General features: G+C 40.8%; 4 protein-coding genes across 5 annotated transcripts; 1 reads left to right on the top strand and 3 right to left on the bottom strand.

Annotated features, from left to right (window-relative positions):
- Window positions 1-28,776: 28,776 nt before the first annotated feature.
- LOC117512947 (chymotrypsin-like elastase family member 2A) lies at window positions 28,777-45,069 on the bottom strand. The gene is given in 9 exon segments (XM_034173193.1): window positions 28,777-28,858; window positions 29,847-29,999; window positions 30,085-30,230; window positions 31,214-31,350; window positions 31,449-31,571; window positions 43,017-43,114; window positions 44,842-44,862; window positions 44,864-44,931; window positions 45,018-45,069. Coding segments are annotated over 9 exon segments (801 nt in total). The 5' UTR covers window positions 45,055-45,069; the 3' UTR covers window positions 28,777-28,840.
- A 7,379-nt stretch (window positions 45,070-52,448) lies between these two features.
- Window positions 52,449-67,665, bottom strand: LOC117512948 (chymotrypsin-like elastase family member 2A). Its single transcript, XM_034173194.1, is given in 9 exon segments — window positions 52,449-52,506; window positions 52,508-52,623; window positions 52,708-52,853; window positions 53,835-53,848; window positions 53,850-53,969; window positions 54,068-54,190; window positions 65,582-65,679; window positions 67,409-67,497; window positions 67,584-67,665. Coding segments are annotated over 9 exon segments (786 nt in total). The 5' UTR covers window positions 67,621-67,665; the 3' UTR covers window positions 52,449-52,463.
- A 3,707-nt stretch (window positions 67,666-71,372) lies between these two features.
- Window positions 71,373-81,321, top strand: LOC117511532 (chymotrypsin-like elastase family member 2A). The gene is made up of 7 exons (XM_034171539.1): window positions 71,373-71,535; window positions 71,645-71,733; window positions 73,300-73,397; window positions 78,993-79,115; window positions 79,202-79,338; window positions 80,529-80,674; window positions 81,142-81,321. Exons 1-7 carry the CDS (start codon window positions 71,463-71,465, stop codon window positions 81,319-81,321), a joined length of 846 nt encoding a protein of 281 aa, XP_034027430.1. The 5' UTR covers window positions 71,373-71,462.
- Window positions 81,322-89,335: 8,014 nt separating this feature from the next.
- On the bottom strand, window positions 89,336-113,579 carry tmem51a (transmembrane protein 51a). 2 transcript variants are annotated; one of them, XM_034173195.1, is made up of 3 exons: window positions 113,452-113,579; window positions 105,283-105,711; window positions 89,336-90,129 (listed from the first exon to the last, which is right to left on the bottom strand). In XM_034173195.1, the coding sequence occupies exons 2-3, from the start codon at window positions 105,639-105,641 to the stop codon at window positions 89,748-89,750; spliced, it is 741 nt and encodes a 246-aa protein (XP_034029086.1). In that variant the 5' UTR covers window positions 105,642-105,711; window positions 113,452-113,579; the 3' UTR covers window positions 89,336-89,747. The 2 variants fall into 2 exon arrangements, with proteins under 2 accessions (XP_034029086.1, XP_034029087.1); XM_034173196.1 differs by lacking the exon at window positions 113,452-113,579 and adding an exon at window positions 110,832-110,896.
- Between the last annotated feature and the right edge of the window lie 9,891 nt (window positions 113,580-123,470).

The following is a 123,470-nucleotide window of genomic DNA, read 5'->3' on the forward strand; positions in this document are numbered from 1 at the left end:
GGTTATGTTATCGCCCAGGAAAGGGAGGTCTGGGGTCCCCTGCTGGAGTTGTTACCCCCGCAACCCAATCCTGACTAAGCAGCTGAAGATGAATCAGTGATGAGTGGAAACCCACTTCTAACAGGACTCTGACCTTGAAAATCATTCCAAGGTAAAATTTGTTTGCCGGAGCCACCAATTTTTCATATATCACTATGAAATTTTTACTGAAGATTCATATCTTGATAGGCAAGAAGTGGTTCAATTTTCAAGGTCAAAGGGAAAAGTCAGGAAAAATCTTGGAAAAATCCCTATTTTTAACATCGAATGAATATTCAAAAATTCATAACTCTGTCAAAAAAGATCAAATGTGAATCAAAAAGACACGTACATCCAAAATGTGTAAACGGCGTGCTGGATCAAGGTAAGGTGAATATGACATTAGAGCAAAGATCCACACAGTCTAAAAGCTCCCATGGAAAAGTCTTTTTGTTGACACCACTTTTCGAGCTCAGCCCTTCTTCAGACATATTGTTGGTGCTAAGACTTTCAAGTCTACCTGTTTCACAATTCAACCGCATACAGATACAGATATGACATCTGTATCTCAGATTCTATCAGTTGCAAGCTGATGATCTTGTACAACGCTTTCAGCAGAGAGAATACAATTCAATATGGATCACTGAAGCTCGTAGAAGATTCAGTATCACGACTCAAAATGAATGTTTGAACCACAGTAAAAACAAAATTGAGACAACCACACTGAACTGCATCATACAATATTCATCGCTGAGTAAGGAATTTAAGAAAGTTAAAAAAAAAAAAACAACACTGGCATATTATAAAAACAGATACACAACTGAAAGATTTTAAGGATTTCACCTCAACACCTCACATTGTACAACCCCTGGCAAAAATTATTGAATCACCGGCCTCGGAGGATGTTCATTCAGTTGTTTAATTTTGTAGAAAAAAGCAGATCACAGACATGACACAAAACTAAAGTCATTTCAAATGGCAACTTTCTGGCTTTAAGAAATACTATAAGAAATCAGGAAAAAAAAAATTGTGGCAGTCAGTAACGGTTATTTTTTTAGGCCAAGCAGAGGGAAAAAAATGTATGGAATCACTAAATTCTGAGGAAAAAATTATGTATTAATGAAAAACAAAAGAATGCTCCAACACATCACTAGTATTTTGTTGCACCACCTCTGGCTTTTATAACAGCTTGCAGTCTCTGAGGCATGGACTTAATGAGTGACAAACAGTACTCTTCATCAATCTGGCTCCAACTTTCTATGATTGCTGTTGCCAGATCAGCTTTGCAGGTTGGAGCCTTGTCATGGACCATTTTCTTCAACTTCCACCAAAGATTTTCAATTGGATTAAGATCCGGACTATTTGCAGGCCATGACATTGACCCTATGTGTCTTTTTGCAAGGAATGTTTTCACAGTTTTTGCTCTATGGCAAGATGCATTATCATCTTGAAAAATGATTTCATCATCACCAAACATCCTTTCAATTGATGGGATAAGAAAAGTGTCCAAAATATCAACGTAAACGTGATGATGTAATGACAGCCATCTCCCCAGTGCCTTTACCTGATATGCAGCCCCATATAATCAGTGACTGGAAATTTACATGTTCTCTTCAGGCAGTCATCTTTATAAATCTCATTGGAAAGGCACCAAACAAAAGTTCCAGCATCATCACCTTGCCCAATGCAGATTCGAGATTCATCACTGAATATGACTTTCATCCAGTCATACACAGTCCACGATTGCTTTTCCTTAGCCCATTGTAACCTTGTTTTTTTCTGTTTAGGTGTTAATGATGGCTTTTGTTTAGCTTTTCTGTCTGTAAATCCCATTACCTTTAGGCGGTTTCGTACAGTTCGGTCACAGATGTTGACTCCAGTTTCCTCCCATTCGTTCCTCATTTGTTTTGTTGTGCATTTTCGATTTTTGAGACATATTGCTTTAAGTTTTCTGTCTTGACGCTTTGATGTCTTCCTTGGTCTACCAGTATGTTTGCCTTTAACAACCTTCCCATGTTGTTTGTATTTGGTCCAGAGTTTAGACACAGCTGACTGTGAACAACCAACATGTTTTGCAACATTGCGTGATGATTTACCCTCTTTTAAGAGTTTGATAATCCTCTCCTTTGTTTCAATTGACATCTCTCATGTTGGAGTCATGATTCATGTCAGTCCACTTGGTGCAACAGCTCTCCAAGGTGTGATCACTCCTTTTTAGATGCAGACTAACGAGTAGATCTGATTTGATGCAGGTGTTAGTTTTGGGGATGAAAATTTACAGGGTGATTCCATAATTTATTCCTCAGAATTGAGTCCGTCCATATTTTTTTCCCTCTGCTTGGTCTAAAAAAGTAATCGTTACTGACTGCCACAATTATTTTTCCTGATTTCTTATAGTGTTTCTTAAAGCCAGAAAGTTGCCATTTGAAATTACTTTAGTTTTGTGTCATGTCTGTGAACTGCTTTTTTTTCTACAAAATTAAACAACTGAATGAACATCCTCCGAGGCCAGTGATTCCATAATTATTGCCAGGGGTTGTATATAGAAGACCACGTAATTTGAATATGATGTACATTCCAACCTGTCTCTGTTAACTGAACCACATTTTTTTTAGAAAAGACACCACATGGGAGCTACAGGTGTGGTCATTGCACTCAATGCAATTTTAGTTTTAAAACAAAAATATTACACTTTTAAAATCAAGGGAGTCATCTCATTCAATACCTCTAATATGATCTAAGTGTTAAAATGCCCCCGTGGACTGGCTTACGTTGGAAAAACTACAAGACCTTTAAAAACAAGAATTTCAGAACACAGATCTAAGTTTCGCAATCATGACACGAAAGTTCCTGTGGCAGCTCACTTTTCTGCTAAACAACATAACATCAGCTCACTCAGGTACATACACTCAACAAAAATATAAACGCAACACTTTTGGTTTTGCTCCCATTTTGTATGAGATGAACTCAAAGATCTAAAACTTTTTCCACATACACAATATCACCATTTCTCTCAAATATTGTTCACAAACCAGTCTAAATCTGTGATAGTGAGCACTTCTCCTTTGCTGAGATAATCCATCCCACCTCACAGGTGTGCCATATCAAGATGCTGATTAGACACCATGATTAGTGCACAGGTGTGCCTTAGACTGCCCACAATAAAAGGCCACTCTGAAAGGTGCAGTTTTATCACACAGCACAATGCCACAGATGTCGTTCGATTTGAGGGAGTGTGCAATTGGCATGCTGACAGCAGGAATGTCAACCAGAGCTGTTGCTCGTGTATTGAATGTTCATGTCTCTACCATAAGCCGTCTCCAAAGTCGTTTCAGAGAATTTGGCAGTACATCCAACCAGCCTCACAACCGCAGACCACATGTAACCACACCAGCCCAGGACCTCCACATCCAGCATGTTCACCTCCAAGATCGTCTGAGACCAGCCACTCGGACAGCTGCTGAAACAATCGGTTTGCATAACCAAAGAATTTCTGCACAAACTGTCAGAAACCGTCTCGGGGAAGCTCATCTGCATGCTCGTCGTCCTCATCGGGGTCTCGACCTGACTCCAGTTCATCGTCGTAACCGACTTGAGTGGGCAAATGCTCACATTCGCTGGTGTTTGGCACGTTGGAGAGGTGTTCTCTTCACGGATGATGCGAAGGAGATGTGTTGCACTGCATGAGGCAAATGGTGGTCACACCAGATACTGACTGGTATCCCCCCCCAATAAAACAAAACTGCACCTTTCAGAGTGGCCTTTTATTGTGGGCAGTCTAAGGCACACCTGTGCACTAATCATGGTGTCTAATCAGCATCTTGATATGGCACACCTGTGAGGTGGGATGGATTATCTCAGCAAAGGAGAAGTGCTCACTATCACAGATTTAGACTGGTTTGTGAACAATATTTGAGGGAAATGGTGATATTATGTATGTGGAAAAAGTTTTAGATCTTTGAGTTCATCTCATATAAAATGGGAGCAAAACCAAAAGTGTTGCGTTTATATTTATATATATAGGTATCGAACATGTTCAACTTAAGATTCGAGGCGGTGACGTCAATCAGTTGCTAAGAGAAACCTTTTGGATCTATACACTTTATACACTCTCCCCTAAAGGTTTAAATGAAGATTTTGATCTCAGACCTTTTTTATGATATTCTTTCCACTGTGACTGTGTTTCCACAGTTCTGCTGAGACTGTCCATGTCTATTTGTATTTATATTTCTACACGTGTGTTTTTATCATTGTACGTATGTTTGGCTGGGGTACCCATCATATTGCTCCAAGTAGGCTAAGATACACTCATACATGGTTAACCTTTATATAACATTACAATACTGTATGAGGGTTTATACCTGATGTTTGTATTTTCTATTTGTTTGAGATAAGATGACCATGACTTTTTTATTGTATTCTTTTATTTTCTTTTTATCCTTTAATGGGTTGTATGTCACGTGATTGTAATCAGTCTCAGTACATATACAGGTGTGTCTTTGCACCAACAACACATCAATAAAAAGATTTTTGCATGTGAGCTTTTAGGCTGTGCGGATCTTTGCTGTAATTTCAAAAAAGATCAAGTCCCTTTTATATTTGACAGCATTATATAGGATGGTATCTTTTGTCGACTGACAACGTTTGATCTGGATCTGATCCAGATTACAGATTTTGTGGCCATTTAAATTTATCATTGAAAACCCCATTTAATGTATATTTTATATTATATCTTAATTAAACATGCCCCAATCACGCTCATATTTGAAAGTGAGGTACAGACTGGAACTCACTATCACCTGACACAGTTTGATCTGGATCTGATCCAGATTACAGATTTGGTGGCCATTTAAATGCATCATTGAAAACCCTATTTAATGTATATTTTACATTATATCTTAATCAAATGTGCCCCAATCATGCTCATATTTGAAAGTGAGGTAAAGACTGGCATTCACTATCACCTGACATAGTTTGATCTGGATCTGATCCAGACTGTGGATTTTGTGGAAATTTGAATTTATCATTGGAAACCCCATTTAATGTATATTTTACATTATATTTTAATCAAACATGCCCAAATCACACTCATATTTAAAAAGTGAGGTGCAAACTGCCACTCACTATCACCTGACACAGTTTGATCTGGATCTGATCCAGACTGTGGATTTTGTGGAAATTTGAATTTATCATTGGAAACCCCATTTAATGTATATTTTACATTATATTTTAATCAAACATGCCCAAATCACAATCATATTTAAAAAGTGAGGTGCAAACTCCCACTCACTATCACCTGACACAGTTTAATCTGGATCTGATCCAGACTGTGGATTTTGTGGACATTTGAAATTAATATTGTAATATTGTATATTAAATTATAATAATAATTTAATACTCAACTGATTATACACAATTCTATAAAAACATTGGAGGATTGTCTTGCATCAGTGAGAAGCTGGATGTCTGGCAACTTCCTACTTCTAAATTCTGATAAGACTGAAATGATTATTGGTCCAGTAAGATATCGGCATCAATTTGATCAGCTAGCACTTGGCATGGGTTTGTGTGTCATTCATCACACGGACAGGGTGAGGAACCTTGGGGTGATTTTTGACCCTGTGTTGTCTTCACATTAGAGATGTTACAAGAGGTGCTTTCTTCCTTTTGTGATATATAGTGAGGATTTGTCCCATTTTGTCCATGGCTGATGCTGAGACCCTGATTCATACCTTTGTTTCCTCCAGATTGGATTATTGTAATGTTCTATTTTCAGGGTTGCTGCAGTCCAGTATCAGGCATCTCCAATAAGTTCAGAAAGCAGAAAGTTTGACCATATTACACCTGTTCTGGTATCCCTCCATTGACTACCTGTCTCTGTGAGATCAGACTTTAAGGTTCTGTTATTAGCCTATAAAGTTGTTCATGGACTGGCACCGACCTGCTTGGCTGATCTGATTAAACCCTATGTACCGTCCCGGGCTTTGCGCTCATTTGATGCAGGACTGCTTTGTGTCCCGAGGGTGAAGAAAAAGCCTGTCGGTCAAAGGGCCTTTTCTTATCGTGCCCCAGTATTGTTGAATGGTCTCCCCGTGTCGATAAGACAGTTGATACTGTGGAGACTTTCAAGTCAAGACTGAAGACATTTTTTTTTTCAATTAGTGCTTTGGTTAATATAGTGTGTTATTCTGCTTTTTATTATTCTTTTTAAATCTTATTCTTTAAATTTTTGCTTTTTAATTGTATTTTTTAATTTGTTGTTTTTAATTCATTGTAATTTAATTCATTTTAATTCATTAATTCATTGTTTTTGCAGTGTTTTGTGTGAAGCGCCTTGGGGTGATGGCGTCATGATTTGACGCTTTTATAAATTGAAACTGAATATTGAAAAGCCCATTTGATGTACAGTTTACATTATATCTCAATCAAAAATGCCTCAATCACTCTCACTTTTGACAATGAGGTTCAAACTGACACTCTCAATGAATAGACTGAGTTTGATCTGCATTTGATCCATATTGCAGATTTAGCAGATATTTGATTGTTTTTAACACTGAAAAGCCCTTTTGATCTATTATTTATTATATTTTAGCTTATGGAAACCAACTTCTAACAGGACTTTGACCTTGAAAAAAAATTTTAAAGGTAAAAATTTGTGGATTTTGAAGCTAGTGTTGGCGGAGGTTTACGCTCTACGAGCATGGTGCCCTAGTTATTTTTTAATACAGATTGAAGCAGATCCGGATTGGCTACAAAATTGTGGGATCTCTTCCCTGACCATAGTAGCAACTGTGTCCAAAATGTAATCAAAATCTGTCCTCTAATTTTTGAGTTATGGTAATCAGACAGACAAAGTTGATCACATAACATCTGGCTGCTGTTAGTTATTGTTTAACACTGGCACGTTTCACAATTTTTGTACATAAGTCAAATTAATGAACATATCTTCATTGCAAACAAGTTTGTTGGCCATTTTTCATTTCCATAGTCTGAAAATGTTGATGTGTTCAAAGTACAAGAGCATTGATTATACTACACCTATATTTATATTCAAGTTGAAAATTTAAGAAAAAATTAACTGTAACTAATATATTTTAAATCAACGAGTCAATTTAATGTTGATTGTATCCAATCATCTTGATAAAACAATGTTTAGGCACACGGACAATTTATGGCCTTTGGAAAATTATATACCGACATTCCATAAGTGGGCAGTTTTTCATTCAGACAGAAACAGACTGTAGAAATTAAAATGTACTTGTGTAAATTGTTCAGTTTGAGTTAAATGATGCTGAAAGTAGAACAGCGAATTCTGACTGTCAGTCTTTTACGGTAAAGCTTTTTCTCTAAAACATTTAGGGGTTGTGAAAATAAACAGCAAATTGGAAATAATCAAGTCCCCTGGACGGCCGAGCCAACAAAAACCTAAACACAGGAGACATTCGTGAGGCTGTTTTTTTTTTTTACTTACAAACTAGCAGCACCGCTCTCAGCCCAAAAAAACATAACGTGATGTTTTGTAATGCTTTGCTTAGAACATCTTTGAGTACATTTAGAGGCTTCTTAACTCATGTTGGACATGTCTTATAGTTTGTGCTTTGGATGACAGATTAAACTTAAAAAAAAAAAAGATTAAAAAATAAAATTAATCAGGGATCTAGAATCCCATCTTCTCAGCAACTATACAGTTGCTGAGAAATAGAAGACAAATAGAAACTGTAAAAATAGCAAAAATGGTGCATCAAACGTTACATGGATCAAAAGTTAACATTACTCCAATTTTGGTAAATTTTGATACAAATGATTCCACTAATAGAGTTTTGAATAGTTTTGCACCATCTGTTATGGTTAGTTATCACATTACAGAGTAACATATGTCATAGAATCCAATGGACGTTGACCTTCTTTGATCATGACTTTGGAGACCAAACATTCAGAACAGTCAAAACTATTCCATCTATTAATCCTATTAGGTTTTAGACATTTTTGTGTTCTCTACTTAGATTATTTTGTGAACCGCTGATTTGTACCACTGCATTACTTATTGAATGTTTCATAAGGTTATTATGACAATTGTTTTCACATTTTCCATGTGTCAACCTTTTGAGTTGGGTAATTCATTGTGAAAGTGTCTAAATGCTGAAAGATACTCAGCAAGGGAACCAGGCGAGCCACAAAAACAACGCGTCCCGTACATTTGTACAAGCAGCTGACAAGCTGTCAATACTGATGCCTGAGAAATAAAACCTATGATGTTTGCACTGCTGGCTCCAGGTCATTATTCATAGAACCTTACGGCTTCAGAACAGCCTTCAGCTGTTTAGGTTTCGTGAGCCGTGCGCTCAGCAGACGTCACACAGAAACAGACGTGTCCGAAAAGTTTCAGTGGCCGAGATGAGTTACACCTGTGCAGCTGCTGGTGTTCAGACTTAAAGCCACACTCTGCGTGGTGCAGGAAAGCTGGTCTGATGTGAAAATGCCGTCTTTGATTAGGACTGAAACCACTGTGACTCCAGCCAGAAGTTCCTAGAAGTCCACCAGCTTCCACCAAAAACAAACACAGCACACTTACAGGTGTGAGGGCGTGTCAGCTTCCTACACGTTTCATCAGACTTACTTATTGATTATTACCCCCACCAAGGAGGTCATGTTCAGAATCAGAATCGCCTTTATTGTCATTGTAAATTGCATTACAATGAGATTTGAGTGCAACTCCAAAAAGGTGCTTTCCATGGTGCGAGTAATATTTAGCCACTATAAAAGATAGTGAAATTTAATGGTAAATTATTCAGAGTATATGTACAACTATTATAAACATAAGGTAAAATAAAATTAAATAAAATGTGGACCAAGTAAACTGTAAAAAGACAATTATATACAACTGTGGAATCATGTTGCTGTCTGTTAGACAATCAGAAGGACAGCTCAAAAGGACATGAACAACTTACAATGAAATTTGGTGGAAAGGAAGACTTTGGGTCAAAAGGGAATGAGTCCTTATCGCCAGAATCCATAGTATAATGAGAGCAGTGGTGGGCACAGCTAACCAAAAAGTTAGCTTCAATAACAGTTAATCTGCTAACTGAAAAGTTAACTTTTATAAAGCTAAACCGATAAACCCCTACAAAATTTAGCAGAAGTTGCAGATAAAATCTAAACCGATGACTTTCAGTATTGACTTCAGTATACTAGCAGCTACTGACACAACCACGAGAAAGCACTTCTGTGTCAGATCAGTCTTCTCTCAGCAAAAGAGTCCTGGTGACCAGAGCAAAAGGAGGCGAAAAGCAAAAGGAAGAAAGCAGGGAACATAAAAACAACTTATCATCACACCATAAAGACTCACCGGCATATCAGCCAAGTCATGGACTGGCATACAGCTTTGACTTATGGTTAAAATTTTAAACAAACTAATTCCCGACAAGTTATTTAAATTAATGTCACGTCGTTATCGGACCTAAATTTATTGGAAGCTAACTGGTCCGCTGATGGTTTTCAAATTTATCTGAAAAGCTAATCCTCTAATGAAAATATTAACTTTGATAATTAGCGGATTATTGGAACTGTGCCCACCACTACATGAAAGTCTACAACTCTCCCTGGATGGGAGGCCAGTCTATCATAGGTTACATCACCAGCTGAGGCTAGTGTGCATTTACATTTGGGTAGACTGGGACTGGCTGAAACTGGTTGATGAGGGATTAGAAAGCATTATAGTAAAGGTGGAGGTTAAGAAGAGTAATGGTGGTAGCTCTGGCTGTGGACTATATAATCATTAGTTGTTGGCAAAAAAACAAAAAATAGACATACTTGGCAGGTAGCAGTGAAGCACATAATGTCCTCAGATCAAAAAACATGAGAGAAGAAGAGGGAGCTGGAACTAGGGCAGTGGTATCAAGACCAGAGCATCTTTGGTTCAACTCCTGCCAAACAGGAAACTTACCAAGGTGCCTTGGGGAAGGTCCTTAATTAGTTAGTTGTTCCCGCTGTGCAGTTGGTTTATGTGAAAAAAGGAGAAGATGAAGAAGTCCTCATTCTCCTGTAAAAGCTCTGAGGCACATCGGTACTGGTGCTTGACCGCGGCAGCAAAACAGATGAAAAGTATTAACAGAGATGTAAAGGAAGCACAGTTAGATAAGAGTTCTCTGAGTACTCCTGTAGTTTACTACTAGTTTTTAACTTTTCAAAATAACTTCCCATAACGTGTAGACCCCCTCCCAACTCCCCCACTCCAAAAAAACTCCAAGGTACAAATCCATGCAGATAACTTCATAGAAATAATGAATGTTTATGAGTTCAATGGTACGAATATTTCATGAGGTTAAAGCTGGAATATACCATTCAACTCGGCTTCGCCTTGTTAAATGGTACATCCCGTCTTTCATCAAATTAAATATTTGTTCCATTGAAAGAATGGAAACATTTTCATTATTTGTTTTATGTAACTGTGAAAATCGATCCTTGTCATTTGGTATTTTAGTCATTTATAAACAACAGGAAAGGGACTTACGTTTTGGCCTTCGTCGCTGGTGCTCAACAGTCCAACACAAACTTTAAATAGGAGCCCAAAATTGTTTTCAGTAGTGCGTGATGCCGTGCACTGACTTCGTGTACAGTCTGCTTTCCTCACTCCAGTGAAAAATGGAGTCAGAAATTAGTCCAGCTTTTCATCATAATAGTTCTTCATGCCTCCAAACGGTTAACAATGTGGTGGATTTTTTTGTGTGTTAGCAGGGCTTAATTTGAGGGGGAGCAAGCCGGAGCGTGCTCCAGAACCTCGGACGTGCGCTCCGGAACCTCTGACGTTGGCTCCACCAGCTATTTATCCCTTTATCTACGGCGATGGCGCCCACTCCATATTTTCCATATGCGTATTTTTTTTTACCGTAACTCCGCCATAGTTTGTCCAATCTGAATGATTCAAAGGGCATTGTAAAGCTAACACCAAGGGCTTTCCAATGAAATATGGTGTATTATGGTAAACATAGCCTGTAATGTCATAACACAGAGGAAAAACACGGAAGTTTCACACTAGGGCGCCGCTGATTCTCATTACCGTATGTTCTCATGTAAGCCCTCAGTCTGAAAAATTTCAACACTGACAGCAAGCCAAGAACCCGTGCTCTCCAACAGTATGCTATATGTTGCATATATTACGGTAAAGTGCGTTCGGTGACTTTTGAAACAAGGGAAAAGTATGAAAAAGAGCGCAAAAGTGGCAGAAAAGTACAGAGTCAGACAGCAAACATAAATGTAGTAATTTTTGAGGAAAAGGCAGGGTTTTAGTGTCATTTGTGAAGGTGTGTGTGCGTGTTTGTGTGGGTGTGCAGTTTATTTTAAGTGTGACGCACAGCATTGTTCGCAAGCCCCGCCCTTCTTTTTTTTTCCTGCACCGGAGCCACCCATCCTCTGTGCTCCGGGACCTCTCACTTTACAAATTAAGCACTGTGTGTTAGAAGAATTAGAAGCATCATTTAGCTCCTTCAAATCGTCCACCAGCAAAACAAACTCTGCTACGTTTAGCTAAACACCGCCCCTGATAGTGTGAGCGTGCGTGGTGGTTAGGGCGTGCAATAGCACATTTCATATAGCACCAAAATTATACGCTAAAAAGAATTATATAACAACTGAGTGGATCCTTGTCATTTGATTGGTGCTTTGTATGTCACATGACTTGTATTATTCGTCCCATTTGTGTTGTGTTGCATTTAGAGTGCAGTTTGCTTCCATTTAGAGTGCAAATTTGATCCCATATGTTTGGTACTATTGCACTCTGCACATGCGCACACACACGCATGCACACGCACACACATGCGAACTCATGCACGTGCGCACACATGCATAGGCACACACAAATACACACACACAAAACAAATCCACTACGCTGTCTGGAGGCTGTTAGCAGGAAGTTAGAATGAAAAGCTGTGATTTTAATTTTTTTTTTTTTTTTTTTTTTTGCTGCACTGAGGATGTACAAAGTCTTTTTTTTTTTGGTAGTACATGCACGCACAAGTGCTGACCCGGTTGTGTTGTGCACACACGGGGGACAATGACTCCACTGAGATGACGATTTGATTGAACTGACACTGCTAATTCTTGTAACACACACATACACACACAAAATCCACACCACTGTAAGCCGTGTGGATGTATGAAGAGCTGTTCAGATGAAAAGCTGAAAAGCTGACGTGATTTTTGGTTGGACTGAGGAACTAAATAAAGTCTTTTTTTTTATAGAAATCCGAAGTCAGTGCACAGCATCACCGGACTACACATCACAATTTGGACATTAGCAGCAGTGGAACACCAAAATGTAAGTCCCTTTTCTCTTGTTTATAAGTTAATAAAATATCAAATGACAAGGATCTATTTTAGCCGGTATATGAATGTTTTTACATTCTTTCAATGGAACAAATATTTAATTCAGTGAAAGCTGGAACAAACCATTCAACAAGGAAGCTTTGTTGAATGGTTTGTACCAGCTTTCACCTCATGAAATATTCATACCATTAAACTCATAAACATTCATTATTTGTATACTATTGCACAGTCAATGAAATGCAATGGCAAATGGTCCGAATAATCCATGTCACATGACATACAACCCACCAATCAAACGACAAGGATCCACTCAGCCGTTATAAAACATTTAAAAATTTGCATCATACAGCAGATCTGTGTTAGTGATGTATTGCTGTGAATTTAAATGATATTTTACTGCAACAGTACCAGTTTAATGGCCCTACAAGCTTCTCACCAGGCCCTGGAGCAACAGCAAGGTCATTAAGCCAGACGTCTTCGTGTTCTCACTGTTCCCCTTCCAACCAAGAACCAAGTCTAGATTCCTTCAGTGTATGTGGTTCTGGATCCCATTTTATCTCCACAACCTGAGTGGATCTGGCTCCAGTACCCACTGAGGCTGTTTTGTCACGGCTGGTACCAACAGGAAGTGACATTGCGCCCCCCCTTCCCCACCAGTATGTTTGGTATTTGTGCAGCATAAACTGCTCTGATTGATCCACAATACTGATAATTAGGTTCTCGATGCATCTCAGGTCATTTTGTTATCTGTCATCAATCAGTCTCAGTGGGAGGCCGCAACCTGGACACTGGCCTTTGGGTAGCTGCAGTTTGAGAACATTAAGCTCTGCTGACACGTCTATGAAGTATGACATGCAGACGGCCTATATTTTTGGAACACGAGCCTCACTTCTGTTTCACCTTTCTCCTCTTGACGGCTCAGACGTTTCGGCCCACAGTGTTGTCTCACCCTGTCTCCTTGCTACCTTTGCTCTGGGCGCATCTAATTGAAAGTGATCTGGAGGCTGAGAGAGTTCCGTTTCTTCTCTAATCCCTCCACTGGGGGAGGCTCACATGGTCTCAATTACCCCCCTACCCCCGAACACTGGGTCCCCTCTCTCTGCAGCCCTCTCACTGGCCGGCTCCTCTGCCAATGCAGCGGCGCGGGCCCTTTTTCAGCAGTTTATGTTATTAAGCACACACTGCAGAGTTCCTGTCCTTCACAGGGGCCTGGAGATGTTATCATCTCCGCCGCTGTATACAGTTACCTCCAAAATATTCCATAAATTAGATTGAGATTGGCAATTCAGAATATAGAGGTGGTGGTCAGAGACTGCTCAGGAACGGGATAGCGTGGGGGCGGCGGTGTAAGTAATAGTTCAGGAGGATCTCCTGGTGTTTACACTGGATGGAGAAACACTGGGATGTATGTCACTGGCAGAGTGAAGGTGAACGGAGGAGGAGCACTGGCTGCTTAAAGGCTTTAGGATAAGACGGAGACGAGTCCCAAATCCAGTTCCTATTTAGTCAGTGATTCTTTGAGAGGTGGAGTTCGATATCTTGACTGGAAGGCGTTCTGGCCGGGGGTGGATCGGACTTGTCGGAGGGGAGTATGTGCGATGATACTCAGGCGTCTCCCTCCTGTAATTAAACAAGGCTGTATTTGGACAAGTGAATTTTCAAGCCGTGACAGCTCTGTCAATATCCAGAGAACGAAGAAAGGTCCTGAGCCAAGACATCCATGGCCAATTAGATTATGAGGAACCTGTGAGGTCTTCAAACAATGGGCTCTCAGAGGATCTGCAATAACACAAACATGGCCCCTGACACACGGCTCCAGCACTTCAAAAGAAACCATTACTGAGCTTAGACAAAGCAGTTAAAGGCACAAATATTACCAATCGCAAATTAATAAAATCATCATGTCACTGCTGGAGAAAGGTCAAAGATCACGGCAACTTGAGAGATCATCACATAGACAAGCACGCAGTGAAATCAGAATCCTCAAATCAAAACCTTCAATGCAACATGGATCAGCGTTTGATTAGACAGACCGGGGTTTGATTCCTGCTGTTCTTCAGGCTACAATATCAATTTTCAATTTATTTTCATTTATATAGCGCCAAATCACAACAGACCTTACTAACCCCCAGAGCAACAGTGGTAAGGAAAAACTCCCTATGAGGAAGAAACCTCAAGCAGACCAGGCTCAAAGGGGTGACCCTCTGCTTGGGCCATGCTACAGACACAAATTACAGAACAATTCACAGAAACAATTCACGAAACGAATATACAGGAAATGCTGTTGGTGCACAGGACAGGAGGGTTTCCAGCACAAATACAACTCCCATCTCTGGATGGAGCTGCACCTTAAACAGAGAGAAAAAAACAGAACCAGGCATCAGAAAGACACAGAATCTGACTGTTTTATTGACGCAGGGAGATCATTCCACAGAACAGGGGCACGATAAGAGAATGTTCTGTGACCTGCAGACTTCTTATTCACCCTAGGGACGCAAAGTAGTCCTGCACCCTGAGAACGCAAAGCCCGGGCCGGTACGTAAGGTTTAATTAGGTCAGCTAGGTAGGGAGGTGCCAGTCTGTAAACAACTTTATAGACTAGTAGCAGAACCTTAAAATCTGATCTCACTGAGACAGGAAGCCAGTGAAGGGATGCCAAAATGGGTGTAATGTGGTCGAACCTTCTTGTCCAGGCTACCTGGACAAGACACTTCATCTGCATTGTCCTAGTCCATGAGTGGGGCAGATATGTGTACAATATCACTATGAGCCTAATTGTGCATAGACATTTGATGAACAGTATAATAATAACAATAAAAAAAATAGATATCATTCCTTCATTTTATACACCCATTTACTCCAAACAAGGGTCATGGAGGGGATGGAGCCTATCCCAGCAGACATAAGACAAGAGGTGGGGTATACCTGGTCTGGATGCCCATGTATCACAGGGCATGACATCTAAACTTTTTATTATATATCAAACAACATCTGTGTAAAATCTGCTGCTTTTGCCTTAAAATTTACAATTGTTCCACATATGTGCCCTGCTACGTAAATGGGTACCAGATTTGTCCGCAGAAGCAACCTGCCATTGCCTGCCATCCCATCCAGCGGGAGTCCACTTTGAGCCACTGTACACCCAAAATTATTAATTGATTAATCAATCAGCAGGAAAGGACTTCCCAACCATTTTGATAAAGATGGTTTTCAGTTGTGTGCACCACAAACACGCAGGCTTTTCCCCTGTACTGGTCACATCACTGCTTGGCTTCTACAGCAAAAAAGCTTATTGAAAGCAGTAAATTGCATTTAATAAATGCTAGATCTTATAACCCACAAAATAAAAAGAGCACATGAAGATGAAGAAGAATGAAGTAAATTTTTAAACCCACTGGCTGTACAGTTAGCCCCTTACTTTAACCTCCTGCCCAATTGGGGGTGTTGGTCTCTACACACATCCTTGACTCGTTGTCATAAGTTGATTTTTGAGGAAGAGCTTGGCCTTCTGCTTACAGCAGCAACAAGCACCTCATTGAAAATCCACTTATATTTGAGTGGAGAACGGAGTGCACACATTTACCTCCGTAGGATCCCCCTCTGTGCTACCAGACACTTCTAAGGACATTTTTGTGGCATCATGAAGCAGTTTATTGTGTATTTAGCTTGTTTCGTACAATTATGCAACCATTTTGTCCAGGATGATGTTTGCATTGTAAGTCACTACTGTACTGATGAGAAATAATTTTTGTCCTGTTTCAAAAGATAAATTCAAAAACCTTTAAAAATAGAGCCCAGTTTGAAAATTTCCAGAGTTCCCCTTTAAAGAAAGCAGGTACAAGTGTTAAAAGAAGGAAAGAAAAACCCGTCGGTGGGTCAGGGTCACGAGTTCAGCCGTAACCTCGGGGGCTCAACTGAACTACATTCTGTTCCTGGTTTGACTCCGTTCATGGCTAATGTGCTACACTGTCCTTTTAATTAGCACTGACCTCCTGGAGAGCCGGCGGTATTTTAAAGCTACTCTTGTTTATAGAGGAGAGGCCGACGGTTTGAGGCGAGCAGGAATCAAGTGAATGAACTCAAACATGTTAATTATCAGTCAGTTCTGTATCTGCTGCGGAAAACTTTCAGAAGGAACATGAAGCTGTTCTCGGCTTATTTTCTATTTGAATAGTATCAAGTGATTGAGCTGTAATGGGAACATATTTATTATTTTTACACTTGAGGTGAGTCTCCACGCTCTTACAGTCAGTCACTGGTCCATAGATACATGAACGACTTCTTCAGACATCATCTTTTTTCTTTCTCAACTGTGCAGTAATTGTTGATGTGGATGAGTTAATTAGGTGTTAAAATCAGGCCCATTGCTCTTTTTTAAGTCCTTACCTTTTGTTGAGGAGCGATGCATGTCTGAAGTATTTGTGTTCCTTATTGTGTTTCTAATCAACTGGATTTTAAATTAGATACACTTATCCTTCTGCTATTTTGGACCAATTCCCATTGTCCTTGGGTTAGGTTTGGTACTGTTTTCAAAAAACTGGTGGGGGGTGCCACTGATCCCAATTCAAGTCATTTAATATTGATTATCTGTCCATACTGAGTTCCAATCCTATTCTTTTATTTACCAAATGGACTGCATTTATATAGCGCTTTTCCATCTGCATCAGATGCTCAAAGCGCTTTACAATTTACAATTACAATTACAATTATGCCTCACGTTCACCCCGATGTCAGGGTGCTGCCATACAAGGTGCTCACTACACACCGGGAGCAATAAGGGATTAAAGGCCTTGCCCAAGGGCCCTTAGTGATTTTCCAGTCAGGCGGGGATTTGAACCCATGATCTTCTGGACTCAAGCCCAACACCTTAACCACAAGACCATCACCTCCCCTCACCAAGCTATTACATTCACACAGAATAGAATTCAAGCACATTGATGTTGATCAAATGAATGCGCTTGTACTTACTTGATATCACAAAATTATTTTGTTATGGTGTCATGAAATTTGGGGTGACAAATTTTGGGGGAATTGGGGTTAGGGTTACAAATAGTGAGTGAAACCTGCACATTTCAGGACAATATTACAAAGATTGAGATTGGGCTGACCTGGCAGAAGTATTAAAGTTTGCCCAAAACTGTCCAAACAGATGGAAAGTAGCGTTTAGCTAAATCTTAGCACTGGTACCACAGTCTCTTATACAAATGGTAGAGTGTTTTTGAAAACATGGCTGTGATTGGTCCATCTCATACATCGGCCGCTATTGGCTATCACGCCACGCTCTGTGACTGGCTGTGGCGTAACCGCTGAAAATGTGAAAAACAAACCAAAAGACATGAAAAGTGAGACAAACTAGTTGCAAAATGTCGCAAATGTTGGGGGTGGGAGTTTATCTCACCCCTGTCAAACCAAAATGGAAACTATGTGTCTGGAATTCGCACGGCAACCAAAAACATTTGGAGGTTTGAAACGTAAACAAAGGCTGCAGCCAATCAGAGAGTGGCGTGTCTCAGCCAATCAGCAAAATGTCAGAATCCTGACTAAAAGTCACGTGGCCAAATAACCCGATACTGACTCCTTTGCATTGGCTGGAGGAGTGGAACCAACTTAGCTAAATCTGGCATATTTACACTATGGCATGAAAATGTACAAAGTGTTCATTAATGTGCATTGTCCTCATCAAATAAACAAGAAAGAAAGAAAGAAGAGAAACTGTCATACTAGACTATGCAATGTAATGTAATTTCATATAATGAATATAAAATTACAAGCTATTATTAGCGCAATAGCTTGCAGTTAGTTTTAGGAGAAGATTATATTATATTGTACAAATGCTCTCCAGTTGCGTAATTGATAAATTATTATTGGTATTAGCAATGCTACATGCTAGCTGGCACGGATCAGTCAGTTTTACATGCTAGCTTATCATGGTGGCAGTCACATGAGCTAACCATGACCTGTAATCTAAAATTATGCCTAAAGTATCAGAAAAAAATTGGTTACACACAATATTCCTGGTTTGGAAATATTTGTAAGAAACACAGAGCAATAAAGATACATTCACTCTGCCTATTAATATTTGATAATGGTTACTGTAATGGCTCTCCATGTTAGCTTAAGTAATTAGCATGTATCAGGCTCTGAAATTAGCCTATTTGGGTTATTAGTGAGAAAATGTATTCATCTAATATTGCTTGGAAGGATTTCAGTACATTAAATACAGAAATCACTAACAAAATTTGTCCTAAGAAGAAGAAACAAGAATTATTAACAGCATCATGTTAAATTTCTTGGACATCTCTAAGAAACTCTTTCTAATCCAAGTCTGACAAGCCTGTTCAGGGCATATTTAGCTTTAAGGCTGTGTGCAATGTAGTCAATATTTCATGTAGTTTTTAATCCAAAAATATAATGCCACATACTGTGTGTTTGTCATTGTGCAACGACATCCATGTGTTAAATAAACCCACTCACAGGTTTCTCCAGATCAACCTTTAAATTATAAATTTGCTCAACATTAAATGACTTTTTCATCTTTGCAGACCAAACTTGCGACTTTGTTCTCCTCTTTTGTATCACTTTGATGAGAGGCAACCTGTTGTAACACGTTCTCACTCTGGATGAGTCATACTCTTACTTTCAGTCAGTGGCCTTTTCTGTCACGATGTGACGGGTTAGAGACCCCGTTGTGTCATTTAGTGGTGGGTGGATTGCTGCTTCACTTCCACGCCATCATGGAACGTTCGTGTACAGTGCATCAGGAAAGTATTCACAACGCTTCACTTTTTCCACATATGATGTTATGGCCTTATTTCAAATTGGATGACTTTTTCCCCCTCAAAATTCTGCATGCAGTACTCCATAATGACAATATGAAAAAGTCTGTGGTTTTTTTTTTTTTTTTTTTTTGCAAATCTATTAAAAACAAAACAAAACAAAACAAAACTGAAGAAATCACACGTACATAAGTATTCATAGTCCTTTGCCTTGAAGCTCAAAATTTAGCTCAGGTGCCCCACTGAATATCCTTGAGATGTTTCTACAGCTTAATTGGAGTCCACCTGGGCTAAATTCAGTTGATTGGACCTGATTTGGAAAGACACACACCTGTCTACATATAAGGTCCCACAGTTGACAGTCAGAGCACAAACCAAGCATGAAGTCAAAGGAATTGTCTGTAGACCTCTGAGACAGGATTGTGTCGAGGCACAAAGCTGGGAAAGGATACAGAAACTTTTCTGCTGCTTTGAAGGTCCCATTGAGCACAGTGGTCTCCATCATCCGTAAAAGGAAAAAGTTCAGATCCGCCAGGACTCTTCCTAGAGCTGACCGCCCGTCTAAACTGAGCGATCAGGGGAGAAAGACCTTAGTCACGTAGGTGACCAAGAACCTGATGGTCACTCTGTCAGAGCTCCAACATTCCTCTATGGAGAGAGGAGAACCTTCCAGAAGGACAACCATCTCTGCAGCAATCCACCAATCAGGCCTGTATGGTAGAGTGGCCAGATGGAAGCCACTCTTTAGTAAAAGGCAAATGGCAGGACACCTGGAGTTTGACAAAATGCACCTGAAGGACTCTCAGATCATGAGAAACAAAATTCTTTGGTCTGATGAGACAAAGATTGAACCCTAAGCACACAGCCAAGATATCAAAGGAGTGGCTTCAGGACAACTCTGTGAATGTCCTTGAGTTACCCAGCCAGAGCCCAGACCTGAATCTGATTTAACATATCTGGAGAGATCTGAAAATGGCTGTGCACTGACACTCCCAATTCAACCTGATGGAGCTTGAGAGGTGCTGCAAAGAGGAATGGACCAAACTGCTCAAAGATAGGAGCACCAAGCTTGTGTAATTGCTGCCAAAGGTGCATCAACAAAGTATTGAGCAAAGGGTGTCAATACATAAGTACATGTGACATCTTAGTTTTTATTTTTCATTTTGGTTCTTGCACCCCCAATCCCCTCCCCCACAGCCCCCCCGTCCTTTTCCAATTATCCCCTACCCATCCCTGTGCATGTTTTCTTTTGTACTACATTGTATTTACCATACAACAAAACATATTCCTGTTTTATTGGGACTTTATTTGTAATTACTAAATATTCACAAAACAAGCATGAAAACGTGACATTACTATTTGATCATTTGGCATGTAAAATGTTGTATCAATGAGTCTTTAAATATGCAAAATATAAATTTTTTTAGGACATTGTTTATAGCTGCAAATTGTAGGCAATACCGCAGAGGAAGTCCAAGCAATCTCTGTCTTCGTAGTCGGCCACAATGGTTTGATTCTGTGTGTGATGCCCCGGTACACTTGGCGTTGTGGTGGGTCAGGCTCTCCAGCTTCCATCTGCTGGACAATGACTCTGTTCATTGCTTTTTGTTTCTTTAGTATATCTTTGTTGATGCACCTTTGGCACCCAGATGTTTGACGGGTGACAGCCGACACTAGCAGCCATGCGGCAGTGCCAGCCTGCTACAGTGTTGTTTGTGCATGGCAGTCCTTCCTGTATTCTGGCTGATACATTCCAGATAGTGAAGTTGAAAACTGGACCCCTGTGGATTCCCCTACCTGTGCAACCAATGAAGGTGTCCTTAAAGTAGTCAACCTCAGGCTGGAGCTCCTCAGGCAGTCCCTCCTGAACCAGCTCAAACAAAGTGACCCCTTCTTTTGGTGGCATAAATGCCAGAGCAGGCAACATCCAGGTTGCAAGGGAGAACTCGGCATCAGCAGCAAAACTCTCCTGAAGCCCTTCTGCTTGCATCCGTTGGTACACACACTGGACCAAGTGATAAAGGCACCCTTGCAGCCCTGCTTCCCCGGGGTTGGCTGGAAGGGAAAAGGGCAGCGGGATAAATGGCCAAGGGGGAAAAGACGGGGGAGAGAGACCAGGGAGTTAACGGGCCTGGGGGGGAAAGATAGCGGGGGGGGGGGGGGGGTGACCAGGAGGGGGACATGATCAGGGGGGAAATGACCTGATACCATTTTTAATAAATTTGCAAAAATTAAAAAAAAAAATCATGTTGTCATTATGGGGTTTTGTGAGTAGAATTTTGAAGGGGAAATGTATTTCATCCATTTTGGAATAAGACTGTAACATAACAAAATGTGGAGAAAGTGGAGTGCTGTGAATACTTTCTGGATGCCCTGTGTATTTTGGTTATGGTTAAGTTTATGGTTATGGATATGGGTAGGGGTAGCACTTCCCCTCACGTCACACAGCAACACAACAGAGGTACCCAACGCGTCAGAGATCGACTTTGGGTCAAAATGAGCTGTTTGTGTCAAAATGTGATGACTTGGGTGTGAGTCTGCACTGGTTGTTGACTTTCCTGACGTGTATAAAAACGCACAATGTTGGAGACGTGTTGCTCTGGAGTCAAAAAGGAGGCCCCGATGACAGGGCACCAACTGGCGATGTGGAGCTGCAGAGGCTGCCTGTGCTTGTCCATCCGCCACTCTGGAACATGTGGTTTGAGTTACCAGATGTTTTACTGCTCAACAATGTTTCTGCCTTGGAGCTCGGCACACTGCATAAAGACTACTTTGTCCCCTGATGCCCACACGGGAAGAGTCTGCCTCATACACGGGGTGATGATGACATCAGCAAGGCTATTATTGAGCCCACATCGATAAAGGCACCATTATAAATCCCACTAAACTGTCACACTTTAATAGTGCACTGCCCTTCTGTACCCCAAAATGTCAAACCTAATACACTGAGTGCTGTCTGTTTCCACAGCACTGATATTAAAATTGTTGCTAAAAAGCAGCAAATGCCAAACTGACCAGGTTTATCAAAGAAGCAGCGCCACAATTCCAAGTTCATTCTGTTTAAATAATAAAAATCAGATACACGACACAGCGCATTTTAAATGAAAACAATGAAATAAAGTCAGATTGCACGTGTACTCATAAAAATCCAATAAAGCTTCAACCGGGTTCTGAAAATGACCAAATGACAACAATGGGATCTCCTCATCCTGTAAATCTGTTTGGAAAATTGTACAAAGTCGGAGCGACAAGTGACCACGTGATAATGCTGCTAACACAACATCACACCTTCAGCGCGTTTGAGTCACAGCGGCCGTTCCCAAGAAGAAAACGTGGCCGTGATATCACGCTGGTGTTTGAAGGAGGTGATTAGCACACCCAGGGGTGCAAAGCCAAACACTCTGGGCGAGCTGGAGGATGTCTGGCGTGAAGTCACTGTGGCTGTCACTTGGCTCACATGAATCATGTTCCTCAAAATCCTGAGTGGTGCTAAACACTGGTCATATGTATTGACAGAGCTGGAGCACGGGCCTCGTAACCGGGTCGACTCTGTGCTTCAACTCCAAGGAGCAGACGCATGGCGAGCTGACAAAACACTGACTTAAACAGCCTATATTATACACCTTCTCAGCAAGCTAATATAGGGCAGCTGCAATCTTAAAAACACATATTAAAGGTTTTTTATATATACAGGGTGGGCCAATAAAATGTTACCACTTTTTGATCGTACACAAGTTTTTGAATTGAGAACTTATTCGAAATTTTATTTATAGACTTGTAACAGAAGCATCAAATTAACATTTGATACCAAAGGTTTCCCACTTTGTCTCTTGTTTTCCGCACAGTTCAATCATTGATGACATGTTCAATCCACGCTCCTCTTCTTTGGATTACAGCTGCAACACGCACATTGAAGTTTGTGATGACATTGCCACACATCTCAAGAGGGATTCTCCGAATTTCCTGACGGATGTTGGTCTTTAGGACCTCAGTGGTCTGTGGGTTGTTGTAGTACACTCTCTAATTACGTACGAATTAAAAAAGTGGTAACATTTTATTGGCCCACCCTGTGTGTGTGTGTGCGTGGGTGTGTGTGTGTGTGTGTGTGTATATATATATATATATAAAATGGCAGGCTAAGCAAGAAGTTTTGAGAGTTGAAAGGTGAGAATATGGAATGAAATGTGATAATACTGAACAGAACTTCACATTACTCAGTCAAACCAGAGAACACTGCACAAGAATTTCATATTGAAATGAACCAGAGAATATTCAATGGAAATTTCACAATTTTGAATAAAACCAGAGAATACTGAATACAAATGTCCCAATACTGAATTGAACCAGATAATATTCAATTTAAAGTTCACAATATTGAATTGAACCAGAGAATTTTGAACAGAAATTTCAGAATAGTGAATTGAACAAGAGAAGATTCAATGGAAATTTCAGAATATTGAAATGAACCAGATAATATTGAACAGAACTTTCGCAATATTAATCGAACCAGAGAATATAGAATAGAAATTTCACAATATTGAAATGAATCAGAGAATATTCAGTTTAAAGTTCACAATATTGACTTGAACCACAGAATTCTGAACAGAAATTTTAGAATATTGAATTGACCTAGTTAAGATGAAATGGAAATTTCAGAATATTGAAATGAACCAGTGCTCCTCCACGTCGAAAGGAGTCAGTTGAGGTGGCTCGGGCATCTTTTCCAGATGCCCCCTGGACGCCTCGCTGGAGAGGTGTTCCGGGCACGTCCCACTGGGAGGAGGCCTTGGGGAAGACCCAGGACACGCTGGAGGGACTACATCTCTCGGCTGGCTTGGGAATGCCTTGGAGTTCCCCCGGAGGAGCTGGGGGAGGTGTGTGTGGATCAGGAGGTCTGGGAGGCTTTGCTTGAGCTGCTGCCCTCGCGACCTGACTCCAAATAAAGCGGAAGAAAATGGATGGATGGGTGGATGGATGAAATGAACCAGAGAATATTCAATGGAAATTTCACAATATTGAAATGAACCAGAGAATTTTGAATGGAAATATTTCACTTTATTGAATTGAACCAGAGAATATTAAACAGAAATTTCATAATATTGAAACCAATCAGAGAATATTCAATGGAAATTTCACGATATTGAAATGAACCAGAGAATTTTGAACGTAATTTTCACAATATTGAAAGGAACGAGAGAATATCCCACAGAAATTTCACACTGTTGAATAGGAAATTTCACAATATTGGGTGGAACCTGAGAACACAGTATAATTTGTTATTGATCAGTGTGGACTGCATCATCCTGCTAGTTTGTTTTATATGTAGTCTTGAAATACTATTCAGGACTTACACTCAACAAAAATATAAATGCAACACTTTTGGTTTTGCTCCCATTTTGTATGAGATGAACTCAAAGATCTAAAACTTTTTCCACATACACAATATCACCATTTCCCTCAAATATTGTTCACAAACCAGTCTAAATCTGTGATAGTGAGCACTTCTCCTTTGCTGAGATGATCCATCCCACCTCACAGGTGTGCCATATCAAGATGCTGATTAGACACCATGATTAGTGCACAGGTGTGCCTTAGACTGCCCACAATAAAAGGCCACTCTGAAAGGTGCAGTTTTATCACACAGCACAATGCCACAGATGTCGCAAGATTTGAGGGAGTGTGCAATTGGCATGCTGACAGCAGGAATGTCAACCAGAGCTGTTGCTCGTGTATTGAATGTTCATTTCTCTACCATAAGCCGTCTCCAAAGGCGTTTCAGAGAATTTGGCAGTACATCCAACCAGCCTCACAACCGCAGACCACGTGTAACCACACCAGCCCAGGACCTCCACATCCAGCATGTTCACCTCCAAGATCGTCTGAGACCAGCCACTCAGACAGCTGCTGAAACAACTGGTTTGCATAACCAAAGAATTTCTGCACAAACTGTCAGAAACCGTCTCAGGGAAGCTCATCTGCATGCTCGTCGTCCTCATCGGGGTCTCGACCTGACTCCAGTTCGTCGTCGTAACCGATCTGAGCGGGCAAATGCTCACATTCGCTGGCATTTGGCACATTGGAGAGGTGCTGTCTTCACGGATGAATCCCGGTTCACACTGTTCAGGGCAGATGGCAGACAGCGTGTGTGGCATCGTGTGGGTGAGCGATTTTTTGATGTCAATGTTGTGGATCGAGTGGCCCATGGTGGCGGTGGGGTTATGGTATGGGCAGGCGTCTGTTATGGACGAAGAACACAGGTGCATTTTATTGATGGCATTTTGAATGCACAGAGATACCGTGACAAGATCCTGAGGCCCATTGTTGTGCCATACATCCAAGAACATCACCTCATGTTGCAGCAGGATAATGCACGGCCCCATGTTGCAAGGATCTGTACACAATTCTTGGAAGCTGAAAATATCACAGTTCTTGCATGGCCGGCATACTCACCGGACATGTCACCCATTGAGCATGTTTGGGATGCTCTGGACCGGCGTATACGACAGCGTGTACCAGTTCCTGCCAATATGCAGTAACTTTGCACAGCCATTGAAGAGGAGTGGACCAACATTCCACAGGCCACAATTGACAACCTGATCAACTCTATGCGAAGGAGATGTGTTGCACTGCATGAGGCAGATGGTGGTCACACCAGATACTGACTGGTATCCCCCCCCCCAATAAAACTAAACTGCACCTTTCAGAGTGGCCTTTTATTGTGGGCAGTCTAAGGCACACCTGTGCACTAATCATGGTGTCTAATCAGCATCTTGATATGGCACACCTGTGAGGTGGGATGGATTATCTCAGCAAAGGAGAAGTGCTTACTATCACAGATTTAGACTGGTTTGTGAACAATATTTGAGGGAAATGGTGATATTGTGTATGTGGAAAAAGTTTTAGATCTTTGAGTTCATCTCATACAAAATGGGAGCAAAACCAAAAGTGTTGCGTTTATATTTTTGCTGAGTGTAGATCATTTTTTAAAGTTATGAAACCAATACTGACTAAACCTATCCGTATTCCGTATGCCATGAATCCATGAGTAAAATTTTGTGCATATCTGGTTATGAATGCAAATCTTTTGAAATTAGATATACATTTGAATAAATGTGAAGTTCACAAAACTGCATTGTAGAAATAGGGCTACAATCATATAATGTCAGGAGTACAGGTGCTAGCTTATGTAATAGCTTAGCCACTTTGTCACTGCAGATGGAGACACTAGAAACAACAGGTCCGCTTAATTAACAAATAACGAGAAGCGCATCGGCAAAAATATTGTCGTCGGGGACTAACACAAAGACAGGATCCATACAGGGACAAAGGTATCGTTGACAGGTTGATGCACCTAGTATATCATATTAGTCAGAGAGAAGTCAAGAAACAGGTGAAATTGAAGAAAATCCATCATAAGATAGTGGGTCCCTCCAGTGACCAACTGTGGTACTTTCTTTCAGGGCAGTTACTCTTTATATGTGCAGTAATGTTGTTAATCCCAATAAACAAATTCCTGGATTGCTGAGACGCTACAAGTTCTCTGGGTGCTCTTCTAGTTTGGCAAACGGTTTCTTCAGTTGTCCCTAAACTTACTGAATTAAAGAGAGTTTAACTTTTTGATTTTGTCCCTTTCAACAGAACAGGCTACACAACATAAAGGTCCTTTGAGAAAGACGTCTTGTTAGATGTTCCACACACAGACCAAATGCAACATTGCAATTCGTCACAACATCCATCTCACGCTCAAAACATTTGGCCCAAACCCTGCGGCCAACAACATGAGTCGCGATCGGTAGCCTCCTAACCCCGCACACGGTAACAGATGGGCGAGGGTCAAAGCCAAGTGAGCGAGAACCATCCAGGAATCTGCAATGTGCCAAAAACATCTCATCACAGCCCCGGAGAGGGTCAAAGGTTACATTTGTTCATCATTACTGCTGGTTGTGTTCAGAGTGGAAACCTCACACCTGCCCGTGTCTCAGGTCACCGTTTCACATCAGAGAAGCTGCTGGACCAGATCTCAGCTTTCGCCTAAACGTATGGTCACGTTTGCACCTCACGACTCGTGCACGGTGTCTGTGAGGTTTCGCTTTCAAAGTGTCCATTCAGCCAGCAGCACCAGAGTTCAGAAAGTGAGCCTTCCTTCTAATCCATGAGAGAACAATGACATTTTTTAAAAAGCATTCATCTGAGTATCTTATAGCGTGCTGGTGTTGTACCTCGTACTGTGTCTGTGTCATGTTTGATGATTGTACATTTATTTCCGAAGGGATTTTTTTTTTTTTTTTTCTGTGACTAAATCAGCAGCTGCTCTCTGGATGTTTCAGCCCCTGAACGGTGACGTGTCTCCATCTTCTGGTGAAACAAGTGTCACTGCTGAGCACACTTCAGAGCACTAATACGAAAACAGCTTGTTAGGGATAAGATAAGACTTTATTAATCTCACAGCGGAGAAATTCACATGTTACATCAGCTCTTAATAAACACACAAGATGAATGCATCAAACAGCATGTGCAAAGATAAGCAATAATAATAATACTTGTAATACTTGTAACAATACAATAAAATAAGGAAATGAGGTAGAAATTATATATATGTGTGTGTATATATATATATATATATATATATATATATATATATATATATATATATATATATATATATATATATATATATATATATATATATATATATATATACATATATATATATATATATATATATACATATATATATATGTATGTGTGTGTGTGTGTGTGTGTGTGTGTATATGCATATATAAACATGATTGGAATTAAAAAAATGGGAGCATCAATATGTGAAGCATACAATCAAGCATACAATATAGCTATATTGATATAGCTGAAGTTGTCGTTTTTATCATAAATAAAGGGATTTTAGGACTACTACTACTAAATAATAATAATAATAATAATAATAATAATAATAATAAAATGTGTGATGTAACAAGTTATGCATTTTAAATGAATACAATGTGATTTTTTTTTTTAACCACCATCACCACTACTACTACCTTTATTAGTAGCAGTAGAATTAGTCATGGTAATAGTAGTAATAGTACAAAGATGTGGTAACAAATGATGCATTTTACAGGAATAACTTTTTTTGTAATCATTGTTGGTTTCACTACTACTATTACTACTACTACTAACAATAATAACAAGCATGTTGCCTGTGAGGATCCATGGGCTCTAGATTGGGTAGTGTTTATAAATAAGCTAGCTGACATTTTTCAAGGGTGGTAATAAATTAAGCAACGTGTCTGTAATGAGTTGGAATGGCGTGTGAGTCCAGAATGTAATTATCAATGTCCACTGTTGTTGTTTCACAGTGTTGTTAGTTAATATCTGTTGTTTCTCCAAAAATGTTTCTGTGTAGGCTCTCTGCTTTCTCCAAAAATATTCATCCTATCAACTTTCCCTTTTGACAGTGTTCATCCTTGACCCAAAATACATAAGCAAACTAAACAGCAAATGTCAGCTCTCCCCAGTTTCTCCGTGATCGAAGCCTCACACACAGAGGCCACTTGGCTTTTAATATATCCTAAGTTCCTTGTGTTCCTTACACAACTCCACATTACATGAAAGGTGCATTTATGTTTGAAATCATGAAACATGAACAAACTAGAAAACACAGAGATTTGCAGTTAAGTTCTTTATTTGATTGTTAAGTGAAACAAAGAACTGTCAGCTTGTTGCACATCTCAGTTTGAGGTCATCACCTACAAAAATAATGAAAATATATTAAAATGTGTTCATGATACATTTCATCTCATCATCTTCACACATCACACTATTTTTACTCAAGAGATACAAATGAATGCAGCTTAAAATTGACTCAGAAAGAAGATTTATACTTTACTTGCTGTAAAAACAAACAAACAAAAAATGAATCTGCAATTTAAATGTTTTTTTTTCTATGTATTTTACAGATGTTTCCTGTATTTTAAAAGTATACTAAAATCTCAATAAAACTGAATTTATATGTCTGATGTAAAGCATGAAAAACTCACTATAAAAGCAGCAAAAAAAAAAAAAAAATCTTTTTTTACATATTTGTCTTGTATATTAATGCCACATTAAAATCTCAGTAAAATAGCAAAACTTGACTGTGAATTTATATGTTGAATGTAATACAACAATTTTTTAAAATACATTTTACGTATCTTTCCCCGCATTTTTAAAACATTAAAATCACAATAAAATTACAAACAAAAAAGAAATTGACTTGTCTAATGTAAGACAACCTGAATAGCTCTCTGTAAAAAAAAAATGTAATTTTACATATTTTTCTGTGTATTTTACAGATTTTCCTATTTTAAATTGACATAAAATATTAGTAAAATTACCAAAAAAGCATAGACTGTCAATTTAATTCTCAAAAGTAAAATAACATGTAAAATGTCACTCCAGTGAAAGCTTCTTTATTTTGCAATATTTTTGTAGCACCTCAGCTGCCCGAATATTACTTTTTTATCATATGTGCTACTGTAAAATCTTTTCTTTTTTGATGTGGAGTTTTGTGTGCTGAATAAATCATTCATTCATTCATATTTCATGATGTACAATATGTCAGATAACTATCATCTCTACATTCACACTATCAATAAAATGTCCTGCCAACAGTGCAGAAAACATCATCCTGATGCTTCTCTGGACAAAATTATCCAATGAAATATTAATGGTGCTATCTAAAGTATTCTAACTTACATTGTTAATCCAGGGGATGTAGGCGCTGACCCGGGTGAAGACGGAGGGCTTCTGGTAGAAGTTGCAGCCCATGCTGGAGCCGAAGCTCACCACACCGTGGACGTCCCAGGATCCGTCACTGCTCTGACAGTTCAAGGGGCCGCCAGAGTCTCCCTGAAACGGATTGGAGGCCGTGCACAGTCAAGCATATTATGTGCAACATACACAGCAAAAATAACAGGAAATGCACGTGACTTACGTTGCAGCTGGCCACATTGCCGTCTCCTCCTGCACAGATCATGCTGGTCGTGACCAGGCTGCCCCACCAATCTGACTTGCTGCAGGTGGAATGGCCGACCACACGCAGGAGTGCCTGCTGCAGGATGTCAGCAATTGGACCATTGGCTGCAGGTGAAAGTGACCATTTTCATTCACATTTTCAGCACCAACAATCATTCATACTTCAGAGTTGGACCATGCAGAATCCAGGGTTCTCTAAAATAAAACTGGTGAGGGGAGCCACTCTGGGGGCATTATAGGCTTGAAACTGTGGCATAGTGCAGTTTTTGTCTGGTTACACACCTTCATGGTGGAGTAGAAGACTTTTTAAACAAGAAAACAGTTCAAATCCAGGCTTGAGTCTCCCATGTGCCTTCTGGCAAACTGTATCTAAAATTTCCCATTTTATTTTAAAGGTAGCGTGTGTAGGATTGGTGCCCTCTAGTGGTGAGGTTGCAGATTGCATTATGCCACCATCACTCAGGATTTTGTTTCACCTTCACCTTTTTGTTTATTTGCTGATGGTGATTCATTGATTCATGCTACTTTGGCTTTATTTGTGTGTGAGCCTCAATTTAACAAAAATGAGAGTTGACAAACTTATTGTCCTGCACAGGCAACCAGCAGACAGCAGCCACTCATCCCTCTTCATTTTTCTGTTGCAAAGTGCAAAAAGGTGGAGTAAGTGCGTGCATCCCTTTTGGAATTGTGTATCAATATGGTGGTGCAACATGGCGGCCTCCATGAGGGGGCGCACTCCCATGTGGATATTGAGGACTCATACTAAGCTTATGAAAAGAAATCGATTAATTTTTGCAGATAATTGTGAACCAATAAGGAGATGTTATATTCCACTCATGCTAATAAACACCCCTAAATCCTGCACACTGTTGCATTAACAAAATCCCCCCCACACATACACACACAGACTTCGTGATGAAGCCGCATAACTGGTGATGCAGCACACAAACGGTGCACGTTGACTGCTCAATGGAAAGTGCAAATTTTCAAAAAATTGGTCAGAAAGTTCAACTGCAAAGCTCACAGAAGATTAGAGGGAGAATAGAGTACTGATATCAGTGGACATGCTTGCCAGAAAGACAACTTACTCCACAAACGGCCCCAGCCTGTGACGTAGCATGCAGTGCCATGAGGCAAGATGACCCCATTGTCAGGAAGGCAGGCGGGCATGATGGTATTACTGAGCTTGACAGGGCTTGCGAGTTTTATCAGGGCAATGTCGTTACTGGAGCAAGAGCGGAAATACAAGGCTTAGGAAGAGAACCGATAGTGAAAGTCTTCAGAGCTGTATAATATGACAAAAAGGAATGGCCGAGTCGATACCGGATTCTGGCGGCGTCCCAGCTGGGGTGGACCACAATCTTGGCAGGGCTGATAGCAATGGAACCAGCCTCATTGGCGATCTTCAGATTGTGTTTTCCCAGATAGACTCTGTAGGTGCGACTACTGCAGAGCCACAAAACAAATGAGAAAGAAGCTTCAGAGTCTCTACATCATTAAAGGAAGCAGATTTACCAGAACATAAGTGATGAACATATAATAAAGCTACACAATTGAAGGGGGTGTGAAAACAAGTAACAACGGGAAAATGCTCGTGTCGATACTCAGTTTCTTTTATGCTTGACTTTAATACTTTTATTTGCTTTGATGGGCATCAATATTATAACCATTTTGAAATCATGCACGTTGCCATTTTACAGGCATAAAACATTCCATTGTTATACTGTAATGTCAGCATTTACTGTCCCCTACTGGAAATTAAAGAGGAGATGCGTGTAAAATTGGGGAAGATTCGATCCAGCTCTGATTCAAAAGCTTCTTTATGACATCACAGAAGCTGCACCATGATCTGTAGACAAACGCTGAACTTTTTGCTTCTGTCAGTATGCAGTACTATGAATGCTCTTTGTAGTACTTATTCAAAAATGATTCCTCACTCAAGTGCTGTTAAAAATAATTTTGCTACTAGTGTGACTTAACTGTTGCATCAGTACTACCAACAGAATAACAATTAACTAAGATAAATCATATGAGCTTAGGTTTTACTCAACAGATGGATGGACATATATATCTATAACATAATATTGAACTTCTGGCAGGATAACTATGTCTTAGTTGGCTTTGGTGGGTAAGCGGTTAGTGCGCTTGTTTCAAGATCAGAAAGTTTCCAGTTCAAGGAGACCTGTGTCCATTCTCCCTGTGCACTCAAAAAAATCAGCATGGTTGTTGTTGTTTTTTATGTTATATGAACATAAGTCTAACATGTAACTTCTATGATATAGAATAGATAAGAATATAAGAATTATTCATAATACTGGCTATAGAGATCATACAAATCCACTATTTTTACAATCCAAATTCTTAAAATTCACAGACTTGGTTCATTTTCAAACAGTACAAATCGTGTATAAAGCAATAAACAATTTACTTCCAGCAAATATTAAAAATATGTTTTTTAACAGATCAGGGGATTGCAGTCTGAGGGGGACATTTAATTTAAAGCATCAGTGGGCACGAACAACATTAAAAGGTTTCTGTATTTCTGTCTGTGGGGTGAGGATGTGGAACAGATTGGGAGTGGGGCTCAAGCAATGTCCAAGCATGAACCAGTTCAAACAGCAGTACAAAAATATGTTTTTTTCTAGGTATAGGGAGGAGGAAGGGTAATGAGGGTTAGGGTGTTTTTGTTTTTTGCTTCGGCTTGTAAATATATAGTATTTTGTATGTAAGTAGGTATGTGTAGGTGTATATTTATGTTTGTGTATATATTGTTGTGTGGGCCGCAGCTCCCCCTGCTGACGTTGCTATGGAAACGAGCAGGGCCAAAAAACGATCAGATCAGAGGCAAAGGAGGCTGATCCGTGGAGAGTGTTTTCTCTGCAGCTCTACCGAGCACATACAGAGAGAATGCCCCAAACGGTTAAAACAACAGCACTCTAACCCTTCACGCCCCAGCACTGGTGGACACGGGGTCGGAGGGGAATCTGCTGGATAGCAGATGGGCAAAGGAGGTTGGGCTCCCTCTAGTGGCCTTACCGTCACCATTGTCGGTGCGGGCACTAGATGGCACCCTTCTTCCACTAATCACACACCAGACAGCCAGTGACATTGGTGGTGTCTGGGAATCACAGGGAGGAGATTGTGTTTTATGTAACACCTTCTACCTCCCGAGTGATTTTGGGTTTTCCATGGGTGTTAAAACACAATCCCCGGATTGATTGGCTGTCTGGGGTTGTGGTTCAGTGGAGCGAAACCTGCCACCGGGAGTGTTTAAGATCCTCGGTTCCACCCGGTGTGACAGCTAAGGAGGAGGTTTTAGTCCCCCCCAATCTGGCGGCGGTGCCAGCCGAGTACCATGAGCTTGCTGACATCTTCAGCAAGGATCTGGCACTCATGCTGCCCCCGCACCGTCCGTACGATTGTGCCATTGATTTGATACCGGGCGCTGAGTACCCGTCCAGCAGGCTGTACAACCTCTCACGTCCGGAACGCGAATCAATGGAGACCTACATCCGGGACTCGTTAGCTGCCGGGTTGATCCGGAACTCCACCTCCCCGATGGGTGCTGGTTTCTTTTTTGTGGGCAAGAAGGACGGCGGACTCCGTCCATGCATTGATTACAGAGGGCTGAACGAGATCACGGTTCGCAACCGATTAGTTCCCCCCTGGCAGATTCCGTGCAGTCGGGAAAGCAGGCTGACTGGGTGACTGTGAGGAGGAAGCGTAGCCCTAAACAGAAGCCCCGTGTACACCGTCAACCCGTTCACATCTCTAACCGTTTTTGCCCACTCGACGACACACCCGCCGAGGATCAAACTCTGGTTATTGTCGACTCTGTTTTGAGAAATGTGAAGTTAGCGACACCAGCAACCATTGTCAATTGTCTTCCGGGGGCCAGAGCAGGCGACATCGAAGGACATTTGAAATTGCTGGCTAAGGCTAAGCGTAAATTTGGTAAGATTGTAATTCACGTCGGCAGTAATGACACTCGGTTACGCCAATCGGAGGTCACTAAAATTAACATTAAATCGGTGTGTAACTTTGCAAAAACAATGTCGGACTCTGTTGTTTTCTCTGGGCCCCTCCCCAATCAGACCGGGAGTGACATGTTTAGCCGCATGTTCTCCTTGAATTGCTGGCTGTCTGAGTGGTGTCCAAAAAATGAGGTGGGCTTCATAGATAATTGGCAAAGCTTCTGGGGAAAACCTGGTCTTGTTAGGAGAGACGGCATCCATCCCACTTTAGAGGGAGCAGCTCTCATTTCTAGAAATCTGGCCAATTTTTTGGGATCCTCCAAACTGTGACTGTCTAGCGTTGGGACCAGGAGGCAGAGCTGTGGTCTTATACACCTCTCTGCAGCTTCTCTCCCCCTGCCATCCCCTTATTACCCCATCCCCGTAGAGACGGTGCCTGCTCCCAGACCACCAATAACTAGCAAAAATCTATTTAAGCATAAAAATTCAAAAAGAAAAAATAATATAGCACCTTCAATTGCACCACAGACTAAAACAGTTAAATGTGGTCTATTAAACATTAGGTCTCTTTCTTCTAAGTCCCTGTTGGTAAATGATATAATAATTGATCAACGTATTGATTTATTCTGCCTAACAGAAACTTGGTTACAGCAGGATGAATATGTTAGTTTAAATGAGTCAACACCCCCGAGTCACACTAACTGTCAGAATGCTCGTAGCACGGGCCGGGGCGGAGGATTAGCAGCAATCTTCCATTCCAGCTTATTAATTAATCAAAAACCTAGACAGAGCTTTAATTCATTTGAAAGCTTGTCTCTTAGTCTTGTCCATCCAAATTGGAAGTCCCAAAAACCAGTTTTATTTGTTATTATCTATCGTCCACCTGGTCATTACTGTGAGTTTCTCTGTGAATTTTCAGACCTTTTGTCTGACTTAGTGCTTAGCTCAGATAAGATAATTATAGTGGGCGATTTTAACATCCACACAGATGCTGAGAATGACAGCCTCAACACTGCATTTAATCTATTATTAGACTCTATCGGCTTTGCTCAAAAAGTAAATGAGTCCACCCACCACTTTAATCATATTTTAGATCTTGTTCTGACTTATGGTATGGAAATAGAAGACTTAACAGTATTCCCTGAAAACTCCCTTCTGTCTGATCATTTTTTAATAACATTTACATTTACCCTGATGGACTACCCTGCAATGGGGAATAAGTTTCATTACACTAGAAGTCTTTCAGAAAGCGCTGTAACTAGGTTTAAGGATATGATTCCTTCTTTATGTTCTCTAATGTCATATACCAACACAGAGCAGAGTAGCTACCTAAACTCTGTAAGGGAGCTAGAGTATCTCGTCAATAGTTTTACATCCTCATTGAAGACAACTTTGGATGCTGTAGCTCCTCTGAAAAAGAGAGCTTTAAATCAGAAGTGTCTGACTCCGTGGTATAACTCACAAACTCGTAGCTTAAAGCAGATAACCCGTAAGTTGGAGAGGAAATGGCGTCTCACTAATTTAGAAGATCTTCACTTAGCCTGGAAAAAGAGTTTGTTGCTCTATAAGAAAGCCCTCCGTGAAGCTAGGACATCTTTCTACTCATCACTAATTGAAGAAAATAAGAACAACCAGGCTGACAAAGAGTCAGAGCTCTATTGAGCTGAGTATTCCATTAACTTTAACTAGTGATGACTTCATGACTTTCTTTGCTAACAAAATTTTGACTATTAGAGAAAAAATTACTCATAACCATCCCAAAGATGCATCGTTATCTTTGGCTGCTTTCAGTGATGCCGGTATTTGGTTAGACTCTTTCTCTCCGATTGTTCTGTCTGAGTTATTTTCATTAGTTACTTCATCCAAACCATCAACATGCTTATTAGACCCCATTCCTGCCAGGCTGCTCAAGGAAGTCCTACCATTATTTAATGCTTCAATCTTAAATATGATCAATCTATCTTTGTTAGTTGGTTATGTACCACATGCCTTTAAGGTGGCAGTAATTAAACCATTACTTAAAAAGCCATCACTTGACCCAGCTATCTTAGCTAATTATAGGCCAATCTCCAACCTTCCTTTTCTCTCAAAGATTCTTGAGAGGGTAGTTGTAAAACAGCTAACTGATCACCTGCAGAGGAATGGTCTATTTGAAGAGTTTCAGTCAGGTTTTAGAATTCATCATAGTACAGAAACAGCATTAGTGAAGGTTACAAATGATCTTCTTATGGCTTCGGACAGTGGACTTATCTCTGTGCTTGTTCTGTTGGACCTCAGTGCTGCTTTTGATACTGTTGACCATAAAATTTTATTACAGAGATTAGAGCATGTCATAGGTATTAAAGGCACTGCGCTGCGGTGGTTTGAATCATATTTGTCTAATAGATTACAGTTTGTTCATGTAAATGGGGAATCTTCTTCACAGACTAAAGTTAATTATGGAGTTCCACAAGGTTCTGTGCTAGGACCAATTTTATTCACTTTATACATGCTTCCCTTGGGCAGTATTATTAGACGGTATTGCTTAAATTTTCATTGTTACGCAGATGATACCCAGCTTTATCTATCCATGAAGCCAGAGGATACACACCAATTAGCTAAACTGCAGGATTGTCTTACAGACATAAAGACATGGATGACCTCTAATTTCCTGCTTTTAAACTCAGATAAAACTGAAGTTATTGTACTTGGCCCCACAAATCTTAGAAGCATGGTGTCTAACCAGATCGTTACTCTGGATGGCATTTCCCTGATCTCTGGTAATACTGTGAGAAATCTTGGAGTTATTTTTGATCAGGATATGTCATTCAAAGCGCATATTAAACAAATATGTAGGACTGCCTTTTTTCATTTACGCAATATCTCTAAAATCAGAAAGGTCTTGTCTCAGAGTGATGCTGAAAAACTAATTCATGCATTTATTTCCTCTAGGCTGGACTATTGTAATTCATTATTATCAGGTTGTCCTAAAAGTTCCCTAAAAAGCCTTCAGTTGGTTCAGAATGCTGCAGCTAGAGTACTGACGGGGACTAGCAGGAGAGAGCATATCTCACCCATATTGGCCTCTCTTCATTGGCTTCCTGTTAATTCTAGAATAGAATTTAAAATTCTTCTTCTTACTTATAAGGTTTTGAATAATCAGGTCCCATCTTATCTTAGGGACCTCGTAGTACCATATTACCCCATTAGAGCGCTTCGCTCTCAGACTGCGGGCTTACTTGTAGTTCCTAGGGTTTGTAAGAGTAGAATGGGAGGCAGAGCCTTCAGCTTTCAGGCTCCTCTCCTGTGGAACCAGCTCCCAATTCAGATCAGGGAGACAGATACCCTCTCTACTTTTAAGATTAGGCTTAAAACTTTCCTTTTCGCTAAGGCTTATAGTTAGGGCTGGATCGGGTGACCCTGGACCATCCCTTGGTTATGTTGCTTTAGACGTAGACTGTGGGGGGGTTCCCATGATACACTGTTTCTTTCTTTTTTTGCTCCGTATGCATCACTCTGCATTTAATCATTAGTGATCGATCTCTGCCCCCCTTCTCGGCATGTCTTTTTCCTGGTTCTTTCCCTCAGCCCCAACCAGTCTCAGCAGAAGACTGCCCCTCCCTGAACCTGGTTCTGCTGGAGGTTTCTTCCTGTTAAAAGGGAGTTTTTCCTTCCCACTGTGGCCAAGTGCTTGCTCATAGGGGGTCGTTTTGACCGTTGGGGTTTTTCATGGTTATTGTATGGCCTTGCCTTGCAATATGGAGCGCCTTGGGGCAACTGTTTGTTGTGATTTGGCGCTATATAAGAAAAAAGTTGATTGATTGATTGATACCCATTACCTCTGTTGGATTCAGTGTTCACGCCCCTGCATGGAGCCCAAATTTTCACGAAATTGGATCTTAGGAATGCTTATCACCTGGTTCGGAACTGGGAGGGAGACGAGTGGAAGACGGCATTCAACACCCCGTTAGGTCACTTTGAGTACCTGGTCATGCCGTTCGGCCTCACCAATGCGCCCGCGACCTTCCAAGCATTGGTTAATGACGTCTTGCGGGACTTCCTGCATTGGTTTGTCTTCGTATATCTAGACGATATACTCATCTTTTCTCCGGATCCTGAGACCCATGTCAAGCATGTACGTCAGGTCCTACAGCGGTTGTTGGAGAACCGGCTGTTTGTGAAGGGCGAGAAGTGTGAGTTCCACCGCACTTCTTTGTCCTTCTTGGGGTTCATCATCTCCTCCAACTCCGTCGCCCCTGATCCGGCCAAGGTTGTGGCGGTGAGAGATTGGCCCCAACCAACGAACCGTAGGGAACTACAACAGTTCCTCGGTTTTGCAAATTTTTACCGGAGGTTCATCAAGGGCTACAGTCAGGTAGTTAGCCCCCTGACAGCCCTGACCTCCACAAAAGTCCCCTTCACTTGGTCGGATCGGTGCGAAGCCGCGTTTAGGGAGTTGAAACGCCGGTTCTCGACTGCACCAGTTCTGGTGCAGCCCGATCCCAAGCGCCAGTTTGTTGTTGAAGTGGATGCCTCTGACTCAGGGACAGGAGCCGTGCTGTCCCAGAGCAGGGAGTCCGACAAGGTTCTCCATCCATGTGCCTACTTTTCCCGCAGGTTGACCCCAGCTGAACGGAACTATGATCTCGGCAATCGGGAACTTCTTGCGGTGAAGGAGGCTCTTGAGGAGTGGAGACACCTGTTGGAGGGAGCATCGGTACCATTTACGGTTTTCACGGACCATCGGAACCTGGAGTACATCCGGACCACGAAGCGTCTGAACCCCAGGCAAGCCCGCTGGTCGCTGTTCTTCGGGCGTTTTGACTTCCGGATCACCTACCGCCCCGGGACTAAGAACCAACGATCTGACGCCCTGTCCCGGGTGCACGAAGAGGAGGTCAAGACCGAGCTGTCAGACCCCCCTGAAACCATCATCCCCGAGTCCACTGTCGTGGCCGCCCTTACCTGGGACATGGAGAAGACCGTCCGGGAGGCCCTGACATGGAGCCGGACCCGGGGACAGGTCCGAAGAACAAACTGTACGTCCCACCAGAGGCCAGGGCTGCGGTCCTTGACTTCTGTCACGGTTCCAAGCTCTCCTGTCACCCAGGGGTGCGAAGGACCGTGGCAGTGGTCCGGCAGCGCTTCTGGTGGGCGTCTATGGAAGCCGACGTCCGGGAGTATGTCCAGGCCTGCACCACCTGTGCCAGGGGCAAAGCCGACCATCACAAGGCCCAAGGCCTCCTCCAGCCTCTGCCTGTGCCTCGTCGCCCCTGGTCTCATATCGGCCTGGACTTTGTCACGGGCCTCCCGCCGTCCCAGGGCAACACCACCATCTTAACGATAGTGGACCGGTTCTCCAAGGCGGCCCACTTCGTGGCCCTCCCGAAGCTCCCGACGGCCCAGGAGACTGCAGACCTCCTGGTCCACCATGTCGTGCGTCTGCATGGGATTCCATCGGACATAGTCTCGGATCGTGGTCCTCAGTTCTCCTCCCAGGTCTGGAGGAGTTTCTGCAGGGAACTGGGGGCCACCGTCAGTCTCTCGTCTGGGTACCACCCCCAGACGAACGGGCAGGCAGAGCGGACGAACCAGGAACTGGAGCAGGCCCTCCGCTGCGTGACCTCCGCGCACCCGACGGCCTGGAGTGACCATCTGGCCTGGATTGAGTATGCTCATAATAGCCAAGTTTCATCTGCCACCAGCCTCTCCCCGTTTGAGGTGTGTTTGGGGTACCAGCCCCCATTGTTTCCGCTAGTGGAGGGAGAGGTCGGGGTGCCCTCGGTCCAGGCCCATCTGAGGAAGTGCCGTCGGGTGTGGAGTACCGCCCGCTCTGCCCTTCTCAGAGCCCGGACGAGGGCTAAGGCCCATGCAGACCGCCGGCATTCCCCGGCCCCTGCATACCAGCCCGGGCAGGCGGTCTGGTTATCCACAAAGGACATACCTCTACAAACGGAATCCCAGAAGCTTAAGGACAGATTTATAGGACCCTTCACCATCGTGAAGGTCCTCAGTCCAGCCGCAGTGAAGCTGGCAGCTTCAGCTTCACTGCGGATACATCCAGTTTTCCACATCTCCAGACTCAAACCCTGCCACACCTCTCTCCTCTGTGCCCCTGGACCGGCGCCGCCGCCTGCCCGGATCATCAACGGGGAGCCGGCTTGGACTATGCGCCAACTCCTGGACGTTCGTCGAAAGGGCCGGGGATTCCAGTATTTGGTGGACTGGGAAGGATATGGACCCGAAGAACGCTCCTGGGTGAAGAGGAGCTTCATCCTGGACCCGGCCCTCCTGGCCGATTTCTACGCCCGGCACCCGGACAAGCCTGGGGGGGGGGTCCTGTTGTGTGGGCCGCTGAAGAGGAGGTACTGCTGGCCCACCACCACCAGATGGCGCCCTGCTTGGAGTGCGGGCTCCAAGCACGAGAGGGCGTCGGAGCCGCTGGAAGTGACAGCTGTCACCTATCAACACCAGCTGTCACCCATCACCACCACTACAAAGGCTGGACTGCAACTCCACCTCCTCGCCGAGAAATCAACTACCAATCAGGTAATTTTCTCTGCTGACTTAAACTTTGAGTATTATTCTGATCTCTTTTTGCATCCGTTTTCCTGTGGTGTGCCTTATCTGCGGAGTTGGCGTTTGGTGTAGACTGCGACGGCTTCGCCTCACACCCCACTCAGATAAGTGGTTAACTCAGGGGCTGCATGAGTGTGTGATTGGAGGTGGAGGTTCTCCCTCCTTTACTGAATACAGACTGTGGGATTACTGAGTGTGCGACCTCACACTCATCTGGACTGTCTCTGTTCTCTGCCAGCAGTACCGGGTCTGACTGCTGAAGACAGCGGCCACCTGGGGCACAGGGCTTGGCGGCTCCGGTGTTCTTCAGCTCCGTTGGCGGTGGAAGCTGTGTGGATCCGGCTTTTCTCTCGCCAGGCGTCTTCTATCGTCGAGCCTGCCCACACGTCACCTGGTGTATGATTGACAGTCACTATATTGTTATTGTCTGTACATCGTTGTGTGATTCACAACATTAAATTGTTACTTTTTGGCTTATCCATTGTCCGTTCATTAACGCCCCCTGTTGTGGGTCCGTGTCACGACACTTTCACAACATATATGTGTGTATATGTGTATATATATATATATGTGTATGTATATATATGTATATGTGTGTATATGTGTGTATATATGTATATATATGTGTATGTATGTTGATATATATATATATATATATATATATATATATATATATATATATATATATATATATATATATATATATCGGTTTAGGTGTGTAGGAATCTATTGTATATGTGGCAAAGGGTATTACTGGTTGTGGGAAGAAGGGGTAGGGATAAATAAGCTGATGCTTCACCCTACCCCTTTTCGGACATGTTGGGTACACAGTAGGAACTTTTTTTGTTGTTGTCTTTACTGATCTATCTTGTAATTGTTGTTGTATCAAATGTTCAAAATAAACAGTTTTCATTCATTCATTCAGAATCAAGTTTTATGAGCGAACACATTCAGATCATGTAGTTTTAATATAACATGCAACAACTTAAAATTTAACTTGCTCAGTGAACATAAAAAAAATTATGTAAAGTATTTCCACCCAAGTAAAATGCGTTAACATAGCAGGAAACAATTTTGCTGAGTGACCTAAATGTAAATTTTTTGGGTCAACTTGATGAATTTATGTTACTGTTACTTAATTACCATGGTTCAGGCCAACTAGATTTGTAAGGGTAAATGTAACAAAAAAAAAACAAAAAAACAAAAACAGTAAGTCCCCTTTGGCTGATCACTTGTTTTCACTCAGGGTCACCACAGAAAATTCAAGGTGGATCTGCATATACGTATTGTGTTGATCCAACACAGCAAAGTTAAGTTGACATGTAACTGTACTATTTTAAAGTAGTTGTAACTACTTATAGGGCAGAGGTAGTGGCCAAGTGGTTAGTGCACTTGATTTCAGTATGAAAAGGTTTCCGGTTCAAACCCCACCCCCGCCACATTTCTCCATGTAATGTGGAGTTGCATCAGGAAGGGCATCTGGAGTAAAACCTGTGCCAATTCAACATGCAGATCCACCTCGGATTTGCTGTGGCGACCCCGGGTGCAAACAATGGAGAAGCTGAAGGGACTTACTTTTTATTTTTGTTACATTTACCCTTACAAATGTAGTTGGCCCGAACCATAGTACGTAATTAGGTAACAGTAATGCAAATTCATCATGTTGAACTAACAAATGTACATTTAGGTCTATATTTAACTTTTCAAATCTCGTCGGTCTGAATCATGGTAATTAGGTAACAGTAACGCAATTTCAACATGTTGACCCAACAAATTTACACTTAGGTCACTCAGCAAAATTGTTTCTAGCTAGATTTAAACATTTTACTTGGGTGGGTATACTTTACATAATTTTTTTATGTTCTGAGCAAGTTACTTTCTTTAGTGTGTATAGTGGAGTCATGACAGCCATCCAGCGTAAAACTTTTGTCAAATCAACATCCAGATCCACATCAAAAGCTGAAATAACTGACTGTAGCTGTTTATCAGAAAAATGGCTCAAGAAATTTGAACTGATCTGAGTGAATCTGGTGGAGTGTTGAGTTTAGGCTCAATGAAGAGTTGATTTATATTTAACCAAAACTCCCACATGATAACAGCTCAAACTCAGGTTTGTAAATATAAAATTGTACATTACGTCCAGAAGTCTAATAGCTTTTGTTCACTATTTAGGTATTATATTAAACCCCCATCACCCCCTGTTGTACTTATTTCACCCTGCATATCACAGGCTTTGCACTTGCCACTCTGTAATTCTTCTCATGATTCTCTATGTGCACCGTTTTGGTGACTTTCATGCCTCTGGTGGTGAAGCTCTGTAGGGTCGTGATGACTTTGGAGCGCTGTGCACAGTACGTACCCAATGCAGTGAGCAGCAGTGAGGACCCACTGACTGGAGATCAGGGTGCCACCACACGTGTGATAGAAATTGCTGCCGCTCTGATACTGCAGAGACACCTGAGAGCAAACAACAGCTAATGAATGAGACACAACAACAACAAAAAGACATCAGAACATCAGAGGGGTGATGCAGACCCCCTGAGTGCATGAAACACTGATAATTAATACTTTGCTACAAGAACATGGTTGTGATACATAAAATAAGTGATGACATCATATAAGCTTAAGATCAAGGGTTTTTAAACTTTGCAACTTTAAGTAAGTCCCACTAATTCATATAACAAGTTCTAGTCCATTTAAAAGTTCCCCAATTATTTTAGTTAATCGATTCTATTCTAATGATCTAATGTAAAGTGTGTTGGTGGAATGCGACATTGCTTCATTACAGATGGGAAGCCAGGAATTAAATAAATACAGTAACAACAAACTGTAATCTGGAGTGTGTTTTTGCAGAATTTTCATATTTTTAGGTTCAGGCAAGTTGCCCATAAGTTCAGGACACAAGTGTAAGTTGGTTTTTGGCTGTCTGCCCATCTTATTTTCACCAAAGGTTAACTTCTCAAATGAATAAACAGTCAATACCTTGCTGCACATTTGAGCAGCTTCTGTCGCCATCTAGCAGGCGATGTGAGCATTTCAGGGCTTCTGTAAATTTCCTACTTGAATCCCAAAATTCAGTATTAAAAAAAGGCATTTATAAATGTTAGAAATGTACTTTTCTGGCTGACAGTGCTTTGACCTCCCAGTGTTAATGTATAAAAATTTGATGTTGAGTGTCTTATGGTTCTTGAGTTTTAGGACGTGGAAGCTTTCACCATATGGCTGGATGGAAGGACAGCAGTTTCTCTTCAATTTTTCAATTTATTTTCATTTATAAAGTGCGGAATCACAACAAAGTTGCCCCAAGGCGCTTCACACAAGTAAGGTCTAACCTTACCAACCCTCTTGACAAGCACAACTTATAGTTGTATCAAATAATAACACTACGGTTTATTGTTTGTTCATTTTTAGGATTCACAAAGTTTTCTATTGTATTTTTCTAGAGATTCTTACATCAAACTATAGCGTGCTAGCTTTTCGAATTTAGTTTCAAAGTGTGGTTTATAGTTGAACAAATCACATATTATTTATTATTTTAATGGTGTGCATTTGTAAGTTTTATGTGGTGTTTAAAACATGCAGTTTCCATCAAAGATTAAATCAATAGTATTCATTTGTGATGCACAGGACAATGCTCAAAATTAGCTTCAAGTTGAAAAAAAATTGTTGCCCACTGGATGCCGCTACACAGCCCACTAATGGGGCACATGCCCAGTGGATGAGAAACATTGCTTCAGATTACCTCCCGAACCCTATTCGTTGTAGAATTTTCTTGCAAATGTCGTTTTCGGACAATTATGCGATTCTGAATTCTGGTCAGAGATATATCCTAAGAAATGTCTTTAGTACTATATTTTTGTCCATCTGGCTGTATTCTTTGTCTGATCTGCTCCAAAGATTAAGCGTCCAGAGACACTCAAGTCATGAATATTCGTATATTAAATTTGTTGAAAATCTGTTCACCCATTTTTGAGTCATTTGGGTCGAAGACCAACAATGGCGATTTCATTACCACTACCACACAGTGTAAAAACAAACTTCATTTGTGTAACACTTTAAATAGTCCAAAGTGCTTTACAACAAGATAGATGTGATTTTAAACAATTACAGCAAAATTTTAAAATGAAAATTAATTTAAAACTTCAATAATTTTTCTGCCACCTGTGTATTTTCCAGGGTCATACCTGCCAGGGCCAGCTGTGCGGTACGGACGTCGTCTCCACCAACCACCTTGCTGAGGATTGGCGGGTAGGTGGGCCGACCACAGGCGTAGGCTACAAGACATTACAGAATATGAATATTTACATCAAGTATTATTGTATAATATTTATGAATGTAAAATAACTGAATGACAGCTTACCACCCACAACGAACAAAGCCAAGATCAAAATCTTCATCGTTACTGTCTTCAGCTGAAGTTCAGCCGGCGTTACTCCTCCTTATAAAGAAAATTAACAGGCGTCGTGTTTAATATTTACCAGAAAATAGAACAGGTGGGGTGAAGAAAAAAATTCAACCTGGAGATAAGTTTCCATGACAGGAACGTTATCTCACTGGCTCACAGTGTCTGTGAACCTCACAGGTGTGACAGTGAGTCTGTGTTCCTGACATCCTTGATCAGTCACAAACATGGGCAAAAAACTGTATTTATTCAGAATAATTTCTAAATAACAGAAACTAGGCTTCAAATTTCAGTCCTGTCTATTATCTATAAAAGTACATACTTCTTATATCTTTACAATATGCAGCAAAAACCACTAAATCAGTTTCATATATGAACAATCAACTCCTTTCAGTGTGTCTTAGCATATGCATTTGGATGAAATAAATTTACCACATGTCACCTTTATGGAGATTTGTAATGAAGTATATATATACATATTATATAACGGCTGAGTGGATCCTTGTCATTTGATTGGTGCTTTGTATGTCACATGACATGGATTTTTTCGTCCCTTTTGTGTTGCATTACATTTAGAGTGCAGTTTGGTTCCATTTAGAATGCAAATTTGGTTCCATATGTTTGGCACCATTGCACTCTGCACACACACATGCAGGCACATGCACGTACGCGCATGCATGCACACACACACACACACACACACACAACATGCATGTGCATGCACACACAAAGCAAATCCACTGCACTATCTGGAGGCTGTTAGCAGGAAGTTAGAATGAAAAGCTGGACTAATTTCTGAAGTGATTATTTTCCGCTGCACTGAGGAAGTACACAGTCTTTTTTTGTAGTACATGAGCGCACAAGCACACGCATGCACACGTGCGGGCCAACAACACAAGCGAGCGAATTTATGAGCCAATTCACACACTCATCTTCAACCACTTAGTCCAATCAAGGGTCACAGGGGGCTGGAGTGTATCCCAGCAGTCATAGAGCGCGAGTATATAGCAGTCATAGAGCGCGAGGCGGGGTACACCCAGAACAGGACGTCAGTCTGTCGCAGGGCCACAAACAGACAAACAAACACATTCACACCCACTCGCACACCTATGGGCAATTTAAAGATTGCAATCCACCTAACCAGCATGTCTTTGAAAGTGGTAGGAAACTGGAGCACCCGGAGGAAACCCACGCAAACACGGGGAGGAGAACATGCCAAACTCCACACAGAAAGGCACAGGTGGAAATTGAACCCATGACCTTCTCGCTGTGAGGCAACAGTGCTAACAACTAAGCCACTGTGTTGCCTTATTGAGCTAACTGATGGTGCTAATTCTTGTAACACACACACACACAAAATCCACTCCGCTGTAAGCCGTCTCGATGCATGAAGAGCTGTCAACATGAAAAGCCTGATGTGATTTTTGGCTGGACTGAAGAAGTACAAAGTCTTTTTTTTAATGGACGTCCAAAGTCAGTGCACAGCATCACGGGACTACACGTCACAATTTGGACTTTAGCAGCAGTGGTAACACCAAAATGTAAGTCCTTTTTCTGTTGTTTATAAATTAATAATATATCAAATGACAAGGATCTATTTTAGCCATTATAGAAAACAATAACGTTTTTACATTCTTTCAATGGAACGAATACTTAATTCGGTGAAAGCTGGAACAACCAGCTTTCATCTCAAGTATTCGTACCATTGAACTCATAAACATTCATTATTTGATGTATGTATATATATATATATACTATAATATAATTATAATATATATATATATATATATATAGATATATATATATATATTATGTTGATATTATATGGGACAACACAAATTAAAAGTGTGAAACATGAGCTATATTGTTGGGTTGTATTCATATTTCATGGTTTGAAGAAGTTATAAAGAAGTTATAAGAGAAATAAAAGAAATTGTGCATTAACACAACTCTGTTTAAGTAAACAGAAAAAACTTTATTCATGTGAGCCAATAAATTTTGTAACACACTGTTGCTACATTATTATAGAAGATTTTGACTCATATATGTTATTTTGGAACAATGTTTTTTTTTTATGACTCTTCTGACTTTATGTTCCAGTATTTGCAGTTGAAATATTTTGCACCAAAAAAAATGTACTTGGAATAATGTACTCATTAATACTGTACTGTATGTCTATCATTATACATAATGCAGAAAAATGTGTAATATTTTCATGTTTTTTGATGAAGTTATAAAGAATTATAAGAGAAATAAAAGAAATTTGTGCATTAACACAACTCTGTTTAAGTAAACAGAAAAACTTTATTCATGTGAGCCCAATAAATTTTTGTAACACACTGTATACACTGTATAAATGATCACCATGTCGATATCTGTCAAGAAATAACATGCATAAGAATACTGGCATTTCTGCAAATCACGGCCCATTTCTGGGATCCCACACTATTACAAGCTTGACTATGTCATCAGCGAGGAAGGAGAGAGAATAGCCTGTCTGAGCATCGTGGTGTTGTCGGTCAGGTGTCATTTGGGAATTTAATGGGTCATTGTTAGGATTGTGATAAAAGCACTATTGTTTTCATTGTTTTATGATTAAATCACTTATCAAAGTTTAATAAAAACTATTTTGATTAATAAATCAATGATTTGAATTTGTAAACGATTGCTAATATTATAGAAGATTTTGACTCATATATGTTATTTTGGAACAATGTTTTTTTTTTTTTTTTATGACTCTTCTGACTTTATGTTCCAGTTATTTGCAGTTGAAATATTTTGCACCAAAAAAAAAGTGTACTTGGAATAATGTACTCATTTAATACTGTACTTGTATGTGTATCATTATAACATTAATGCAGAAAAATGTGTAAGTCATGCACTATTTTTGGTTGAATCAATACCATCAAAAGATAAAACTTTTATCTTCGTTTGGTACCTTTTTTTTTAATCAAATTTCATTTTTATGAAATAAAAATATTTCTTAAAATCACACTTCTTTATTCAGAGGTTTAGACTGCTTAATCTAAAGCACATAATGACCTCAACTAATTAAATATACACGTATTGCACAATGAAATCATCAACTTTTATAACCAGCTGACTTTGCAAAATCAACAGATGCACGCAAAATATATATATATAAAGATATTTTCAAGTCACTGAATATCACCAGGAGTTCAGTTAAAGCTGTGACTAAGACATAGAAACATTGGCAATAAATTGTTAAAAAATGTATATCAAGATGTTGAGAGTTGTTTCAGATAACAGCACTTTGCAGTGGCATGCGTTATAAGTAGCCATTGTATAAATTCATTTACACTGTGCAGCATTTTTAAATATTTTGTTGGGAAAAATATGGTTAATGTGATCATTTGCAGAGACATGGACAGACTCTTTCATACTGTATTTACCAACATGTTGTATAGAAGACAAAGGTTCACTTTGTCATTTACTTTGTAGTGTTTTTGAAAATCACAGGAAATATCACATATTTCACTCTTTTGGTTTTCTTTAAGAAAACATACATGTAGAAGAAAGAGCTACTTTTACCACGAACAGCACTTGTGTGCAATTCAGGCATTTTTAGGGGGGGGAAAAAACATACTTTCATGCACTGACATGTTCAAGAACCAAGGTCACAAACATCTCGTCTCACTTCTGCCTTGGCCCACATGTTCCTGTTAATGTTTGTCAGTTTTCACCTTCCTGTAGCTCCGCCCACTGTTTGATTTGGCAGTGGGAAAAGTTTCCACCAAGTTGCTGATGGTGCAGGTTGCGTAACACTGTGGCTCATATAAATGTATGTGGTGATGTGATGTATGTGAGTGCAAAGTGTAGAGAAACAGACATGATGAAGTTCATGGTCCTCGCCGTACCTCATCTCTGCTGGTGAGACAATTTCTACCATAAAAGTCACACAGCATGTTGATGATGATGTGGATCTGGACAGTTGTGCCACATTTTCCCCGTTTTAAGCATCTGTTTGCTCCTTGGCAGCCTACGGGTGCGGCGTGCCAGCGGTCCCTCCTCTGCAGGGCAGGGTGGTTGGAGGGGAGGACGTCAAGCCCCACAGCTGGCCGTGGCAGGTAAAACATGCCGAATGATGGGCTCCAATACGGCGGGGGGAGCGTTAAATAATCAGGCCGAGGGGCCCCAATACAGCTGCATTTGTTCTTTCACATATACAATGTATGTAAATACATATGAAAAAAATTATCCTTTTAATTTCTCATTAGTTCACTCTTTGGACTGTATATGAGGTAAAACAGCACAATTAATGAAACATCAATAAGTTTACACATTAACTGCCAGTCAGTTTCTCAGTTTGCATTACAGTGACGGTCAATTAAAGGACAGAAATCATGCTCATAAAACGACAAAGCTGTTGCTGTTTCAGACATAAAAAGCCACAGACACACATGAGGTCATTTTGAAACAGTGTAAGAATCATTCAGCTGAAGATAAAAACACCAAATTTGGTATAAATACTTCTGAGAAGTCATCTTCAAAAATAATAATAATAATAATAATAATAACAATAATAATAATAATAATAATAATAATAATAATAATAATAATAATACAATTAAATAAATAAACATTAACCACATGAAATTTAAAATTTTAATTGGGGGTGGGTATTATTGAAGTAGATAGGTGTAAGAATATTTCAGTTGATGATACAAACACCAAATTTGTATAAATACTTCTGAGAAGTCCTTTTCTTCAACAACGCCATTAGTCACATGAATGTACATTTTTGGTTTGGGAGGTAAAATGTTGAAGTCATTGTTTCATCTGTTCAGCCGTCTAATCTGGAAGTTTCCAGACTTCATGCTCTGATATCGGAGCAAAGCATACTCCGTCACAGAGAATCTCACCGTGTGCTACGCTGACCACGTTTAACCCCACAAGCCAATACGGTTCACTGGGGTGTGGCCATTGATGTGCCCAAGCAACTATTTGAAACCCATAGGTCAGAGTAGACAAGGAGTGCGGAACTAGTGTTCATCCAAAGGACACGGCTGATTTTAAAAGTAAAAGTACTACCTCTACTACTAAACTCTGCTCCCCAAACACTATCACACATTCTACAGCACGCATGTACACTTACTAAAAACATATACAATCTAATCTAGAAAGCATGAAAATATTAGCCTGAAGTTAATTTCACACCCCCTCTAGACAACAGTACAAAATTTAACAGGTACAACACTGAAGTAAAAAAAAGACTGCAAATATGTATGATGAAAATACACATTTCCGGGCCACATCTTAAAAAATGACCACTATCTTGGAAATTGAAGTGGCTAATGGCTTTTTTTTGTTTTTCTTGCAAAAAGTAGACCAATGTGCAGAATTTGCATCTTATGTCACAAAATTTCAGATTCTTATGATATATGCAGTAAAACACAATGCAGATTCACCTGAACACACACAGGGTCGTGTTCCTACAAAAATCTGTGACATTATCCTTTAATTAAAAAAATAAACATAAGAAAGATGATGGTGGATCCTAAGTGACTGGTGTGGTGTGTGTGTGGTGTGTGTGTGTGGTGTGTGGTGTGTGTGTGTGTGTGTGGTGTGTGTGTGTGTGTGTGTGTGTGTGGTGTGTGTGTGTGTGTGTGTGTGTGTGTGTAGATTTCTCTGCAGTACAACAGACAGGGCGAATGGAGACACACCTGTGGAGGGACTCTGATTTCAGACCAGTGGGTCCTCACTGCCGCCCACTGCATCAGGTATTGAACACAAAAACCATCGATAAATGGAAATTCTCACATATTTCACTGTAAGAGGTGTAGAATAGACGAGCAGACTGTATAAAACAGGTCAATTCAATATATAACCCCTGGCAAAAATTATGGAATCACTGGCCTCAGAGGATGTTCATTCAGTTGTTTAATTTTGTAGAAAAAAAGATCACAGACATGACACAAAAACTAAAGTCATTTCAAATGGCAACTTTCTAGCTTTAAGAAACACTATAAGAAATCAAGAAAAAAAGATTGTGGCAGTCAGTAACGGTTACTTTTTTAGACCAAGCAGAGGAAAAAATATGGAATCACTCAATTCTGAGGAAAAAATTATGGAATCACCCTGTAAATTTTCATCCCCAAAACTAACACCTGCATCATATCAGATCTGCTCGTTAGTCTGCATCTAAAAAGGAGTGAACACACCTTGGAGAGCTGTTGCACCAAGTGGAGTGACATGAATCATGGTTCCAACACAAGAGATGTCAGTTGAAACAAAGGAGAGGATTATCAAACTCTTAAAAGAGGGTAAATCATCACGCAATGTTGCAAAAGATGTTGGTTGTTCACAGTCAGCTGTGTCTAGACTCTGGACCAAATACAAACAACATGGGAAGGTTGTTAAAGGCAAACATACTGGTAGACCAAGGAAGACATCAAAGCGTCAAGACAGAAAACTTAAAGCAATATGTCTCAAAAATCGAAAAATGTATAACAAAACAAATGAGGAACGAATGGGAGGAAACTGGAGTCAACGTCTGTAACCGAACTGTAAGAAACCGCCTAAAGAAATGGCTCAGAAAGAAGATTTATACTTTACTTGCTGTAAAAACAAACAAACAAAAAATGAATCTGCAATTTAAATGTTTTTTTTTCTATGTATTTTACAGATGTTTCCTGTATTTTAAAAGTATACTAAAATCTCAATAAAACTGAATTTATATGTCTGATGTAAAGCATGAAAAACTCACTATAAAAGCAGCAAAAAAAAAAAAAATCTTTTTTTACATATTTGTCTTGTATATTAATGCCACATTAAAATCTCAGTAAAATAGCAAAACTTGACTGTGAATTATATGTTGAATGTAATACAACAATTTTTAAAATACATTTACGTATCTTTCCCCGCATTTTTAAAACATTAAAATCACAATAAAATTACAAACAAAAAAGAAATTGACTTGTCTAATGTAAGACAACCTGAATAGCTCTCTGTAAAAAAAAATGTAATTTTACATATTTTTCTGTGTATTTTACAGATTTTCCTATTTTAAATTGACATAAAATATTAGTAAAATTACCAAAAAAGCATAGACTGTCAATTTAATTCTCAAAAGTAAAATAACATGTAAAATGTCACTCCAGTGAAAGCTTCTTTATTTTGCAATATTTTTGTAGCACCTCAGCTGCCCGAATATTACTTTTTTATCATATGTACTGTAAAATCTTTTCTTTTTGATGTGGAGTTTTGTGTGCTGAATAAATCATTCATTCATTCATATTTCATGATGTACAATTGTCAGATAACTATCATCTCTACATTCACACTATCAATAAAATGTCCTGCCAACAGTGCAGAAAACATCATCCTGATGCTTCTCTGGACAAAATTATCCAATGAAATATTAATGGTGCTATCTAAAGTATTCTAACTTACATTGTTAATCCAGGGGATGTAGGCGCTGACCCGGGAAGACGGAGGGCTTCTGGTAGGAGTTGCAGCCCATGCTGGAGCCGAAGCTCACCACACCGTGGACGTCCCAGGATCCGTCACTGCTCTGACAGTTCAAGGGGCCGCCAGAGTCTCCCTGAAACGGATTGGAGGCCGTGCACAGTCAAGCATATTATGTGCAACATACACAGCAAAATAACAGGAAATGCACGTGACTTACGTTGCAGCTGGCCACATTGCCGTCTCCTCCTGCACAGATCATGCTGGTCGTGACCAGGCTGCCCCACCAATCTGACTTGCTGCAGGTGGAATGGCCGACCACACGCAGGAGTGCCTGCTGCAGGATGTCAGCAATTGGACCATTGGCTGCAGGTGAAAGTGACCATTTTCATTCACATTTTCAGCACCAACAATCATTCATACTTCAGAGTTGGACCATGCAGAATCCAGGGTTCTCTAAAATAAAACTGGTGAGGGGAGCCACTCTGGGGGCATTATAGGCTTGAAACTGTGGCATAGTGCAGTTTTTGTCTGGTTACACACCTTCATGGTGGAGTAGAAGACTTTTTAAACAAGAAAACAGTTCAAATCCAGGCTTGAGTCTCCCATGTGCCTTCTGGCAAACTGTATCTAAAATTTCCCATTTTATTTTAAAGGTAGCGTGTGTAGGATTGGTGCCCTCTAGTGGTGAGGTTGCAGATTGCATTATGCCACCATCACTCAGGATTTTGTTTCACCTTCACCTTTTTGTTTATTTGCTGATGGTGATTCATTGATTCATGCTACTTTGGCTTTATTTGTGTGTGAGCCTCAATTTAACAAAAATGAGAGTTGACAAACTTATTGTCCTGCACAGGCAACCAGCAGACAGCAGCCACTCATCCCTCTTCATTTTTCTGTTGCAAAGTGCAAAAAGGTGGAGTAAGTGCGTGCATCCCTTTTGGAATTGTGTATCAATATGGTGGTGCACATGGCGGCCTCCATGAGGGGGCGCACTCCCATGTGGATATTGAGGACTCATACTAAGCTTATGAAAGAAATCGATTAATTTTTGCAGATAATTGTGAACCAATAAGGAGATGTTATATTCCACTCATGCTAATAAACACCCCTAAATCCTGCACACTGTTGCATTAACAAAATCCCCCCCACACATACACACACAGACTTCGTGATGAAGCCGCATAACTGGTGATGCAGCACACAAACGGTGCACGTTGACTGCTCAATGGAAAGTGCAAATTTTCAAAAAATTGGTCAGAAAGTTCAACTGCAAAGCTCACAGAAGATTAGAGGGAGAATAGAGTACTGATATCAGTGGACATGCTTGCCAGAAAGACAACTTACTCCACAAACGGCCCCCCTGTGACGTAGCATGCAGTGCCATGAGGCAAGATGACCCCATTGTCAGGAAGGCAGGCGGGCATGATGGTATTACTGAGCTTGACAGGGCTTGCGAGTTTTATCAGGGCAATGTCGTTACTGGAGCAAGAGCGGAAATACAAGGCTTAGGAAGAGAACCGATAGTGAAAGTCTTCAGAGCTGTATAATATGACAAAAAGGAATGGCCGAGTCGATACCGGATTCTGGCGGCGTCCCAGCTGGGGTGGACCACAATCTTGGCAGGGCTGATAGCAATGGAACCAGCCTCATTGGCGATCTTCAGATTGTGTTTTCCCAGATAGACTCTGTAGGTGCGACTACTGCAGAGCCACAAAACAAATGAGAAAGAAGCTTCAGAGTCTCTACATCATTAAAGGAAGCAGATTTACCAGAACATAAGTGATGAACATATAATAAAGCTACACATTGAAGGGGGTGTGAAAACAAGTAACAACGGGAAAATGCTCGTGTCGATACTCAGTTTCTTTTATGCTTGACTTTAATACTTTTATTTGCTTTGATGGGCATCAATATTATAACCATTTTGAAATCATGCACGTTGCCATTTTACAGGCATAAAACATTCCATTGTTATACTGTAATGTCAGCATTTACTGTCCCCTACTGGAAATTAAAGAGGAGATGCGTGTAAATTGGGGAAGATTCGATCCAGCTCTGATTCAAAAGCTTCTTTATGACATCACAGAAGCTGCACCATGATCTGTAGACAAACGCTGAACTTTTTGCTTCTGTCAGTATGCAGTACTATGAATGCTCTTTGTAGTACTTATTCAAAAATGATTCCTCACTCAAGTGCTGTTAAAAATAATTTTGCTACTAGTGTGACTTAACTGTTGCATCAGTACTACCAACAGAATAACAATTAACTAAGATAAATCATATGAGCTTAGGTTTTACTCAACAGATGGATGGACATATATATCTATAACATAATATTGAACTTCTGGCAGGATAACTATGTCTTAGTTGGCTTTGGTGGGTAAGCGGTTAGTGCGCTTGTTTCAAGATCAGAAAGTTTCCAGTTCAAGGAGACCTGTGTCCATTCTCCCTGTGCACTCAAAAAAATCAGCATGGTTTGTTGTTTTTTATGTTATGAACATAAGTCTAACATGTAACTTCTATGATATAGAATAGATAAGAATATAGATTATTCATAATACTGGCTATAGAGATCATACAAATCCACTATTTTTACAATCCAAATTCTTAAAATTCACAGACTTGGTTCATTTTCAAACAGTACAAATCGTGTATAAAGCAATAAACAATTTACTTCCAGCAAATATTAAAAATATGTTTTTTAACAGATCAGGGGATTGCAGTCTGAGGGGGACATTTAATTTAAAGCATCAGTGGGCACGAACAACATTAAAAGGTTTCTGTATTTCTGTCTGTGGGGTGAGGATGTGGAACAGATTGGGAGTGGGGCTCAAGCAATGTCCAAGCATGAACCAGTTCAAACAGCAGTACAAAAATATGTTTTTTCTAGGTATAGGGAGGAGGAAGGGTAATGAGGGTTAGGGTGTTTTTGTTTTTTGCTTCGGCTTGTAAATATATAGTATTTTGTATGTAGGTATGTGTAGGTGTATATTTATGTTTGTGTATATATTTTGTGTGGGCCGCAGCTCCCCCTGCTGACGTTGCTATGGAAACGAGCAGGGCCAAAAAACGATCAGATCAGAGGCAAAGGAGGCTGATCCGTGGAGAGTGTTTCTCTGCAGCTCTACCGAGCACATACAGAGAGAATGCCCCAAACGGTTAAAACAACAGCACTCTAACCCTTCACGCCCCAGCACTGGTGGACACGGGGTCGGAGGGGAATCTGCTGGATAGCAAATGGGCAAAGGAGGTTGGGCTCCCTCTAGTGGCCTTACCGTCACCATTGTCGGTGCGGGCGCTAGATGGCACCCTTCTTCCACTAATCACACACCAGACAGCCAGTGACATTGGTGGTGTCTGGGAATCACAGGGAGGAGATTGTGTTTATGTAACACCTTCTACCTCCCGAGTGATTTTGGGTTTTCCATGGGTTTAAAACACAATCCCCGGATTGATTGGCTGTCTGGGGTTGTGGTTCAGTGGAGCGAAACCTGCCACCGGGAGTGTTTAAGATCCTCGGTTCCACCCGGTGTGACAGCTAAGGAGGAGGTTTTAGTCCCCCCCAATCTGGCGGCGGTGCCAGCCGAGTACCATGAGCTTGCTGACATCTTCAGCAAGGATCTGGCACTCATGCTGCCCCCGCACCGTCCGTACGATTGTGCCATTGATTTGATACCGGGCGCTGAGTACCCGTCCAGCAGGCTGTACAACCTCTCACGTCCGGAACGCGAATCAATGGAGACCTACATCCGGGACTCGTTAGCTGCCGGGTTGATCCGGAACTCCACCTCCCCGATGGGTGCTGGTTTCTTTTTTGTGGGCAAGAAGGACGGCGGACTCCGTCCATGCATTGATTACAGAGGGCTGAACGAGATCACGTTCGCAACCGATTAGTTCCCCCCTGGCAGATTCCGTGCAGTCGGGAAAGCAGGCTGACTGGGTGACTGTGAGGAGCGTAGCCCTAAACAGAAGCCCGTGTACACCGTCAACCCGTTCACATCTCTAACCGTTTTTGCCCCTCGACGACACACCCGCCGAGGATCAAACTCTGGTTATTGTCGACTCTGTTTTTGAGAAATGTGAAGTTAGCGACACCAGCAACCATTGTCAATTGTCTTCCGGGGGCCAGAGCAGGCGACATCGAAGGACATTTGAAATTGCTGGCTAAGGCTAAGCGTAAATTTGGTAAGATTGTAATTCACGTCGGCAGTAATGACACTCGGTTACGCCAATCGGAGGTCACTAAAATTAACATTAAATCGGTGTGTAACTTTGCAAAAACAATGTCGGACTCTGTTGTTTTCTCTGGGCCCCTCCCCAATCAGACCGGGAGTGACATGTTTAGCCGCATGTTCTCCTTGAATTGCTGGCTGTCTGAGTGGTGTCCAAAAACATGAGGTGGGCTTCATAGATAATTGGCAAAGCTTCTGGGGCAAACATGGTCTTGTTAGGAGAGACGGCATCCATCCCACTTTAGAGGGAGCAGCTCTCATTTCTAGAAATCTGGCCAATTTTTTGGATCCTCCAAACTGTGACTGTCTAGCGTTGGGACCAGGAGGCAGAGCTGTGGTCTTATCCCCTCTCTGCAGCTTCTCTCCCCCTGCCATCCCCTTATTACCCCATCCCCGTAGAGACGGTGCCTGCTCCCAGACCACCAATAACTAGCAAAAATCTATTTAAGCATAAAATTCAAAAAGAAAAAATAATATAGCACCTTCAATTGCACCACAGACTAAACAGTTAAATGTGGTCTATTAAACATTAGGTCTCTTTCTTCTAAGTCCCTGTTGGTAAATGATATAATAATTGATCAACGTATTGATTTATTCTGCCTAACAGAAACTTGGTTACAGCAGGATGAATATGTTAGTTTAAATGAGTCAACACCCCCGAGTCACACTAACTGTCAGAATGCTCGTAGCACGGGCGGGGCGGAGGATTAGCAGCAATCTCCATTCCAGCTTATTAATTAATCAAAACCTAGACAGAGCTTTAATTCATTGAAAGCTTGTCTCTTAGTCTTGTCCATCCAAATTGGAAGTCCCAAAAACCAGTTTTATTTGTTATTATCTATCGTCCACCTGGTCAGTTACTGTGAGTTTCTCTGTGAATTTTCAGACCTTTTGTCTGACTTAGTGCTTAGCTCAGATAAGATAATTATAGTGGGCGATTTTAACATCCACACAGATTGCTGAGAATGACAGCCTCAACACTGCATTTATCTATTATTAGACTCTATCGGCTTTGCTCAAAAGTAAATGAGTCCACCCACCACTTTAATCATATTTTAGATCTTGTTCTGACTTATGGTATGGAAATAGAAGACTTAACAGTATTCCCTGAAAACTCCCTTCTGTCTGATCATTTTTTAATAACATTTACATTTACCCTGATGGACTACCCTGCAATGGGGAATAAGTTTCATTACACTAGAAGTCTTCAGAAGCGCTGTAACTAGGTTTAAGGATATGATTCCTTCTTTATGTTCTCTAATGTCATATACCAACACAGAGCAGAGTAGCTACCTAAACTCTGTAAGGAGCTAGAGATCTCGTCAATAGTTTTACATCCTCATTGAAGACACTTTGGATGCTGTAGCTCCTCTGAAAAGAGAGCTTTAAATCAGAAGTGTCTGACTCCGTGGTATAACTCACAACTCGTAGCTTAAAGCAGATACCCGTAAGTTGGAGAGGAAATGGCGTCTCACTAATTTAGAAGATCTTCACTTAGCCTGGAAAAGAGTTTGTTGCTCTATAAGAAAGCCCTCCGTGAAGCTAGGACATCTTTCTACTCATCACTAATTGAAGAAAATAAGAACAAACCAGGCTGACAAAGAGTCAGAGCTCTATTGAGCTGAGTATTCCATTAACTTTAACTAGTGATGACTTCATGACTTTCTTTGCTAACAATTTTTTGACTATTAGAGAAAAAATTACTCTAACCATCCCAAAGATGCATCGTTATCTTTGGCTGCTTTCAGTGATGCCGGTATTTGGTTAGACTCTTTCTCTCCGATTGTTCTGTCTGAGTTATTTTCATTAGTTACTTCATCCAAACCATCAACATGCTTATTAGACCCCATTCCTGCCAGGCTGCTCAAGGAAGTCCTACCATTATTTAATGCTTCAATCTTAAATATGATCAATCTATCTTTGTTAGTTGGTTATGTACCACATGCCTTTAAGGTGGCAGTAATTAACCATTACTTAAAAAGCCATCACTTGACCCAGCTATCTTAGCTAATTATAGGCCAATCTCCAACCTTCCTTTTCTCTCAAAGATTCTTGAGAGGGGTAAGTTGTAAAACAGCTAACTGATCACCTGCAGAGGAATGGTCTATTTGAAGAGTTTCAGTCAGGTTTTAGAATTCATCATAGTACAGAAACAGCATTAGTGAAGGTTACAAATGATCTTCTTATGGCTTCGGACAGTGGACTTATCTCTGTGCTTGTTCTGTTGGACCTCAGTGCTGCTTTGATACTGTGACCATAAAATTTTATTACAGAGATTAGAGCATGTCATAGGTATTAAAGGCACTGCGCTGCGGTGGTTTGAATCATATTTGTCTAATAGATTACAGTTTGTTCATGTAAATGGGGAATCTTCTTCACAGACTAAAGTTAATTATGGAGTTCCACAAGGTTCTGTGCTAGGACCAATTTTATTCACTTTATACATGCTTCCCTTGGGCAGTATTATTAGACGGTATTGCTTAAATTTTCATTGTTACGCAGATGATACCCAGCTTTATCTATCCATGAAGCCAGAGGATACAACCAATTAGCTAAACTGCAGGATTGTCTTACAGACATAAAGACAGGATGACCTCTAATTTCCTGCTTTTAAACTCAGATAAAACTGAAGTTATTGTACTTGGCCCCACAAATCTTAGAAGCATGGTGTCTAACCAGATCGTTACTCTGGATGGCATTTCCCTGATCTCTAGTAATACTGTGAGAAATCTTGGAGTTATTTTTGATCAGGATATGTCATTCAAAGCGCATATTAAACAATATGTAGGACTGCCTTTTTGCATTTACGCAATATCTCTAAAATCAGAAAGGTCTTGTCTCAGAGTGATGCTGAAAAACTAATTCATGCATTATTTCCTCTAGGCTGGACTATTGTAATTCATTATTATCAGGTTGTCCTAAAAGTTCCCTAAAAAGCCTTCAGTTGGTTCAGAATGCTGCAGCTAGAGTACTGACGGGGACTAGCAGGAGAGAGCATATCTCACCCGTGTTGGCCTCTCTTCATTGGCTTCCTGTTAATTCTAGAATAGAATTTAAAATTCTTCTTCTTACTTATAAGGTTTTGAATAATCAGGTCCCATCTTATCTTAGGGACCTCGTAGTACCATATTACCCCATTAGAGCGCTTCGCTCTCAGACTGCGGGCTTACTTGTAGTTCCTAGGGTTTGTAAGAGTAGAATGGGAGGCAGAGCCTTCAGCTTTCAGGCTCCTCTCCTGTGGAACCAGCTCCCAATTCAGATCAGGGAGACAGATACCCTCTTACTTTTAAGATTAGGCTTAAAACTTTCCTTTTCGCTAAGGCTTATAGTTAGGGCTGGATCGGGTGACCCTGGACCATCCCTTGGTTATGTTGCTTTAGACGTAGACTGTGGGGGGGTTCCCATGATGCACTGTTTCTTTCTTTTTTGCTCCGTATGCATCACTCTGCATTTAATCATTAGTGATCGATCTCTGCCCCCCTTCTCGGCATGTCTTTTTCCTGGTTCTTTCCCTCAGCCCCAACCAGTCTCAGCAGAAGACTGCCCCTCCCTGAGCCTGGTTCTGCTGGAGGTTTCTTCCTGTTAAAAGGGAGTTTTTCCTTCCCACTGTGGCCAAGTGCTGCTCATAGGGGGTCGTTTTGACCGTTGGGGTTTTTTCATGGTATGTATGGCCTTGCCTTGCAATATGGAGCGCCTTGGGGCACCTGTTGTTGTGATTTGGCGCTATATAAGAAAAAGTGATTGATTGATGATTATACCATTACCTCTGTTGGATTCAGTGTTCACGCCCCTGCATGGAGCCCAAATTTTCACGAAATTGGATCTTTAGGAATGCTTATCACCTGGTTCGGAGACTGGGAGGGAGGACGAGTGGAAGACGGCATTCAACACCCCGTTAGGTCACTTTGAGTACCTGGTCATGCCGTTCGGCATCACCAATGCGCCCGCGACCTTCCAAAGCATTGGTTAATGACGTCTTGCGGGACTTCCTGCATTGGTTTGTCTTCGTCTATCTAGACGATATACTCATCTTTTCTCCGGATCCTGAGACCCATGTCAAGCATGTACGTCAGGTCCTACAGCGGTTGTTGAGAACCGGCTGTTTGTGAAGGGCGAGAAGTGTGAGTGTCCACCGCACTTCTTTGTCCTTCTGGGGTTAATCATCTCCTCCAACTCCGTCGGCCACCTGATCCGGCCAAGGTTGTGGCGGTGAGAGATTGGCCCCAACCAACGAACCGTAGGGAACTACAACGTTCCCGGTTTTGCCAAATTTTTACGGAGGTTCATAAGGGCTACAGTCAGGTAGTTAGCCCCCTGACAGCCCTGACCCTCCACAAAAGTCCCCTTCACTGGTCGGCATTCGGTGCGAAGCCGCGTTTAGGAGTTGAAACGCCGGTTCCGATGCACCAGTTCTGGTGCAGCCGATCCCAAGCGCCAGTTTGTTGTTGAAGTGGATGCCTCTGATCAGGGACAGGAGCCGTGCTGTCCCAGAGCAGGGAGTCCGACAAGGTTCTCCATCCTGTGCCACTTTTCCCGCATGTTGACCCCAGCTGAACGGAACTATGATCTCGGCAATCGGGAACTTCTTGCGGTGAAGGAGGCTCTTGAGGAGTGGAGACACCTGTTGGAGGGAGCATCGGTACCATTTACGGTTTTCACGGACCATCGGAACCTGGAGTACATCCGGACCACGAAGCGTCTGAACCCCAGGCAAGCCCGCTGGTCGCTGTTCTTCGGGCGTTTTGACTTCCGGATCACCTACCGCCCCGGGACTAAGCACCAACGATCTGACGCCCTGTCCCGGGTGCACGAGAGGAGGTCAAGACCGAGCTGTCAGACCCCCCTGAAACCATCATCCCCGAGTCCACTGTCGTGGCCGCCCTTACCTGGGACATGGAGAAGACCGTCCGGGAGGCCCTGACATGGAGCCGGACCCGGGGACAGGTCCGAAGAACAAACTGTACGTCCCACCAGAGGCCAGGGCTGCGGTCCTTGACTTCTGTCACGGTTCCAAGCTCTCCTGTCACCCAGGGGTGCGAAGGACCGTGGCAGTGGTCCGGCAGCGCTTCTGGTGGGCGTCTATGGAAGCCGACGTCCGGGAGTATGTCCAGGCCTGCACCACCTGTGCCAGGGGGCAAAGCCGACCATCACAAGGCCCAAGGCCTCCTCCAGCCTCTGCCTGTGCCTCGTCGCCCCTGGTCTCATATCGGCCTGGACTTTGTCACGGGCCTCCCGCCGTCCCAGGGCAACACCACCATCTTAACGATAGTGGACCGGTTCTCCAAGGCGGCCCACTTCGTGGCCCTCCCGAAGCTCCCGACGGCCCAGGAGACTGCAGACCTCCTGGTCCACCATGTCGTGCGTCTGCATGGGATTCCATCGGACATAGTCTCGGATCGTGGTCCTCAGTTCTCCTCCCAGGTCTGGAGGAGTTTCTGCAGGGAACTGGGGGCCACCGTCAGTCTCTCGTCTGGGTACCACCCCAGACGAACGGGCAGGCAGAGCGGACGAACCAGGAACTGGAGCAGGCCCTCCGCTGCGTGACCTCCGCGCACCCGACGGCCTGGAGTGACCATCTGGCCTGGATTGAGTATGCTCATAATAGCCAAGTTTCATCTGCCACCAGCCTCTCCCCGTTTGAGGTGTGTTTGGGGTACCAGCCCCATTGTTTCGCTAGTGGAGGGAGAGGTCGGGGTGCCATCGGTCAGGCCCATCTGAGGAAGTGCCGTCGGGTGTGGAGTACCGCCCGCTCTGCCCTTTCTCAGAGCCCGGACGAGGGCTAAGGCCCATGCAGGACCGCCGGCATTCCCCCGGCCCCTGCATACCAGCCCGGGCAGGCGGTCTGGTTATCCACAAAGGACATACCTCTACAACGGAATCCCAGAAGCTTAAGGACAGATTTATAGGACCCTTCACCATCGTGAAGGTCCTCAGTTCCAGCCGCAGTGAAGATGGCAGCTTCAGCTTCCCTGCGGATACATCCAGTTTTCCACATCTCCAGACTCAAACCCTGCCACACCTCTCTCCTCTGTGCCCCTGGACCGGCGCCGCCCGCCTGCCCGGATCATCAACGGGGAGCCGGCTTGGACTATGCGCCAACTCCTGGACGTTCGTCGAAAGGGCGGGATTCCAGTATTTGGTGGACTGGGAAGGATATGGACCCGAAGAACGCTCCTGGGTGAAGAGGAGCTTCATCCTGGACCCGGCCCTCCTGGCCGATTTCTACGCCGGCACCCGGACAAGCCCTGGGGGGGGGGTCCTGTTGTGTGGGCCGCTGAGAGGAGGTACTGCTGGCCCACCACCACCAGATGGCGCCATGCTTGGAGTGCGGGCTCCAAGCACGAGAGGGCTTCGGGAGCCGCTGGAAGTGACAGCTGTCACCTATCAACACCAGCTGTCACCCCATCACCACCACTACAAAGGGCATGGACTGCAACTCCACATCCTCGCCGAGAAATCAAACTACCAATCAGGTAATTTTCTCTGCTGACTTAAACTTTGAGTATTATTCTGATCTCTTTTTGCATCCGTTTTCCTGTGGTGTGCCTTATCTGCGGAGTTGGCGTTTGGTGTAGACTGCGACGGCTTCGCCCTCACACCCCACTCAGATAAGTGGTTAACTCAGGGGCTGCATGAGGTGTGATTGGAGGTGGAGGTTCTCCCTCCTTTACTGAATACAGACTGTGGGATTACTGAGTGTGCGACCTCACACTCATCTGGACTGTCTCTGTTCTCTGCCAGCAGTACCGGGTCTGACTGCTGAAGACAGCGGCCACCTGGGGCCAGGGCCTTGGCGGCTCCGGTGTCTTCAGCTCCGTTGGCGGTGGAAGCTGTGTGGATCCGGCTTTTCTCTCGCCAGGCGTCTTCTATCGTCGAGCCTGCCCACACGTCACTGGTGTATGATTGACAGTCACTATATTGTTATTGTCTGTACATCGTTGTGTGATTCACAACATTAAATTGTTACTTTTTGGCTTCTCCATTGTCCGTTCATTACGCCCCCTGTTGTGGGTCCGTGTACCTACACTTTCACAACATATATGTGTGTATATATATATATATATATATGTATGTATATGTGTATATATATATATGTATGTATATGTGTATATATATGTATATATGTGTATGTATGTGTATATATATATATATATATATATATATATATATATATATATATATATATATATATATATATATATATATCGGTTTAGGTGTGTAGGAATCTATTTGTATATGTGGCAAAGGGTATTACTGGTTGTGGGGAAGAAGGGGTAGGGATAAATAAGCTGATGCTTCACCCTACCCCTTTTCGGACATGTTGGGTACACAGTAGGAACTTTTTTTGTTGTTGTCTTTACTGATCTATCTTGTAATTGTTGTTGTATCAAATGTTCAAAATAAACAGTTTTCATTCATTCATTCAGAATCAAGTTTTATGAGCGAACACATTCAGATCATGTAGTTTTAATATAACATGCAACAACTTAAAATTTAACTTGCTCAGTGAACATAAAAAAAATTATGTAAAGTATTTCCACCCAAGTAAAATGCGTTAACATAGCAGGAAACAATTTTGCTGAGTGACCTAAATGTAATTTTTTGGGTCAACTTGATGAATTATGTTACTGTTACTTAATTACCATGGTTCAGGCCAACTAGATTTGTAAGGGTAAATGTAACAAAAAAAAAACAAAAAAACAAAACAGTAAGTCCCCTTTGGCTGATCACTTGTTTTCACTCAGGGTCACCACAGAAAATTCAAGGTGGATCTGCATATACGTATTGTGTTGATCCAACACAGCAAAGTTAAGTGACATGTAACTGTACTATTTTAAGTAGTTGTAAACTACTTATAGGGCAGAGGTAGTGGCCAAGTGGTTAGTGCACTTGATTTCAGTATGAAAAGGTTTCCGGTTCAAAACCCCACCCCCGCCACATTTCTCCATGTAATGTGGAGTTGCATCAGGAAGGGCATCTGGAGTAAAACCTGTGCCAATTCAACATGCAGATCCACCTCGGATTTGCTGTGGCGACCCCGGGTGCAAACAATGGAGAAGCTGAAGGGACTTACTTTTTATTTTTGTTACATTTACCCTTACAAATGTAGTTGGCCCGAACCATAGTACGTAATTAGGTAACAGTAATGCAAATTCATCATGTTGAACTAACAAATGTACATTTAGGTCTATATTTAACTTTTCAAATCTCGTCGGTCTGAATCATGGTAATTAGGTAACAGTAACGCAATTTCAACATGTTGACCCAACAAATTTACACTTAGGTCACTCAGCAAAATTGTTTCTAGCTAGATTTAAACATTTTACTTGGGTGGGTATACTTTACATAATTTTTTATGTTCTGAGCAAGTTACTTTCTTTAGTGTGTATAGTGGAGTCATGACAGCCATCCAGCGTAAAACTTTTGTCAAATCAACATCCAGATCCACATCAAAAGCTGAAATAACTGACTGTAGCTGTTTATCAGAAAAATGGCTCAAGAAATTTGAACTGATCTGAGTGAAATCTGGTGGAGTGTTGAGTTTAGGCTCAATGAAGAGTTGATTTTATATTTAACCAAAACTCCCACATGATAACAGCTCAAACTCAGGTTTGTAAATATAAAATTGTACATTACGTCCAGAAGTCTAATAGCTTTTGTTCACTATTTAGGTATTATATTAAACCCCCATCACCCCCTGTTGTACTTATTTCACCCTGCATATCACAGGCTTTGCACTTGCCACTCTGTAATTCTTCTCATGATTCTCTATGTGCACCGTTTTGGTGACTTTCATGCCTCTGGTGGTGAAGCTCTGTAGGGTCGTGATGACTTTGGAGCGCTGTGCACAGTACGTACCCAATGCAGTGAGCAGCAGTGAGGACCCACTGACTGGAGATCAGGGTGCCACCACACGTGTGATAGAAATTGCTGCCGCTCTGATACTGCAGAGACACCTGAGAGCAAACAACAGCTAATGAATGAGACACAACAACAACAAAAAGACATCAGAACATCAGAGGGGTGATGCAGACCCCCTGAGTGCATGAAACACTGATAATTAATACTTTGCTACAAGAACATGGTTGTGATACATAAAATAAGTGATGACATCATATAAGCTTAAGATCAAGGGTTTTTAAACTTTGCAACTTTAAGTAAGTCCCACTAATTCATATAACAAGTTCTAGTCCATTTAAAAAGTTCCCCAATTATTTTAGTTAATCGATTCTATTCTAATGATCTAATGTAAAGTGTGTTGGTGGAATGCGAGATTGCTTCATTACAGATGGGAAGCCAGGAATTAAATAAATACAGTAACAACAAACTGTAATCTGGAGTGTGTTTTTGCAGAATTTTCATATTTTTAGGTTCAGGCAAGTTGCCCATAAGTTCAGGACACAAGTGTAAGTTGGTTTTTGGCTGTCTGCCCATCTTATTTTCACCAAAGGTTAACTTCTCAAATGAATAAACAGTCAATACCTTGCTGCACATTTGAGCAGCTTCTGTCGCCATCTAGCAGGCGATGTGAGCATTTCAGGGCTTCTGTAAATTTCCTACTTGAATCCCAAAATTCAGTATTAAAAAAGGCATTTATAAATGTTAGAAATGTACTTTTCTGGCTGACAGTGCTTTGACCTCCCAGTGTTAATGTATAAAAATTTTGATGTTGAGTGTCTTATGGTTCTTGAGTTTTAGGACGTGGAAGCTTTCACCATATGGCTGGATGGAAGGACAGCAGTTTCTCTTCAATTTTTCAATTTATTTTCATTTATAAAGTGCGGAATCACAACAAAGTTGCCCCAAGGCGCTTCACACAAGTAAGGTCTAACCTTACCAACCCTCTTGACAAGCACAACTTATAGTTGTATCAAATAATAACACTACGGTTTATTGTTTGTTCATTTTTAGGATTCACAAAGTTTTCTATTGTATTTTTTCTAGAGATTCTTACATCAAACTATAGCGTGCTAGCTTTTCGAATTTAGTTTCAAAGTGTGGTTTATAGTTGAACAAATCACATATTATTTATTATTTTAATGGTGTGCATTTGTAAGTTTTATGTGGTGTTTAAAACATGCAGTTTCCATCAAAGATTAAATCAATAGTATTCATTTGTGATGCACAGGACAATGCTCAAAATTAGCTTCAAGTTGAAAAAAAATTGTTGCCCACTGGATGCCGCTACACAGCCCACTAATGGGGCACATGCCCAGTGGATGAGAAACATTGCTTCAGATTACCTCCCGAACCCTATTCGTTGTAGAAATTTTCTTGCAAATGTCGTTTTCGGACAATTATGCGATTCTGAATTCTGGTCAGAGATATATCCTAAGAAATGTCTTTAGTACTATATTTTTGTCCATCTTGGCTGTATTCTTTGTCTGATCTGCTCCAAAGATTAAGCGTCCAGAGACACTCAAGTCATGAATATTCGTATTAAATTTGTTGAAAATCTGTTCACCCATTTTTGAGTCATTTGGGTCGAAGACCAACAATGGCGATTACATTACCACTACCACACAGTGTAAAAACAAACTTCATTTGTGTAACACTTTAAATAGTCCAAAGTGCTTTACAACAAGATAGATGTGATTTTAAACAATTACAGCAAAATTTAAAATGAAAATTAATTTAAAAACTTCAATAATTTTTCTGCCACCTGTGTATTTTCCAGGGTCATACCTGCCAGGGCCAGCTGTGCGGACGGACGTCGTCTCCACCAACCACCTTGCTGAGGATTGGCGGGTAGGTGGGCCGACCACAGGCGTAGGCTACAAGACATTACAGAATATGAATATTTACATCAAGTATTATTGTATAATATTTATGAATGTAAAATAACTGAATGACAGCTTACCACCCACAACGAACAAAGCCAAGATCAAAATCTTCATCGTTACTGTCTTCAGCTGAAGTTCAGCCGGCGTTACTCCTCCTTATAAAGAAAATTAACAGGCGTCGTGTTTAATATTTACCAGAAAATAGAACAGGTGGGGTGAAGAAAAAAATTCAACCTTGGAGATAAGTTTCCATGACAGGAACGTTATCTCACTGGCTCACAGTGTCTGTGAACCTCACAGGTGTGACAGTGAGTCTGTGTTCCTGACATCCTTGATCAGTCACAAACATGGGCAAAAACTGTATTTATTCAGAATAATTTCTAAATAACAGAAACTAGGCTTCAAAATTTCAGTCCTGTCATATTATCTATAAAAGTACATACTTCTTATATCTTTACAATATGCAGCAAAAACCACTAAATCAGTTTCATATATGAACAATCAACTCCTTTCAGTGTGTCTTAGCATATGCATTTGGATGAAATAAATTTACCACATGTCACCTTTATGGAGATTTGTAAATGAAGTATATATATACATATTTATATAACGGCTGAGTGGATCCTTGTCATTTGATTGGTGCTTTGTATGTCACATGACATGGATTTTTCGTCCCTTTTGTGTTGCATTACATTTAGAGTGCAGTTTGGTTCCATTTAGAATGCAAATTTGGTTCCATATGTTTGGCACCATTGCACTCTGCACACACACATGCAGGCACATGCACGTACGCGCATGCATGGACACACACACACACACACACACACAACATGCATGTGCATGCACACACAAAGCAAATCCACTGCACTATCTGGAGGCTGTTAGCAGGAAGTTAGAATGAAAAGCTGGACTAATTTCTGAAGTGATTATTTTCCGCTGCACTGAGGAAGTACACAGTCTTTTTTTGTAGTACATGAGTGCACAAGCACACGCATGCACACGTGCGGGCCAACAACACAAGCGAGACGAATTTATTGAGCCAATTCACACACTCATCTTCAACCACTTAGTCCAATCAAGGGTCACAGGGGGCTGGAGTGTATCCCAGCAGTCATAGAGCGCGAGTATATAGCAGTCATAGAGCGCGAGGCGGGGTACACCCAGAACAGGACGTCAGTCTGTCGCAGGGCCACAAACAGACAAACAAACACATTCACACCCACTCGCACACCTATGGGCAATTTAAAGATTGCAATCCACCTAACCAGCATGTCTTTGAAAGTGGTAGGAAACTGGAGCACCCGGAGGAAACCCACGCAAACACGGGGAGAACATGCAAACTCCACACAGAAAGGCCACAGGTGGGAATTGAACCCATGACCTTCTCGCTGTGAGGCAACAGTGCTAACAACTAAGCCACTGTGTTGCCTTATTGAGCTAACTGATGGTGCTAATTCTTGTAACACACACACACACAAAATCCACTCCGCTGTAAGCCGTCTCGATGCATGAAGAGCTGTCAACATGAAAAGCTGATGTGATTTTTGGCTGGACTGAAGAAGTACAAAGTCTTTTTTTTAATGGACGTCCAAAGTCAGTGCACAGCATCACGGGACTACACGTCACAATTTGGACTTTAGCAGCAGTGGAACACCAAAATGTAAGTCCTTTTTCTGTTGTTTATAAATTAATAATATATCAAATGACAAGGATCTATTTTAGCCATTATAGAAAACAAATAATGTTTTTACATTCTTTCAATGGAACGAATACTTAATTCGGTGAAAGCTGGAACAAACCAGCTTTCATCTCAAGTATTCGTACCATTGAACTCATAAACATTCATTATTTGTATGTATGTATATATATATATATATATATATATATATATATATATATATATATATATATATATATATATATATATATATATTATGTTGATATTATTATGGGACAACACAATTAAAAAGTGAAACATGAGCTATATTGTTGGGTGTATTCATATTTTCATGGTTTTGAATGAAGTTATAAAGAAGTTATAAGAGAAATAAAAGAAATTTGTGCATTAACACAACTCTGTTTAAGTAAACAGAAAAACTTTATTCATGTGAGCCAATAAATTTTTGTAACACACTGTTGCTACATATTATAGAAGATTTTGACTCATATATGTTATTTTGGAACAATGTTTTTTTTTTATGACTCTTCTGACTTTATGTTCCAGTTATTTGCAGTTGAAATATTTTGCACCAAAAAAAATGTACTTGGAATAATGTACTCATTTAATACTGTACTTGTATGTCTATCATTATACATAATGCAGAAAAATGTGTAATATTTTCATGGTTTTGAATGAAGTTATAAAGAAGTTATAAGAGAAATAAAAGAAATTTGTGCATTAACACAACTCTGTTTAAGTAAACAGAAAAACTTTATTCATGTGAGCCAATAAATTTTTGTAACACACTGTAATACACTGTATAAATGATCACCATGTCGATATCTGTCAAGAAATAACATGCATAAGGAATACTGGCATTTCCTGCAAATCACGGCCCATTTCTGGGATCCCACACTATTACAAGCTTTGACTATGTCATCAGCGAGGAAGGAGAGAATAGCTGTCTGAGCATCGTGGTGTTGTCGGTCAGGGATCATTTGGGAATTTAATGGGTCATTGTTTAGGATTGTGATAAAAGCACTATGTTTTCATTTGTTTTATGATTAAATCACTTATCAAAGTTTAATAAAAAACTATTTTGATTAATAAATCAATGGATTTGAATTTGTAAACGATTTGCTACATATTATAGAAGATTTTGACTCATATATGTTATTTTGGAACAATGTTTTTTTTTTTTTTATGACTCTTCTGACTTTATGTTCCAGTTATTTGCAGTTGAAATATTTTGCACCAAAAAAAAAAGTGTACTTGGAATAATGTACTCATTTAATACTGTACTTGTATGTGTATCATTATACATAATGCAGAAAAATGTGTAAGTCATGCACATATTTTTGGTTGAATACATTACCATCAAAAGATAAAACTTTATCTTTCGTTTTGGTACTTTTTTTTTAATCAAATTTCATTTTTATGAAATTAAAAAATATTTCTTAAAAATCACACTTCTTTATTCAGAAGGTTTAGACTGCTTAATCTAAAGCACATAATGACCTCAACTAATTAAAATATACACGTATTGCACAATGAAATCATCACTTTTATAACCAGCTGACTTTTGCAAAATCAACAGATGCACGCAAAATATATATATATATAAAGATATTTTCAAGTCACTGAATATCACCAGGAGTTCAGTTAAAGCTGTGACTAAGACATAGAAACATTGGCAATAAATTGTTAAAAAATGTATATCAAGATGTTGAGAGTTGTTTCAGATAACAGCACTTTGCAGTGGCATGCGTTATAAGTAGCCATTGTATAAATTCATTTAAACTGTGCAGCATTTTTAAATATTTTGTTGGGAAAAATATGGTTAATGTGATCATTTGCAGAGACATGGACAGACTCTTTCATACTGTATTTACCAACCTGTTGTATAGAAGACAAAGGTTCACTTTGTCATTTACTTTGTAGTGTTTTTGAAAATCACAGGAAATATCACATTATTTCACTCTTTTGTGTTTTCTTTAAGAAAACATACATGTAGAAGAAAGAGCTACTTTTACCACGAACAGCACTTGTGTGCAATTCAGGCATTTTTAGGGGGGGAAAAAACATACTTTCATGCACTGACATGTTCAAGAACCAAGGTCACAAACATCTCGTCTCACTTCTGCCTTGGCCACATGTTCCTGTTAATGTTTGTCAGTTTTCACCTTCCTGTAGCTCCGCCCACTGTTTGATTTGGCAGTGGGAAAAGTTTCCACCAAGTTGCTGATGGTGCAGGTTGCGTAACACTGTGGCTCATATAAATGTATGTGGTGATGTGATGTATGTGAGTGCAAAGTGTAGAGAAACAGACATGATGAAGTTCATGGTCCTCGCCGTCCTCATCTCTGCTGGTGAGACAATTTCTACCATAAAAAGTCACACAGCATGTTGATGATGATGTGGATCTGGACAGTTGTGCACATTTTCCCCGTTTTAAAGCATCTGTTTGCTCCTTGGCAGCCTACGGGTGCGGCGTGCCAGCGGTCCCTCCTCTGCAGGGCAGGGTGGTTGGAGGGGAGGACGTCAAGCCCCACAGCTGGCCGTGGCAGGTAAAACATGCCGAATGATGGGCTCCAATACGGCGGGGGGAGCGTTAAATAATCAGGCCGAGGGGCCCCAAATACAGCTGCATTTTGTTCTTTCACATATACAATGTATGTAAATACATATGAAAAAAATTATCCTTTTAATTTCTCATTAGTTCACTCTTTGGACTGTATATGAGGTAAAACAGCACAATTAATGAAAACATCAATAAGTTACACATTTAACTGCCAGTCAGTTTCTCAGTTTGCATTACAGTGACGGTCAATTAAAGGACAGAAATCATGCTCATAAAACGACAAAGCTGTTGCTGTTTCAGACATAAAAAGCCACAGACACACATGAGGTCATTTTGAAACAGTGTAAGAATCATTCAGCTGAAGATAAAAACACCAAATTTGGTATAAATACTTCTGAGAAGTCATCTTCAAAATAATAATAATAATAATAATAATAACAATAATAATAATAATAATAATAATAATAATAATAATAATAATAATAATACAATTAAATAAATAAACATTAACCACATGAAATTTAAAATTTTAATTGGGGGTGGGTATTATTGAAGTAGATATGTGTAAGAATATTTCAGTTGATGATACAAACACCAAATTTGGTATAAATACTTCTGAGAAGTCCTTTTCTTCAACAACGCCATTAGTCACATGAAATGTACATTTTTGGTTTTGGGAGGTAAAATGTTGAAGTCATTGTTTCATCTGTTCAGCCGTCTAATCTGGAAGTTTCCAGACTTCATGCTCTGATATCGGAGCAAAGCATACTCCGTCACAGAGAATCTCACCGTGTGCTACGCTGACCACGTTTAACCCACAAGCCAATACGGTTCACTGGGGTGTGGCCATTGATGTGCCCAAGCAACTATTTGAACCCATAGGTCAGAGTTAGACAAGGAGTGCGGACTAGTGTTCATCCAAAGGACACGGCTGATTTTAAAAGTAAAAGTACTACCTCTACTACTAAACTCTGACTCCCCAAACACTATCACACATTCTACAGCACGCATGTACACTTACTAAAAACATATACAATCTATCTAGAAAGCATGAAAATATTAGCCTGAAGTTAATTTCACACCCCCTCTAGACAACAGTACAAAATTTAACAGGTACAACACTGAAGTAAAAAAAAGACTGCAAATATGTATGATGAAAATACACATTTCCGGGCCACATCTTAAAAAATGACCACTATCTTGGAAATTGAAGTGGCTAATGGCTTTTTTTTGTTTTTCTTGCAAAAAGTAGACCAATGTGCAGAATTTGCATCTTATGTCACAAAATTTCAGATTCTTATGATATATGCAGTAAAACACAATGCAGATTCACCTGAACACACACAGGGTCGTGTTCCTACAAAAATCTGTGACATTATCCTTTAATTAAAAAAATAAACATAAGAAAGATGATGGTGGATCCTAAGTGACTGGTGTGGTGTGTGTGTGTGTGTGTGTGTGTGTGTGTGTGTGTGTGTGTGTGTGTGTGTGTGTGTGTGTGTGTGTGTGTGTGTGTGTGTGTGTGTGTGTGTGTGTGTGTGTGTGTGTGTAGATTTCTCTGCAGTACAACAGACAGGGCGAATGGAGACACACCTGTGGAGGGACTCTGATTTCAGACCAGTGGGTCCTCACTGCCGCCCACTGCATCAGGTATTGAACACAAAAACCATCGATAAATGGAAATTCTCACATATTTCACTGTAAGAGGTGTAGAATAGACGAGCAGACTGTATAAAACAGGTCAATTCAATATATAACCCCTGGCAAAAATTATGGAATCACTGGCCTCAGAGGATGTTCATTCAGTTGTTTAATTTTGTAGAAAAAAAGATCACAGACATGACACAAAACTAAAGTCATTTCAAATGGCAACTTTCTAGCTTTAAGAAACACTATAAGAAATCAAGAAAAAAAGATTGTGGCAGTCAGTAACGGTTACTTTTTTAGACCAAGCAGAGGAAAAAAATATGGAATCACTCAATTCTGAGGAAAAAATTATGGAATCACCCTGTAAATTTTCATCCCCAAAACTAACACCTGCATCATATCAGATCTGCTCGTTAGTCTGCATCTAAAAAGGAGTGAACACACCTTGGAGAGCTGTTGCACCAAGTGGAGTGACATGAATCATGGTTCCAACACAAGAGATGTCAGTTGAAACAAAGGAGAGGATTATCAAACTCTTAAAAGAGGGTAAATCATCACGCAATGTTGCAAAAGATGTTGGTTGTTCACAGTCAGCTGTGTCTAGACTCTGGACCAAATACAAACAACATGGGAAGGTTGTTAAAGGCAAACATACTGGTAGACCAAGGAAGACATCAAAGCGTCAAGACAGAAAACTTAAAGCAATATGTCTCAAAAATCGAAAAATGTATAACAAAACAAATGAGGAACGAATGGGAGGAAACTGGAGTCAACGTCTGTAACCGAACTGTAAGAAACCGCCTAAAGGAAATGGGATTTACATACAGAAAAGCTAAATGAAAGGCATCATTAACACCTAAACAGAAAAAAACAAGGTTACAATGGGCTAAGGAAAAGCAATTGTGGACTGTGGATGACTGGATGAAAGTCATATTCAGTGATGAATCTCGAATCTGCATTGGGCAAGGTGATGATGCTGGAACTTTTGTTTGGTGTCTTTCCAATGAGATTTATAAAGATGACTGCCTGAAGAGAACATGTAAATTTCCACAGTCATTGATGATATGGGGCTGCATGTCAGGTAAAGGCACTGGGGAGATGGCTGTCATTATATCATCAATAAATGCACAAGTTTATGTTGATATTTTGGACAATTGAAAGGATGTTTGGGGATGATGAAATCATTTTTCATGATGATAATGCATCTTACCATAGAGCAAAAACTGCAAAAACATTCCTTGCAAAAAGACACATAGGGTCAATGTCAACGAGCAGATCTGATTTGATGCAAGTGTTAATTTTGGGGATGAAAATTTACAGGGTGATTCCATAATTTTTTCCTCAGAATTGAGTGATTCCATATTTTTTTTCCTCTGCTTGGTCTAAAAAAGTAACCATTACTGACTGCCACAATCTTTTTTTCTTGATTTCTTATAGTGTTTCTTAAAGCCAGAAAGTTGCCATTTGAAATGACTTTAGTTTTGTGTCATGTCTGTGATCTGCTTTTTTTCTACAAAATTAAACAACTGAATGAACATCCTCCGAGGCCGGTGATTCCATAATTTTTGCCAGGGGTTGTACTACAGCACGACTGCCTGATGTAGAGCCCACACCGCCCTTGTTTTGGCCCACAAATGAACAGGTTTTATGCAAATTAGCAAATCACTGATCAGCAAAAGGTCCTTTAAAGAAAAATTTAAACATCAACACTGTGACCAACAATTATTCTCTGCATAAAGAATTAGTGGTAATGGAATCCTGTGCAGAGAATTAGGCAACACTCCCTCTGGGTGTTGTTATTTGAGATTTTCTGTCTGTTGTTTACACAGCCAGGATGGATGTGTAAACAAATTTTATAGTGTGTGAGATCCCCACATGTGTGTGTATGTAGCCCCACTCCGACTGTACAGCTGTTACACTGAACCAACCCTTGTCCCTCTGCATCAAGCAGAGGAGGGAGGGTTGGAGAGGAGTGGCCGAGGAGGAAAACCTTTGCTTTGATCCTGAATTGCTGGAAGCACTTTGACATCTAGTGGCAGGAAAAGAAATTGCAGCACCTTTCAAGAGAGGTGTTTTTGTTATTTGGCAATTTCAACGTAGATTTACAATGTCAATTATTTACAAACAACAATACTTTTAATTGTAATATAATTGTACATATATAATTCATGCATCATTAATGTTGTTTTTCACTTAGGCCTCCATCCAGGTTTACTTTTAGACCTTTACAGGAAATAATTGTGGCGCTTCTCTGGTTAAGTGAAAGTGAATTGTTCCTATTGCCCCCTAGTGGCTGGTTTCAGACCAAATAAACTGGAAAATAGAAATGTTTTATGTTGCAGTGTTAAACAAAAGGGCATCTGCCTCAAAATGTAAGAATCATTCTGACCAATTTTTTTTCCTGAATATTAAACTTTTTGAGAGACTAGTGCTCCTATGATGGGTAAAAAATTTGTAAAGATTTGATGTGTTTTCAAAATTATTTATCAAAATTATTTAACAACTTTAAGATAATGGAATATTAACAGTAAGCTGCAACTAGCGGCCCGGGGGCCAGTTACAGCCCACATTCTTAATCAATGCGGTCCTCAGCCCATTAGTCAGGTCAAGCATTTAGCTTGTTTGATTAAAAATGCAACACTGGATTGTGGGTTTCTTAATCTACTTTTTTATTTAATAACCCATAATCAAGTTGTCTCTCCGTTTTGATCAAGTTAACACATAGCTTGGACCTTTACTGTGAAGAATCTATTTTGATTGCAAAATGAACCCATTCCTGGTGTAAATTGAGTGGCACATTTATGTGTCAAATCATGGTTTACATAGACCATTTTTCTACATAAAATCAGAATACAATTTGATGGATTTATATATATATATATATATATATATATATATATATATATATATATATATATATATATATATATATATATATATATATAGTAGTGTTCAGAATAATAGTAGTGCTACGTGACTAAAAAGATTAATCCAGGTTTTGAGTATATTTCTTATTGTTACATGTGAAACAAGATACCAGTAGATTCAGTAGATTCTTACAAATCCAACAAGACCAAGCATTCATGATATGCACACTCTTAAGGCTATGAAATTGGGCTATTAGTAAAAAAAAAAGTAGAAAAGGGGGTGTTCACAATAACAGTAGCATCTGCTGTTGACGCTACACACTCAAAACTATTATGTTCAAACTGCTTTTTTTTAGCAATCCTGTGAATCACTAAACTAGTATTTAGTTATATAACCACAGTTTTTCATGATTTCTTCACATCTGCGAGGCAATAATTTTGTTGGTTTGGAACCAAGATTTTGCTGGTTTACTAGTGTGCTTGGGGTCATTGTCTTGTTGAAACACCCACTTCAAGGGCATGTCCTCTTCAGCATAAGGCAACATGACCTCTTCAAGTATTTTGACATATCCAAACTGATCCATGGTACCTGGTATGCGATATATAGGCCCAACACCATAGTAGGAGAAACATGCCCATATCATGATGCTTGCACCATCATGCTTCACTGTCTTCACTTTGAACTGTGGCTTGAATTCAGAGTTTGGGGGTCATCTCACAAACTGTCTGCGGCCCTTGGACCCAAAAAGAACAATTTTACTCTCATCAGTCCACAAAATATTCCTCCATTTCTCTTTAGGCCAGTTGATGTGTTCTTTGGAAAATTGTAACCTCTTCTGCACGTCTTTTATTTAACAGAGGGACTTTGTGGGGGATTCTTGCAAATAAATTAGCTTCACACAGGCATCTTCTAACTGTCACAGCACTTACAGGTAACTCCAGACTGTCTTTGATCATCCTGGAGCTGATCAATGGGTGAGCCTTTGCCATTCTGGTTATTCTTCTATCCATTTTGATGGTTGTTTTCCATTTTCTTCCATGCGTCTGTTTTTTTTTTGGTCCATTTTAAAGCATTGGAGATCATAGATGAACAGCCTATAATTTTTTGCACCTGCGTATATGTTTTCCCCTCTCCAATCAACTTTTTAATCAAACTACGCTGTTCTCCTGAACAATGTCTTGAACGTCCCATTTTCCTCAGGCTTTCAAAGAGAAAAGCATGTTCAACAGGTGCTGGCTTCATCCTTAAATAGGGGACACCTGATTCACACCTGTTTGTTCCACAAAATTGACAAACTCACTGACTGAATGCCACACTACTATTATTGTGAACACCCCCTTTTCTACTTTTTTTTTTACTAATAGCCCAATTTCATAGCCTTAAGAGTGTGCATATCATGAATGCTTGGTCTTGTTGGATTTGTGAGAATCTACTGAATCTACTGGTACCTTGTTTCCCATGTAACTATAAGAAATATACTCAAAACCTGGATTAATCTTTTTAGTCACATAGCACTACTATTATTCTGAACACTACTGTATATATATATATATATATATATATATATATATATATATATATATGGCGCACAACAAAAAGCACGTCCGTGTTGAAAGTCTCACAGGACAAGTTGTGACATGTCCAGCTGTTACAGAGTTTCTCAGATACTCACTCGACTGAAAAGCCACCGAAAGCCGTTTGAATCTTCCGAATGGTTTCCAACATGGACGTGCTTTTTGTTGTGCGCCATGAGCGGCTCCGTCCCGATGCGCGAATTCCTCCGCACGTCTTTCATTACAAAATCTCCTGCAACAGTGGAATGTGCTGCAAAAGTGCTGATGTCCACCTCTTCCACAGTTTCTCTGGTAGTCAGATGACGTCCCGGATCAACACAGTGTTCACTTTGGAAATGATCTGGTTGTTTCAGCCTGTCGATGGCCACTCGGAGCGCGGTGCACCCTCCGCCGCTGTGGGCCGTCTTTAATCCGGTTGTAATGGTCCTTAATCTGTGTGACGCCCAGAGTATCCTCACTGAAAGCCGTCTAAATCTTCCGAATGGTTTCCACCTGGCTGTCTCTCACAGTTTCTGGAAAAATTTGAATCAGCGCTGCTCCAATAGCTCAGCCATTTCCCTGACAATGAAAATCCGACGAGGGGGGTGGACCACTGCTCACTCAAAGCCTGCCCACAGGCGAATGACGCAACCGACAGGCGTAAAAAACTCATGCATGCGCACGAAGGTTCAAGCTTGGCTGATGCAAGCGCACATGATTCAAATCCATATAGTTTTTTTTAACATAAAAAGGTTGGATAGTTTTCTAACAGACCTCGTATATATATATATATTTATTTATTTTTAATCTATATGCTAAGAGACAACTGTATTTGTATTTATGTCTGTCTCCTGTCCAAATGGCACCTCGGAATATATTCAAACTGGGCACACACATAGTTTGACATACGGGAGTAACATAATCTATTATATTATAATAGTTAATTATAGTTTATTATATATATATATATATATATAAAATTATAGTTAATATAATAATTCATTATATTAGTTAGTAGAAATAGTAATAGTAGTAGTAGTAGTAACAGCAGTAGCTCTCTCTCCTTGAGGCAGCTTTAGTCACACCCTAACAGCTCTCTGGAATCCAGGATGGGTGGTAGGTGATGTTGGCGAAGATGAAGTTTTCATTTCAGTCTCTGAATCATGTCACTTCACAGCAGCAGCAGAGAGTACAAAGTGGCTCTGGGAAAACACAATCTGATGGAGACGGAACCCAACGCTGTGCTCATGGGCACTGCAAAAATTATTGTGCATGAGAAGTGGAACCCGCTGTTCATTCGGTAAAACAAGCGCTGTATAATATAATGCGTAAAAACAGCAGCACCACAGATGTACATTGAATGAAAATGTTTTTGTCCCTCTACAGTAATGACATCGCGCTGATCAAGCTGGAGTCCCCCGTCAGCTTCTCAGACGCCATCATGGCTTCTTGTCTCCCTCCTGCAGGTTTCATCCTCCCCCATAATGAATCCTGCTTCGTTACTGGATGGGGTCGGATCAAAAGTCAGTGTTTGCCCGCTTTTCTCTTTCTATGCTCAAAATGATTAAAAAAAACTTCATAAGTGTTAAACCTGCAAAAAAGCAGTCTTTGAAGACAAGTCTTAAAACCTTTTTATTGCTTAACTCTGTAGTGTTTATATGCATATTTACTTACTATAATAATATTTACTACTATTTACTATACTGCTGTTTATTAGCCATTTTGCAGCTTTTCACAATTTTTAAAGGTTTTAGTCACATTAAATATTGATAAAACCTTTGAACAGTACAGTAAATTATTTATGTATAAGTTATGCTTCAAAAAATATTTGAAAAATGAGAAATTATATTTTACTCCTGTATATTTGTTAACAATTATGAGCTATTTTGCAGCTTTTCACACTTTATTCACATTAAATATTGATAAAACCTTTGAACAGTGCTATATATTCTTTATGTATAAACTACACTTCAAAAATGTCTGACTAATAAGAAATTATATTTTATGTACATTTATTTACAATTATGAGCTATTTTATGGCTTTTCATAATTTTTAAATGCTTTAGTCATAATAAATACTGATAAAACCTTTGAACAGTGCTATATAGTCTTTATGTATAAACTACACTTCAAAAATGTCTGACTAATAAAAAATAATATTTTATTTATGTACATTTATTTACACTTATGAGCTATTTTATGGCTTTTTATAATTTTTAAATGCTTTAGTCATAATAAATACTGATAAAACCTTTGAACGGTGCTATATATTCTTTATGTATAAGCTACACTTCAAAAATGTCTGACTAATAAAAATTAATATTTTATTTATGTATATTTATTTACAATTATGAGCTATTTTATGGCTTTTCATAATTTTTTACATGTTTTAGTCATAATAAATACTGATAAAACCTTTGAACGGTGCTAAATATTCTTTATGCGTAAACAATGCTTCAAAAAACATCTGAATAATAAGAAATAACATTTCATTTCCCTTCCTCCTGTCTCTGTTCATACTTTATTTCTGATTTTTATTGAGTAAATTTGTAATAAGCTAAATCTAATATTAAACCACTGTGACATGAGAACAAACACAGATACAGTATTTTATTTTGGGTCAACTGTAATTAGATTCTGATTAAAAATCCCCAACATCTGTGTTGGTCACGATTCTTTCACCTGAGCATAAAAGTGTCTCTCACCAGCACAGCTGGAGGTCCGCTGGCTGAGATCCTGCAGCAGGCTCTGCTCCCCGTGGTGGACTACAACACGTGCAGCAAGTCTGACTGGTGGGGCTTCCAGGTGAAGGACACCATGGTCTGTGCAGGTGGAGACGGAATTGTGTCCGGTTGCAACGTGAGTATGATAAAACACAGACATTACGTGCCTGCATAATGTCACCTGGACGTCCGAGATTATGTCTGTAAACCGCTTCCACAAGTCCAAAAACTGGCTTGTTTTGTCACCATCACAATCAACAAGAGGTCCAGTTCCAGCCTTTTGAGGACACGTGGCCACTTCTTAAGAATTGCCTGTTGCAGTGGTGTCCAAAGTATTCCAGAAAGGGCCAAGAGGGTGCAGGTTTTCTTTGCAGCCACCTGTGGCAACAACTGACCTTTTGTCTGCAAAGAAAGCCTGCATCCTCTTGGCCCTTTCTGGAATACTTTGGGCACCACTGACTTATTGGTATTTTTTTTAACAAAAGCATCAACCTAAAGACATTGGTGCTTGTTACGTATTGTGAACTGTATTTTGTATTACGTACGTACATTTTTAGCTTTACCGTTTGCATAGCAACCTGATGTTTTTGTCTCGTGTCTCAGGGAGACTCTGGAGGACCTCTGAACTGCCTGAATAAGAGCGGTGCCTGGGAGGTTCACGGGATCGTCAGCTTTGGTTCCGGAATCAGCTGTAACTTATACAAGAAGCCCACCGTTTTCACCCAAGTCAGCTCATACATCGACTGGATCAACTCCGTAAGCTCTCGCCGCCCGACCCGTTAAAGTGTAGACATCAATTTATCCACATCATTATATTATATTTTTTTTCCCATCTACAGAAAATGGTGACCTATTGAGAGGACGAGCTTTAAGGATCATGACACCATGAGCATTTCTAAATTAAAATATGTGAATAAAAAACGGTTACACTGTCCTGCGTGTCATCCATGTCTCATTATCAGTAGTGTTCCAAACGTGTCCTGAATATGGTAAATATTACTCCGTACGTGTTGTCAGACCTGGTTCTGGAGGGTGTTGGACCGTTGACCCTTGTCATCAATCCTGTTTGTGAGTTTCATGGATGGGATTTCAAGGTGTGGTCAAGGATTGGAGGTTGTCCACTTTGGTGATCTCAGAATTGCATTTCTGCTTTTTGCAGATGATATGGTTCTGTTGGCTTCTTCAGACAGTGAGCCTGAGCGTGAAGTGAACAGCACCTTCAAATCTGAGAACATGGTCCTCAGTCAAAAAAAAACAGGTGGATTGTTCCCTCTCAGTCAGGGGAGAGTTACTGCCCCGAGTGGAGGATTGAAACATCTCAGAGTCTTGTTCACAGGTGGGGGGTATTATGGAGCCTGAGACTGACAGACGGATTAGTGCAGCAGTCAATGTTCTACGGACAATTTATCAGACTGCTGTGGTGAAGAGTTGAGCCAGAAAGTGAGATTCTTGATTTGCCAGTCAATTTATTCTCCTATCTTCAATTGTGGTCATAAGCTTTTGGGGATGACCAAGATAAAGAACAAGGTCATGGGTACAAGTGATAGAAATGAGGTTCCTCTGTAGGGTATATGGACTTCCACTCAGGGACAGGCTGAATATCCAGGAGCTGCTTCTTCGCGTCAAAAAAATCCAGTTGAAGTGGTTCGGGCATCTGGTGAGGATGCTCCCTGGTCCTCTCTTACAGAGGTCTTCCAGGTATGTCCAACATGGTACAAGGCCTTGGAGAAATGCATCTTAGAGGAATTACATCTCGCAGCTGGTTTGGGATCAGCACAGGAAGCGTTAGAGGACTTGGCCGAGGACAGGGAAATGTGGGAAGAGCTGCTTACTCTGCTGCCACCATGACCCAGAAAAGAGACAGAACATGAACAATAAATATTATTTATGGGCTTTGATGGAGTTGTCTTTCACCGTAAACCAGATTTTCCATCAGAAATGATTCTACCAAGTACACCACCTGGTGCATTCTCAGCCTCCACCATGTTTGACTTTCTGCACTTTAATCAGTTTTTCCATAAATAGAAGTTCATTTCATTCAGCACGAATACAAAGTTTTAAAACGACACAACAGCCTCGAGGAGCTGAGTGCTTCTTGTTTTGTTTTTTTTTTAAGGCCATTTAAATGTTCTCATATTAGTTACAGAACATTTATTTTAGCATTAAAAAAAACAACTCAACACTTTCAGGTAAAGAAATCCAAAGTGTGTCCGAGAAACGAGAATCTGTTATCTTTACGTTCAGGTAGATTTTGATTCAGTTATATTTAAGCCTGCTTTATGTGAGCTTTACAACACATCATTTTAAGATCACACACACACAAATATATATATATATATATATATGTGTGTCATTTATATTTAGTTTCTACTTAATTTTATATATACACTCAGGGACTTTTATACTCAGATTTATGTTTAGTTATATTAGGAGTTACCAAATCTAAGAGTTACCAAATTATCTGACACTAAGGGACAAGGCGAGAAGCTCAACTATCTGAGAGGGACTCTGAGTAAAGCCGCTGCTTCTTCACATAGAAAGGAGCCAGCTGAGGTTGGTTTGTTTATCTTCTGGTGAGAAGGCCCCCTGATGATCTCTCCGGGGAGGTTTTCTAGGCAGATGCAACTGGGAGGCAGTCCCAGGGACAACCCAGAGTAGGATGTAGGGGTTATATTTCCCAGCAGACATGGGAACACCTCGGGTTTCCCTGGGAAGACTGAAGAGGATTTGGCTGAGGATAGGGAAGTGTGGGACGAGCTGCCACTGTGACCTGGAACTGGATAAGCAGCAGAAAATTAATGAATATACTTAATTTAGCTTTAAAGTTAGGTTTGTGTTCCATTTTGTGTGTAAAACAAAAACAAAAACCCTTTCACACAGACGTCGAACCTGCTGTGGTGCCAAATTATCATCTCCTAATTGTGCACACCTCAGTGTTATTCTGTAATTAATTTTCTAAACCCGCTTATTCCAATTAAGGGTCATGGGGGTAGGGCTGAATTGTAGGAATAAGATCTGAGCCATCAAAACATAACATACTTTACACAAATACAGTAAAATATGTTAATATCACAGTATGACAAACATCCCAGGTTCAAGGCTGCCCCAGGCTCCTTATAGACCTGGAGTGGTGCTAGAAAAACCAGATCAACCTGCAGATCTCATGCCAAACCTCCTGTGGTGGCCCTCAGCAAAACAGGAGCCGCACAACAAAATTTAAATGAGTAAGAGTGAGTTTGCTTTTTAGAAAATCATAAAAATGTTAATTTAGCAAAAAATGCTGTTGGATTTATGGGTTTACAATCTACTTTAAGTTACTAAAGCTTTCCAACGAAAAACCTACAGGTTGTTCTGTTCTAGCACCTGCAGCTTCCATTTCTTATATGACAGTGTACAGTCACCATTTCATCTAACCTGCATGGCTTTGGAGGAACCTGGAGCACCCACAGGGAACCCATGCAAACATGGGGAGAACATGCAAACTCCACACAGAAATCGGACGTTCCGGCTGTGAGGCAGCAGTGCTAAGCCCCTCAGTATGATGTCTTCAGTAACTGAATATGTAAATTAAAAAAAAAAATGCTGAAACATTTGCAGCATAAAACTGAACATCACTGACTTGGTCTCAGTCAGTGGCTCGTGTGCTGAGTTGTCTGCCTCACATGCCTGGACCTGGAGTGGACCTGGACCCAGACCCGGCCCTGGACGGGAGGTTCAGGTTAAATGTGAAAAACACTTCTCAATTGACAGCATGAATAACAGATTTTTATGCAAACATTTTAAAATGTAGCATGTGATTCTTCTGACCTTAACTTGTGACGTCATTATTTGATTAAGAAAGACTTTCTGCCGTTTTCTCCAGACTGACGGCAGGGGGCGCTGCAGGCATATCTATGGCATAAGCAATCTTGGACTAGACTACCATCTAAAGTGCAGGAAAAAAAATCAAAACCACAGACACACACGGCTGTGTGGATGCTGCAGAAAGAGCTAGAAGCAGCCTGAAGAAGATCCAGATCCCCTGATCCACCACCAGTGAGATCACAGCACCATGTGATGTGCACCAGTCAGAATGAAACAATTAGTTCATTAGTGAAAAGTACAAAAAATACTGAGAAAACAGATTTGTTTAACCAGTCTGCAGTTTGTAACATGAGTAGAGCTGCAATGATTAAACTATTAAAGAACTATTTGGATATTTAACCGAGTCTTTTTTTAAATTGTCTACACTTTTTTTTTATTTCAGTGACTTAAGTAGTATTTTTTGGGTTTATTTGACTCTTCTCTGGCAGTAAAATGAGTATAGTTAAACTGTGGACAAAAGAAGTCTGAAAGCATCATCTTGGGGTCTGGAAAATACTGGTCAAATTTATTACGTCCGCCAAACAACAAAATCATCAGGGTTTATTTATCTGTCTTGTCTGTCTGTTTGAAGGATTACGTATGAAAAAAAAAAAGAAAAACCTTCACAGATTCTCATTAAATTTGCACCACAGATAGATATTAGGGCATGAAAGACTACACTCTGACTACATTTTGGAAATGATCCAGATCCGGACTCAGGTTTTCAATTTGTATGTTTCACTTTGTCGGATTTTCAGGATTACGTCAAAACTACTTAACAGATTTTTGCCAAATTTTCACCATACATTGGTGTTAGGCCTTGGATGCAGGGGTGGTGGCCAAGTGGTTAATGTGCTTGGTTTCAGTTCAGAAGGCTCCGGGTTCAAATCCCACCCCTGCCACATTTCTCTATGTAATGTGGAGTTGCATCAGGAAGGGCATCCGGCATAAATTTGTGCCAATTCAACATGCAGATCCACATTGGATTTGTTGTGGGGACCCCAAGTGCAAACAAGGGAGCAGCCGAAGGGACTTACTATTGGTGTTAGGCCTTGGAAGACATAGTCAAATTTTGGAGGTAATCCGTATCCAGATTCTGGATCAGGATTTCCTTTTAGACTTTTAAGGATTACGTCACAACTATTTCACGGATATGACATCATGATGCAAAACCAAGATCATAAAGACACTATTTTATTTCATCTTGTGAATTAAATATCAGATTTCAACATCTTGATCAGTCGGACCATTCCAGATCAGTATACAATTACTGCATTGTGTTCTGGAATCCAGATCCAGGTAAAGTCCAGGTCACGATGTGAATCACCTATCTTTTATTTTGAGTCCACGTTAACCCTTGGCGGACATCAGAAATCTTAACCATGAAAATGGTTGTTAGCCCTAAACGAGCATCAACATCATTTACCTCAAGAGAGAATTTACAAATGCTTACAATTATCAAAAAAAAAAAGTTAAAGAACAAAGAAACCACATTTCTATAACCAATCTGCAGTTTGTAGCACGAGTACAGCTACTACAGCTGATTTGTTTTTTTAAAATATGGGTTAACTTTTCCATTTTTATTTCTTACAATTTTATGGGCCTAACAACTAATCGATTGAGAATAGCCCTAGTTGGCCAGCCCTGACCATGCGTAAGCATAATTTGCCTCAACATAGCTAATTTACAAATGCTGACTTTTATATCACAAAAAATAAATAAAAATCAGTCTACACACAAAAAAAATAATAAATACTGCAAGGAAACATGTCTTTAATCAGCTGCAGATTGTAACATGAGTAGACCTACAACTATTAATTATTAAACTATTAAATAACTTTTGTCATAATTAGTCTTTTTGAGTCTTTAATATCAAAATTTTCTGATTTCAGCTTTTTAAGTAGTATTTCCTAGTTTATTTGACTCCTCTCTGACAATAAACTGGATAAAAGAAGTTCTTGGGTTCCGGAAAATATCAATCTATTTAACAATTTCCTTTTTAAACCTTAAACATGAGTCAACATAATTTACCTCCAAATACACAATTTACAAATACTTATTTTATTTTTTCACAAAAAAAAAACTGTCTTAAAAAATAAAGTTAAAAAAAATTGGGCAGCAACATCAGAATACCAGAAAAGTAGATTTTCACAGTTCATATAAAAGAACGACGGATTTGATTAAGAAGCAATAAACATGATGTGACAGTGATGAAACGCTGCTAAATCAAAACATGTTTGATTACTGATCAATACTGCTGACGAGGTGCAATGATACAATACTGACAATCATGAAATAAAAAGGGCACATGTGGACTTTACATCACAGAAAACACTTAGTGTCGATAATTGTGTAACACAATTTTTGTTCCTGGCGTCTGTTACATTTCAACTGCTTATGTCTAAAGTCTATGGAAAAATGACTACATTCAGCACAAACTTTGATTTTATTTAACGATCTAGAAAGTTCTAAAAGTTTCTTGAAATTTCTAGGTAATTCTGGAAACTTCTAGAAAATGCTGGACAGTTCTAGCAGTTAAAGAATATTCTAGAAGTAGTGAAGGCGAATCGAGAATATTCTTGAAAACAGACAAATTTCAAAATATGATTGTCCTGATCACAGAAGCAAAGTTTCTGTGGAATAACAGCTATTTTCTATTTATTTAAGGCATAACAGGTTAGGAAAACACACTGTGTACCCAGGAACAAAACAAAAATAAAAATTTGTTACATAGTGTTATCATTCATTCCATGAATATTAGACATAGATTTTTTTTATTATGACATTCTTAACAAATGGTGCTGCACCAGTTATTGTAGCAATTTTAAAAATATAAATTTTCAACAATCCTTATCAGTTTTCCCAAACAAGTCAAGTTTTCTCAGTAAATGTCATTGGTCAATAGAACTGCAACAATTAATCACCAGCTATTTTCATAATCTATCAACCATTTTGAGCAGAAAAAAAAAAAAAAAAAAAAAAAAAAAGGGGTCGGACAATTAGCCAATTATTGCTGTAGATAATCGATCAGGCTGAACACACACACACACACACACACACACACACACACACAATATATATATATTCTCTGTTCTATTCTAATCCTGGTTGATTATCTACCTTACTGATTATCAGTTAACCCTAGTTTGTTTTACTTTTAGGGGGCCAAGAACTTTGATTTTAGCTTCCTAAATGTAAATATTTTTGTGGTTTCCTTACTAATTTATTGCTTAAATTCATCTTTCAGGTTGTGGAGAAAATTATATCGCTGCAGACGTCATCTTGAGCACTGAAAAATTCTCTGCAAACTTTTGTGCGAATTTCTAACAGTTTACAAACCAAACATGAACCAAATCAACAGATTAATGGAACGTGGAAATAATTGTTACTAGCAGCCTTACTGGTTAATACTTTGGAATGTAGCATCCCTGACAAATATCCAGACGTTCTAGCGCAATTCTGCTATTATTATCTTATAATATTATAATTATAATCTCAAAGAAACAATTTCTGCCAAACACGTCAACTACTGAGAGGAAAAAAAAAACAAAAAACACCCACCCAGACTGTGAAGAGACAAAATTACACCAGCAACAAAGATATCAAATAATTCAGAAAGCCAAACAACTTTCTTCCATTTTGCTGAAAAACTACAGTGACCAGAGTGCAGATCCTTTGGCCCAAGCCCAACATTGATCTGTTAGTGTGACATACGGAGCTGTTTTTCTACCCAGCAGCTCCCAGCAAGCGTTTAAATACGTACTCTTAATAACCATTCACGAGAGTGTGTGTCCTTTTTTTAAATTTCAGGACTGGACATAATACTAAAGCCGGAGGCCCAATTCCTCAATGGGAAAGAATCCTCTGAAGAACATTGTAGGCAGAATTCAGAACCTCATGTGCATGTTAAACAACGGCACAACAGCTCAGTGACGTTAATCTTCTACAACCGCTTACCAAGTCATTAATTATAAACAGTTTACAATAAATCAGGCACACGCGTGTGTGAGATCATCTGTGCTCGCCCCTCGCCAAGTCCCTTAACGAGTCATTTCACTGAAAACTAACATAATGTCACAAATAAACACCTGACAAAGTGGTTTTCTTTCCACCAAATCTGACAGACAACATTTACTGGAAATGTACAACTTTACTTTACTGACTGCAAAAGTGCTTTTTTTTTGTTTTGTTTTTTTTGCTTAAACAACATAAAAAAATTTGTTCAAGTGTTTGTGCTTTTAAAGAGTAACTCAAAGGTCAAATTATAGTTTTTTTTGGGGGGGGGGAATTTATGTTTTTGAAACCAAGAAAATGATTTTGTGAAAAGAATGTTCAAGATTTAAAAAAAAAAAAAAAAACTCAAGACAAATACGTCAGTGATACAAGTCGTGTCACAGACGGGCGTCTGGCTGGCATCATGCAGGACGTAGCAGCGACTTCTGATGAGTGTTTGTGTCAATGGGGAGAAATATTGTAGGAAGGTTTTCTTTGAACATCACCACCATTCCCAAAAACATGATTTATTTATTAAACCTACAACTTACTCCTTACGTTTTGGTATGTTGTAGATCTTTTGCATCAAAAACTAGTCTGTTTACTATTATACTACTTCTGTTTTTGGTCAAAGCTCAATACGGTGCATTCATTGAGTCTAAAACATAGTTTATTTTTTTAACAATACAGATAAGGGAAAAATAAAGTTTAAATATTACCCAAAAAAAAGCAGGCAGAAGACCTGAGAGCTTACACAGAAACAGGCAGAAGACAAATTTTACAGCACACAGGAGACACAATTCAAAGATTTTTTTGTTTGCTGCAAAGTTCGAAAACAAACGGAGTGTGTTGGTTTGTGGACTTCATTGTGGCACACACACACACACACACACACACACACACACACACACACACACACACACACACACACACACACACACACACACACACACACACACACACACACACACACACACACACACACACACACACCGTGTTTGGCCGCTCGCCGAGCATGCATTTGGCAAATTGGCGGCAAACACCCAGGCTAAACGGCTGTGTGAAGTAAGAGTGTGCAGACACCCTGACTGAAGAGATCATTAACTCGTCCCTTCTGAAGTTGCACGTTTCACACGAAAACAACTGCATTTGGTGAGCGATTTCAAAATTAGTGTTCCATGATGTTACGAGTCCCAGAAAACGTAATCCAGCATTTCCCCCGGTGTAATCCAGTGAGATAGAAAAACAAATAATAATCGTAAAACTGTAATAATGTTTTTTTTTCTGTTCAGTGCTTTGAAACCATGCGGCTGAAATTAGAAACCAGACACAAAGGAGCAGTCAGCACGTCTGGACAAACCATGATCAGGCCGCTAATCCTCGTACTGTGGCGGCGGAGTGAGTGGTTCAACAAAGAGTTCAGCTGCGGGTTGAGAATTTTCTGCATTTTGCTGAAGGAGTTTCTCTGATTTAATCCTGCGGATCTTGAGAGCCAGAGCCTTTCGGCTGTTTTTAGCAGATTTCTGAGCCGAGGGAGCGGCAGTGGGAACGGGGGCAGGGGCGGACCGTGGTACTGCAGGTGTGATCGCCGGCCTCTCAAACTCATACTCAACCCCGTCGACTTTGACAAGGTCGTCATAGGAGGGCAGCTGGGACGCGCTTGGATGCATGGCAGTCTGGCGGAGAGGATACTGTCCGCTGCCTACCGCCTCCTCGTACGTGGGCACTGCGTAATGCTGCGCTTGTTCGTCGCCACTGAACACACAAACACACAAACATGAAGCGCTGTGCAATAATTAGTGCATTCACATTCTTAGATGTACAACAGAGGTGAGTACACAACTGCAAAATGACTTAAATGTCAAACGATTCATCATCGTAAATGATCATCAGATTTACTTTTAGCAAAATTATTACAGATTGCAACGTGTCTTTTAAACACTAATTTACTGAAGCAGAGAGCAACTCACATGGATCTCACACAACGTCCAATCCCAAGGTACCTGATGCCTGGTTTCTGCCAGTGTTCCTGGCATTCAAATCACCAGTTTCGTCCCGTTGTATTGTCTTTCTGCAACGATTTTGACTAATTTTTGGGGGGGCTGCAGTTCAGCACCACTACAAAGCAAGGTTTTTTTGTTTTGGTTTTTTGACAGCTTTACTGTAATTTGCACCCATTTACGGTAGTACTGTACAAGTGCACCTTCAGAACAGACTGATTCACATCACAAAACAATTTGGCAGAAATTTATTTCAATTTATTTCATTTATATACAGTGGTCCCTCATTTATCGCAGGAGTTACGTTCTAAAAATAACCCGCGATAAGCGAAATCTGCGAAGTAGTCAGCGCTATTTTTTGCAATTATTACAAATGTTCTAAGGCTGTAAAACCTCTCACTACACACTTTATACACTTTTCTCAAACAGGCATTAACATTTTCTCAGTTTTCTCTCCTGTGTAAACACTCTCTTTTTTCTTCTGGGCGAGAAGATTATAAACAGACACATGCAGAACTCTCCCTTCGCTCACTGCCTCCGGAGGTATGGATGTGGAATCCGCAAAGAATCCAAGTCCTCTCTCGGTGGCTCTGCGGCTGCGGTCAACAGCCGCATAAAAAAAGCGAGCGTAGTCTCTGGACCTGTTGCCAGATTTGGCGCAGCTCCACACAGAAGATAGGAGGGCGGTTTGAGTGGCCCGCTGCTGCATTTACCGAGCCTGCAGACTCAGTAAGCACATCGGAGGCAGTGAGGGCAATCGCGGTGATGCTGACCGGTGCCGCGGCCGGCCCACCAGATAAGGACGCAGAACACAATGCGCTGTTAAAAAAAAAAAAAAAGCATGCAAAATTGCACTCAAAAAAATCCATGAAACTGCAAGGCCGCGAAAGGTGAACCGCGTTATAGTAAGGGACCACTGTAGTGCCAAATCACAACAAAGCTGCCACAAGGCGCTTCACACAAGTAAGGTCTAACCTTACCAACACAAAGGCGACAGTGATGAGGAAACACTCCCACCGCTTAGGCCATTCTAACAGTTCTAAGGTTTTTACAAAGGTGAAGAACCAAAAAACAGGAACTCAAACAACATGACATAATAACAAAACAATTATATATGTATTTGATGAGAAGTCCACGCAGGTGGTTACACCACAGGCAGGGGTCATCCAGCATCCCTCATGCCATCAGTGGACCTGTTTCCACGGCAATGTACATTTCAAATGCAGACTGCAGTGTGCAGTCCGGCATCCTGTGTTCAGTAGCCATCCCATGATCCGTACCTCGGACAGAGAGAAAAAGAGCAGAACCAGTCTCCAGGAAAAACTCCACCTAAGGTAAAATTCATCAGCAGTAAATCGACAGAAAAGCAGAGAAAATACAAAAGGTGATCGCCGGCAGCTAGCCCTAAGATAATGCTTTTTAAGTTTGGACTTGAAAGTCTCAACAGAATCTGACAATTTTTTTTTTCCATAAAGAGATCATTCCACAGAACAGGGGCACGGTAAGAGAAAGTTCTGTGACCCACAGACTTTTTATTCACCCTAGGGACACAAAGCAGTCCTGCACTGAGAACACAGAGCCCAGGCCGGTACATAGGGTTTAATTAGGTCAGCTAAATAAGCAGGTGCTAGACCATGAATAATTTTATAGGTTAAAAACAGGACCTTAAAATCCGACCTCACAGGGATAGGAAGTCAGTGAAGAGAAGCCAAAATGGGTGCAATGTAGTGAAACTTTCTGCTTCCTGTCTGGAGTCTGGTAGCAGCATTTTGAACCAATTGGAGACCCCTAATGCTGGACTGCGGTAAACCAAAAAATAGAACACTGCAGTAGTCCAATTTAGAAGAAACAAATGCATGAATCAGGATCTCAGCATCAGCCACAGACAGGATGGGACGAATCTTCACTATATTTTGCAGGTGGAAGAAAGCAGTCCTCGTAATATTTCTAATGTGGAGGTCAAAGGACAACGTGGGATCAAAAATCACACTTAATTTAAAAATGCGTAAAATAATCAATCAATCAACTTCAATCAACTTTTTTCTTGTATAGCGCCAAATCACAACAAACAGTTGCCCCAAGGCGCTCCACATTGCAAGGCAAGGCCATACAATAATTATGAAACACAGTCTACGTCTAAAGCAACATAACCAAGGGATGGTCCAGGGTCACCCGATCCAGCCCTAACTATAAGCCTTAGCGAAAAGGAAAGTTTTAAGCCTAATCTTAAAAGTAGAGAGGGTATCTGTCTCCCTGATCTGAATTGGGAGCTGGTTCCACAGGAGAGGAGCCTGAAAGCTGAAGGCTCTGCCTCCCATTCTACTCTTACAAACCCTAGGAACTACAAGTAAGCCCGCAGTCTGAGAGCGAAGCGCTCTAATGGGGTAATATGGTACTATGAGGTCCCTAAGATAAGATGGGACCTGATTATTCAAAACCTTATAAGTAAGAAGAAGAATTTAAATTCTATTCTAGCATTAACAGGAAGCCAATGAAGGGAGGCCAACACGGGTGAGATATGCTCTCTCCTGCTAGTCCCCGTCAGTACTCTAGCTGCAGCATTCTGAACCAACTGAAGGCTTTTTAGGGAACTTTTAGGACAACCTGATAATAATGAATTACAATAGTCCAGCCTAGAGGAAACAAATGCATGAATTAGTTTTTCAGCATCACTCTGAGACAAGACCTTTCTGATTTTAGAGATATTGCGTAAATGCAAAAAGGCAGTCCTACATATTTGTTTAATATGCGCTTTGAATGACATATCCTGATCAAAAATAACTCCAAGATTTCTCACAGTATTACTAGAGATCAGGGAAATGCCATCCAGAGTAACGATCTGGTTAGACACCATGCTTCTAAGATTTGTGGGGCCAAGTACAATAACTTCAGTTTTATCTGAGTTTAAAAGCAGGAAATTAGAGGTCATCCATGTCTTTATGTCTGTAAGACAATCCTGCAGTTTAGCTAATTGGTGCGTATCCTCTGGCTTCATGGATAGATAAAGCTGGGTATCATCTGCGTAACAATGAAAATTTAAGCAATACCGTCTAATAATACTGCCCAAGGGAAGCATGTATAAAGTGAATAAAATTGGTCCTAGCACAGAACCTTGTGGAACTCCATAATTAACTTTAGTCTGTGAAGAAGATTCCCCATTTACATGAACAAACTGTAATCTATTAGACAAATATGATTCAAACCACCGCAGCGCAATGCCTTTAATACCTATGACATGCTCTAATCTCTGTAATAAAATTTTATGGTCAACAGTATCAAAAGCAGCACTGAGGTCCAACAGAACAAGCACAGAGATAAGTCCACTGTCCGAAGCCATAAGAAGATCATTTGTAACCTTCACTAATGCTGTTTCTGTACTATGATGAATTCTAAAACCTGACTGAAACTCTTCAAATAGACCATTCATCTGCAGGTGATCAGTTAGCTGTTTCACAACTACCCTCTCAAGAATCTTTGAGAGAAAAGGAAGGTTGGAGATTGGCCTATAATTAGCTAAGATAGCTGGGTCAAGTGATGGCTTTTTAAGTAATGGTTTAATTACTGCCACCTTAAAGGCCTGTGGTACATAACCAACTAACAAAGATAGATTGATCATATTTAAGATTGAAGCATTAAATAATGGTAGGACTTCCTTGAGCAGCCTGGCAGGAATGGGGTCTAATAAGCAACAATGTGCAGTTCCCACATGCCTGTACAGTCTATGGGTGCAATATCTAGTTCAGAAAATACAGTACTGGTTACTACAAACCATAAATAATACAAAATATGCATCACAAACATGAGAGCGTAATGAGAAAAATGAAGTACAAGTTTTATCACTAATAATGGCCACTAAGGACTGAAATTGCCATTTCACACCAACAACTGACGTCATGCGATTTATACACTGCGTCATAATGACATTATGTATAAGTGAGCATGTGCTAGCTTTTTGCTGATTCATATTTACTTGGTTTCTTCCTTCCACCTCTTTGTTTTTAGGCTATTTGAGAAAATTGGATTCCCCCCACCCCATCAATTAAAAGTTACACCAGCACTGAGCTTTTTAAGATTTAAGTCATTAAAAAGAATTTTCTTCGGCACCACAATAATTTTATTTATTAGCCTTTAAACAGCAGATTCATCATATAACATTGCCAACATGATCAAAATTTGCATTGTCTAGAAAAAATTAGAATCATTTCACTTAAAAAGGAAAAAGTTCAAACGAACAAACGGCCTTGAAATACTTACAGCAGCGACCCGTATAGGCTACAATAGCAACGTCGTATAGATATGTGGCCAAGTGGTTGGTGCGCTTGGTTTCAGTTTGGAAAGTTCCCGGTTCAGACCCCACCCCTGCCACATTTCTCCATATAATGTGGAGTTGCATCAGGAAAGGTATCCGGTGTAAAACTTGTGCCAACATGTAAATCATCATTGTATGAGAAAAAGTTAATTGTTTTGGTTACTGTATATCATTATTGGCCAAAATTCCAAAAGAACATCAAACAATTATACAGACATTAAAGCCATAACAAAACTACTTGGAGAGCACAGCGGTATCATAACCACATTTGAGAGTAACAACCATGTAAGGAAAAGATTACACAGACTTTTAAATCACTAACAATAAAATATCTAAACCCATTTCCATAAAATTTAATTTAATTAAAAAATGGACTGCTTCCCATGTTTAGATCCAATGTATCTGCCATGTTTGATCACAATTGTATTATGCATTCTTAAAATATAAGTATAGATGCTACAGTAGTGTTCAGAATAATAGTAGTGCTATGTGACTAAAAAGAGTAATCCAGGTTTTGAGTATATTTCTTATTGTTACATGGGAAACAAGGTACCAGTAGATTCAGTAGATTCTCACAAATCCAACAAGACCAAGCATTTATGATATGCACACTCTTAAGGCTATGAAATTGAGCTATTAGTAAAAAAAAAAAAAAGTAGAAAAGGGGGTGTTCACAATAATAGTAGTGTGGCATTCAGTCAGTGAGCTCGTCAATTTTGTGGAACAAACAGGTGTGAATCAGGTGTCCCCTATTTAAGGATGAAGCCAGCACCTGTTGAACATGCTTTTCTCTTTGAAAGCCTGAGGAAAATGAGACGTTCAAGACATTGTTCAGAAGAACAGCGTAGTTTGATTAAAAAGTTGATTGGAGAGGGGAAAACTTATACGCAGGTGCAAAAAATTATAGGCTGTTCATCTACAATGATCTCCAATGCTTTAAAATGGACAAAAAAACCAGAGACGCCTGGAAGAAAATGGAAAACAACCATCAAAATGGATAGAAGAATAACCAGAATGGCAAAGGCTCACCTGTTGATCAGCTCCAGGATGATCAAAGACAGTCTGGAGTTACCTGTAAGTGCTGTGACAGTTAGAAGACGCCAGTGTGAAGCTAATTTATTTGCAAGAATCCCCTGCCAAGTCCCTCTGTTAAATAAAAAAAACATGTGCAGAAGAGGTTACAATTTGCCAAAGAACACATCAACTGGCCTAAAGAGAAATGGAGGAATATTTTGTGGACTGATGAGAGTAAAATTGTTGTTTTTAGGTCCAAGGGCCACAGACAGTTTGTGAGATGACCCCCAAACTCTGAATTCAAGCCACAGTTCACAGTGAAGACAGTGAAGCATGATGGTGCAAGCATCATGATATGGGCATGTTTCTCCTACTATGGTTTTGGGCCTATATATTGCATACCAGGTATCATGGATCAGTTTGGATATGTCAAAATACTTGAAGAGGTCATGTTGCCTTATGCTGAAGAGGACATGCCCTTGAAATGGGTGTTTCAACAAGACAATGACCCCAAGCACACTAGTAAACGAGCAAAATCTTGGTTTCAAACCAACAAAATTAATGCCTCGCAGATGTGAAGAAATCATGAAAAACTGTGGTTATACAACTAAATACTAGTTTAGTGATTCACAGGACTGCTAAAAAAGCAGTTTGAACATAATAGTTTTGAGTTTGTGGCGTCAATAGCAGATGCTACTATTATTGTGAACACCCCCTTTTCTACTTTTTTTTTACTAATAGCCCAATTTCACAGCCTTAAGAGTGTGCATATCATAAATGCTTGGTCTTGTTGGATTTGTGAGAATCTACTGAATCTACTGGTACCTTGTTTCCCATGTAACAATAAGAAATATACTCAAAACCTGGATTAATCTTTTTAGTCACATAGCACTACTATTATTCTGAACACTACTGTATGTGGAACCCAAGTTGTTCTGAGGAGCGTACGCCTCCTTTGTTAATGAGCTTAGCAAAATGATAAATAATTGCACTCTTGCTTGAATACAAATCAAAAGGAAATTGAAACTGATATGCGTGTGCCCCCCCCCCACTTAAATGATGTTGAAATTGTTTTGTTAATTGTGTCTGTAACATGGCTCAAGCAGAGGGTCCCCTCTTTGAGTCTGGTCTGGTTGAGGTTTCTTCCTCAAATCCTCAGAAGGAGTTTTTCCTGACCACTGTTGCCTGTGTGCTTGCTCTGGGGATTGGTGAGGTTAGACCTAACTTGTGTAGCACCTTGAGGCAACTTTGTGATTTGGCATTATATAAATGAAATAAATTGAAGAAAGCTGTTCCACATTTAAGGTATAGTCACAAAGCTGATTCTCCAGACTGAATTTTGGTTTTATGTTGTAAACAGTGCAGAATGAACCAATCTGCATCATCATGACTAGGGATGGGTATCAAGAACCGGTTCCTTTCGGGTATCGTTAAGAAATTATTCGATCCACCGACATCAATAAGCTTTTTGCTTAACGATTCTGTTATCGGTCCTTCAGACTGGCCGTTATTTTGGGGGGTGTTTGTCAGGAAAATGATAATTTCTCTACATTGATTACAGACCCTGCAGCGGGTCTGTAATCAACTTTTCTGCAGTGCGCTTTGCTTTGAACCAATCGAAGCAGTGGTTCGCAGACTGAAGCAGTGTTTCGATCTATTGCTTCGTTTATTCTTTCTTTCTTTCGCTTAATTTTCCCCCGCTAAAACCCTAACGAGCATACATCTGTGAGTATTATTTACCTTTTTTTTTATGTTAAACCGACCTGTTACGGTCTTCTGAAACAGTTGATAGATGTATTTTATAACTTGAAAACGGGAGCGATGCTAACACGTTAGCATGTCTATGGCATTTTCAATGTTAAAAGTTAGCATTAAGCAGTTGCAGCTGTCATCACGTTCGGGTGCATTTATTTTCAAATTGTAATTTTTTAAAATTTATTTTTGTTTATATATTAATAATCGAATGATTATTATATACAGTATATACTTATTATATACAATTTTAGAGAAAGAGACAAAAAGAACCTGAATAGAAACACAACAGAAAATATAAAACCAACTAACAATGAACATACATAAATAAATACATACATACATACAGAAATAAATAAGTGTTTCCTGTGAACACCTAGTGACTCTTACACCTCCATTCATCCCTGTCTTATTTAAGTTTAATGACAGTTTGTTTCGTGTGTGTGGATCAGGAGGTCTTTGCTTGAGCTGCTGTCCCCGCGACCCGACTCTGGATAAAGTGGAAGAAAATGGATGGATGGATGGACAGTTTGTTTCAGTCAAACCATATTTTCAATGTGTTCATTTCTTCAGTGATTTCCTCCAGAACTATCTGCCAAGCTAGAAAACTGCTGCATCCTAGTAAGACCAGAATACTACTGGAATGAATGTGAATAAGGAAAGTTGTTTTTTTCCTCACCTAAATGGATGCTGCACTCACTGCAGTTTATCGTCTGGAATAGTCCCAGATTGCATTTCAGAGCTTCTAGAATTGAAACATTTTCGTGCAGGTGGTGTTGGGGGGTAATTTTGGGTTTCAGCTTTTTTTGTTTTTCACCACTTTCATCCCTAATATGTCAATTGTGAGTCACGTTTGTGTGGATTAAAGTTACTAACTGGGACTCCGGTCTTGTTGCGAGAAAAATGAGAATCGTCCTCCGTTCTGTTCACACAGCTCCAAACGCTGCGCGGCTCTCTGACGAGTCAAGTTAGAACGATAGAGTCCAGTTGGAATTAATAACTTCAAAGCGAAACACCGTTTTGTTTATTTTTATTTATGTCCAGAGATCAAGGATACAGTGACCAATTTCATATTTATTTACTTTAAGACTCAATGAAATACATAGAAAACCTGTAAAGCCTACTTTTAATACAAAATTCACAAGAGGTATCGATAAGGGAATCGATAAGGAATTGGATCGATAAGCAGAATCGATCATGGCATCGATATCGATAAAATCTTATCAATACCCATCCCTAATCATGACTGTGCGTAAGGAACAGAGTCTGAAATGTATGATAGCCTTTGATCGTTCCCAACGGTGTAAGCGGAATCACGGGGGCGTTGATCAAATTTTGTGTGACGTGAACATCAGAGTGAATGGGACGGACGGTGGCAACTGGATGTATGAAAGGCGAAAGAAGAAAAAAGGTTTCTACAGACATCCAAAAAAAAAAATATACCAATTGATGCTCTTATTTTGAAATTCACTTTATTGTGGAGCGCCACAATGAAAACCAGCTACTTTTGTTTGTGAACTGAAAAAGTATTTTTAAAAACCTGGTCTATGTCATATGTGGGGAGTGTCAATTTTACCCTAAATAGGTTTAGTTCTTTATAACAGATGTGATTTTTATTTTATATTAGCGTCGACCGATATGTCTTTTTCAGGGCCTACACCAATTATTACTAATCAAGGAGACCATATTTGAAGAAGAATTTTAGAGAAAGGCAAACTCTTAACGCTTAACATATGTTTAACTCAAAGAACCTTTCAGCATAATGTTCACACACAAAGCGCAGGGAGCTGTAAGCAGCATTATTATGACATTAAAAAAAATAAATCAATACATGATGTTTCAGTCCATCAGATGCCACCAGGTTGCACCTCAGACTGCCCAGAAGCTAAGTGATGCCCTGGTCCAGATCTGGGAAGAGATCCCGCAGAACACCATCCATGGTCTCATTAGGAGCCCTGATGTTTCCAGGCATAGATACAAGCAAATGGCGGCCAAACAAAGTACCATTTTGATTGCTACAATGAAATTTGAGCAAAACAGACAAGCCCAGCCCATCATTTTTCCGCTTTAATTTTTGAGGTGTCTTTGAATTCAGCCCTCTGTAGGTTGACGATTTTTATTTCCATCAACGATGTGGCATCCTGTCATTCCCAACACATTACCCAGGTCCATATCAGGACTGACATCCAGCATGATCACACCCCCCCCCCCCACTCCAACTGAGATCTGATGTTTTTTCAAAGTATTCCTTTAATTTTTTGAGCAGTAGATTCAAGTCATATAGTTACAAATAAAACTGAAAACTTCCAGTAACTGATCAAGTTTTTCCATGATGCTTCCCTGAGATATGTCTGCCAACATACTTGATACTGGAGACAAAACTTCAGGTGGTCAGGTGTGTGAGCATGCACCACAATACAAAACTGTTCTAGGGTCTGGATGGCAATCATCCAAGCATCTTATGTTGTTTCATCGGGTTTGTGGCATTATAAGTTATTATGAGTTATTATTACTTTCATTGTTGTTGTTGTTGCAATTATTATTAATATATGAATAAAAATAAATAAGCGGTCCCATTTTAATTAATAAAATACATCAACTGTTTCAGAAGGCCATAACAGGTCGGTTTAACATAAAAACGGTAAATATTGCTCACAGACATATGCTCTTTAGTGTTTTAGCAGGGAAAAATTAAGATAAAGTGAAAAAAAAAAACAATGAACCAGTGAAGCAGGAGATCGAATCACTGCTTCGATCTGCGAATCACTGCTTCGATCTGCAAATCACTGCTTCGATCTGCGAATCACTGCTTCGATCTGCGAATCACTGCTTCGATCTGCGAATCACTGCTTCGATCTGCGAATCACTGCTTTGATTGGTTCAAGGTTCAAAGCAAAGCCACGCTGCACAAACAGTTGATTACAGACCCACTGCAGGGTCTATAATCAATGTAGAGAAATTATCATTTTCCTGACAGACACCCCCATAAACAATGGCCACTCTGAAGGACTGATAAGAGAATCATTAAGCAAAAAGGTTATTGATGTCAGTGGATCGAACCATTTCTTAACGATGCCCAAAAGGAACCGGTTCCCGATACCCATCCCTAATCAAATCAGAGTAATAGGTCCGCTTTGTAGCCAGTAGTGCATGCTATAGCAGTACTGCATGCTATGCTATAGCACTATGAGCACCGAGTTTACACTATCCACAAGACTGTCTACTGATTGGGTATTTGCCAAATGTGATATCAGGCAGTCTAGCTTCGAGTTCAGTTGTCGTTGAGGAGTTGATGCATCGCTGTAGTGATAAATAAGGTTGTTGTTCCACTAAACATGGCAGCAAAACTGTAAACCTAATAAGTGAGTGACCAGAGACCACTGATGCCAGAGGCATGTAACAATTTTGTCAGTATCTGTGTAAAAATAGGCTGGATAGTCTAACTTTTTTTCTTTTTGATGATTTCATTTAGAACCTTCCAAGTACCTTTAATGTTAGTTTTATTTTTTGTCTCCAATAGATCCAGGGTTCTAGCTAGGATAAAATTTTTGTGCAGTGGTAATGTCGAGGGAGTGATGCAACCAAGGGGGGGAGGGAGGCAGCTTTTGAAATTTTAAGCTAAAAATTGGCCATTCTAGGGGTACCCAAAGGGGAAAAGCCAGATACGACAGCCCAAGTCCCTTCATCATGTCCAGAAGGGTGGGGAAGTTTGTTTAGTGGGCAATCTCATTCTGGGTTAGCCAGTACATGGCCCCCAGTGAGGCAGTCGGAGTGTGTGGACATTTTTAAGTCAAGACTAAAAAAAAACTTTTTATTCTCTTTCTTATGAGTACTTTTTATTTTATGTTTTATTCTTTTACTTCTGTTTTTAATTAGGTATTTTCATTTTTTTATTTTTATTTATTTATTATAATTTTTTTATGTTGAACTGTTCTGTGTGAGGCACCTTGAGATGGTTTTTGTTGTAATTTGGCGCTTTATAAGTTGAAATTGAACAACATTTTATTGAGTCTTAAAGTAAATAAATATGAAATTGGTTACTGGATCCTTAAACTCTGGACATAATAAACTCTACATGGTGGATCCTTGATCTCTGGACATAAACAGAAATAAAATCTGTTAGTTTTTGTCAAAAGCATTTCCTTTCAGACATTATTACTGGCATGAATGTCTTTCCATATCTGAGCTGAGCTCTACAGCTCGCTGCGCTGCACGTCAGGTTCATAAAGAATGCAGGACGTCTCATTTTGGGAGGAAAAAAACGTTTTAGTCGATTGTAGTTTATTGTCTGTATTGCAATGTTTGTAAGAGGTGTCATTTTATTTAAAGCGGCAATTCGTTTTGAAGTTATTAATTCCGAGTGGACTCTGTCTCGGCAGAGAGCCACGCAGCGTATGGAGCTTTGCCAGTGGAATGGAGGACGATTCTCGTTTGTTGACTGCAACAAGACAAGAGTCCCAGTTAGTGACTTCAATACACACAAAAGTGGCTCGTGATATTTTAATGGCTTTTAGAGGGGTTAAGAAGCGGACTTACCGCTTCTGAAGAGCAGTGAAACAAAGAGCCACGAGCCATTGAATCGAAGCATTGCTTCATTGATTCACACTTCAAACTGGAGTCACGCTGCAGAAACGGTTGATTACAGACCCGTTACGCTGCATTGAAAATAAGCCTAACGGTCCAAAATTATAGTGTAATGGGCCATAACGCAAGTTTGCGCTAGCTAGAACCCTGAGATCACTATCGTACTGTTTTTTAAAAGTTCTCATAATGTTTGTCAATCTTATATTTTCTTTCGGCTTCATTAGTTCTAAATTTTATAAACTGCTTGTACAATAATTTTCTCATTTTACATGCTTTCTGAAGCCCCTTTGTAATCCATGGTTTATCAGCATTTCACTTATAACCAACATTTGACACAACTGGGCAATGTTTATCATATCAATTGGAAATAATAGAAACAAATGATTCATATGATTTATCTATATCCTCAATGTAAATGTCATACCAGTTTTGATGCATTACATCCATTCTGAGATTTTTAATAGTTACATATGTTATTTTCCTTGTGAAATTAGTGGCAACGCTAATATCATTTTTATCAAATGATGCTTCAAAAGCAGTAAAAATCAGATGACCGCTGATGTCATTAATAAGTAATTCACCCATTAAATTCCCTACGGTAACAACTGTTAATAGTGTTGAAGAAATCATAGTTATCCTAGATGAATGTGTAATCACTGGATATAAACCCATACAAAACACATAGTTTATAAATTCAGTTATTTCTAATTATCTATGAGGGTTTACAAAATCTACGAGGTCTGTTAGAAAAGTAACGGACCTTTTTATTTTTTGCAAAAACTATATGGATTTGAATCATATGTGATTGCATCAGCCAAGCTTGAACCTTCGTGCGCATGCGTGAGATTTTTCACGCCTGTCGGTTGCGTCATTTGCCTGTGAGCACGCCTTGTGGGAGGAGTGGTCCAGCCCCCTTGGCGGATTTTCAATGTCAGGAAATTGGCTGAGCGACTGCTGCTTTGCTTCATCAAAATTTTTTCAGAGAGTGTGAGAGACAGCCAGGTGGAAACCATTTGGAAAATTCAGATGGCTTTCGGTGAAGATCACACAGATTAAGGACAATTACAACTGGATTAAAGACGGCCCACAGCGGCTGAGGGCGCGCCGCACAACGAGCGGCGATCGACAGGCTGAAACGACCAGATCATTTCCAAAGTGAATGCTTTGTTGATCCGGGATGTCGTCTGACTACCAGAGAAATGGCAAGACAGCTGGATATAGCACTTTTTCGGCACATTCCACTGTTACAGGAGTTTTTGTAATGGAAAGAGGAGCAGAGAAATTCGCCACGGAGCGAATTGTGCCCTGCGCCTCCGTTCCGACGCGCAAATTCCTCTGCACGTCTTTTCATGCCGAAAAAGTGCTGATGTCAAACTCTTCTGCCATTTCTGTGGTAGTCAGACGACATCCCGGATCAACAAAGCGTTTACTTTGGAAATGAACGGCACATTCCACTGTTACAGGAGTTTTTTGTCATGAAAAGACGTGCGGAGGAATTTGCGCGTCGGGACGGAGACGCAGGGCACAGAACAAAAAGCAACGCCGTGATGAAGCCTCACAGGACATGTTGTGGCATGTCCAGCTCGTCCACAATTTCTCAGATAGTCACACGACTGAAGAGCCACCGAAAGCCGTCTGAATCTTCCGAATGGTGCAAGAGCTGGGCATGTTAGGGCTTGTCCTGTGAGACCAACACGGAGGTGCTTTCGCCCCATGGCATGAGCGGCTCCGTGGTGAATTTCTCCGCTCCTCTTTCCATTACAAAAACTCCTGTAACAGTGGAATGTGCCGAAAAAGTGCTATATCCAGCTGTCTTGCCATTTCTCTGGTAGTCAGACGACATCCCGGATCAACAAAGCATTCACTTTGGAAATGATCTGGTCGTTTGAGCCTGTCGATCGCCGCTCGGTGCGCGGCGCGCCCTCAGCCGCTGTGGGCCATCTTTAATCCAGTTGTAATTGTCCTTAATCTGTGTGATCCCCATAAGATCTTCACTGAAAGCCATCTGAATTTTAGAAATGGTTTCCACTTGGCTGTCTCTCACACTTTCTGAAAAAATTTTGATGAAGCAAAGCGGCAGTCGATCAGCCAATTTCCTGACAATGAAAATCCGCCGAGGGGGCTGGACCACTCCTCCCACAAGGCGTGGTCACAGGCGAATGACGCAACCGACAGGCGTGAAAAAACTCACGCATGCGCACGAAGGTTCAAGCTTGGCTGATGCAATCACACATGATTCAAATCCATATAGTTTTTGCAAAAAATAAAAAGGTCCGTTACTTTTCTAACAGACCTCGTAGATAGAAGTCACCACAAACAGCAGCTTATTATTTTTGATTGTATTATCAACTGTCAGATTATCCTCAAACATATTTATGTTAGATCCAAGGACCTTCATAAACACAGCTTTTAATTATGTTTTTTTTTATTTTTCACATTTCAACTATAATACATTCCATAACATTATCCACAGAAAATGACATTTTTTGAATAATTTCACTTTGATAACTTGATATGCCATAAAGTGCCACGTGACCTCCCGTTTTAGTCATCCTGTTTGTTGCAAAAATGTCATATCCCTCAAGATGGACAGCATCCACTTGGTCCTCCTTTAACCATGTCTCTGTTATTGCAATAACAGTCTATAAAATATATAAATATCTTGTGAGTCACTTCAGTCACATTTTTAGATTTAGAAATGGATATTTCTCGCTACCATTTACAAACGATATGAGAAATATATTAAGTTTATACAGATATAAGCAGTTTTGGAGTATTTTCCACCATCTTGCTTAATTTTGTTCAAGCGAGCAGCCACCTGATATCACACTGCCTTTCTTTACTCTGACAGCCAGTCGCCGTGTCCTTCCCTGCATCCTTGTGCAGCTCGGGGAAAGCAACCACGTGATCTATGATGTTGCTACCGAATGTAGGTCATGGTGTTTGATCGCTTGAATTTCAACCCAAAAGGGGTCAAAATTATAAATTGTTTCCAGACAGCATCAATTTTGATCATGTGGTAAAAAATATCCCTTAAAAATGATCCCTTAAGGAATAATAATACAGCAGTGCCAAAGAAAATTCTTTTCATGACTTATATCTTAAGAAAAAAAATAACAGACTGTACAGCTTTTTAATTTATGCTGGATACACATACTTCCCGATATAATAAGGGCATCCCTGCTTCGGATATTATCATATTTCAGAGGCATTATAATTTTGTAGCAACAAAGTGACCAGCGCACTCACCTTTCCCGTTGCTCCTGCTCAGTAACTATTCGGATTTGGTTGTTCTGGGCCTCTTGGAGCCTCAACTGCTCCCTCTGTTTGTTCCTCATTCCCAGACCCATGGACACCAGCAGCATTGCCACTCCACATCCCACCAAGATAAAGGCCACAGAGGACACCTGATTTTTCTTGCTACCAGACTCGCTAATGTTCATCTGTGGGTTTGCTGGTACGACACTCCACACAATCATCACAATTCCAAGGGCAATAAGCCCGACCCCCATGGCACACAGTGCATACTGGGAACCGGAGTTTCCACTGGTGTTGCTGCTGTTGCTGCCACTGGCTCCTACACCGTGATGGCTCGGTGGCACATCCATAACGGGCAGCAATTTTTGTCAGTTGCTTAGCTCGTGTTAGATCAGCTGGTGAACTCCAGAAGTAGAAAATCTGCAGAAAGAACAACAAACAGTTAGACATAAAGTTCATGTCTTTTGTGAAATGAAATGGTAAATGAGCTATTTGGACAAAATGAATAATGATTTATGAAAATATGAGATAATTTGGGTTTATTTTTACTGCATGTCAGCTGTGATATTGGCCTGATTCCGTCTGCTGCCTGAAAAACGCAGAATTACAACTTTGCTGGGAATTCTCACTTTGGATTTATTGCACTTTTTATGCTTTTTGCTCATGAAATAAAGTAAACCAGTGACAAATAACGCCTTCATATAATTGAAATGTCTTAAGAGTACTTTAACCTCTTCTCTTCCTTGTGATTTTTTCCAAAATGTCTCAAAACATTCGCTGTGGTTCTCAATTTCCTTGCCGGAGTTCCAGGGCCTTGCTTTCGTGTCACAGGAATTTTGAACATGTTCAAATACTTGTACAACAGATTTTCCCTCAAAATAGTTACAGAGTCAGCGCAGGTGCTTCAAACCCTTCTGACTTTAGTTTTCCCGAGTCATAAAAGTGCATGAAATGTGAAACAACTTTGTGAGGGGTTGGTGACTTGTGAAAATAAATTGTGACTGAATGGAGACAAAAATGAGAATCTGACATTCCGGGTGTGAGACAGCGCAAACTACCATGGGGCCTCGACAAAACTGTGAATACCGGTCAGTGTGATTTCAAGTGAAAATTGTCACCAATTTGCATATTTTCTCGCAAATTTGTGTCTCCAACTACTTGCAGCCCAGTGAGATACTAGTTATACAATTACCATACAGCCCGTTTAAATTAGTAAAAAAAAAAAACAACAAAAAAAAAAAACAACATATCTAACCCTACACTCACCGGCCACTTTATTAGGTACACCTGTTCAATGGATTGGTAACAAATAGCTACTCAGACAATCACACAGCAGCAATTCAATCCAGTTAGCCATCTAGATGTGGTGAAGACAACTTAATGAATTTCAAACCGAACATCAGAATGGGGAAGGGGGATTTAAGTGAATTTGAATGTGACCTGGTTGTTGGTACCAGATGGGTGGCCCGAGTATTTCAGAAACTGCTGATCAACTGGGATTTTCATGCACAACCATCTCTAGGGATTACAGAGAAATAGTCCGAAAAATGGAAGATATCCAGTGAGAAGCAGTTGTTTGGATGAAAATTCCTTGCTGATGTCAGAGGAGAATGGGCAGACTGGTTGAATGGGCGACTGCAAGATGCCATCACGTCAATATGGACCAACATCCCTGAGGAATGTTTCCAACACCTTGTTGAATCTACGCCACGAAGAATTGAGTCAGTTGTGAAGGCAAAATGGAGTCAAACCTGGTACTAGCAAGGTATACCTAATAAAGTGGGCCAGACCAGTGTGACGGAAGCTAGGTCTTTTGATCATGATCCAATCCATGATCCAAGCTCCCTTTTCATCACAATAGTATGGCAAAGCGAATGTAATACCGCCCTCTCTGCGCCAATTCTCCAGCCAATCTCACACTCCATTGTTCCCTCACTCGTGAACAAGACCTGAGGTCCTTGAACTCCTTCACTTGGGGCAAGACTGCATTCCTTATTTGGAGTAGGCAATCCATCTGTTTCCTGCTGAGAACCATGGCCTCAGATTTAGAGGTGTTGATCCTCATCCCAGCTTCTCCATACTTGGCTGCGAACCAAGCCAGTGAGTGCAGGAAATCACAGGCCGATGATGCCAACAGGACCACATCATCTGCAACAAACCGTGATGAGACCCTGAACCCAAAAAACTGAAGACCCTTCTCTACTATGCTTCGATCCTGTCCATGAATATTACAAACAGAATTGCTGACAAGGCATTGCCCTGGCAGAGGCCAACCCCCACTGGAAACAAGTCCGACTTGCTGCCAAGAACTCGAACACAGCTCTTGCTTTGTGAGTATAGAGATTGGATGGCCCTGAGAAGGTACTCCCCTCACTTCATATTCCCACAGCATGTCCCACAGTATCTCCCGGGGTACCTGATCATACACATTCTCCAAGTCCACAAAACACATGTAGACTTGGATGGGCATACTCCCAGGCATCCTCCAGGATCCTTGTGAGAGTGAAGAGTAGGTTGGTTGTTCCACAGCCAGGATGGAATATGCATTGTTCCTATTCAATCTGAGGTCTGACTGCCAACCAAAACCTTGGAGTAGACTTTAACAGGGAGGCTGAGTAGTGTGATAACACTGTACGTCGCACAATCTCTGGTCCCCTTTTTTAAATATGGGGAAACACCACCCCAGTTTGCCACTCCTTTGGAACTGTCCCAGACCTCCATGCAATGTTGAAGAGATGTCTCATCCAAGACGGTCCCTCCACAACCAGAGCCTTCAGGATTTCTGGATGGATCTCATCAATCCCCAGGGCCTTGCCACTGTGGAGTTGTTTGACTAGCTCAGTGACTTCCACCAGGGAAATTAATGATGATCCCCAATCAGCTTCCACCTCTGCCCCTACTACAGAGGAGGCTCCAGTCTAATGCAGGAGTTCCTCAAAGTGCTCTGTCCAGTGCCCGATTACCTCCTCAGTTGAGGTCAACGGAGTCCCACCCTTACTTTACACTAATGATGTTATGCTTGAGTCAGTCTGCTCGACACAGCATCGAGCTTTTTGAACCAGAAGTGTCAGTGAGCACCGTTTCGAGCACGCCCCCATCACGTGACCACTGCGAGCGAGGCCTTGTTACGTCACACCACGTGTCGAGCTTCGCGGAAAATTCGAATAATCTGGGCATTTCAATACGACCCGCCAAGTATTTAAATGAGATCTGAATCGCAGCTCAAACCGTGGGTTTTTGAGAGGAGATTGCTAGCGACACTGTTATTGCCAATTACCACGTGAATCGGAGCCAAGGAAAGCATTAGTTTATATTTAGGTCTAGTTTAGCGTTCATTTAGTATAGTTAGCTACATACACATAGGATCTAACATAGACAGACACACACAACAGGCATCCATTCATATACAACATTTATTCACACAGTACATCAACATAGGTTAGACTATATATTATAGGTAGATCAGAGACTGAGCTGAGTGACTGAAGAGCTGTGATTTTGTTGAAGTGAAAGGTGTGAGAAATGTGTGTGTGTGTGTGTGTGAGAGAGAGCGAGTCGTGGTGAGGAAGGGACATGGAGGAGCCAGTTCCAAAAAGAGCACAATCAATTGCTTGGGGGCACTTTGCTCTAATAAGCCCCAAAAAGGTCAAGTGCTTGATTTGTGCTCAAGAGTTGAAGTACAGTAACAATACGTCTTCAATGCTGCGACACCTGAGGTCCAAACATCCCGAGACATCAATGGCTGTAGCTGCTTCTGTTGCTGCTCCTGGAGCAGGAATCAGGCCATGTAAGCTATATTTTATTCTTTATCTAAGATTAAAACACACTCAAACAAAAATAGCTCAGCATGTCATACTGTATTTCCATTAAAGGCAGACAAGCTGATTTGGATGAGGCACTGGTGGACTATGTTGTGGAAGATGCACAACCATTCAAAATAGTGGAGAGCAAAGCCTTCAGGGCTTTACTACAAAGGTTTGACCCAACATATGCCCACCTCCAGAGGAGAGGACCGGCTCAAATACTGGGCAACACGAGTCGCAGTCTATCCCAATTTGCAGAGAATGGCAAAAAAATATTTGTCGATGCCAGCAACATCAGTGCCTTGTGAGCGGGTCTTCTCCAAAGCTGGAGAGGTGGTGAGGCAGAAGAGGAGCCGATTAAAGCACAATTATTCTTTTTTGGAATAAGAATAAAAATAAGAATAAAAATTGTTGAAAGCTGCACAATCACCATCTCCTATCCCCTCTATTCTAATTTACAAATTATAGCAACATAAGCACCAGTTGCAGAAGCACATGCCTTTCTCACTTTTCCTGTCACATTTTATCGAAATGTAGTTTGAGGAATGATGCCACAAATCTACATATAGTCTACAATAAAGGCTTTCAGAACCATTATGTGTGCATCTGTAGGGACTATTTATTACATTAAAAAGACACAATAATACATATGACATTTTTTTATTATTTTTTTTCAAGAACAAACCACATCAATCATGAATTAATGCAAACATTTGTCAGGGCACTCGCTCAAAGTAATTCTCAAAGCAATCCAGCAGATGTCACCCTTCAAACTGTATCAAACGCGTCGACACAGTGTGTCGATTTTCAGCCAGTTGTGTTGCAGTGGCTCATTGCTTCATGAGGCTTCGAAATTGCCATCACTACTTTTCACAGCTTGGATGGTTCCCCGTTTTCCTCTCCTGAGGTGCCACATGGTCCTCCAGAAGCACCTTGGTGCCGACCGAAAGTCTCTCTCCATGGTTGCTCTGAACTCCTCCCACACCCGCTTCTTTGCCTCCCCCACAGCAGAGGCTGCCACCCTTCAGGCCTGTTGGTGCCTTGTAGCTGCCTCCGGAGTCCTCCAAAATAACACTGACTCCTGAGTGACTCCTTCAGTCAGATGGCTTCCCTGACCACGGGTGTCCACCACTGTGTTCGAGGATTACTGCCCCTTGAGGCACCTAAGACCTTCAGGCCACAGCTCCCCGCTGTAGCTTCAGCAGTGGAAGCTTTGAACATTGCCCATTTCAATGCCCCAACCTCCATGGATGCTGAAACATGTCCAAATGTAAAAGAACGAAATAAATATGATGAAATGTATACATTCATCATATTTATTTCGTGACAAACAGGACCATTGTTGGGTCAGTGGCTGAAGTTTCATCTCTTGAACAGGAGCTGGCAGACTGGCAGCAAATACATTAGAGTCCCTCTGAACAGTTTTTAGGATGAAGTGCATTTATGCATTTCCAAAATGCCACAAACCACCAAAAAATAAATAAAAGTACTTCATTTACTCTATATTTCGAGTCCGTCTGGTAAATCGCCATCGCCTTCCTCCCGGCTCATTTAGTCTGTCTGGTAGTGGTTAAAAAAAATCCTTGTGCTGATTCAGTTCGCTGTCGGTCGCTTTAGCCTCTTGCTACAACAGCTTTGCAAACACTGCACATTGCTGTCTTGCTTTGCGGTGATTTTAGTATAAAACATTTCCAACCAGCGGACATGAGTTGAAAAGTTGGCCAGCTTAATGCTCACCTGTTCTTCTGGCTGCCAGCTGCGGGAGGAACTTCCTCATCCTCATCCTCCTCCTCCACCCCCACAGCCAGCGAGGCTTTTCAGCAGAAACACACAGACATGGCTCTGGATCAGAAAGCTCCACAAGTTGTATCAGAAATTTTCAATCCATGAATTATGTTGATATCGGAACCAGATATGAATATTGGATTGGACCCATTCCTAGTTTGGGCATCTGGTAAGGATGCCTCCTGGGCGCCTCCCTATCAAGGTGTTCCAAGTATGTCCATCTGGGAGGAGACCCTGGAGAAGACTCAGAACTACCTGGAGAGATTATCTCCATACTGGCCTGGGAACACCTCGGGATCCCCCAGTCAGAGGTGGTTAGTATCGCCCAGGAAAGGGAAGTTTGGGGTCCCCTACTTGAGTTGCCCCCATGACCCAATCCCAGATAAGCAGTTGAAGATGTATGTATGTACTCGAAGCATAAACTTCACATGACTAATTTACTGTTCAGACTGACACTGAATGGGTGTGTCTTATAAAAATTCTTCTTTTTACAGTAGACCTGCCCGTGTTTCACTGAAACTGAACTTCGAACTCCCTTCACTAAAATACCACTGATGTTTCCACAAAATGGGTAATTTATGATTTTTTTTTGGGGGGGGGGGGTCAAACCGCAGACCTGCCTTTGAAAGTCACTAATTAACCAACACCAGTTCAGTAAGGTGGACAAGTAGAGCTTGTGCCACTGTAAAAGTAGGAACAATATTTTACAACTTAGTTCCACAGCATACTAATGCACTGCTTTGTTTTATTAAATATGTAAAACATGCCCAACATGTACAATAGTTTATTTGTTACATGAAAATACTGGAGCACCACACTGGTAGAGTGCAAACCTCTACCAACACAAGTTCCAATTCCATAAATTTTTACATCAGGAGGATGTATTTAGTTCCTGCACTTGAATCAAAGTTTTGTTTGTAGTGTTGATGCTTTTTTTTTTTTTTTTTCTGTGGCGGGTGCGCCGCGCCAATCCATCTGCACGTCTTTCATTAAAAAAAATCTCCTTTAACAGTGGAATGTCTGGATAAACTGCTGATTCCGACCTCTTCTGAAAGTTCTCTGTTCTCTCACGACGTCCTGGGTCAACAGAGGCTTAAATTTGGAGGTTTTCAGCTTGAAACAGGATGACGACGTCGCCTCGGAGCGCTGCGTGACGTCCCGCTCCGTGGGAAGTCCTTACAGCGATAGAAACAATCCAAAATCTCTCATCAGCCGTTAAAATTTTCACCGAAAACCAGCAGAATTTCTCCAATGGTGTCCACTCGGATGTGCCTCATAGTTTTTGAAAAAAATTTTGATCAAGCACAGCGCCAGTCTCTCAGCAACTTCTCAGACAAAGGAATTCCAACGAGGGGGCTGGACCACTCCTTCCACAAGGCGTGCTCACAGGCGAATGACGTCACCGACAGGTGTGAAAAAACTCACGCATGCGCACGAAGGTTCAAGCTTGGCTGATGCAATCACACGTGATTCAAATCCATATGGTTTTTGAAAAAATTAAAAAGGTCGGATACTTTTCTAATAGACCTCGTATATTACTCTGGAACAAAGAGGACACACAGTGTTGTAAAGGACAATAAACAGGATGTTAAAGCATAAGCGTAGGAGGTGGGGTCTATTTGGCGGGGGGGACACCAAATTTGCCCGAATTTCAGAAACCCCCATGACTCTTGATTGTTTACATTAATTGGGAAAATAAGTCTGACAACATTTTAGGTCATTCTATTCTGTATTCAGAGTCTACATGGCCCATGCCCGAATTTCACCGGCCCATCTGCCTGAATTTGAGCATTTTGCTGAGCCCGGGGGGGGGGGGGCGATTGCCCCCCCTGCCCCCCCACCTCCTACGCCTATGCATTAAAGTGCAAACTTCACTTCCCCCCGAATGACATGAACAGGAAGCGATTGCAGCTCACCATTGAAAATAACGGAGAAACAACCTGAATTTCTGGCATTTTTACATAAAACAAACGCAATAACAACGTCTAAAAACCCAGTTAATATATCCAGGAGAGTTTTAGGTGCAATATACAGAGAGTTTTATGTTGCGATGTTAGTGCTGTTGTCCGTGTGCAGCAGTTTAAGTGCAGCCTGATCAGAGCGTCTCAGTGCAGTTCTCAATGTTAATGATAGCGCGCCTTTATTGTTTGGACCCGGAAGTTGGAAATCACATGATGCGTTACATCACACTTAACCGGATAGGAGTCTTATCGTCACACAAAGTGACATCAGTTAAAGACGTGCACAGGAGCGCCGACGTCATCGTGACAAACGTTCCGGTGGTAAATAGAGTTTACAAGTTTTACAGCGAAGTAAAACATTAACTGTGGTGGAATTTGGTGCTTATTAGGGAAGAAAATTACAATCTGACAAAAGACGTTTCTCGAACATCAATGAAAACTTGGGGGGCGGGGTTATAATCTTAAAAACTTAAGATGTCCACGGTTTTACCCACTTTTCTCTCTGCACGGTTCGCGTACCTTAAACCACAGTGTGCAATATCGTTCCGTAACTTTGTAAATTAACTTTCTCACGTCTCACAAACGGAAAACGAGCGAACACATAATCTTACCTTTACATTCTGCGTTTAACCACCACTCGCCTTCTTATTTTTAAAGCTGACAGAAGGCCAGTTTGTCTCCGAACTCTACAACATGTCAGCGTTAAAAAAACAACACAATAACCAAACCAGAAGAGAAGTTAGTTGAGAAAAGGGCGGGGCCGAAGGAGCAGACAGAAGGCGGGTCGCTTCCCCTGAGTGTTGCCAGACTCTTCTTCAAGAAACAAGCGCACAAGAAGAGACGACAACCAGCCTCCTAAAAGTGCTCCGTTTACAAGGAGGCAAACACACTGAGCTTCCCTCACCTCTAATTTGTTCAAGAACAGCCAGTTTCGTGCTCGGTGGCTCTGGTAGATAAATTAGCACACAGTCACCAAAGTTTGTCTTTGACTGTATTTGGGAAAACAGTCAGTTCTGTTAGAACAAAACCTACTGCACCAGTGTTTAGTCAAATGGAATTTTGGAAGGCCTGCATGGTTTCTAAATTTAAATTTCATGTTGGAAGATTTAGAATGGGCAGCATGGTGGATTAGTGGTTAGCACTGTTGCCTCACGGCAAGAAGGTCATGGGATCGATTCCCACCTGTGGCCATACTGTGTTCTCCCCGTGTTTGTGTGGGTTCCCTCCGGGTGCTCCGGCTTCCTCCCACATCCAAAGACATGCAGGTTAGGTGGATTGGGAACTTTAAAATAGCCGTAGGGTTGCATGGAGGTGTGAATGTGTTTGTCTATATGTGACCCTGCGACAGACTGGTGTCCTGTCCTGGTGAACCGCGCCTCATGCTCTATGACTGCTGGGTCCCCAGCTTGGAGTATGTGGGTTTAGAAAATGATGGATGGATGGATGGAAGATTTAGAATGTATGACCCAATTATTGGGACCTGCAGGGACTTCAGAAAGGGGGCCATGCCCTCAAATTTATCTAAAGTCTGGGTGTTTTAGTGAAGCTTAGGGCTGGTGGCCAGCGATCACCATTTCTTCTCTTTTTCTTGTTGCTTAATGCTGACAAATTATACTGTATTTGTTGTCTTTTTGCTGCCTGATTCTGTTTTTTTCTCTGTTTGAGGTGGGGCTTCATCCAGAGATGGGAGTAGATATCTTCTGCTGCAGGCCTCATGTCCTGTGCACCAGCATGGACGCAAAAATTTCCTGTATATTCGTGTTGCTAGTTGTGTCGGTAGCATGGCCCAAGCAGAGGGTCACCCCTTTGAGTCTGGTCTGCTTGAGGTTTCTTCCTCAAATCATCAGGGAGTTTTTTCTTACCACTGTCGCCTGTGTGTTTGCTCTGGAGGTTGGTAAGGTTAGACCTTACTTGTGTTAAGCGCCTTTAGGTAACTTTGCCCAACACATTTTACATTTTGAAAACACTCCCAAATTTAAAAGCAACCCCAACGCCCCCCCAAGAAAAGATCAGGTTGCCAGATCAGGTTTTGAATTTTCTAAACTGGCTTTGAAACCTACCTATTTCAATTAAAAAAAAAAAAAATCCAAATCATATATTTTCACAAATATGTAAAACTATATAATAAATATAAAAATCCAGTATGAGACATATTAAGTTATTATTGTTAATTATGAACTTAAATAACTAACTGAAAATAATGCTAACAAACTATAATGCTAAGTGCGGGCTAACCTAAAACTAACTGATGATGCAAATATAAATGAAACATTTATAGTTTTCCCAAACCAGAACACAAGCAAGGGAAAGCTGCCATCTAGCAGAATGTTAAGGTACCAGCTTTCTAACAAACAAATCAGGAAAAAACAACCAGCAGTTGTAAAAGTCAAACTTCCTGCAATCATCATCAAAATACCCAGGCTGAAATCAACTCAATCTGGCAACACCATGAGCTTCCATTCAAAAATTTTAACCCTTTTGCAAACTTTGTTAAATGAGTTGGTGGGATGATGTCAAAATCATTCATTCATCTTCTACCTGTTTAGTCCAATTAAGGGTCACGGGGGGCTGGAGCCTATCCCAGCAGTCATAGGGCGTGAGGCGGGGTACACCTAGGTCGGATGCCAGTCTGTCGCAGGGCCACAAATAGACAAACAAACACAGACACCCACACACACACCTACAGACAATTTTAAAGATTCTAATCCACCTAACACACATGTCTTTGGATGTGGGAGGAAACCAGAGCACCCGGATGAAACCCATGCAAACACAGGGAGAACATGCAAACTCCACACAGAAAGGCCACGGGAACTGAACCCACGACCTCCTCGCTGTGAGGCAACAGTGCTAACCACTAAGCCACTGTGCTGCCCATGTCAAAATCATTTTTACCAATTTATTTTTCGTATATTGTTTGTGGCACATGCTCAGAAAATTGAACACTACACTTCAGTTTTATTTATTTATTTAAATTATTTTTATTGTATTTTTTTCAACAGGTTTTGTGTGTGACTATAGGGGAGCATGGGGTTTTTCAGGTCAGTTTATCTTGTAATTTAATTAATGAGGCAAAGGCTATAATATTGTTATTGTCAAATCTGAACTTTGTTGTTATCTTACATGTTTACATAGACCTTTATCAGAATTCAGCATTTTGTCCCCCCCCCCCCCAAATTTTTCAGTTAATCCTGTTCATATTTCAGGATTCTTCACTGTTAAAACTGTTGCACAGTAACACTAAAACCAGCGCATTACTGTTTGCTTCCTGTCTTTCACTGAAAACACACAGAGGGACAAGGAATTTCCACACTGTTTTAGAAGGTTAAATATCAGTCTCCGTGGGCCCTATCTTCCATTCAGCACAAAGCGTCATTTAGCAAACCTGAATGTTGTGAAAGTGTAGTGACACGGACCCACAACAGGGGGCGCAAATGAACGGTCAATAGATGAGCCAAAAGGTAACAATTTAATGTTGTGAAACGTGCACAACGAACATACAGACAATCTCAGAATATAATTACAGTCAAATTACAAAGGTGACGTGTGGGCAGGCTCGAGGATAGAAGACGTCTGTCCTGAGAAGAGCCGGAACCACACGATTTCCGCCCCCACAGAACCTGGTGAATACTGGAGCCGCCAAGTCCCGAATTCCCAGGTGATCACCGTCCCCGACTGTCGGATCTGGTACTGCTGGCGAAGAACAAAGACAGTCAAGTCTGGGTGTGTGTACACCCAGTAACAACAGCGGTGGGAATGCCACCTCCACCTCTCACTCAATATGTTGCAGAGTACCGCAGTGATTCCTCAGGGGAAAAGAGTGCCGTCCTGCACTCACTCAGCCTCCACAGAAAAAGGAACCGGTACTCCTGCAAACACTCACAATATACAGATATATTGCAAAAGACACAAACGGCTGAGGATATTACCTCCAATGAAGTATGATATCTCGGCGATGAGGTGGAGATGACGTCTGGTCTTTATGGAGTGCGATGATGAAGAATGTGTGACAGCTGTCAGGAATTAATGAGTGACAGCTGTCACTCCCGGCTGTGTCCGTGGCGGCAGCGCCCTCTCCTGCCTGAAGCCCGCACTTCAGGCAGGGCGCCCTTTGGTGGTGGGCCAGCAGTACATCCTCTTCTGGCGGCCCACACAACACTGAAGGTATTATTGTTTGTTTCCACACCCAGCGTCCACTCCGTCCAAATCACTCCAAAAAAACTTTAACTCTGGATTGTGCATTATTACTGCACTGCTAGCGACAGCAGCAACAGGTTGCCATGTAATCCCTATGGAAGGATGCGTTTTGGCGCCAAGCCATGCAGTGTGATGCGATGGACGCGAATGAAGCGGCGCAAGTGAAGTGATTTTGAGCAATTGGTGTGTTTGTGGCGCAATATTGCGTCACGTCGCGTTGCCCTCCTCCCCAAGTTGAAAAATCGGAACTTTTTCGTCTTGTCGCGCCGCCATGACCAATCAGGGCCTGAATATGTAGTGACGTGGAGATGTCTGGAGTTTGACTGAACATGTCCTGTATCTAGTAGCAGCCTGTGAGAAGGACTTATGTCCCTTTTGTCCTTTATTTCACAATTATGACAGAGTTTTTGGAGCGAGCTGCAGCCCCGCAGCAGGGGGAGCAGAGTTTCTTTTTTCTTTTTCTTTACATGCACGCGCGAGCAAATCGTCTATGAAGATTATTTTACTTATTAACTACACAGATGTATAATAAAGCAAATGGTGACTGGTTTCTAAACACAATTATGACAGAGTTTTTGGGGGAAGAGTGAGAGCAGCCCCGCAGGAGGGGGAGCAGAGTTTATTTTTTTTCTTTTACGTGCGCGCGAGTGAATCGTCCATGAAGATTATTTTACTTATTAACTGCACAGATGTATAATAAAACAAATGGTGACTGGTTTCTAAACACAATTATGACAGAGTTTTTTGGGGAAGAGCAAGCTGCAGCCCCACAGCAAGCAGCGGAGTTTTTTTTTTTTTTTTTAATTGTTTACATGTGCGTGCATGAACGGGACAGGAGGTCCTCAAACTGGGTCCTGCAGAGGCGGAAGAACCGCTGAAAGCGGCCATCATCCAGACGCAGCTCCTGCAGCAAATGATGATACTCCCCGAATTGGGAGCTTTCCACAACAACTCACTCCGTGTGATCAACGTCCGTCATGTTAACTTGACTGACAACCGGAGCCGGCGAGCGGAATGGAAGCTCCTCCTATTTGATGAATTTGGGTGAATTTTTGCAGTGAAAGCAGAGCGACACACCGGTGATGGTGGCGCGTCCGTTTATCCAACGGCTGTAGTGTCTTTTATTTCCTCCTTGAAAGCTGATTCTCTGGGCACCGTACGAGGTCTGTGAGAAAAGTAACGGACCTTATTTTTTTTTTCAAAAACTATATGGATTTGAATCACGTGTGATTACATCAGACATGCTTGAACCCTCGTGGGCATGCGAGAGTTTTTTCACGCCTGTCAGTTACGTCATTCGCCGTGGGCAGACTTTGAGTGAGGAGTGGCCCACCCTCTCGTCGATTTTTTTCATTGTTTAGGAATGGCTCAGAGACTGCTGCTTTGTTTGATAAAAATTTTTTCAAAACCTGTAAGGCACAACTGAGTGGACACCATTCGATAAATTCAGCTGGTTTTCCGTGAAAATTTTAACGGCTGATGAGAGATTTTGGAGTTTTACTGTCGCCGTAAGGACGGCCCATGGCGCCTGACGGTGATCTGCGCTCCAAGGCGGCGTCATCTCGCTGTTTCAAGCTGAAAACTTCCTAATTTCAGGCTCTGTGGACCCAAGACGTCGTGAGATAACAGAGAACTTTCAGAAGAATTCGGGATCAGGAGTTTACGTGGACATTCCACTGTTAAAGGAGATTTTGTAATGAAACAACGTGCGGGCAGACTTGCATGTCGGGCCGGACCCGACCGCGGGGGGTCGCCACAGGAAAAACACCTCCGTTGGAAACCTTAACGGACAAGTTGGAACATGCCCAAGCTGTTAAACAATTTCTCAGATACTCACTTGTTGAAAGCCATCAAAAGCCGCCTGAATTTTACAAATGGTTTTCAACACGGAGGTGTTTTTCATGTCGCGGCACAGACGGATTTGCCACGTCGTCACGGATCCGACTCGGCAAATTCGTCCGCACGTTCTTTCATTACAAAATCTCCTTTAACAGTGGAATGTCCGGGTAAACTCCTGATGCCGGCTTCTTCTGAAACTTCTCTGTTCTCTGACGACGTCCTGGGTGAACAGAGCTTTAAATTAGGATGTTTTCAGCTCGAAACAGCCAGACGGACGCCACCTCCGACCGCGCCGCGCCGATCCGCATTGTTGGCTGTGCTTAAAGCGAAAGAAACTCCACAATCTCTCATCAGCCGTTAAACTTTACACCGAAAACCAGCTGAATTTCTCGAATAGTGTCCACACGGATATCCCTCACTGGTCCTGAAAAAATTTGATAAAGCAACGCTCGCCGTCTCCCTGCAGCTTCTCAAACAAAGAGATTCCGACGGGAGGGGGAGTCCACACCTCTCTCAAAGCCTGCCCACAGACGAATGACGTCACCGACAGGCATGACAAAACTCACGCATGCGCACGAGGGTTCAAGCTTGTCTGACGTAAAAACATATGAATCAAATCCATTTATTTTTTGAAAAAAATAAAAAGGACCGCTTTTTTATCACAGACCTCGTATGTGCAGATTTGTTTTGTCACCATCAAATCTCTCACTTCTGAGCACAATACGAATGCCAAGGCCAAGGCATCACTCTGATTGGTTGAATTTATGTTCTGCCTACAATCAATCAATCAATCAATTTTATTTATATAGCGCCAAATCACAACAAACAGTTGCCCCAAGGCGCTTTATATTGTAAGGCAAGGCCATACAATAATTACGTAAAAACCCCAACTGTCAAAACGACCCCCTGTGAGCAATCACTTGCCGACAGTGGGAAGGAAAAACTCCCTTTTAACAGGAAGAAACCTCCAGCAGAACCAGGCTCAGGGAGGGGCAGTCTTCTGCTGGGACTGGTTGGGGCTGAGGGAGAGAACCAGGAAAAAGACATGCTGTGGAGGGGAGCAGAGATCAATCAATCACTAATGATTAAATGCAGAGTGGTGCATACAGAGCAAAAAGAGAAAGAAACAATGCATCATGGGAACCCCCCAGCAGTCTACGTCTATAGCAGCATAACTAAGGGATGGTTCAGGGTCACCTGATCCAGCCCTAACTATAAGCTTTAGCAAAAAGGAAAGTTTTAAGCCTAATCTTAAAAGTAGAGAGGGTGTCTGTCTCCCTGATCTGAATTGGGAGCTGGTTCCACAGGAGAGGAGCCTGAAAGCTGAAGGCTCTGCCTCCCATTCTACTCTTACAAACCCTAGGAACTACAAGTAAGCCTGCAGTCTGAGAGCGAAGCGCTCTGTTGGGGTGATATGGTACTACGAGGTCCCTAAGATAAGATGGGACCTGATTATTCAAAACCTTATAAGTAAGAAGAAGAATTTTAAATTCTATTCTAGAATTAACAGGAAGCCAATGAAGAGAGGCCAATATGGGTGAGATATGCTCTCTCCTTCTAGTCCCCGTCAGTACTCTAGCTGCAGCATTTTGAATTAACTGAAGGCTTTTAGGGAACTTTTAGGACAACCTGATAATAATGAATTACAATAGTCCAGCCTAGAGGAAATAAATGCATGAATTAGTTTTTCAGCATCACTCTGAGACAAGACCTTTCTGATTTTAGAGATATTGCGTAAATGCAAAAAAGCAGTCCTACATATTTGTTTAATATGCGCTTTGAATGACATATCCTGATCAAAAATGACTCCAAGATTTCTCACAGTATTACTAGAGCTCAGGGTAATGCCATCCAGAGTAAGGATCTGGTTAGACACCATGTTTCTAAGATTTGTGGGGCCAAGTACAATAACTTCAGTTTTATCTGAGTTTAAAAGCAGGAAATTAGAGGTCATCCATGTCTTTATGTCTGTAAGACAATCCTGCAGTTTAGCTAATTGGTGTGTGTCCTCTGGCTTCATGGATAGATAAAGCTGGGTATCATCTGCGTAACAATGAAAATTTAAGCAATGCTGTCTAATAATACTGCCTAAGGGGAGCATGTATAAAGTGAATAAAACTGGTCCTAGCACAGAACCTTGTGGAACTCCATAATTAACCTTAGTCTGTGAAGAAGACTCCCCATTTACATGAACAAATTGTAATCTATTAGACAAATATGATTCAAACCACCGCAACGCAGTGCCTTTAATACCTATGGCATGCTCTAATCTCTGTAATAAAATTTTATGGTCAACAGTATCAAAAGCAGCACTGAGGTCTAACAGAACAAGCACAGAGATGAGTCCACTGTCCGAGGCCATAAGAAGATCATTTGTAACCTTCACTAATGCTGTTTCTGTACTATGATGAATTCTAAAACCTGACTGAAACTCTTCAAATAGACCATTCCTCTGCAGATGATCAGTTAGCTGTTTTACAACTACCCTTTCAAGAATTTTTGAGAGAAAAGGAAGGTTGGAGATTGGCCTATAATTAGCTAAGATAGCTGGGTCAATGATGGCTTTTTAAGTAATGGTTTAATTACTGCCACCTTAAAAGCCTGTGGTACATAGCCAACTTACAAAGATAGATTGATCATATTTAAGATCGAAGCATTAAATAATGGTAGGGCTTCCTTGAGCAGCCTGGTAGGAATGAGGTCTAATAAACATGTTGATGGTTTGGATGAAGTAACTAATGAAAATAACTCAGACAGAACAATCGGAGAGAAAGAGTCTAACCAAAAACCGGCATCACTGAAAGCAGCCAAAGATAACGATACATCTTTGGGATGGTTATGAGTAATTTTTTCTCTAATAGTTAAAATTTTGTTAGCAAAGAAAGTCATGAAGTCATTACTAGTTAAAGTTAATGGAATACTCAGCTCAATAGAGCTCTGACTCTTTGTCAGCCTGGCTACAGTGCTGAAAAGAAACCTGGGGTTGTTCTTATTTTCTTCAATTAGTGATGAGTAGAAAGATGTTCTCTGTACTCTATCTCCCTTACAGAGTTTAGGTAGCTACTCTGCACTGTGTTGGTATATGGCATTAGAGAACATAAAGAAGGAATCATATCCTTCAACCTAGTTACAGCGCTTTCTGAAAGACTTCTAGTGTAATGAAACTTATTCCCCACTGCTGGGTAGTCCATCAGAGTAAATGTAAATGTTATTAAGAAATGATCAGACAGAAGGGAGTTTTCAGGGAATACTGTTAAGTCTTCTATTTCCATACCATAAGTCAGAACAAGATCTAAGATATGATTAAAGTGGTGGGTGGACTCATTTACTTTTTGAGCAAAGCCAATAGAGTCTAATAATAGATTAAATGCAGTGTTGAGGCTGTCATTCTCAGCATCTGTGTGGATGTTAAAATCGCCCACTATAATTATCTTATCTGAGCTAAGCACTAAGTCAGACAAAAGGTCTGAAAATTCACAGAGAAACTCACAGTGACGACCAGGTGGACGATAGATAATAACAAATAAAACTGGTTTTTGGGACTTCCAATTTGGATGGACAAGACTAAGAGTCAAGCTTTCAAATGAATTAAAGCTCTGTCTGGGTTTTTGATTAATTAATAAGCTGGAATTGAAGATTGCTGCTAATCCTCCGCCCCGGCCCATGCTACGAGCATTCTGACAGTTAGTGTGACTCGGGGGTGTTGACTCATTTAAACTAACATATTCATCCTGCTGTAACCAGGTTTCTGTAAGGCAGAATAAATCAATATGTTGATCAATTATTATATCATTTACCAACAGGGACTTAGAAGAGAGAGACCTAATGTTTAATAGACCACATTTAACTGTTTTAGTCTGTGGTGCAGTTGAAGGTGCTATATTATTTTTTCTTTTTGAATTTTTATGCTTAAATAGATTTTTGCTGGTTATTGGTAGTCTGGGAGCAGGCACCGTCTCTACGGGGATGGGGTAATGAGGGGATGGCAGGGGGAGAGAAGCTGCAGAGAGGTGTGTAACACTACAACTCTGCTTCCTGGTCCCAACCCTGGATAGTCACGGTTTGGAGGATTTAAGAAAATTGGCCAGATTTCTAGAAATGAGAGCTGCTCCATCCAAAGTGGGATGGATGCCGTCTCTCCTAACAAGACCAGGTTTTCCCCAGAAGCTTTGCCAATTATCTATGAAGCCCACCTCATTTTTTGGACACCACTCAGACAGCCAGCAATTCAAGGAGAACATGCGGCTAAACATGTCACTCCCGGTCTGATTGGGGAGGGGCCCAGAGAAAACTACAGAGTCCGACACTGTTTTTGCAAAGTTACACACCGATTTAATGTTAATTTTAGTGACCTCCGATTGGCGTAACCGGGTGTCATTACTGCCGACGTGAATTACAATCTTACCAAATTTACGCTTAGCCTTAGCCAGCAGTTTCAAATTTCCTTCAATGTCGCCTGCTCTGGCCCCCGGAAGACAACTGACTATGGTTGCTGGTGTCGCTAACTTCACATTTCTCAAAACAGAGTCGCCAATAACCAGAGTTTGATCCTCGGCGGGTGTGTCGTCGAGTGGGGAAAAACGGTTAGAGATGT

This window comes from Thalassophryne amazonica, chromosome 6 (genome assembly GCF_902500255.1).
Source record: "Thalassophryne amazonica chromosome 6, fThaAma1.1, whole genome shotgun sequence".
In the NCBI taxonomy this organism is placed as follows: Eukaryota; Metazoa; Chordata; class Actinopteri; order Batrachoidiformes; family Batrachoididae; genus Thalassophryne; species Thalassophryne amazonica.

Coding starts and splice junctions, on each gene's coding strand:
- LOC117511532 (XM_034171539.1), top strand. CDS start 71,463: ATGTATGTGAGTGCAAAGTGTAGAGAAACAGACATGATGAAGTTCATG. Junction 71,734..73,299: donor CCCACAGCTGGCCGTGGCAG/GTAAAACATGCC, acceptor GTGTGTGTGTAG/ATTTCTCTGCAGTACAACAG. Junction 79,339..80,528: donor TGGATGGGGTCGGATCAAAA/GTCAGTGTTTGC, acceptor TCACCAGCACAG/CTGGAGGTCCGCTGGCTGAG.
- tmem51a (XM_034173195.1), bottom strand. CDS start 105,641: ATGGATGTGCCACCGAGCCATCACGGTGTAGGAGCCAGTGGCAGCAAC. Junction 90,130..105,282: donor GAGCAGGAGCAACGGGAAAG/GTGAGTGCGCTG, acceptor TTGTGTGTTCAG/TGGCGACGAACAAGCGCAGC.